The 144,179-nt window shown below is 40.3% G+C and overlaps 8 protein-coding genes, 1 long non-coding RNA gene and 1 pseudogene across 17 annotated transcripts in view; 3 read left to right on the top strand and 7 right to left on the bottom strand.

The window, feature by feature from the left end:
• The first annotated feature begins 24,871 nt into the window (after positions 1–24,871).
• On the top strand, positions 24,872–26,295 carry LOC143903176 (uncharacterized). Its single transcript, XR_013258638.1, has 3 exons — positions 24,872–25,566; positions 25,971–26,165; positions 26,251–26,295. It is a non-coding gene; the product is annotated as an uncharacterized LOC143903176 (long non-coding RNA).
• Positions 26,296–31,364: 5,069 nt separating this feature from the next.
• Positions 31,365–36,295, top strand: LOC143903163 (uncharacterized; annotated as a pseudogene). Its single transcript, XR_013258627.1, has 4 exons — positions 31,365–34,416; positions 34,622–34,884; positions 34,966–35,277; positions 35,414–36,295. The product of XR_013258627.1 is annotated as an uncharacterized LOC143903163 (transcript).
• A 4,756-nt stretch (positions 36,296–41,051) lies between these two features.
• On the bottom strand, positions 41,052–41,759 carry LOC143903189 (uncharacterized). Its single transcript, XM_077416648.1, has one exon. The coding sequence runs from the start codon at positions 41,757–41,759 to the stop codon at positions 41,052–41,054; it is 708 nt and encodes a 235-aa protein (XP_077272774.1).
• A 977-nt stretch (positions 41,760–42,736) lies between these two features.
• Positions 42,737–43,615, bottom strand: LOC143903188 (uncharacterized). Its single transcript, XM_077416647.1, has one exon. It carries the CDS (start codon positions 43,613–43,615, stop codon positions 42,737–42,739), a length of 879 nt encoding a protein of 292 aa, XP_077272773.1.
• Positions 43,616–43,672: 57 nt separating this feature from the next.
• Positions 43,673–44,074, bottom strand: LOC143903187 (uncharacterized). Its single transcript, XM_077416646.1, has one exon. It carries the CDS (start codon positions 44,072–44,074, stop codon positions 43,673–43,675), a length of 402 nt encoding a protein of 133 aa, XP_077272772.1.
• Positions 44,075–49,293: 5,219 nt separating this feature from the next.
• On the bottom strand, positions 49,294–57,167 carry LOC143903158 (E3 SUMO-protein ligase ZBED1-like). 5 transcript variants are annotated; one of them, XM_077416626.1, is made up of 7 exons: positions 56,323–57,167; positions 54,694–54,911; positions 54,068–54,266; positions 53,339–53,886; positions 53,114–53,213; positions 52,948–53,025; positions 52,605–52,745 (listed from the first exon to the last, which is right to left on the bottom strand). In XM_077416626.1, the coding sequence occupies exons 1-6, from the start codon at positions 56,381–56,383 to the stop codon at positions 52,967–52,969; spliced, it is 1,185 nt and encodes a 394-aa protein (XP_077272752.1). In that variant the 5' UTR covers positions 56,384–57,167; the 3' UTR covers positions 52,605–52,745; positions 52,948–52,966. The 5 variants fall into 5 exon arrangements, 4 of the variants coding, with proteins under 4 accessions (XP_077272750.1, XP_077272751.1, XP_077272749.1 ...); XR_013258626.1 differs by having other exon boundaries at positions 52,610–52,745; positions 52,915–53,025; XM_077416624.1 differs by lacking the exons at positions 52,948–53,025; positions 53,114–53,213; positions 53,339–53,886 and adding an exon at positions 55,074–55,239 and having other exon boundaries at positions 49,294–52,745; positions 56,323–57,162.
• Positions 57,168–86,405: 29,238 nt separating this feature from the next.
• On the bottom strand, positions 86,406–87,948 carry LOC143903166 (uncharacterized). 3 transcript variants are annotated; one of them, XR_013258629.1, is made up of 5 exons: positions 87,803–87,948; positions 87,496–87,684; positions 86,896–87,408; positions 86,693–86,775; positions 86,406–86,509 (listed from the first exon to the last, which is right to left on the bottom strand). XR_013258629.1 is itself a non-coding variant. In XM_077416631.1 (3 exons), the coding sequence occupies exons 1-3, from the start codon at positions 87,941–87,943 to the stop codon at positions 87,157–87,159; spliced, it is 582 nt and encodes a 193-aa protein (XP_077272757.1). In that variant the 5' UTR covers positions 87,944–87,948; the 3' UTR covers positions 86,431–87,156. The 3 variants fall into 3 exon arrangements, 1 of the variants encoding a protein (XP_077272757.1); XR_013258628.1 differs by having other exon boundaries at positions 86,431–86,775; XM_077416631.1 differs by having other exon boundaries at positions 86,431–87,408.
• A 1,866-nt stretch (positions 87,949–89,814) lies between these two features.
• LOC143903186 (uncharacterized) lies at positions 89,815–90,351 on the bottom strand. Its single transcript, XM_077416645.1, has one exon. It carries the CDS (start codon positions 90,349–90,351, stop codon positions 89,815–89,817), a length of 537 nt encoding a protein of 178 aa, XP_077272771.1.
• Positions 90,352–122,523: 32,172 nt separating this feature from the next.
• LOC143903167 (THAP domain-containing protein 11-like) lies at positions 122,524–124,201 on the top strand. Of its 2 annotated transcripts, none has more exons than XM_077416634.1 (4): positions 122,524–122,738; positions 122,859–123,033; positions 123,112–123,154; positions 123,370–124,201. In XM_077416634.1, exons 2-4 carry the CDS (start codon positions 122,875–122,877, stop codon positions 123,408–123,410), a joined length of 243 nt encoding a protein of 80 aa, XP_077272760.1. In that variant the 5' UTR covers positions 122,524–122,738; positions 122,859–122,874; the 3' UTR covers positions 123,411–124,201. The 2 variants fall into 2 exon arrangements, with proteins under 2 accessions (XP_077272760.1, XP_077272759.1); XM_077416633.1 differs by having other exon boundaries at positions 123,112–123,213.
• A 7,723-nt stretch (positions 124,202–131,924) lies between these two features.
• LOC143903171 (uncharacterized) overlaps positions 131,925–144,179 on the bottom strand; it is a 188,981-nt gene continuing 176,726 nt past the window's right edge. The window contains exon 3 of the mRNA XM_077416638.1: positions 131,925–131,943. Coding sequence (XP_077272764.1) covers positions 131,940–131,943 — 4 coding nt within the window. The 3' untranslated portion in view covers positions 131,925–131,939. The remainder of the gene's footprint in view (positions 131,944–144,179) is intronic.

Raw genomic sequence — 144,179 nt, 5'->3', positions numbered from 1 at the left:
TTTATGAAAGTAAAGCCCAACATAATAGCTGGACTATGAAACATAACTCTTTCCTAAAATATATATTCCATTATTTAAATGAATAAGTTGAAGCATTTGTAAGATAAAATGTACTAAAATAAAATATTTACATGCATGTTTCAGAGTTTTCTGTTTGTTATGAATCCATGTTTTGATTTGGGGTGACGTTCTATTAGCCAGTAAAGTGTACTTTTTTTTCAATTGTTGAATTTCTTTTAATGACGGAAGAGTGAGATTTTCCATATGTTTAGCAAATGCTTTGAGCACTGCTTCCTTTTCATCTTCAGTCCAGCGCACTTTTTTAGTTTTTCCATAGGGTGAAGCTAAAGAAAAACAATATTAAAAAATAATACTGCATCTCCTTGGAGCATGTATATACAAATATTTAAAAAATTGGAGTACTATTGCAATAGCATGTTCTTGAGACAAAATCAAGTCAAAAAGTTCTGTATCATTTTTTCTTCTGACAAATAATTGTCGAGATATTGTAAACTAAATATTAAAAAAAAATTATTTAATTTTCCTTGAATATCTCAAAAATATTTCAGACAAAAGTTGTTCAAATTAATTAGTAAAAACAGATGGTACAATAAAAATTCGGATTTCTATTTTAAAAAATTAAGTTAGGTTGTGACCGGACGGTACGTGTTGAGCCCGATTCCGGCGGATAATATTCCTATCAAACGGTCGCCACTCGGTTTTACCTTAGACTACCGAGAAGGTAAGTTCGCATCAACGCCCCGATTATTCGCAAGACGCTAATAGGAATTATTTGTTTCAGAAGGATGTCCCTGATGGATCACCGTTGCTGCTTCTCATCCCTGGATCCTCGCTTTACATCGCATACCAGATAGAGGTAAGTAAGGATAATTTAATTATATCCTAATTATTTGAATTTTATTTCAGACTGATGTCCCTGTTGGATCATCGTTGCTGCTTCTCATCCCTGGATCCTCGCTTTACATCGCATACCAGATAGAGGTAAGTAATTATAAAATAATTATGTGACAATTATTTTATGTTTTGTTGCAGATCGACGCCCGGAATGGATCGCCGTTGCCGTTATCCGTCTCTGGATCCTCGCTTTACCTCGCATACCAGATAAGGATAATTCCCGATAATTATGTTTTAATTACGCACTAATTCGCTTCTCTTTTTTCAGGTTCCCGCCTCGGATGGATCGCTGCTTTGTTGCTGCTCTGCTTCCCCGGATCCTCGCTTTACATCGCATACCGGATTGCCGCTGGCCAACGTTGGATTATCGCCGAAGGACAAGGTAAGTAGAAGGTAAGTATCGATAATTTTTTTATAATTAATCAGGAGAATTTGTTTCATAATTAATTAATCTTTAATTCCAGATCATCATTTCAACATTACAGGCCGTTTCACAATATCATAAAGGTGTCTCACAACGCGAGTTTCTCGCCTCGGTGTGAATGTCGCTTTATTATAATAAAGTTGCACAATTATTCAAATTGCGTATCTCGGCTTATTCGTTTAGTCGATACGATGCTTTTATTCCAGATAATTATTCCGATCGGAGGACTTTGAACCTCGTGATTGTTAAACTATGATCACGCACTCGGCCGTGACCATCACTCTATCATACAATGTTCGTGCGCTGAATTAACGAACGAGTATTCGGTGGTTAAATACAATGATTAATAATGTCCGCACAATATTCCGTATCCGCGTGACCCAATGCCCGTGGTTGTTATATACTCGATAATTGCACTTCCACTAATTAACAATGTATCCGAATTTCAACTCGCGTATTGTTGCTAACACTCGATTGTATTTGGCAATTAATTGCCCCTCGCTGTTGGTTAAGACGAGTAATTTTACGCGATAGTACGCGGGAGTCCTCGGTTGTAAAGTATAACGCGTATGCCGATCGTACAGAGTGTGATACGTGTGTTCGCCACGGCTATACCCGAGAGACTGCCACGAGCGGTCGCTCTCGCTTGGGCTCCCCACTTATGCCGGATCGTTCCCACTCCCCGGAACTTTCTCGATCGTCTATTGTTCGCGGCCGGCACATCTGGCGCGATCATGCGAAAACACGATGATTTTCACTACCCTCTCGCGTGTCCTTTTGCGCATCGCCCGTTCTAGAGGGTTCCCGTGGAAATTTCCACGCGCAACGCAGTGCGAGAACCTTCCTTCCTCGGTACCGCTGCACCAGGTATCCACTCGCGGAAACTGTTCGACGCGGACGACGTCGACCCATGCGCACCTCCTCGGAGATGCCCCTGAAAGTGAATTTGGGTGTTCTCCCTGTAGACGACGTCCGGGTGACGTCGGTGTCGTCGGCCGCTGACGCCGACCCTCTGGCTGGGTTTCCCAGGAGCTAGTATCGCTGTTCCGGGCCACTGTTCCCGGAGATGATGCGTATCCTGGGGATCTTTGTCGGAGCTCGACGTCGACCCCCTAGGCGGGTGTCCCAGGACTTGGTAAGGCCGTCGGATGGATAAGTTCCTGGCGAAGATGCGTTTCGCCCGGTTGTCGCCGGATCATGGCGCCGACCTCCTGGGAGGGTGTCCCACGTCCTGGTAAGGCCGTCGGATGTGCAAGTTCCTGGCGAAAGTGCGTTTCGCCCGGTTGTCGCCGGATCATGGCGCCGACCTCCTGGGAGGGTGTCCCAGGTCCTGGTAAAGCCGTCGGATGTGCAAGTTTCTGGCGAAAGTGCGTTTCGCCCGGTTGTCGCCGGATCATGGCGCCGACCTCCTGGGGAGGTATCCCAGGTCTTGGTAAGACCGTCGGACCTCTCTTTCCCTGGAGAAATTACGTTTTCCGGGGATTTTCACCGGGTCATGGCGCGCACCCCTTGGAGCTGTTTCCCAGGTCCTCGGATGACGTTTCAGCCTGGTTGTTCCTGGAGAAGATGAAATTTCCCCAGAACTTAGTATTTCCTTGGCGCCCACCTTATGGACGCGCGTACCGGGTCCGAGGGATGATCCTTCGTGCCCCCGATACGGGTTATCGTCGTAACTCTATATCGGCGTTTGGAATTAAACGCGCTTACCTTCGTACGATTATTATCGCTCAAACTATATCGACAACCGCTAAACAATATAAGACCTTTATGATCGGCGGTAAGTCAAACCATCAACTAAACGTGGTTTTGTACCGGTCGGCCGGATATAACTCTAAACTAAAATTACGCGCGGTCTCTACCGTCTTGCCGAGCCTATATTCTAATGATACGCAAAACTAAATGTACTTGGCCATACGGGCTGTCAATGCAACTTAATATATCTCTCAGAAGCGCAAGTGTAATATCAAAATAAAATGAATCATGGCATACATGAAAATAAAACGAAAATAAAAGAATTGACTATTCTGTCAAGCGATTTATGCAACTCAAAACTAAATAAACGAAACGTATATCTTATATATATTTAATATTCAATAAGCGAGCCGTCCTTCCCTATTTCGGCTTCCAGGCCTCGTCATCCTCGCTTTCGCTTTCTCCCGACGGCGACTCAAAGTCGTCGGAAGGCTGCTCCACCGGACCGATCGGGAAATCGTACCCTACAAATTCCGCGATCGCGTCTATTAGCGGAGGAGGCGCGGGAGTCGTTATCGGGAGCTGTAGTGCCGACATTAACGGCGTGGGCGGCATGCATGGGAGTTTGGTCTCCCTTGGTACAGATGTCGCTGCTGGGTCTCCTTGGGTCGGCTGCGCTCCTTCCACCGCTCGTTCAGCCTGTGCCGCGCGTGGCTCCGCAACTGGTAATCTCTGTAAAACTACCCGGGGTGACTGTTTGGACAATCGGCGCGGCTGCTGGGAAGCGGCCGGTCTCAAGGTTTGAATTTAAAGTAAGCACCGGACCCAATATTTAGCCAGTTCATTTGATGGCTCTCTCCAAACCATAAAACTATTGTCTGAAACAATTTTCAATAAAATCATCCCTGAGATATTATAGTGCAAAAGTTGAAATAGAACACCTGCATAATATATTAATCGTGGTGCAAAATTTGAAATAATAGGCTGTTTAGAATGATACAGCACACTTCACATACTAATGCAAACTGTTATATATAGTAAAAAACTCACTAGATCTTTTGCGTTTCTTATTAGTGGGATTTTTCTGATTTTTATACTGATTTTCATATGTTGTTGAAGCTTCTTCTGTGACACACGGGGATACATCTGAAATAACAATTTATATTACCATTTTGAAAAATACGTAAGAATACATACCAAAACTACTACGAACAAAAAATATACTGTATGTGTATGGTGAAGCTGTATATTTAATTATATTTAATTACATTTTTGCATATAATAATTAAAACATCAATTTTTTTTCTTACTTTGTATAGTATCAGTACAGTCATTGATATCATTACTGATGTTAAAAGAATCGTTAAGATTTTCAACTTCATTGTCTAATGAAGATTCGTGTCTCAAATTTTGTGTCTTTCTTACAACCGCTTCCAAATATTGAGAAATTTTTAAAATATCTCTGCTTCCCTGGGGCTGCCTATAATGTTGTTTATGTATCTTATCCGCATGGCCCATGAATGTGGCCAACTCCGAAACTTCAGCATCATTTAAATTCAGTTGAATACAATACGTTGCTATTTGTTTCCTCAATGTTGTACCGCGCAAAGTTTCAGGATCACTTGGATTACATTCTTCCGCAAATTTGCGCATCAAACCACAAGCTTTGAGATGCTTGTAGCGATTGTCTTTAGTAACATCAGGTAATCCAAAGATATATGGATTTTTACTTGGTACATAAGCTTTTTTTCGCAATTTTAAAATTTCAGTTACACAATAAAATAACTTTTGTGATAATAAAACTAGGACAGTACGTCCCCTTTTTCCGCGTATACAAAACCTTTTTCAAAAAAGGTAAAAAAATGCGCCAAGTACACGCATAGTATAGTATATATGTATTATGTTGTTACCTCGAAAAAAACAAAGTGGTAGTATTATACCTCGAAATAACACCTTGTATGTACATACTGTTTATACAATGCGTAATATTACAAAAAGGCGTAATATCTGTACAAAATTACTTTAAAAAAAAAAGGTAAAAAAAGACGCCAAGTACACGCATAGTAGTGTATATGTTGTTACCTCGAAAAAAAAAAACAGTGGTAGTATTATACCTCAAAAAAATCTAAGTAACAAGTGGTAGACGTAATCTTTGTATTTCGAAAAATCTCGAAAAAACCTAAGCAGTAGTATCTTTACCTCGAAAAAACCGAAGTAACAAGTGGTAGACGTAATCTTTGTATGTATCTCAAAAAATCTCGAAAAAACCTAAGCAGTAGTATCTTTATCTCGAAAAAACCGAAGTAACAAGTGGTAGACGTAATCTTTGTATCTCGAAAAATCTCGAAAAAAACTAAACAGTAATATTTTTATTTCCAAATATGTTGTTACCTCGAAAAAAAAAACAGTGGTAAACGTGGTAGTATTATACCTAAAAAAAATCTAAGTAACAAGTGGTAGACGTAATCTTTGTATCTTAAAAAATCTCGAAAAAACCTAAACAGTAGTATTTTTATTTCCAAAAAATTATTACTCAAGTGATACACATCACAAAATTACGTTACCTTATCAAAAATGAGTCGCGCTTCAAGTGATCTATTACAAATTACAATTACAAAAAAGAAGTGATATCTCTTTTTAAATTACAGCGCCAATTACAGAGAACATACACTGAGAAAAAAAATTTGTCAATTCCAAGAAATATTTAGTCTGATACGTTCAACTAAACATTTTAGTTAGTTAACTAAACATTAGTTGAATTAATTAATTCTTGATTAAAGAAACAAAATAAATTGTTGAAACAATTAATATTTAGTTAACTAACTAAAATGTTTAGTTGAACGTATCAAACTAAATATTCCTTGGAATTAACATTTTTTTTTCTCAGTGTATTTTTCGAGATACAAAGATTACCTCTACCACTTGTTACTTAGGTTTTTTCGAGGTACAATATTACAACTGCTTTTCTTTGATTAGAATAAAAGATTGAATCATGAAGAATTACACAGAGGTAACAGTACAAAATACAAATATTTTTTTAAAATATTTAAACCCAACAAGGAAATACAAGGTATTTAAATACAAAGTTTATATATGTATTTTAAAAGATTTAATCGCATCGCAAAGAATTACAGAGGTAACAGTACAAAAAATAAAAATATTTTATTAAAATACATAAATTTTTCTTGTCAAAAAACTTGGCGCTGCTAGAAAGAGAAAGAGAAAGAGAGAGAAACCTTTTATCCTATACTTAATCATAAGCCGCATTATTCGAGAGAGAAAGAGACCTTTTACAAATGTAAATTGTGACGTGACATTTGTCGCGTCCTCCGCCCGGACGGTAGCTCGGCCGAGGGGAAGGTTCAGGGTGGCGCCTTGACTCGAGTCGAGGAAAGGCCACTTGCGCTAACTAACCTTTTTAGGCGAATTTCCGTAGGGACGACAGGTGGTGCCGGAGCGTGGGATTTCGACCCAATGTACCGACGTTAGTCGCAACGAGGGACGACCGGGCGCTCGGACCGACGGGCGGGCTACCAGGGCCTGCCGCTGGAGAAGCGCCAGGGATGTCTCGCACAGCATAGCACGGCCCCGCCGCAGCATAAACACGGGTGCACCACCGCGACTGCAGCGCGGTGGGCGACCCGCACTCTCTCCCCGACGGCGCCCCGAGGGTCGGGCGCCGCCGCCACGGCCTGGCCAGCCGGGCGGGAAGCCGCGAGGGGCCAACGCGCAACCAGCAGCCAAATCAAACGGGCCGCGTGAAAAAGGCGGAAAATCGTCTGCAACGTCGCGAACAGGGCGACGCACACGACCAATCGGCGGGGCGGAAGAAACGCGAGCTTGAGGGCGCAAGTGCGGGAATCCGGTGTAGTCCCGCCGAACCGACCGCTCCTCACTGTCGATCGAGCCGCCAACGAGGAGCCACACCTGGACGAGCGCCCCGACACCGCCGAGCAGCAGCGAGCAGCCAGAATTGTAAGATCTCCACTCCGGTGCCGCCAAGTAATTGTAGGCTCGATCTCGGTCGCGACCCGGTGCGAGTAAGCGTATATCGATTAAATTACCGTGTGGATCGGCCTGTTCGCGTGCCGTACTTAGATACCGGCTCCCGCCGTCGTGGGTGCCAAGAACATTATCGCGACTGTTTGTCGGGATCGCGGGCCCGTGGCCGGCCGAGATCGTAGCCAGAAGTCTCTCTGAAAGCCCTACTCGAAAGCTCGCGTACGATCGGCAGTCAATTCGCGGCTATCGTTGTGCGTGTTTTGTGAATCGTGGACGGAGGCGTGCCGCGGGCGGTACGCTCCGGTGCCTAGTGTGTTTAGAGTTGCGTATTCTGATATATTGTTGCGTGTCGTTTACGGAAGCCCCGTGTGCGTGTCGGGAGGGACCGCGCTGGGCATCTTGTAGCGTGTCGCGAGCCTCGCGGATATTTTGCGTTGCGTGCGCGGGCAAATATCGTCGCGCCGGCTCGAGAAAAGATCTCGCGAGCGCGCCATTGCGTGGCGGCGCGTATATTGTGTCGTGCGTGTGCGGATCGTTGATGTCGAGTCGGTAAGGATTGTCATGTCGGGTGAATAAAGACCGTTCACGTCGTGCGTATGAGAGTCGCCGTGCGTTCGGAATCGGGGGATTAGGACGGGGGCGGATTGGCGTTACCGCGTGGCCGCACGTATCCAGGCCGAGATTGCGGGGCTCGCTTGAGAGCCTCGCTCGCGAAGGGAGTCTCGCGGACGTGAACACCACGCACTCCGCGCGCGCTAACGGCCCATCCGAATGCCGCGTTGGTACCGGCCTGTCGAGCGATATCCGGCCTTGGTTTTCCGGTATGATTATCCGCTCATGGTGTGAAATATATCTTATTACTGTTGTGAATCGCCGAGCTTTATTTTGTGTGTCGGTTGTGTCACGCTCCTTCTCCACTTCCACCTCTTTCGCGCGGGCTTACGCCCTGAGCTCGTGACGAGGCCATTGAGGCAACGGTGAGCATTGCCGAGACGTGGTGCGCGTCTATAATCGCACCTGGCGCCCAATCATAAGGTATCGTCCAAGACCTTAGATACAAGAATTACGGTAAGGAATCGGACCTCGGTATCCCCTTTGAGCTATCGTCTGGCGGTAAGTCAATCCAATTGCAGCCGCGCTCCCTCGGCTAGCGAGACCGAGGGAAATCGGGTTGCAAAATATTACTTATTCTATACTTATTCTATACTTATTCTATACTTAATTCTAATCGCTTTAAAAATAAAAACTTATCCTAACTTATACTATACTTAATCATAAGCCGTCATTCACCGTCACACACACACACACACACACACACACACACACACACACACACACACACACACACACACACACGCACACACACACGCACACGCACGCACACGCACACGCACACGCACACGCACACGCACACGCACACGCACACGCACACGCACACGCACACGCACACGCACACGCACACGCACACGCACACGCACACGCACACGCACACGCACACGCACACGCACACGCACACGCACACGCACACACACATCACCCACATTCACTCGCTCGCACATACACACCAGGCTGACCTAATTTTGAGGTCTAGCAGCGCCAAGTTTTTTTACAAGAAAAATTTATGTATTTTAATAAAATATTTTTATTTTTTGTACTGTTACTTCTGTAATTCTTTGCAATGCGATAAAATTTTTTAAAATACATATTTAAACTTTGTATTTAAATACCTTGTATTTTATTGTTGGGTTTAAATATTTTAATAAAATATTTGTATTTTGTACTGTTACCTCTGTGTAATTCTTCATGATTCAATCTTTTATTCTAATTGAAAAAAAGCAGTTGTAATATTGTACTTCGAAAAAACCTAAGTAACAAGTGGTAGAGGTAATCTTTGTATCTCGAAAAATACACTGAGAAAAAAAATTGTTAATTACAAGAAATATTTAGTTCGATACGTTCAACTAAACATTTTAGTTAGTTAACTAAATATTAATTGTTTCAACAATTTATTTCGTTTCTTTAATCAAGAATTAATTAATTCAACTAATGTTTAGTTAACTAACTAAAATGTTTAGTTGAACGTATCGGACTAAATATTTCTTGGGATTGACAAATTTTTTTTCTCAGTGTATGTTCTCTGTAATTGACGCTGTAATTTAAAAAGAGATATCATTTCTTTTTTGTAATTGTAATTTGTAATAGATCACTTGAAGCGCGAGTCATTTTTGATGAGGTAACGTAATTTTGTAATGTGTATCACTTGAGTAATAATTTTTTGGAAATAAAAATACTACTGTTTAGTTTTTTTCGAGATTTTTCGAGATACAAAGATTACGTCTACCGTGTGTTACTTGTTACTTCGGTTTTTTTCGAGGTAAAGATACTACTGCTTAGGTTTTTTGAGATTTTTTGAGATACATACAAAGATTACGTCTACCACTTGTTACTTCGGTTTTTTCGAGATTTTTCGAAATACAAAGATTACGTCTACCACTTGTTACTTAGATTTTTTTTAGGTATAATACTACCACTGTTTTTTTTTCGAGGTAACAACATATACACTACTATTCGTGTACTTGACGTCTTTTTTTACCTTTTTTTTAAAAAAGTAATTTTGTAAAGATATCACGTCTTTTTGTAATATTACGCATTGTATAAACAATATGTGAGTGGCACTCGTTTGACCACGTTAATATTGACCACGGTCCCGATTGACCACGTTGAAATTGACCACGTTGCAATTGACCACGTTGATATTGATTACGTTGCGATTGACCACGGTCCCGATTGACCATGGTCCCGATTGACCATTGTTCCGATTGACTACGGTCTCGATTAACCACGGTTTCTATTGACCACCGTCCCGATTGACCACGGTCCCGATTGGCCACTGTCCCAATTGACCACGGTCTCAATTGACCACGGTCTCGATTGACCACGGTCCCGATTGACCACCGTTCCGATTGACCACGGTCCCATTTTACCACGGTCCCGATTAACTACGGTCCCGATTGACCACCGTCCTAATTGACCACTGTCTCGATTGACCACGGTCACTATTGACCACGTTGAAACTGGCCACGTTGCGTTTGACCACGTTAATATTGATCACGTTGCGATGACCACGGTCCCGATTGCCCACGGTCCCTATTGACCACGTTGATATTGACCACAGTCCCGATTAACCACGTTGATATTGGCCACAGTCCCGATTGACCACCGTCCCGATCGACCACGGTCCCGATTGACCACGGTCCCGATTGACCACGGTCTCGTTTGACTACATTGAAATTGACAATATTGAATGCGATCTTGTTATCGCTGCATTTAATAGTATTTGTTATTTTTTCCCGAGCAATAAATTGATATAGTCGATACTGCATTATGTCACATTTTTTATCATTTTTCTCGTTTATATACAGCTTTCATATTTTACATATTGCAGTAATTTACGTTAGTATAAGAGGTTAGGAAAAATATATTATGATATCAGCAATGTGCAATGCAGTGGTACGGAATTATATCCGACATTGTCATTTTATGATGAATTTATTAGAATTATAATTTGTTAATAAATTTCTTAAACTAAATATACAGTAGTAAATAAAAATGCTGGAACAACAATTTTATTAACTTAATCAATAACAGAATAATTTGTAAACCATATTGTTCGAGCTGGTTATAGCGTTATCCCCGCTAAAGAAGTTCAATTTTTGTATAGAAAGTACTTTTCTAGTTCCTATCTTTAAGCAAAAAGTTCTATTTTTTCTGAAAAAAGAGAAAAATGTATCTACGTTCTTTATATTAATTTTATTATTTGAGGCAATTGCGTTACAATTTATATTATGATAGTATAAGCGCTTTCTATTTACACTTAAGTGAGTTGAGTCACTCAGTTACGTGAATACTTTAGGCTGAGAATAATCATAAGACGTCAATTTTTTAGTGAGTAAAAGAAATTTACCTGATTATTTTTGTGACAAAGCTATCGCATAACAATACAAGTTTCTAATCTCACTTTTAATAGTACAGTAGAAAGGACATGGTCCCGATTGTGAATAAAAATTCATTGAATCTCACTCTCCATCAGCATTAAAAGGAACGTGCGTTCAACTGACGTCACAAGTGAGAATTAACTGAGTTTTGATGTAAATAGAAAGCTATTTATGTGTCTTAAGTAAAATTGCACAATATATAGGACCCGGATTTATGATTTATTTGTGGTTATCGAATACATATTAGATATTAAGGTAAATATTAAGATAGATATTAAGAGAGAGAGATAGTGGAAAATGTAATCTGCTTTACTTGACATACAGAAGTCTCCCGCCTGACTTTATCGCTAAGTTTATATTTATGAGTGCAAGCAACATGGCTTAATAATACGAAAGGATATCAAATCTTTTTAAATACGTTTTTTATACTTCACACACATTAAAAAATATATTTTTAGGCAGTGTTGCACTTACAAAAGTTATCACATTTCAATTTTGTAATTGCTTCATGTTACATAACATTACGTACATCTAATTTTATTGCCTCAAAAATTACAAAATACGTTTTTAGATAACTTAAGAATACTGAGAATACTAACGAAGGAATTAAACAGAACTAAACAGAATTAAACAAAACTACTGTTTCCGTCGAATAAACTTAAATCGGTCGCTTACTTATTTTCATTTGGCAGTACGCATAAAAAAATCTATTCCATTATTGATATTGATACACATTGTTATTTTTTATAGTTATAGATTTTAATATCACGCTCAAATGCACAGCCATATTGGATATACATTTTATACTAAGCAAGGAATTAAACAGAACTGGACGGATCTAAACAGAATTAAACAGAATTTTTGTTTCCACTGAATAAACTTAAATCTATGTCACTTACTTATAAAATACATTTGGCAGCACGCATAAAAAAGAAATCTATTCCATTATTGTAACACATACGTTGTGTCATTTTTTCTCGTTATAGATTTTAATATCACGCTCAAATGCACAGCCATATTGGATATACATTTAATACTAAGCAAGGAATTAAACAGAACTGGACAAATCTAAACAGAATTAAACAGAACTTTTGTTTCCACTGAATAAACTTAATGGCAGCACGCATAAAAAGGAAATCTATTCCATTATTGTAACACATACATTGTGTCACTTTTTTTGGTTATAGATATGAATAAGTATCGCGCTCAAATGCATAGCCATGTTGGATATACACTTATCTATATTAATTATTATTCTTGCAAATTCGCCTATTTTGCCTTCGTCTAACTTGTCTGACTTTTCTTGAAAGAAAAGAAGATTTATTTGTAGTTGATGAACTGTCGATATTCCTGTAACAAAAAAATATATCATTTCTTCTCGCATATGAAATAATTATTGTGGTATTATATTACGTTAATATACACTGACCACAGGTATTGAATGCTTTTTGAATACAGAAGTGCTACTTCAATAAGTAATCAATAAAAAAAATTGTTACGAGTCTCTATTCAATAGCCAAACTAGGAGCGTCCAAAAGCTTTACACTTTAATAATTGAAAAGAATTCAATGTCTGTAGTTTACTGTATATTACATTATATATATTAATACATTAATAGAGCCTAGAAACAGCTTAAAAGTTTTAACTTCAAGTTAAATAATAAAATAATTATAAATGTAAATTTTTCTGTATTAAATTTGTAACGTGTTTTGCAGAAAAAATGTCATTTTGCAACAAATTCTTTTATTAAGATTATGCATTTATATGTTTTTGTTAATCAGGTTTAATAACGTTTACAGTACTATCTAATTAAAAATGTTTTTTCTGTTTGCAATTTTAACATTAAGCCTACTGTGAGAACCAAAAAGAAATCCGAGAGCAAACATGCTACATACTTTTTTTACGATATCTATAAACGGACATCTATTTTTCAATACTTTTAGAATTGTCATTAATATATGTCCATCTAATTATATATAAATGAAGAATATAGAAATATGTTATAAGTCTCATGCGTTTTTTACTTACCTTTCTTTAAGATACAATTGATTTGATGCAGTTATCATACAATAGGTTACACATTGGACATCTTTTGTGTATTAAATTATTACTGCAGCTCCCACATACACATAAATGTCCACATGGTACGAATATATATAATGCTTGTTCACTTAAACATATGATACAGGTGCCTGCTGATCGTGGCTCTCTATTATTGTCAATAATACTTTGTACATCATCTATTTTATGATATGTTTTTTCAAGAGATGAAGTACTCTCTTCCAAAAAAGAGTAATCATCTTCTGGTATTCTATAAATTTCTTCATCATCTATAAAGAAATATCGAAATATTTATTAAGAAATAAACAAAACGAGTTATTTTTATGTGAGTAATTGTAAGTAAATATTATTTATACTTAATAAAAATGAGTAGCATATATCAATTTTTAAATATTTTTCTAAAAATAATCTCAGAAAAAGTATTATACATACATAATTACATACAAATATATATAATTACTAGCATGCCCCGCCGGGCTTCGCCCCGGAGAATATGTAATAAAACACGCAAATAGTCTCTCTCTCTCTCTCTCTCTCTCTCTCTCTCTCTCTCTCTCTCTCTCTCTCTCTCTCTCTCTCTCTCCCTCTCCCTCTCCCTCTCCCTCTCCCTCTCCCTCTCCCTCTCCCTCTCTCTCTCTCTCTCTCTCTCTCTCTCTCTCGCAGCAGAAGCAGACGTGTGAAACATCGCTCCGTAAAAGTGTTAATTTTTGGGTGGTTTAGAAGTGAGGGAGAGTGTTAAAAAGTTGTGTAACGAATATCTTCATAGACCGAAGGTAGCCATGAGTGTTATCTAGCCGGAATATGTTGATGCATAGACACGAGAACTGCATTTCGTACAGAGGTCATCGAAGCCTCGTACGACAGGTAGACATCGGCGACGAACACAAAACGCTGACGTGTGAAAGTGACGTGTTAAAGTGACGAGTCAATTAACTGTCTCTGCCGATATTAGCAGAATGAACGAGGAATACGCCGAGTATCGATGCTCGGCATGTAAGAAGGCGATAAAAACGGAGGTGATAGCATGCAAGTCCTGTACTAAGCTTTTTTACCATCCAGGTTGTGTATCTAAGCACAAAATTTATGATAGAAACCGCGATTTGGTGTCGTGTCCTGGCCCATTCGAGAAGTTAATTATTAGTGATGGTGATAAAGTAGCTGATATAAAAAAAGCAGTGGCAGCAGCAGGAAGAGCAACGGTACCTGCAAAAATGAGTCCGGCGCCAAGCAGCGGGAATAAAATAGCAGCCGCGAGTGGAACAGAAGATATTGAGCAGCAGCGAACTAATGAGATAATTAACAGTAAGCTCGATCAGATTAATAGCTTATCCGAGACCGTATCCAATAACACTCAGCGGATTTCTTCCTTGGAACTCGAGAACGCGGCCCTTAAGAGGGAACTGGAAGTGCTAAAAGCGACTCGCTTGGATCGGCAGGATGACAGTGCCAGCGAGATTATCGTGTCTGGGTTGCCGGAACCACTTTCTGTTGCTCCTTCTGCGGTAGCTCGTAACGTGCTGGTAGCGCTTGGTGCTCCGGATATTTCGCCTCATATTTTAAATGTAAGAGTCGTCCGCAAGTCTCTCCCTGATTCTGCTTCTTCCCACTCAAATGCTACTACTGCCAGTAATTCTCTTTTTATTACTGTGACTTCTAACTCCGTCCGCGACCTAATTATTTCGAAGAAGCGAGCTAAGGGCGTTCTCAGGCAGGGAGAGGTTTGTGGAAATGACTCCAGAAGTATTGTCTATATTAACGAACTACTCTCTAAGGATAGTTATGAATTGTTGCAGCAGACGAAGCGTATGGCTAAGGAGCGGTTATATAAATATGTGTGGGTGAGGCACGGGCGGATTTGCGTGAGACAATCTGATGGCTCGCCTGTTATCAACATCGGTTCGAGTGCTGATCTGGCTCGCCTTGATTGACCGTATCAGATACATCCACCGAGGCGCTCTAGTCATAACGAATCTGAATTTCGAGTTGCTCATTTCAATGCTAACTCTCTTCGTGGTCACATGGAGCTGGTCAGGCTCCACTTTGATTCAAATCCGTATCATATTGTCTCGGTATCCGAAACGTGGCTTCATGAAGGTATTTCAGACGAGCTTGTGGCCCTAGATGGCTATTTTATGATCCGCCATGACCAGGTTGGGCGTATGGGAGGGGACGTAGCCTGTTACATTCATCGCTCACTTAAGGCTAAGCTAGTCGCGTCCTCTGCTGCAACTCATATCAATGCTCCGGAATTCCTTTTGATTGAAATTCGATTGCCATGCGATGAAATAGTCTTATTTGCGTCAATCTATAGGAGACCTAAGGGCTTCCTACTTCATGACTTTGCTCATGTACTTACTAATGTCTCCCATCTCTATAAAAATATCATTATAGGTGGCGACTTGAACTGTAATTTACTGGCAAATAGCTTTGAATCTTATTACCTGCGTGATATTATGTCTAGTCTATCTATGTACATTGTTCAATCCGACGCCACGTATCATACGGCCACCACTGACTCATGGCTTGATGTCCTAGTGGTGGATGATTGCAAAAAAGTCCTAAGATTTTCTAAATCCGAGAGCCCGTTCATTGCGGGTCATGATCTCATTGAGTTGTCTCTCTCATTGGGCAGGAAGACAGTGGCGGCGCGTACAGTTGTAAGACGTTGCTATCGTGCTATCGATGTGGATGAGTTCCAGGTTCATCTGCAGTCCTTAACTGAGAGTCCTGAGGTTACCGCTTGTGTTAATGCCACTCCTGACCAGTCGTCGCTATCTCAAGTTGATAGATTCTGTTCTGTGCTCTCCGAATCTGTACTTAATACACTTAATGTGTTTGCACCAGAACGTGTTGTTGTCATCAAAAAGCCCCCTGTGCGGTGGCTTACTGACAATCTCAGGTCTAGGATACGCACTCGGAATCAGATTTACAAACGCGCTAAGCGGTCAGGTAGCATACTTGGCTATTCTGTATATAGGCAATATCGTAACCAGCTATACATAGATATTAAACGTGCCAGAAGTGAGTTTCAGCTAAACTCTCTTAATACTATTACGGACCCTGCTAAACTTTGGAGAGAACTAGCACGGCCGGGTCTCGTAAAGTCTTCTCTAGTTTCTCCTTTACACTACTTTACGCCTAATCAATTGAATGCACACTACGTCTCGGTTTCTGATGCTTATTCGCCTTGTTTATTTGATGACTTTATCTCTGCTATTGCTCGTGTTCCTTGTCCGTCCCAACGTCCTGAATTTGTTTTTTCTGCGATTACGCCGATCACGATCTTTGAGCTGATTTCTAAGAGACCACTTTATTCCTATGCGACAGGAGTGGATGGCATTCCTCTCTACATCTTGCGTTTGGCTTGGCCAGTCATTTCGTCGTGTCTAACGGCTCTTTTCAATCGCTCACTAGAACTTTCCTTCTTTCCGTCGCAGTGAAAACGGGCGCTTATTCGCCCTCTTTCGAAAATCCGCATCCCATCATCTCCGTCAGACACGAGGCCGATAGCCAATCTGCCAGAGCTGTCCAAATTACTCGAACGTATTGTTGTTTCACAGATAAATGATTATCTTACTAGGTACAATCTTATTAGTATGAGACAGTCTGCCTTTCGTCCATGTCACAGTACTCAATCTGCGCTACTGCGTGTCTGTGACGATATAAAAAAAGCGATTGACGGTGGGTTTATTGCTACCATGATCTTCTTTGATTTCAGCAAGGCGTTCGACACAGTATCTCATCTTGGACTTCTGGTTAAACTCAAAGAGCTGGGTTTTTCAGATCCTACCCTTATCTGGGTCTATTCTTATCTTACCGGTCGTTCTCAGGCTGTTGTTGATGATGAGGGTAACTTTTCTTCTTGGCTTTTTACGCTATGTGGGGTTCCTCAAGGCTCCGTACTTGGCCCACCTTTGTTCACTCTTTACATCAACGACATTGGGAGAGTCCTGATCTATTCCGAATACATGATATTTGCTGATGATATCCAGATCTATCGTTCCTGTGCTCCGTCTGATCTCCTCCATAACCTTTACCTGATCTCCAAAGATGCAGGTGCTGTTTTCAATTATGCTATTGCCATCAATGGTCTGAAATTGAATCCTGTGAAATCCAAAGTCATTATTTTTGGAAGTGGAACAAATATCAATAATATCGATCTGGACTCATTGCCTCCTATTATTGTCAATCATACGCCCTTGCCATATGTAAGGGAGGTGAGGAACCTTGGAGTCTGTTTCGAATCCAATCTCTCTTGGAAAAAACATATCTCGCATGTCTCACAGAGAGTGCATTATGCGTTATATAAGCTAAAATTCAATATGAATTCCCTCTCCACAGAACTTAGAATCAGGCTGGTTACGTCTCTGGTGTTACCTCATTTGGACTATTGTTGCCTTGTCTATCATGGCCTGAGCAAGGAGCTTAATCTGAATTTGCAGAGACTTGTAAACTGCTGCATCAGATTTATTTATAATTTGCGAAAAGACGAGCATATAACGCAATATCGACGTCGTCCAGGATGGCTGTCCGTGGAGAATAGAAGACTATATTTTCTTGGTTGTCAGATCTATCGAATCATTTACATGGGCTCGCCAACCTATCTGAGTGAACTTTTCACCCCAATCAGCCTATCACTTAGAAGGTCAGATCGACTAGTTAATTCTTCTTCGCAAACCTTTCATATTCCGGCCTTCAGAACGGAAATATATCGACATTCCTTTCAGATATCGGCCGTATATTTCTGGCATTCTCTCCCGAACAACATTACGTCTGCAAATACTATTCTTGCGTTCAAAAGTCTTCTTCGATCGTACCTGCTTTCATCTGAATTCACAGACTGAGTTCCTGTTACTCTTAGTACCTCTAGTCTTAGCTTCTTCCTTAACGTGAAACTATCTTGCGATATTAGTGTTTTCTTAAGTCAAGTTCTGTCTAGATCATTCTTTGTTATCTTTTCCTAGTCTTAAGTTGCGTCATACTTTTGTTGCGTTAGTGTTTTTTAGTTTTAGTTGCGTACAATTTATATTAAGCTGTATTTATACTTAAGTAGCGTGTTCTTTGTATTTTAGTTTATATTTTGTATTTTTATAGTACTTTGCTATCTTTGCCCTTTAGCTTTGCTTGGGCATAAATATACTAATCAATCAATCAATCAATCAATCTCTCTCTCTCTTTTTTCTCTTTCTCTCCCCCTCCTCTCTCTCTCTCTCTCTCTCTCTTCCCCCTTTCTCTCTCTCTTTCTCTCTCTCTCTCTCTCTCTCTCTCTCTCTCTCTCTCTCTCTCTCTCTCTCTCTTTCTCTCTCTCTCTCTCTCTCCCTCCTTCCCTCTTCCTCTCCCTCTCGATCTAATGTCTCCTCAGCCTCTGCTCACCATGCAAATTCTGACGTGGGGTGTCAACTTATTTCTTGTGCGTTTCATTAGTCTTAGTTATATTTTTCCTACGTAGATTACATCTGCCACTATTATACTGTTCTTTTCTTTCTTTAATATGTTTTATTTTTATTATTATTTATGTTTTGTTGTTATCCTATTTTTTCTTTCTTTTTGTATGCTTACACCTTTGTAATTCTTTACTTGCCTAAAATCTGTGACTATGGCATAAATAAACCGTCAATCAATCAATCTCTCCCTCTCTCCCTCTCTCCCTCTCTCCCTCTCTCCCTCTCTCCCTCTCTCCCTTTCTCTCTCTCTTCTTCTCTCCCTTTCTCCCTCTCTCCCTCCCTCTCCCTCCCTCTTTCCTTTTCTTCCTCTTTTCCTCTCTCCCTCTCTCCTTCTCTCCCTCTCTCCCTCTTTTTCTCTCTCTCTCTCTCTTTCTCTCTAAAATGCTGTAAATTAAAAAATACTACTTTCAATTGAACCGATTTCCAAAAAAATACCGGTTCCCAAAAAAATCGGTAACGAAAAAATATACAGTTTATAGCACTCCCCGGTAAATTTTACCCGTTTTATATACAATATCCAGCCTTAGGCTGAAGTCACATAGCATGTATTTTCCGCGTTACGCGTAACCGCGTAACTAATTAGAAGCGTTTTGCATTTTTGGTTACGCATATTCGCTTTTGATTAGTTACGCGGTTACATGTTACGCAAAAAATATCAGTCCATAGGCCCTATTCTTGAACTTGTAACAGCCTGACTTTATCGAACGCGGAGTGGTGTGCGGGATCAGGAGTCCGATGACAGGCCCAGAGACAATAATCAATTTAGTGAGACATGCAGTAGTTTTATTCACAGTTTAATTATATGCCCGAACTGACGCGATATATACAACGATGAGGTAGTGCGGATGCACTTGATGACAAACGCGGTATCGTTAATGTACATATTAAAGACATCCAATGTAAATCGTTTGTAGATCACTATACATGCATAGAATATGCCATACACGAATATACACTGTACATAAATTTAATTACTAATATATCTTGTATTGTATTTACAGATATAGGTACTTGCAATAAAAACAATATACGTATTTACGAATATATATATATATATATATATATATATATATATATATTTATATATTTTTAATATACATTACATCCATATAACATATTATATTATAATATATTATAATATATTAAAATTAAACTTTGAAATATTTTAAACAAGAAATTAAACATTATTTCTTTGGTCACAGTAGTCCATAAATAAGAAACTTAAAATATAAGTACGTTAAATTACAATTTATTAAGGAGCTTGTTTTAAAAAGTACTTTATCTATTTGAAAAAATAAACGGATCAAAATGTTTGTATAATATTAATACTGTTAATAATTAATACATAAAATATCTTGTAAAAAAATTGAAACAATTTTGTGTTTAAGACAAAAGTTAGGTGCGTACTTATGCGTACTGAACATCGAGATCAAGCCAGCTTTTGCCCTTTTGCTCTACGCGAGGTTTCTGTCCTCGCTGAGCTGGCCTTAGGACACCTGCGTTATTCTTTGACAGATGTACCGCCCCAGTCAAACTCCCCGCCTGGCAGTGTCCTCGAATCGGATCACGCGGGAGTATTAACGGCGATCGGCCGCGAGGCCTCACGCCACTCTGACACGCTTGGCTCTAGAACACCGTGACCGCCGGGGCACGAAGCCCTCGGGGCACGCGCTCCGCCTAACTTCAGTATTTATTTGTTTTGGCTTCCTCATAGAGGAAGCTTTGTGTGCGAAGGTTTCTACTTAAACACTTAAAAACTCTAATCAAGCAATGTGCAGGTTTCTACTCGCACACCTAACTCTTTAGGAGCCTGTATACATAATTATGTACATTCACTAAAATAAAAAAATAAAAATATACTTGCCCACTTAAAAACTGAACCAATATGCAGATTTCTACTCGCACACTTAAGAACTCTAAGAAAGCAATGTGCAAGTTTCAACTTGCACACTTAATAACTCTAAGGAAGCAATGTCCAAGTTTCAACTTGCACACTTAATAACTCTAAGGAAGCAATGTCCAAGTTTCAACTTGCATCTATATTATTGGTTATCATATAGTTGATTCCAATTTTTAATGTGATTTTAGAATCTAAACCACTGCATTCTGTTCTTTTTTTATTTTTTAATGATGTTAGTAGTTTATTTCTCGTTTTACTATTTACCTTACCTAAAACTGAGTCTATTGCTTTAAATTCATAAGCGATTCCATCTTTTAAATTTATCCTCAATTTATTATAAATATCCACCGAGCGATTGTCAGCATATAATCTTATAGCATCTATAGGAATGTCATTTTCAATTGTTTCTCTTGATCTTATTAGATCAATATTGTTTTTAGACATTGTTCCTCTCGCAAGATTGTTAAGTGCTTCAATAAAATTTTTATCTTCTTTTTGTCTCATTATTTCCGTTAATTCAAATAATTCAAATTCGTTCCATAATACATTTTCTGAAAAACCGCTTAACATGCATGATTTAGGTGGGAGATATATCGAAGTATCCATAACCGGTGGTAATTGATAAAGATCTCCTACCATCAAAACAGAAACCCCACCAAAGCTTTTGTTTTGACCCATTATTTGTCTTAATCGTGTATCAATTCTACTAAACATCGTACTACCCACCATCGATATTTCATCTATAATTAATAATTTTAATTCAAATAAATTCTCTCGTATAGTATTAGCCACATCTTCTGACAAGTCTGGCATTTGTCCTCCATATTGTGTTACTGGCAAAGCAAAAGCTGTGTGTAACGTTACTCCCCTTATTAAAAATGCTGCTTTGCCAGAGGGTGCACATAATAACACTTTCACTTTATTATTATTTTCACCAGGCATATCATCAAAGTAATTCAGCAATACCTGATAAATTGCATTAATCACAGTGCTTTTTCCAACACCCGCAGATCCGCTTATAAATAGTCTAATTGGTAACTTTCCAGTCTTAAAACAATGTAAAACGTGCATTGTAATTTCCCGTTGTTTATCATTTAATTCGCGAAATATATTCATTATTTCTTCTTTTGTAACTTTAGATGGACTGCTTAATTTCCTTTATTTTTATTTGAACCACTTGTAATACCAGTTTGAGTAAATATATCTATCTCTTGCTCTTTTTCTACATTGGTTTTCATAAAAGATTCTACTTCTTCATCTTCAATATCTTGCTGATCTTTTTGTGCTTGATCTAATGCCTCGTTAATTTCTGCATCTCCTATAATTGAGTATTTCTTTCTATTCTCCTCTATTTCTTGAATATTTTCTATATAAATTCGCTCACAATCTTGTGTCTCCACATCATTTAATTCATTTTTCCATGGAAAAAATAATAAAACTTGTTCTCTAAAATAATTATATCGATCTTGTTGCAATTTATATCGATTAAATCTAATAATTTTCAAGTTCTTTCGTTGTTTAATTTCACTCTCTTCACTATATTCATCATCGCTATCACTTTTATTTGTATAAAATTTTTGGTCGAAATTTGCCGCAAAATCAGCCAGACAAACATCTTTATATTTAGAATAATTCCGATTCTCGTACTTTTCGATAATATTTTTGTAATAGATATCCGTTGAATCCTCGCTAATTTTTTCTAAATGTTTTTTGTTTTTCAACATTCGTACACGCTCTTTTTGCGGAGAAGTGTTGATATAAATAACAGTTCTACTACACAATGAAAGTGGTAAACCGAGAACGTGATAAACAGCTTCTTGTGCAGACATAGTATTACCGTTTTATAAAAATGTTAGCAATCTTTCTAAACTTCCGTCTAATATCTAAATTTCCATTTTCCAAATCTTTTGATGTTTTCTCTTAATAATCTTGATAAACCTGCATCGACTTCCTCCTCCTCCTCCCTGTCGAATAAATTAGTCCGCGCTTTTCTACACTTGTCTTAAATCCTTCTACAATTGTGTCAGCTTCCATGCTTGTTGAACTGCAATCTCTACCCCAATTTTTGTAACATTTATGTTTTGCAGGTTCTTTTTCAAGTTTCTCTGCTTTTACACAAACTGCACAATATTTATTTCTTACAGACATGTGCAGCACTTTACCTGTTCGTGCACCACATATTGTGCCTACACCTGATAGAGAATCATATCGTCCTGTTCTGTATGATCTTTTCATCCAGCTTTCATCACCTGTAACTGCTATATGCGGTATTCCATTTATTACTTCATTGTGTTGTAATGCTAACTCACGTTCTTCATTCGCAGCAGCATTCATGCTTTCTTCAGCAGCTTTAGCGAAGGTTTCGCCAACAGTTTCATGTATTTTTTCGTATGTTTTCCTTCCCATGCATTTAATATTCATAGCAGCGCAACTTTCTTGCAACTGTGTAAATCCTGTACCAGTTAATATAGCGCCAGCCACTGCCCCTGTATTTACATCTAAACTTTCCTCAGGGGACGGTTCACTCCAGACATACTTTTCAAAATTACACATTCGACATTTGAAAAAAAATTTAGTTTTTAATCCGTGCGCAAGGGTACCGATAAACGTTAAATCGCGAAAACAGCATTCTATTCCGCGACTGTGCTCGTCAAATATTTCATGCAGTTGCTCAAAAACATACGTAAAATCTACGATACATTTTCCTGGCATACTCCCACTATTAAAGCGGGATGCATCTATATCGCTATTTATTATTAAAGTGTCCATTTCTTCAGTCTCATTGTCATCTGCTAATGTTCTTTCTAATTCATTATCGCGTGTCACTTTTTCTTCCTCATCATCCATTGCAGCCAATTCGCCATGCATCATGACATCTTGAATAGCTCGCTCATCTTGATCTACCTGCATTTTACTTTGATGTACATCTATTTCATCATCTATTTCAATACTCATTACAGCCAATTCGCCATGCATCCTGACATCATGTAGAGCTCGCTCATCTTTATCTACCTGCATGTTACTTATTTCATGTATATCTATTTCATCATCTATTTCACAATCAGTACTCATTGCAGCCAACTCGCTATGCATTATTACATCATGAAGAGCTCGCTCATCTTTATCTACCTGCATTGTGTTATTATCTATATCTGCATTTGCATTTGTTTGTACTAATATTTTGCTATGAATATTTCTTTCTTCCATTATGACTTCTTTATTTGCAATCTGTAGTAATTGTAATTTCTCTTCTCTCCTATAAATAAATATGCATCCGATACATGTGTCTAGATATACACAAGTATAATATTATCCTTATTAATACTACAAAAAAAAAGAATAATACTCCACGCTATCTATCTCGTTTTGGAATAAACGGACGAGAATCAAAGCAAAGTTCTAGAAATATAAATAACATTGTTCTCAATTTTTAATAATTGATTAAACAAACAGATAACATTTAAATTAAATAAATTTTTTTGCGCCTTTTTTATCAAATTTACGAAAATTGGATAGCAAACGTAGCGCAGCGAATGAGACGTTAGACTAAAACGCTGCACGTTGCCCGTTACAACCCAGCTTTTTCTAATTTTTTGGGCACGTAAATTTTTACAAAATTTATAAAAATTATTCAAGTGAATGATTTAGGCAACGTATATGCAGTTAACAAATTATTATTTTAGTATTATTATGATAACATTTTAGACTTTACTAGGCACCACAGATTCGCGCTTCGTATACGCGCTACTTAGCCTGCTTAGCAAATACTCTTGCATTATACTCTTACTATTACACTTAACCCGATACACAACTGCCAAAATATTCGATGACAGTTGCACGAAGCAAGCGTGTACGAAGAGAAGTAATCGGCATCGCGGAAAGGCAACAATAAAGTTTCATAAATGCGATCACTGTCGACATGCCTTTTTTAGAAGTTTGCTTGCTTTAGCGCATATCGTACGTGTTACCACAAATCGCGGAGGCGGGCAGCGTAATTAATAATTTTTATATTATAAGGAAAATGAATAGAAATAAAACGGAATGTTACTGTCTTTAATAAATGTTAAAATGTACGTTTTATTCAACCAAAATATTTTTACAACATGCATGACTTTTTTCTAACTTTTTTTTTAGTACATTATTTTTACGTGATGTCAATATCACGTAAAACAAATCATGCTGAACGAATACTCCGCGTAAATCAAAAGGGACAACTATATATCAGCTATGACGCGCATATATAGCACTTCTGTATTTACTTACAAGCAAAAGTATCCTTTGTAAGCAACAGTTTTTGTTACTGCAATACATATGTTATTACCTTTTATTAATCCGCGACTTTCGCCTGCTTAACCGCTTAACCGATGTTCGATATTTTTGCCCTTTGGCACTCCTTCCATACAGTCTTCCATAACTGTCGTATTTTGGCATTGCATGTATTTCTTTCTTCGCACGATCACAGACAAAATTACGTTCGACATCGGTTTTACGCGCCTCCATAATTATTAAAATAGCTTTGCACAAAGAATTACGATACAGTAACGATAGTATATATAACGCGCTAACCTAGTATATAAACCGTAATCCTTATCTGCTCGCTTGTTATATTGTCTTTTCACGCAATCCGCGAGATGCGACAAAAAGCACCGAAAACAAGGATTGCGTGCGGCATAGTGGTGTGCGTGTAAATGTGAATGCGACGCGACGGTGCCGTCTACTCATACATTGCTACACATACATGGCTCGGACTCACCGGGCCGAGCGAGTGTAAACAAAAGAACAATCAGTCGATCGTCTACCGCCGCATAGGAGAGATAGATGTGAGTATATTATTTTGTATATAAAAGAAATTTGTTATTACTATCAAATATATCTTTTAACTTTTAAATAATAAAAAAATAACGTGCCACGCATGTTGTGTAATATTATTTAATCTGCATATTGTGTGTAAAATAGGTCGAGCAAAAACAGAAGGGACATTATGAGAGCGAACCGATCAAGAGAAGAAGACGATAGAAGGAAAGAGGTAGAGAGAAAGAAAGAGGAAGACAGAAGGAAGGAGATAAAGAGAAAGAAAGAGGAAGATAGAAGGAGAGAGAAGAAGGACGAAAATGAAGTAATAAGAAAGAAAAGGTTAGTACACTATTACTTTATTTTTAGATTTCACCCATACACCTAGTTTTCTCTTTCTTTTTCCTGTAAAAAGAAGCCGTGTAAAAAATTTTATTGTTAACGCTTTTCCGTGATTGATTCTCTCGCTTAGCTCACTTCATGTTGCAAGTAATGTATACTTTGACAGTTCGTATAAATGTTAGGTTATTATTGTAATTTCATATGTGATCAATGCATGTGACCGATTTATATATACTTCTTTATAAAAAGTAAAAAATAAAAATAGCTAAAAAAACTAAGTAGCGCGCTTCTATGATGTGTAATACCATAAATTGCATATGTAGTTTATAACAAAACGGTTCATATAATTTATTTATTACTACACATTTCTTTTATAATAAACGTTATAAACATAATTGAATTAGGAGACCGGAGAATGCGAAAGAAGAGAAACGAGGAAGGGAAAGAGAGAGGGATCGAGAAAGGCGAAGTGAAGGACAACAACGAAGGAAGGAGGGGGAGGAGGAAGACAGCGAAGAAAGGATGAGTGTGGACGAGGAAGAAAAAGAAAATAAAGGAAAAAAAAGAGGGGGGAAAAATTTGAAGGAAAGAAATCAAATGTATGTAATATTTGTGAATGCAATTACAGTTAAAAAATGTTTGCTATTTTATAAAATAATTTATTGCTTTATGATTTCTGTATAGCTATTACTCGTCAAGAGCACGGCGCGGGATGAGGAGCAGAGGAGGATGGATAGGAGGAGGAGGATGGAGAGGAGGAGGAGGAGGATGGAGAGGAGAAGGAGGGTGGAGAGGAGGAGGAGGATGGAGAGGAGGAGGAGGATGGAGAGGAGAAGGAGGATGGAGAGGAGGAGGAGGATGGAGAGGAAGAGGTCAGAGACGAGAATGGGACATGGAGCGCATATGGCCTGAATCTACAGGCCCTGTTTTTCATTTTCATTATTCACGTTATTCCGGTTATTCACAATAAAGAAATATATTTACCATATAATGTGTATCCTATTTTTTTCCTACGAAATCTCACAATTTACAGAAACAGAGAGAGAGAGAGAGAATCAGAATCAGAATCAAAATCATCATTTATTAGACGCTCTGGGACTACGTCCCCTAAAGCGTCGAAACCAAATTACAAAGAGTATCAAATAAAATAAACATTCGAGCATTCATATATAACAAAAAAATAAAAAAAAAAGTAACTACAATGGAAGATACAAAAGTAAAGTAAGTAAAGAAAATACAGATACTAATAGCTAAAAAATGATTTACAAGAGCCGTAGGGCAAAAAATAGTTTACACAATAATCTCAGGATACGCTTAGGTCTACCGACAGAAATCTCATGCGCTTAGAGATGAAAACAGAAATTTATATAATTTCGCCTTAAAAGAGCCGATACACGTCGTGTTGCGAATGTCGGAAGAGAGAGAATTCCACAGCTCGGCAGCAGAGAAACAAAAAGATCGCTTAAAGAATTCAGTACGGCAAAGCGGAAGGTTAAGGATATCGGTAGGAGATCTAGTATTCCGCTGCATGTTCTCATGCCTAAAAGTGAAATTGCTGAAGATAACTTGCGGCTTTTCCTTCCTGAGTACAGAGAATGTCAGACTTCCCACCAAATATGACCGCCTAAGATCGATCTTGAGCCAGCCCAATCTGACAAGATACGGAGTGATGTGTTCGTCGCGCTTAAGGTTGAAGATAAAGCGCACACATCTGTTCAGGGCTCTCTGCAGGCGCAGGTTATGCTGGCCTGTAATGTTAGTGAGAACTGTGCAGCAGTAGTCAAAATGAGGAAGCATTAAGGCAGAGACAAGCTTCACACGAAGAGGAACTGGGAGAAGTTGCCTGCAAAGTTTAAGCTGGTAGAGAGCCGAATTCACTTTGGAGATCGTTTTAGTCGCCTGTTTTTCCCATGAGAGAGTGCTATTGATTGTCACACCCAAGTACTCCACCGAGTCCGAGAAAAGAATCGCAGATTCCCCGACTCGAACCTGAGGCACAGAGTCCAGATCGACGTTCCTTACAAAGCGCAGTGTTCCCAAGATCATTGCCTTTGTCTTTCCAGGGTTGATCGTCAGCTTGTTATCGACAGCCCACTGCACAATCCTCTCTATATCCTCATTTATCCTCTTGATAGCGTCCAAAAGAAACACTGGCTCAGCATGCAGATAGATCATAAGATCATCCGCGTAAAAATTGTACTTGCAGTGCTGTAGGACATTTCCGAAATCCACCAGGTAGAGGAGAAAGAGAATCGGTCCGAGAACAGAGCCCTGTGGTACACCCTTTCGAACAGTTCTCTCAGTCGACGGCATCCCAGTGGACGGGTCGCGTACCGCCTGTTTTCTATTAGTTAAATAGGAACAAAGCCAACGCAGAGTAGAGCAAGCAAAGCCCAGATTCCTGGCCTTGTCAATCAAGATGTCGTGACAGACATTGTCAAAGGCCTTAGAAAAGTCAAAAAATACGGCTATAGTGATCCTCCTCTTATCAGCAGCCAGCCTGACCTCGTCCAAGACCCTTATGAGCGCCGTCTGCGTGGAAAAATCCTTTCTGTAAGCAGACTGAAAAGGGTCGAGAAGGTTGTGTTCCTCTAAGTATCTCATAATCTGGTCTGCCGCGATGCGCTCGAGGACCTTCGAGGTAGCACACAAGATAGAGATTGGCCTGAAATCATTTAGCACGGCAGGACTTCTAACTTTAGGGACAGGACAGACAATGGCCGACTTCCAGACCTCAGGAAAGACCCCGTGGGTGAAGCAAAAGTTAAAAATGTGAGTTAAGGCTAGGAGGATGCTCGGAAGCGCCCTAACCACCAGGCTCCGAGGTAGTCCATCCACTCCCATGGCATCCGACTTACTCTTACCGATAGTCCGAACAATATCCAGGGGCTCAATGTTGCTCCAATAAAATTTTGAGTCATCATACGCAGTCTCGCCCAAGCAGATGGCCTGGATACAGTCCGTGTTCGACGTCACGTTGCACGTAAAGTGGTCAACAAGTTCCTCGCTGGTAAAAGCGAGATTCTCCGTCCTTGCTTTGGATTTAAGAAGACCGAATTTTCTAAGTTTTCGCCAGATCTCATTAGGCTCATTCAAATCTTGGAACTCCTCATGGAAGAACTCCGACTTAGCCCTCCGTACCTCGACCTGCACCAAGTTTCTCAGGCGTCTAAAGGTGAGGTAGTTAGCGTCCGTTCTACTCCTCATCCAGACTCTTCTGGCTCTATCCCTCTCCCTCATCCGGGATTTAATATCCTCCGTGAGCCAAGGTGCTGGCAGGTGCTTGGGTCGCATGACCCGGAAGGGAGCATGTTGGTCGTAACAAGTCAAAAGGAGATTGTTGAAGATATCAACCTTTGCGTCAACACTAGCTGCAGAGTAAAGCTCAGACCAGTTCAGAGACGCAAGTTCGTCGAGAAAATTTTCCAGATTAAAAGCTCGAAAATCCCGAACTCGGATGGTGCGCTCAGGGATCCGCTCTATCCTTACATCGTATGTGATGGCGATGATATCGTGAGCGGATAGAAAGCAGACCTCGCGCTGCACATAATCGACAAGCTTATTAGACTCATCTATAAGGCACAGGTCAAACAGGGTGGAGGCAGTACGGGTATGATGCGTAGTGGTGTAGGGCACAAGAAAAAAGTTAGATGCGCGTACAAATGATCGAATATGTTCCGAGTCAAAGGTCGAGGAACAAAGATCGGCATTAAAATCCCCGAAAATGATGGAGTGCTTGTAATTAACCGACAAATCAGAAAAGACGTCAAAGAAATCCGAAAATCCGCAGTGTAGTGGTCTGTAAACAACAGCTAGTAGTATCTTGGAACAGTTCCTGACAGAAATCTCAAGGATTAGATGTTCAGGACCTTCACAGTTGATGTTCCCGGTTTGGCGCAAGGTCGAGGCCTGGAAAGAGTTCGACATGTATACTGCCACCCCCCCACCACCTCTACCGACACGGTCGCATCTCAAGAGATGATATCCATATAGAGAGACCATATGATCCGGTACATGCGGTTTTAGCCAGGATTCAGATATGCAGATGATATGATATCCCGAACCAACGAAAAAGGATCGGAATTCATCAAGATGTGCAAGCAGAGATTGGCAGTTGACATGACAGAGACGAAGATGATTCGTAGGCTCGTTATCCATAATTAATGCTGCTAATCCTTTCCGACATACGTCTGCGTAAGATAGGACAGTTCTTGTTGTCAAGGGCTGAATGTTGTCGTCCTGCTTGAGGCAACCATCGCTTGCAGTTCCCGCACTCCGGTGCCCCGCTCCTTATGGTGCAATTCCTAGTTTCGTGACCGCCTGCACAGTGACCGCATATAGTCGTGAAACGACAATTTTTCGCGAAATGACCGAAAGCAAGGCATTTGAAACACTGTAGGACTCTTACGTAGTCAGTAATCTCGCAGGCAAAGTAGTCTAAAAATATGTACCGGTCTTTAAGCAAATGAGTGCGGATGTCCGGAGTGACCTCAATCACGCAGTTGGTCGTGCGCCGATTATCTTTCCGGGGAAAGATGTACACAACTTTTAACTCAGGCGCATCGTGGTCCTTTAGGTTGAGAGTGACAAGATCCTCCTTTATCTCCTCCCTCGACATGGTGCATGGCACTCCACGAATCAGTAGCCTAGGGTTGATTTTGCCTTCCTGCTCCAATCTGAGTCCAGCGTCTTCAAGTTCCCGAGAACTTTTTATCTTGGGCAGATTCACAGTAAGTGCCTCAATACGCACACCGTTGTTCTTCGCTGACGTAATTCTGTTGACCTTTAGGTTGTACTCAGATGGCTTAATGGTCTTTTGCAGCACTTCCCTGGTTTCCCTAGACGTTTTGTACTTCGCGGAGAAATCCTCCTTTGGAGTAACAATCAAGTTGGTGGTTCTAGGTACCTCGATAGAGGAGCCGCGAGCCACCCGCACGCACGACTGCTCCGAAACCACCGCTGCATAAGAGGGCACAGAGGAAGCGCCGGCGTTCCTCTGCTCTATTGACTGAAGATTGCCGCTCAAGCTAGCTGTTAATTTGTCGTGGGCATCAGACAAGGCGTCGCCTACTATGCTTCTGACCGTTTCCGCAATGTTAACCTGTTGAGAATCGCTTTCAATCATCTTAAGATATGCCGCAGATAGTTCAATAAATGCCTCTTTACAAGCGCGAAAGGCCGAATCGATCTGAGTTCTCTTTTCAAGACTTTCCTTGCTAGTCAGAAGCAGTCTCGACACATTGTCGTGATGCCTGTTAAGAGATTGCCTCAGGGCATTGACTTTCGAAGCATTTAATACAGAGTTTTGCAAATTCGCCGCCGATAATGTACGCGTAAGACCTTTCGTAATATTTATATTTGTGTTTTCCCTCTGCCCGCCGCCTTCCGTGTCCGCAGAAGTGGGAGAAGGATCCGTCGTCCGCTCCGGTTTCGACATATCGCACGAAAGGAACCAATGGGATGTGTCAGCGCATGCGCCCCTCACTCAGACTTCGGCAAGAAGATCGAGTTCCAGAAAAATCAATCGAGATTCACAGTGAAATAAGAGAAAATACCTCAGAGACTCTCGTGATCTGACCCTGAACAGGGAGAAGCAGCAAGCAATCAGGCTTTGCAGTCCGTGCACTGTAACGAGAAGGCCCCGAAGGGCCATGGACAGCAGAAAATATTCTCAGAATACAGAGCGATATTTGACACGTCTAAATGTACTTACAGCACGAGAAAGAGAGAGAGAGAGAGAGAGAGAGAGAGAGAGAGAGAGAGACAGACAAAAGGGAGAGTGCAAAAGAAAAATGAGATGTCAGCGTTATATACCCGTGCGGTAACACCCAGTCTCGAAATAGACTGTAGCAGCGCGGCAGGACGTCTGACTGCTAATACGCTGGCCCGGGTTCGTTTCCCGGTGCTTCTTTTTATTTTTTTACTTTTTTTAATATATATATAATAATTATATATAATTATTCCGAGAACGAAAGAGCATGTAAAAAATAATTAGAAGTGTGTGTGTAATCGAATAATATGAATGTAATGATTTTTTACATAACGTTAAGAGTTTAATAAGGGAGGTGAGGAGAAGGATAATAATTAGTAACTAATTTTCCCTTACACAAATATATTTAGTCATACGGTGTGATTAATGGAGAATAGTATTATCTTACACCTTATAACAAATAAATTTTTGTTTCAACTTTCACAATTAATTGAAAAAATTATTGACGGGTCATTTCGATTTTCTTTCTCATCCTCTTCGGAATCGTCTTGTGCCCAAAACGCGTGCGTTCCTGTATTATGTCGTGTTCAAATGTTATAAAGAAAATCAATACATTTTGACTATAAATTAAATTATTTTTTACATGCTCCTTTGTTCTTGAAATAATTAAATAATTATTACTTTGTAATAAAAAAAAAATAAAAAAATAAAAGGAAGCACCAGGGAACGAACCCGGCCCAGCGTCTTAGCAGGCAAACGCCGTACCGCGCTGCCACACACCATTTCAGGATTGAACGTTACTGCACGGGTATATATGGAACGCTGAAATCTTTTTTTGTTTATAACTTTGCAACGAATGCTTAGTATCAACTAATATCTTATCTATATACTCTGAGGTTCTCCCCTTGCAGACTATTAAAGTATCGTGCACATCTGCGCTTTTCGACGTGTACCCTCTTTTTCAGATCGCCGGGCCACGTCGAGAAAGCAATCTAGCAGCCTCGACGCATCAGAGTCAGAGCGAGAAGGAGGGAATGATATTCTCTCTCTCGCTCGCTCGCACGGCGCGCCGAACTTAGCCGAGCGCGCATCGTCACGGACACGGTCGTCACGGAGACAGAGCATCTCTGTGTGCGTACGCAGCTGACATGTTACCGACATGTCAAGAATCGTGCAGCGCCTCACGCCTGCAAACCAATGAACTATAAGGCGTGGATTGGCGTGGAAAATGACATGTTGACAAGCCTATTTTGTTGTGCGTGCTATTTCTTTATTATTCGCTCTGTGCTTGTGCTCTAACGTTTAACGTATTCGTGAAAGTCGTAAAATTGGCCGAAAAGTAAGATTTGCACGCGGAAGAAACGTTTTCACCTCCTTTCGATAGTCATTAAACGGCTGTTTTTCCCGTATGTTTAGGCTTCGTTTTATGGCTGTTTGTTTATTGTCGAGGGAAAAGGGTAGTTTTCGGCCAATTTCGGAAGTGTTCTGAAACGATCTAGAGTGATTTTTTATTGAAATGTCTTTTTATTTGAAAATGGCATGCACAACAAAATTGGGTGTTTTCCTCGCCTCGATAGTAAGAATCCAATATGGCCGCGGTGACTACCCAGGAGCCTTAAATTGACGGAATAAAATCATTGCATCGCAGTCGTTGTGACAATTTAATTAAACGCCCGTCACGCCGTAACGAAGCGTCGTTGACCCATGGTTTCTATACTTAAAGTTGGTGTATTTATTCCTTCTTTCATTACACAAATTTACGAAACTTATAGCGTTTTTCTCTGGCAGAGCCGGTGCGCACTCAGTGCACATTAAAGCCGTCGTACATAAACCAACGTAAAGTGTATGTTTAATATAATCGGGTTAAATCATGAAATTCTCAATATTCTTTATTGCACTATTTGGTAAAATATGTACTGAGTATTTTATCAGTCGAAATATTTGCATTTTACTTTAAATATTAGAGACTAAATCAGTGTACAACGGCTTTAATGTGCACTGAGTGCGCACCAGTTCTGCCAGCGAAAAACGCTATTAGTTTTTTTGCACCCTGTATATCTCAGGAACTGCTTAATATTGTAACTCGTGCTCAATCGTGGTTAATCGGGACCGTGGTCAATATCAACGTGGTCAATCGGGACGGTGGTCAATCGGGACCGTGGTCAATCGGGACCGTGGCCAATCGGAACGGTGGTCAATCGAGACGGTGGTCAATCGGGACGGTGGTCAATATTAACGTGGTCAATCGGGACGGTGGCCAATCGGGACGGTGGTCAATCGAAACGGTGATCAATCGGGACGGTGGTCAATCGGAACGGTGGTCAATATCAACGTGGTCAATCAAGACGGTGGTCAATCGGGACCGTAACCAATCGGGACGGTGGTCAATCGAAACCGTGGTCAATCAAGACCGTAGCCAATCGGGACGGTGGTCAATCGGAAAGGTGGTCAATCAGGACCGTGGCCAATCAAGACTGTGGCCAATATCAACGTGGTGGATTGGGATTGTGGTTGATATCAACGTAGTCAATCGGGACCGTGATTAATAGGGACTGTAAGCAATCGGGACCGTAGTCAATCGCAACGTGATCAATATTAACGTGGTCAAACACAACGTAGTCAATCTCAACGTGATCAATTTCAACGTGGTCAATCGTGACCGTGGTCAATCGGGACGGTGGTCAATCGAAACCGTGGTCAATCGGGACGGTGGTCAATTTCGACCGTGGTCAATCGAGACGGTAGTCAATCGGGACGGTGGTTAATCGGAACCGTGGCCAATCGAGACCGTTGTCAATCGCAACGTGGTCAATATTAATGTGGTCAATATTAATGTGTGGTCAAACGCAACGTAGTTAATCTCAACGTGGTCAATTTCAACGTGGTCAATCTCAACGTGGTCAACAGGGACCGTAGTCAATCGGGACGGTGGTCAATCGGGACTGTGGTCAATTGGGACGGTGGTCAATCAAGACCGTGGTCAATCACAACGTGGTCAATTGCAACGTGTTCAATATTAACGTGGTCAATCGGGACCGTGGTAAATATTAACGTGGTCAAACGGGACGCTCCCGAATCGTTCGTCGTGCCTGCATGGTCTTCGCTCAAGTTTATTATACGAAAGTCCTCGTGCTATCACAGTAAATATATTCATACATATATATATACATATATATTTGTTAAAACGTAACTAATTCCAAATAATAATCGGAACAGACAGAGGTACACATGTGAATCTGAATACAAGTCACATTGTTCATCGTGTCTGTCTGCATAATCTTTGTTTGAGTTGCTCTATTTTGTATTGTCAGTGTGCTATCGTCTCTATTTTCTCATTTTCATCAGTCAGAAGACATTCATGTCGAATGAAGAAGTTGACGAAATCGTCACCGACTCAGAAGAAAATGTCGACGACTCAGAAGAATATGTCGACTATGTCGAGGACAATGACGAGGATCTAAAGTGGTTGGATAAGCGCGAGCTAATTCAGTTGGTATGAAGTAACTCGGCTTTGTACGCCAAATCAAGCAAGAAATATTATGGGAAAGGATTTGACAAGGATTTGGCATGGCAGAGCTTAGGATCGTGTCTCTCAAAGCCCATGTCAGGTAGCTGAGCATTTTATATTTTGTGACATAAGAGGTTAGTTAGGTTGCTCTGCCAGCAGATTGATATTTGTTTGATTTTAGGACCAGAGGTTTCCAAACTCTTTTATAATATTCGCCAACGTTTTGGGAAAGAAAGGCGACAGGTGGCTGCTTTATTAAAGGGTAAATCAGGCCAAGGAGCAAAGGCACCATACGTGCCTAAATGGCCGTTATACGAAGACTGTTTGTTTTTGGCAGACCACATCGTTGGACGCAAGTATGTGTTTTGTTTCATGTCACCCTCGCCACCTACGTCTCTTGCGCAACGACCCTCACCCACACCCTCGCCACCTGTATTCAGGTTACCCGAAGCTTCGGGGTCACCGTGGAGCAGTGAAAACGATTTATTTCTAAGTACAGAATTCTTTCGTAATAATTGGCCTAGATTACACCGATCGTTTGGTACGCGTACCAAACGGTTGGTGTAAACTAAGCCACTATGAAAGAAAATTAACATTAATTGTTGATCATGTTTGATTTTTTTTTGTAGATGAAGAAGAGGAAGCTTCAGTCTCGTCAGGTGCAAGACAGAGCTCGCCATCTGAAATTGCTGTTCTACAATCCATACAGGAAGCCGGTTTTAAATAAAGAAGGATTATACTTCCGCCGGATAATTTTGCCGTTAAAAAGAAGAAAGATGACGATTTGCTCAATCAGGCAATCATAGACCAAACGAAGCAGCTGTCCTCAGTGAAAGATAAGTTAAGTCATTCCTATGCAGTCAAAAATCCTAATTCAATTCTTGGCGCCGTCTCCATTGACAAGGTCATCGTACAAGGTGTGCTGGTTGAAAGGCACCTGGAGTGCATAATGGAATTATTGTCTATTATCAATGAAAAATATGTTAAGGATCGACAGGAGTAATTCCATTATCATATTGTCATTTTCATATTGTCATCAAATTAATTCATAAATTAATACTAAATTATCAATATTGGAGTTTAATTTTGCGGGCATGTTTATAAAAATATAGATTAAGGTTATGAACTATTTTTATAATAATGTATCTTTCCGACCTTCATCAAAAGCGATAAGAAATGTATTAAAAATGTTTTAATTATACATGTATAGGTAATACTAATGCTCAGATTTTATATTCTTTATATCCCTTTTCTTACTTTTACTATCATTATCTTTATTTAATATTATCGATTATTAAAATATATTGTAAGGGTAATATATTAATATATTACCCTTAGACTCGATATGCGCACTTTTAATGAGGAATCCTTAATGATTAATCTTTACACGCGTATTAATATGTGATGCTGATGTGATGTAACTGAGATCAATGGAACGCATGGAAGATAAAGTTGAGCCAACATTGTATGCATGATCTTTTGCATTGACACTTTGCTGAATCCAGACCGACCTGAAATGAAAAAATTGCATTATTAATATAATTTAATTGTACTAAATATTATACAAATCTTTTTAATTATTATAAGCCAAAGATAAAATGTGTGTGAATATAGTTTCATGTATCATCTTACATAAAACTCAACGTTGTAGATCGTGATTACTTCAAAGAGTTGATGACATCTCCCCTGAAAGCACGGTCATATTGCCAAAATCCAAAAGTGCCTGGTCCTCTCCAATACGAGACAAAAAGTATTCTCGTAGATAATTTCTCATTCCGTTAGCAGTATCTCCAGCTCGATTAGCCCCGACTCGACCAAGCCTGGCAAATGTTGAGAACAGTAGTTCCTCCATTTCCCGTATGTGATGGTCCCATCCTCTGTTTCCGCATCAGTCATGTTTCTGGGGCAGTATTGTCTATCATTCCAATTTTTTCCTTCTTCACCCATTATAATGAAATTATGAAGACAGGAAAGGACCTTGAAAATATTTCCACAGTTGGTAGGCGACATGGTAAGTGGTCTATGTAAGATTTTCCATCGTGCAGTCAAAATTCCGAAAGTTTTCTTAATTACTCGCCGTGCTCGGGACAAACGGTAATTGGAAATTCTATTTTCATCGGTCAGTGTTCTCCTTGGGTACGGTCGCATCATATACTCTGTGAGCGGGAATGCTTCATTCCCTACAAACACAAAGGGGAATGGTCTCTTTTTTTCTGGAATTAGGTTGGGATCAGGCAAAGACACATTTCTGGATGCTAAATCGTCAGCAAAATCAGTGTTGGCCCACACGCCGCCATCACTTATGGAACCTAAAAAAAAGAAAACAACTCAAACTTTCCACTTGGCGATTATCATTATATAGCTACAAAAAATGCAATGAAGAATAACACTTACCAAACTGTTCGACATCCACCCATGTAAACTTGTACTGTGCATCACACGTTGCCATCATAACCATACTGAAGAACTGTTTATAATTAAAGAAATTTGATCCTGAATTTCTGGGTGCTTGAATCCTCATATGGCTACCATCGATGGCCCCTAGGCAGTTGGGAAACTGCCAGGATGTCATGAAACCATCACTAATTGTCTTCCAGTCTTCCTTGCTAGGAACTCTTAGAACATAAGGCTGAAGTATGTTCCAAATCTCTCTGCAAGTTTCGTGTGACTTTGTACACCGTCGATGTCCCTGAAACCGTGCGCAAAGACTATGCGCACGCAGCTGCTCAGCCAACCCTGGGTCGTGCTGGCGCGGCTGTCGGCCGAGGAGCTGAGACGGGCGGAGCGTCGGGCGACGCCGCAAGCGCGACAGGTGGCGAGAAGGAGCCGGCCAGGCGTTCCAGCGCCGCCGAAAGATCAGGTGGTGGTGCGTCAGGCGATGCGCGTGACGGAGGGCGCGTGCCAGTGGGGCTCTCCGGAAGAGAGGGAAGCGATCCGGAAGGCCGCGGAGGCGTTCGATTGCGCCTACCGCATTCAGCTAACCCAAATTACCGTGCAAGAGACGGTGACGGCGATGCCAGACGGAGAGGCACCGGAGCAGCGGAGCGAGGACAGCGATGGCTTCCAGAGCCCGGCATCCGGTGAGAAGACCTCCGGAGACGAGGGGAATAACCCCTAAGGCAGTAAGCCAGGCGAGCGTTCCGAGGACGGGGCTCATGTGATTTTCAGTTTTATTATATAAATAAAGAAACCGATCAGTTTATTTCCTTTTTTATTAGTTTGATTTTGTCATTCAATGAGCCCGTCCAGCGCCATTAGGTGTAAGATATGCGACAACGGTCGCCGAGCAGCGGCTCGCTTAGGTTAAGAGTTAGTTTTTTCCCAGTCCACAAGAATTTTAGTTTTGTTTGCACAAAGATGCCTGACTCGACCGAAACAGGGAATAGGTTAATTTAGACTAGGTGCGTGGATTGCGGTAAAACACCGACGAGGTCAATGGCCGAGTTACGTACAATCTTCAGAACGGGGCGCCAAACGCGCGAACCACGCGTGTCGCGCGGATGATCGACAGGGTGCCGAGTTGCGAAAGTACCAAAAAAAGGCACACGCGAGAACGGTGCGATACGACCACCCGAGCACCATGTTCGGGCGACAACCCGCGAGATCGCGAACGCGGCGCCATCGCGGAAAACGGCCAAAGGTGCCAATTAGGCAGCACATAGTAGACGCGGAAAACGCATCGCGGCCAAGATCCGACCACCCGAACACTTAGTTCGGGCGACAACCCGCGAAATCGCGAACGCAGCGCCATCTCGTAAAACGGCCAGAAGTGCTGATCAGGCAGCACTCGGGACACCGGAAAGTCGCATCGCAAGCGAAATCCGACCACCCGAACACTTGGTTCGGGCGACAACCCGCGAAATTGCAAACGCAGCGCCATCTCGAAAAGCGGTCGCAGGTGCTGATTAGGCAGCACCTGGGACACCCTAAAAGTGCATCGCGCGCGAAATCCGACCACCCGGACACTTGGGGTGTTTACGATAACTAATCGGATCGCTGATCGGACTGAGCAGTGGCACTCAACCGCTAGACTTCTAAATTTCCCCAGACTAATCCGGATTAGTGATCCCTGTCTCACAGCAGCACAGCACTGATCCCGCATGGCGCATGGTGGAAGAAAGTTGACGGAGAAATTATAATTTTATTGAAAGGTAATTCCAGGTAATCCTTTTTATATGTCATAAATAATTGTACAAAACATAAAATAAAGTTAGTAATAATAATTTTAAATGTATTTATTTTAATATTTTTGGTCTAAACATTGGATTCCTTTTCATAAAATTAATCTATTTTAAAGTTTGAGGTTATATTGGAAAAGCGTAAAATTAATAAAAAAAACATTTTATTAATTATTAGATAGATAAAAACTAATGACTTATGATTGATGATTGTTCGCGAAATCGCTGATTAATCCCGACGATGGGAGCGGGATAAGAAGGACGCGCGTGGAAGGTGTTCACTAATTATTCACTTTATTTTTTGTGTAACTCACAAGGGGACCTTCAGGCTAACAGATTTTTGTTTTTTTTTCGTACTTACTGTACTTAAGGGTCATCACTCGGACATCAATTTCCCAAAGTATTAAGGCGTGCTTTTCAAAAAAAAACTCGAGAAAATCGACTTTGAAGAATTCCGAGCGTGCTATGTACACAGAATTTTAATTTAAATGTAAAATTTATCAAATCTATGCTAATTAATATTTAATCGTTTTCAATTTCGTTTTCAATAAAAAACTTACATTTTCTTATTTTGAATATTGGTACAAAAATGAAAAACGTCAGGTAGGAAATAAAATGGTTTTATATTTTTGAAAATTACAAGAAAATACAGCGCAAAAATGATATTAATAAAAATATTGTTTAATTTTTAAAAGTGAATTATATGATATGAAATATATAGTTTAAAATATATTGTATACAGTCGTTTTACACGTCAATATTGCACGAACCAGGATGATAATCATCGTAAAAGCAAGGGAAACAATAAGTTTCACGGCATCTAGCACACCGTACGAACGCAGATATTTTACAGGCGCAAGGTTTTTTTTAAAATGACTATTGGAAAACATACTTCATTGACGTTCATAAAAATGTCTCTGTCATCACAAAGGTTTGAAGCGAATCGCCACGCGTATCGAATCATGTTCTTAAAGATTGGAGAGAACAGCTGGTGATGTACAACAGATTGAATTTTAATGCAATTTTCTCGAGAATTAATTAAAATACCTGTAAAATATCTGCCTGTAAAATATCTGCGTTCGTACGGTGTGCTAGATGCCGTGAAACTTACTATTTTCCTTGTTTTTACGATGAATATCATCCTGGTTCGTGCAATATTGACGTGTAAAACGACTGTATACAATATATTTTAAACTATATATTTCATATCATATAATTCACTTTTAAAAATTAAATAATATTTTTATTAATATCATTTTTGCGCTGTATTTTCTCGTAATTTTCAAAATAAGAAGGTGTAAATTTTTCATTGAAAACAAAATTGAAAACGATTAAATATTAATTAACATGGATTTGATAAACTTTACATTAAAATTAAAATTTTGTGTACATAGCGCGCTCGGAATTCTTCAAAGTCGATTTTCTCGAGTTTTTCTGAAAAACGCGCCTTAATACTTTGGGAAATTGATGTCCGAATGATAACTCTCAAGTACAGTAAGTACGAAAAAAAAAAAAATCCGTTAGCCTGAAGGTCCTCTTATCAGACCACAGTCTGAGCCGTCTTTAATGTATCGAAATTTTTACAGTTTGACCTGAGAATTGATGAGCGGTGTATAAAAGAGAAGTCTTTGTATGATCGTTGCAGGCGAGCGACAATTATATAAATTGCCCTCCTCGTGTGGTGAGTCTCCCGTGAGCCGGTGAGACACGTGGCGGTCGGCATTCGCGCACGTGTGAGATTGAGCTGTCGTGTTGAGGCACCAGAGTTGATGAGCGGTCTATTTCACAATCTATGAAACGATCTAGTCAGTGTGGTCACTGCAATGTGCACGATTAACCGGAGTCACGATGCGAAACGTACAGAGCACACGTTACGCTTCTGGTTACCGCGCGGCCATTTTCACAAAAGCCTCGATCGCGAGGAAGACGTTGGCGATGAGCGCGCCCGTGCTTGCGCAAGCTGCCGCGGTGATGCGGCGTCGATATTCGATCGATGCTGCCATCTGATCGGGCGGCGCAACGGTAACGGAATCTCGAACATTCCGCCCGCCATCAGCAACCTTGTTGATGATTCCTTACTCTTGATCCTTCATTCGGTTGAAATGGGCAATATGGCAAGCTTGGCACTTGGCCGAGTGAGTGTCGTGGTGGCGGTCTTCAGGGTAACCACCCTGGTGAGTCCATCCTTGCCGGGGTGCAAAGCTGTTACTCTGGCGAGTGGCCATTTGCACGGTGGAGAGCGTTCGTCGATGAGCAGCACGATGGACCCCACCTTGACATTGTTGTTGGGATGATGCCACTTGGATATCGCCTGCTGGCGTTGCAGGTAATGAGCCGACCATTGTACCCAAAAATGTTGAACACGCTGCTGGATGAGCTGCCATCGAGATAGTCGTGAGATTGCTAGGTCAATCAGAGATGGCTCGGGTATGGTAGTGATTGGACCTCCAATGAGGAAATGACCTGGTGTGAGCGCAGAGACGTCTTCAGGGTCGTCACTCAGCGGTTCTAAAGACCGTGAGTTGAGAATGACCTCGATTTGCGTAAGCAACGTTGTGAGTTCTTCCGTCGTGAGTAGAGTCTCCCCGATAGTCCGTCTCAGATGAAACTTCAACAATTTCATCACCGCCTCCCACTTGCCCCCCATGTGTGGAGCGCCTGGTGGGTTAAACTCCCATCTGGTGCAATCACGTTGTAGAATTTGAGCGATTCGTTGATGTTCTTGGGAACTCTGGATGAACATTTTCTTGAGCGCGGCGTCTGCTCCAATGAATGTTGTTCCGCAGTCCGAATACATGGTCTGAGCAATTTCCCTTCTGGCGGAGAATCTTCGGAAGGCAGCTATGAATCCTTCTGATGAGTAGTCACTGACTACTTCGAGGTGAATTGCGGAGGTGGAAAAGCAGACAAACACACAAATCCATCCCTTGTATGTTTTCGCACCTCGTCCTTTCCATGTTTTGATGGTGAGCGGTGCGGCATAGTCAACTCCTGTATGAGTAAACGGACGTGACGGCGTAACCAGAGAGAGAGGTAGTTGGCCCATCAGTTGATGAGCACGGATCCCCCTCTGCCGAGCACACACGACACACCGTAAAATATGAGACTTCACCGGAGCCCGTCCGCCGATGATCCAGTATTTTTGCCTGACATGAGGCAATGTCAGCTGTGTTCCTCCATGCAAGGTACGCAGATAGGCGTGTGCAATGATCAAGGTTGAGAACCGCAATTGGCGAGGCAAAATCGCCTGATGCTTGTTGTCTTGAGCTAGTGCTGATTGGTTGAAGCGGCCGCCAACTCGGATGATCCCTTGAGCGTCTATATACGCAGTCAATCGACTGAATGCGTGAGCAGTTGGTAGTCTCGAGTTGGCCGTGAACATCTTGATCTCGTGCGTGAAGTATGCCGCTTGAGTAGCCTTAATCCAGAACAATCTGGCCTCCTCCAAAGCTGAGTGTAAGTCCAGTGGCGTGCGTCGGCGCCTTCCCAGAAGCGATATGAATTTGAAACAAAGAGCTGTTAATTTCAATAACTTGTTGAGAGTTGAGTACCGATATATCAGGTCCCAGTGATAGTCCGGTTGAGATGCGGCCGCATGCCAGGACGATCCTCATGCGCGCTCAACTCGTCCAAAAGCGCGGGTTGAGATGGCCAAGCTTCAGGGGTGAGTATTCACGGTGGTCCCGTCCACCATAATGAGTGGCTTTGGAGTTGAGCAGTACTTAATCCTCGTGATGCGCAGTCGGCTGGGTTAGACGTACCTGGTACGTATTTTCAATGTGCGTTCGCAGTGAGCTCTTGAATTTGAGAAACTCGGTTTCTCACGAAATCCTTCCAGCGCGATGCATGAGATTTAATCCACGTGAGTGTCACCACAGAGTCCGTCCACAGGTGAGTTGCTGTGACGTTCAACTTCAAGGTGGCTTGAACGTATTGCATGAGCCTTGAGAGCAGCAGTGCTGCGGTGAGTTCAAGTCTCGGGATGGTGAGCCGTTTGAGCGGTGCTACCTTAGTTTTGGAGCACACCAATGAAATCGTGGCGCCATTAGAGCCGTGGACGGTGATAAATACAACTGCAGCCATTGCCAGTTGAGAAGCATCAGAAAAACCGTGAAATTCCACTGACGATGTACTCCATGTGTTATACCACCGAGGTATTGAGATCTTGCGCAAGCTGGTGAGTTCCTTTCTGATGATGAGCCACCGTGATGAGAGCTGGGATGGCAGTGGTTCATCCCATTGGAGCTTATGAAGCCAAACCTCCTGCAAGAGCATCTTCGCCTTGATCACGACTAGTGATGCAAAGCCTAGTGGATCGAATATCTGAGCCACTTCAGATGAAACGAGGCGTTTGGTGATATGATCGATATGCAACGAGATCCTTGTTGAGAATGCGAATGAATCTTCTTGAGGAAGCCATCGTAATCCGAGTATTTTGGTTACGCAATCGTCAAATGTAATTTGTGAGCCCTGGTCTTTCTCTGCTTGAACCGCAGTAAGCACGTCTGGATGAGTCGCGTGCCACTTGGCCAATGGAAAGCCGCCCGCCATGCACAAGTTCTTCAGTTGCAATGCAATTTGAATTAGCTGTTGGACCATGTCAGCGCTTCCAAAACTGTCGTCGACGTATCGACCTTGAAGGATGGACGGCATTGCAAGGGGAAAATTGTGGCCTTCGTCCTCCACCAGTTGTAGCAGCGTTCGTACTGCCTAGAACGGGGCAGCCTTGGTACCATACGTGACCGTGGTTAGATAATATGCCACTTCATTATGCCGTTCATCGCTCCATAGAATCTGTTGTAAGTTCCAGTCATCTTCATGCACGTTGATCTGTCTATACATCTTGGTGATGTCCGTGGCAACTAGATGTCGAAATTGTCGAATCCAGAGCAAGACATCGGTGACGTCTAAATGCAACTTGGCTCTCGTGTGCATGATATCATTAAGGGAGCAGCCAGATGTAGATGCGCTCGAACCATTGAATACCACACGTAATTTCGTGGTTGCGCTGTCTGGTTTGAGCACTCCGTGATGTGGCAAATAATATTGCGTGTGCTGACTGGAAACGGGTGAAGCTTTTTTCATGTGATTGAGATCTCGATATTTTGTCATGAATTGGTGATACAGACGTCGATAGTTGTCATCTCGGGAGAATCTTCTTTGTAAGCTTTTCAAACATCGATGCGCGGTGAGATACGAGTCGCCGAAAGTATCAGGTGATGATTTTAGTGGAGTCGAACTGTGTATCGACCTGTTGAATTCCGTGAGACAGTACTGTCGTGCCGCGCCTGGGGTTGCAAGGTCGGCACGGAGTTCTTTGGGATCCGCCGGGAGAGAGAAGACATACAAATCCAGATTCTTGTAGAATAGTCTTTTAATAAACTTCGATATTTTATTACACAGGTGTTTCTTAATCTACTGCCCTGACTTGCGGGCGTTCGTGTAGTCGATTACATTTGGTTGCGCGTGATCTAGTCTTTCGTTCCAGACTGCCCGCCGCTTCTCGGAAGGGCGGGCTTTTATTTCTCTCGCGTTAGCTTCCGCGGTGCTGACTTAGCTGTCAGCGCTTTTGCTTCCGGGCGAGTGACCTGGATGCCACTTGCGAAACCCGGAATGCCACCTCAGGTGAGTTTGGCAAGATCCGGAAGCAACGCTGACAGCTAGGTGTCGCAATTCGGGGTCGTTGACCTTCGCCGCACAACATCCCTCCCCCCGTGGAAAAAGAAAACTGAGGTATGAAGTTTTATCGTTAGTGCTTTCTTTTCCCATAGAGGTTACATTCTGTTTCAGCTTAATTTATACTATTCGTTGTGCGTTGTCGGCGTCCATTGTCCCGAATAAGATCTTACCTATTTGGCTTGTCGTTATTTTATACACGGTTCGTAGTCGTAGTAGCAGTTACGTTAGTTTTGTATTATTTGGCTGTCATCGTCTGCGTTACTACATAGGGCACTGTGGTGCCCTTCCCCCCGTTGCGGGTGACGCTACACTCCGCAACAGGACAGAGGGACGTGGTCCTGGTTCGTCCTTGTCGGGAGTAACACTTTTGTAAGTTTGATTACTATATATGTGTATTTTTATCTTTCCTCTTTGTTTACTGCTTTTTGCTGCTATTCCGTTGCGTGTGAGCCCTATTCTTCGATGAATGCTTTTTGGTCGTCCGCGTCGTTTTAATTGGTTACGGTTTAATGTTTGCGCGACTCCCTAGTGCGCTCCTGTAGGCGAGTCATGATAATTATATAGTGTCTGTTGCTTTTTTTTTGTATACTCCTTTGGAGTGTTCTTATCTTGCTGTGTCACCTGCACGGCCGATGCCTCCGGTATCGGGTTTCGGCTCAACGCGTCGGCTTTCAGATTATTTTTTCCGGCTTTGTGTACGATCTCGTAGTCGTACTCTTCCAGATTGTTTGCTTTTTGAGAATCTATTATTTCTATTATTTTTGGTACTACTATTATGGGCGCGTTCCACTGGCTGGCGCTAGGCTGCATTATTCCGTCGTCCATTATTTCTTGCGCTATTTTCTTAGTCGCGCTCAGTTCATCGACGTCTAGATAAAATACGTCGCCGAAATCCTCGTGGATTTGCTTTATCGTATCGCGCTTTTCATTGTTTAACTTCTCGAGCTGTAATTGGTCGCGTAATTTCTCGCGTCGCCCGGTAGTGGGCTCGCGTTCCGCGGTCGCGTGTAACATGAGCCCATCGGCGGAGTCGTTCGCCGGCAGGTCTTCTAATGTTACGTGAGGTGTGATCATCTCGACCGGCTTGTCCGTCACGTTTAAAATGCTGGCCAGGCATTTAGATTCGGCTGGCTTTACGAGGAAATGCCCGATGAAAACTTTGCCGTTTTTTACGATGCCTATTCAGTTTTGATCGGTTACCGCTTCCACGATGGCTTTGCTGTGGGGTGGCCTAGTCATCTTACGATACGGACGGAGCTTAAATGTAGCTTTATCTATTTTTATTTGTTTTGTTGCGTTGGAGATTTCGGCCTTATGTTCTGTTAGGAAGTCGTTTCCTAGTATCCCTTCATATTCGATCGGGAAATTATCCTTGACCACGTACATAGTGTGGCGAATCCTTTTGCTCCCAAGATCCACTGTCGCCTTTATTTTTCCGATTGTGTGAATCTGGTGTCCGGTTACGCCGATCAGTGCTAGTTTTTCCTCTTGCACCATTGTCTTCCCTTTTAAGTTGCCCACTTTAATTAATGTCAGTGTTGCTCCGGAATCTAGTAAAAGATTCATTTCTCTTCTTTCCGCTTCCCGTATAGGCAGTGTTATGATATCTAACGGGCCTGTCTTGTGCTTCTCCGTTATCTGAGACACTCGATACTCCGCTGCGGTGCGTACCTTACCCTTCCTGGGTCGCTCTTCTTCTTCACTGTTACTGCTGTCGGAGGATGCGTCCTCGCTAGATTCGCTCGCTTTGATTTTTCTTACCGTGCCTACCGGTGCTTTTTTCGCACTTTCCTGTTTTGGTCGGCGCGGTCGCTCGGGTTTTGGTCGTCCGTTTAGTGTCCAGCATTCGTCGCGTTTATGCCTTACCTTCTCGCAATAGGTGCACTTTATGATGTTGATTCTATGGGGCTTTTCTGCTTTTGGCGGTGTGTATTTGCTTGCATACCGGTTCGAGCGGCAATCTCGCGCGTAGTGACCGGTCTTTCCGCATGTATGGCATTGCACATTTGCGCTCGCGTTTCTGGCGTCTTCCGCGGGGAGTCTATTTCTTGACGATGGCTGTCCGTTTCTCGGGGAGGGGCCTCTGACCTTTTCCTCCGCGTTGGCGCCGGTTATCGCCTCTTGTAGGCTTTGATACCGTTGCGCTCGGACCAGCATTTTTATGTCGTTGTGCAGTCCTATTTGAAAATTGTGCAGGGCTTGCATCTTGATGCTGTCAAAAATCGCCTTCTGCTGTTCTTGAGAGTGCTCTTGGCCTTCTTCCATGGCCTCATACAGTTCTCTCGCTAGTCTCTCGACTCGACGCCCAAATTCCTGCGCACTCTCTCCCGCTTTTTGTTTTAGCGAGTTGAATTCTAGCTGCAGGTGGGTCATACCGCGCTTTCCAAGATATTCTGTTTCGAGTTCGCGTTTTAGCTGCTCGAAATCGCGAATATCGCGCGTGTCGAAGTCGGTCATTGCCTTGCCCTTGAACTTCGTGCATAGAATTGCCTCTAGAAACATGGCTTCATCTATGAGCTGAATATTCTTTATCGCGTACGTACTTGCGCTAATGAATTCACGAACGCGTTCTCTGGATTCTCCATTTATTTCGGGAATCATATTACGCGCTTCCTTTAAGCTAAGGAATCCGACGTGGTGCCCTGGCTGACTACGGATGTCGCTCTGCGTTCGTCCGTAGGTCACGTCCAGCGGGCCCTGGCTGATCCGTACGCATCGTTCTTGCGCGTCGGGGCGGTCGTGTAAGGATTCCAGCCGGCTCACGCGGTCCTGTACGTCGCGGATCATGCGTAGAACGTCGCTGAGCACGGAGCCTATTGCTCCTGGGCTTATTTGCGTCGGCTCGGGGGCTCGACTTTGGTCGGTTTCAGACGGTCGCCCATTTTCAGCGGGTCCTGGCCGCTCCATTTCGGCGTTAATTTGCGCAGGGGTTATGTCCTCGCGCGGCGTGATTGTCGCGGCAGCTCGTGGCTGGCTCATTGTTTTAGCCCGAGGGGTATAATCCTCTTCCTCGGGGTCAAATATATCGCTATCGTACGATGTTAGGGAGAATTCTCCTCTCCCTGCGTTCTCGCTCTGAGTATCGGCCGAGGTGTCCGATCGTGCGGCACCGTCGGTCGGGGGCTGTCTGTGTGCGTTATCGTGTTCGTCGCCGCTTGTGTTGTCTATGCTATCTCGCGGGTTTTTGTTCGCGTCGCAAAGACTAGCGTTTAAGAATTCAAATTCGCGTTCTACGATGACGTTAGGATGTAGCTCGAGCACCGGCAAGCTCGCGTCGTCGAGTTGTACGTGTAAATTTCTTCGCACGCGATTTAATTCGTCGTGGTCTGTACGTCGTGCGGCGCGAAAACGGTTTCGGATGCTATTCTCGATTGCTTGTTGCGCGCACTCGCTCAACACGAAGGACGCGTTACTAATAGGGGGATGCCGGGACACGCCGTCCGACATCTGTTAGCGCTTAACACTTGTCTCTTGTAATCGCGAAGCTTCCCTTGGCTTTCGCGGTTATAGTTGCTGTAATCGCGAAGTTTCTTTCGACTTTCGATCGCGAGGGACGTTCGCTGTTTCTACGCTCGGCGCGTGCCGTAGTCGGTTTACAAATTGCTTCGGACTTACAGTACCGTCGCGCAACGCATGGTGTCCGCTTTCTGCTGTGTCGGAGTTCTGCAGGGCCTCTCCACTGCTTTGTGTCGTCTCTGCTTCGCTGTATCCCTGCTGCGCTGCTTCGCTGGCTCGGTGCGTCCCTGTGGCGTTGCCTCGAGCTGGCGAGTCCGTGCGGTAGGTCAAGGCCTCTCCGGTGTCGCTGATAACACTCGGCGGCTGCTACCGTTGTCTCACGTGTTGCTCACTTGGGATCCGGCTGGCTGTTCCTTTCCGGGGTGTTTTGCCGCCGCTTTATGATCCGTTCCCTTTTGCAGGATGCCGTAGATCTGGCAGGATGTCTTCTCGTCCGGTTGGCAGATATCCCACCGCTGCCACCAATTGTCGTGCCGCGCCTGGGGTTGCAGGGTCGGCACGGAGTTCTTTGGGATCGGCCGGGAGAGAGAAGACACACGAATCCAGATTCTTGTAGAATAGCCTTTTAATAAACTTCGATATCTTATTACACAGGTGTTTCTTAATCTACTGTAGGGATGGGATATCGATAGGAAAGTATCGATATGTCGTATCGATACGCATCGTAGAACAAAGTATCGATACACCAAAAAATATCGGCCGTAGCGTATCGATACAGTAAATATCGAACGTATTAATATTAAAAAAGAAAATAACCACGTAATAAATACAAAAGAAAGGAATCGCGTCGATTTAATTCCGGGGATGAAAGGGTATTAATTGTTCAACGATAGCTGTGTTTCAAGTCCGACAAATAATCGGCGCGCAGTCTATTAGTTTGGAATATATGTATATGTATATTATATACATTTTAATTTGTTACTCTATAACTATTAATTCCTGTACTTGCGCACGACGTACCGCGTCTGACTCTTATAGCCGTCTATTAATTCAAAAGAGGAATTTATTGAACGAAATAATTGATATTGGCGATGGAATTCGAATTTTATCTCTTTTATGTCTCTTTCTGCGTTCGTAGGAAGGAATCGGTTACGTAATGAAAGGAAAGCGAATGCCCGCGACATTAACACAACAGCTTTTGCGACGTGTGTATATTTATTTATAAAATTAGCGGATTTATACAAAATCCTCACTCCTTATACACAATTTAAACCATCGATTATAAACAGCGAGCCGGGCGACCGTTGCATAATCGAAACGAGCGATTTACACAATGCGTCGTCTTCGTTCACTTTGCAATTGTAAGAGAAACTCGCGCCACAGCCAATTGCTACATTTATTTCCTTTTTCCTTTCCTTTATTTATTTTTTTTCTTAGCGAAGAGAATCTGCCCGTTAATTATTAAACCCCGTAAAAATTCCCTATCACGCCAAACATGAAATCGTCTTACAATCGCAAGCTTCCCGTTCGATACGCCAATTTTAATACTGCAGCCGTCTTATACTGATAGCCGTCCTTTAAACTTTATCACTTTTACGACAAGTATACCCATGTACCGGAGTGTATTCGCTGCTCACGCAATGTCCATAATACTATGACTAAATACAATAACTGCGGTAACACATTATACAAATATAACGTTGCGCCGATAAGTAAATATATATTATGTAAATAAAATAAGAGTTATCCACTGGTTTCGACGGAGTATACAGTTTAATATATTGCATAAACACACAAAACGAAGCTGAATTTACGAGTATATCGCAGGAATACCGCTCGATTTAAAAATACAGTTTAATATATTGCATACACACACAAAACAAAGTTGAATTTACGGGTATATCGCAGGAATACCGCTCGATTAAAAAAAAAAAGTTTAATATTTTGCATAAACACACAAAACGAAGCTCAATTTACGGGTATATCGCAGGAATACCGCTCGATTTAAAAATACAGTTTAATATATTGCATAAACACACAAAACAAAGCTGAATTTACGGGTACATCGCAGGAATACCGCTCGATTTAAAAAAAAAGTTTAACATATTGCATAAACACACAAAACAAAGCTGAATTTACGGGTACATCGCAGGAATACCGCTCGATTTTAAAAAAAAAAGTTTAATATAGTGCATAAACACACAAAACGAAGCTGAATTTACGGGTATATCGCAGGAATACCGCTCAATTTAAAAAAAAAAAGTTTAATATATTGCATAAACACACAAAACAAAGCTGAATTTACGGGTATATCGCAGGAATACCGCTCGATTTAAAAATACAGTTTAATATATTGCATAAACACACAAAACAAAGCTGAATTTACGGGTACATCGCAGGAATACCGCTCGATTTAAAAAAAAAGTTTAACATATTGCATAAACACACAAAACGAAGCTGAATTTACGGGTACATCGCAGGAATACCGCTCGATTTAAAAAAAAAAAGTTTAATATAGTGCATAAACACAGAAAACGAAGCTGAATTTACAGGTATATCGCAAGAATACCGCTCGATTTAAAAAAAAGTAAGCTATATTATATTATGCACTCCAATGGAAGACATTTTCGTCTATTCGAAGGACGCGTCCCGAAAAACAAGAACAGTAATATTACCACACTATATAAATATTTGGAACATTCACAGCCCATATCACTTAGCATAAACATTATAAACAATATATTTTTATATTATAAACACGCGTGTACAGATACCCATATAGTGTGGTAGTATATGAATATTACCACACTATATGAGAATATTTGGAACATTCACAGCCCATATCATTTATCATAAACATCATAAACAATATATTTTTATATTATAAACACATGCGTGTACAGATACCCATATAGTGTGGTAGTATAAGAATATTACCACACTATATGAGAATATTTGGAACATTCACAGCCCATATCCCATATAATTTCTTTTATTTTACGCGGACTGGGTATCTAAAGTCGAATGCAGCAGAGTATGATATAATCATACTCTGCTGCATTCGACTGTAGATACCCAGTCCGCGTAAAATAAAAGAAATTGATTGGCTAAAAGTCTTTTGAAATTTACATGAACCAATCTTCTAGTGGGAGGGAATTCAAAAATAGTAAATGTTGCAAATGGTCACCTGTTAATCTACTCCTATTGTCGGTCATTATATTTCCAGCTTTGGAAAATAATCGTTCGCTGGGAACGGAAGTGGCGATAATACTTAAGTATTTCATTGCTATGTCTTGTAGGGCCGAATGTGGGTGCATGCTCCAGTATTTTAGTGGACTCTCATTCAGAGTAATCGTTGGTTGGTTCAGGTAATATTTGAGGTCATCGGGCATCGCATCATTGTCACGATTGGCAATCCGTTTTGATTGATCGTCAGCCGCAAGATTTTCATGAAACGCCCAAAAGTCGTCTCGTTTGGCAGTGGACAATTCAGCACACACGTTTTGCTCATTTGATTGTTGTTTAGTCGCATTAATCATTCTTGTGATTTTGTTTACAGCCTGAGAACACGCAACTTTATCAGAGAAGTGTAAATTTTTGAATCGTGGATCGCAAATAGTGGCTATGGCTAAAGGCGTAACCTTTTCTATATGCTCAAATCGTTTCAATAACTGTTTAATTAATTCTTGTTTGAAATGGATACCTATTTTTGTATCCGGGTTTGACGATGTCAATTTGTTTTTAATGGTGTGTACAATAGGTATAGCTTTACTTGCGGTCAGGTACATTTCGCCACATATAATATGTGTCGCATCTTCAAATGGTTTTAATAATTCCGCGAACTCTTTTGTCGTCTGCAATTCCGAAGCACTTAGCATTGGTGGTGCTAATGGTGATTGTAATAAAATTGGACTGATTATATCAGCCAATTTGATAAATCGATCAAGCATGTTCTTCGTTGAATTCCATCGCGTATCTACGTTCTGGATCAATTTAAGGGTTGATTTCATCCGTAATTCATCTGCAGCGGGCACTGAATGTTTGAAATATGTTACGATTGTTTTGATCTTCTTGCATAGATCTTTCACAATAGCGTCATCCTTAATAATATTTCCCGGTACTAAATTTAACGTATGAGCAAAACATGCCAAATATTTTTCAGCGCCAAATCCATCCACAATCGCTTTTTTCATGTTAGCTGCGTTGTCAGAAATCACTATAATTATATTTTCTTTATTTATTCGCCAGTCTGCAATAATCTGCAATAGCCATTTTTCGATATTTTCAGCTGTGTGTCTCTCTGTCAGTTCGGTCACACCAATTGTAACAGATTTATGCTGTTCGCTATTCACATAATGGGCTGTTACGCCCAAAAAACTTTTGGTGTTCAGCGTGTCCGTCCATATGTCTGTAGTGAGGGATAAATTTCGAACTTCCGAAAGACGAGTTTTTATCATGTCTGATAAAAACTCATACTTTCCCTCCATAAGAGTCGTTATTGTTGTCCTACAAGGGATTTTGTACAATCGTGAGACGGTTTGCATGAATTTTTGGAAGCCTTCTTTTTCCACCGTAGACAATGGTAAGTTATCCTTTGCGATCATATATAAGAGTTTATTAGTAATATCAGAAGCCTTCGATCCCCCGTCTAGAAGAGAAATAGAAGAGAAACGTAGTTTGCTTTGATATTTAGAATCAAACGGAACTAATTAAAAGGTGAGATTAAAATTAAAGTGTATTGCAAAAAAAATATCCTCTATGGTGAATATACACTTAGATAAGTAGAATAAAAATAAAAATGTCTATATTTAATGTACCCAGTGAAAACAATCTAGTCAATGTTTCTGTACCATGAGTCGCAATAAAGCTTTAAAAACCAAATAGTCTGTCAATGCTGTCTGTCTCAGGAAACTCCGGATCCCAAAAGCCTTAAAAAATTTATTATTTATATTATGTAACATAGTATTTATTATTTATATTATGTAACATAACAAGTGATAATAAAATAAAATATACCGTCTGGTGTATTTGGTCGCTCATATTTGTATCGATGTCGCGAGCATTGATTCTTTCGTTTTTGTTCTTCTTCTTTCGATAATGACAAACTTTTATAATACTAAAAATGTAATATTATAATTACTTTTTTATGAGAAAAATATATTTACTTATTTATATTTATATTTATTTTATTTATATTTATTTATTTATATCCCATAACTATATTGTTAATATTGTTCTTACTTCTCTACATTCCCAGCAATCCCAGCCGTTTACTTTTGCTCTGTCAGCTTTACATCGCATGTTAAGCTGATGCTCTGAAATGTCCTTTCTTAGATGTCCTTTCTTAGAACTTATGTTAACTTTATCTTTTAATTTATTTTCCATTTGACATAATGAAAAATCCAAACGTTTTACAGGAATTTTCCTCTTAAGTTCTAAACAATTTTTTACTTTAGATGCAACACTTCTTTGCATAGGACTGGCTTCTATCACTTCATCTTCATCACTATGCAATATATTAGCTGCCTTATGTTTATCTATACTTGAGGACATCATCTTTTCATTATTCTCGACTGTATAAGATCTAAGTCGAGATTGTCTCATTATCAGTCCCTTCTTTAAAGATGGTGTAATTTTTGTAAAAAGCATCGATGGACTTTGCTGTTTATTTTCGTCGGTATTTGTGTTCAATTTAATAGGACTTAAAATATCATCTAACTCCAATAATGGAATACTGTCGCTTTCATCCTTCGACATCATTTCATCCTTTGTTTTACAAGGTGTATCAACTGTCATTTAAGATGAAAAATGGTTACAAAATCCCATATACATATATAACAATTAATCGATGAATTCATTAAAATATGTTTACACAAATAATACTGAATTTTGCTGTTTTCACTGGGTAATAATAATAAATAAAAAATATTTTAAACATTCTTAAGAAATTTACTAATAAAAACTGCATACCCATAAATGATTTCTGTTTCTGAAAAGCCACGTCAATCCTAGGTTGCTTCGTCTTTATTGCAACAAAGGAAGATGTTGATGCCTCTGAATACATTGATGTAGTCGATAGTGTCGATGATGTTCGAGTCGTTTGAGAATCAGGATCATCTACGATCTCGAGCTCGTCGTCCGTATCGGTATGTTCTTGAGAGTGTTGAGACTAATATCAACATAATAAAAAATATAGTTAAAATTTCTATTTGATTAATAAATGTAGTAGTGATTCTACTATTTAAGGAGGAATTAATCTGATTCTATCTAAAGAGCCTCTAGGAGAGAGAGGCGCCAACAGCGTTATGTGACCAGCCGTGATTGGCTGGCAACAATATGTAGTGAACATTGCGACATTGCGAGGTGAGGAGAGGTTAAACCTCTTCTGTGCTCTTCTGGATTGGCGTCGCAATCTCGCAATGTCTTACTACATCTTACTACGTATTGTTGCCAGCCAATTATGGAGGGCTGGTCACATCAATCCGTTGACGCCTCTCTCTCCAGTCTTTCCTAGGGGCTCTCTAATTCTACCAAAACACATCATTGTGCATATGTCAAAAATTGAATCATCTTTTATACAAAACGTGTTATACTACCGTATTATTTTTTCTCCTTTTTGATGCTACTTCATCTCCAGGAGGGGTATTCTCTTTCTGAAGCTGCGTGTTAAAAATATCAGGATGTGAGCGCTTAAGATGGGAACGTAAATTCGAAGTGTTTCCCGCAGTTTTTACAGTCTGCGTGCAAATTCTACAGATTCCGCCTTCAGCAGATTTTATGAACCACTTCCACATTTTGCTTTTGGGAGGAGACACTGTGAAATGTAAAATTGAACAATTCGTGTTTATCTTTTCAGTGATAGAACACAATAAAAATATTCAATACCATACATAAATTTTATTAGTGAAAGATCAATGTGTTAAATGAATATAACAATATTTAAAGAAATAAAGAATAGTGTGTAATGCATGCGTACTGTTGTAGAATGTCAACGAAGACTGAAGACAAAGTTTTGGGTTAAGTGCTGAATAACGTGGACGATAGACGATAGCTCTCTTTCTTTACTTCCCACACTTAATTACGTATACTTCCCACACTTAATTTCTGTCTTAACTTAATTTTGACGTAGCAATCATGCACGTCTGTAAAATTATTAAAAACAAAAGCATTCAGGAATAATGAAAACTCACGAACGAAAATATGAGATATCACAGTAAAAAAGTGTGCAAGTAGAAACTTGCACATTGCTTCCTCATAGTTTTTAAGTGTGCAAGTAGAAACCTGCACATTGCTTCCTCTATGAGAAAGCCTGTATTTTTATGCATAATTATTAGTAGATATTTATTAATTTGGCTTTCTCATAGAGGAAGCAATGTACAGGTTTCTACTTGCACACTTAAAAACTATGAGGAAGCAATGTACAAGTTTCTACTTGCACACTTTTTTTATTGTGATAAAACTTTATTGCAACTAATATCTGTTATACTAATATCTGTTATACTCTTACAAAAATCAATTAAATAATTAATGTTTTTACTAAAAAGATCCCTACTATTTGCTCGAATATTAGCTCATTAAAACCAATTTTTTGACAAAAAATATATTTTTATGGCCTTCAATGAGAACTAATAATGTTTATTAACTAGAATTAAAGTTATTTTTACAGTTTATTTAATAATTTACGAAAAAAATTAAACAAAATATCCGATAAAGCTCATAATTTTGTTATAATATGAAAAAAAAAGAATAATTTTTATACACTTTAAACTTTAAACCTTAATATCGTCTAAATGGACACACCCTAATGTATAACTTATACATGTAACTTTTTAAGCAAAAATCGGTAACTTCTTCACCGATCCTCGCTAAATTTTAAAGAATTATATATGAAATAGAAGTAGAAAGGACTGAAAAATATAATAAAATTAGAAAAATGGCCCAATATTTCAAAATTTACAAAAGTTAGAGCAACCACGGACATTAAATCCGCACATACACACACACATACGAACATTTTTTTTAAATGCAATTTTTCGACGTTTTAGAACACTGAGCATATTGGCAGAAAAAACTCAAAAACCAATTTCTTCGTTGGTTTCTTCTACCCCTATTTCATATAATTCTTTTAAATTTGATTGATTAGACCCAACTTTATGGTTGATTAGACCCAAGAAGCAAAACAAAATCAAACATCATGCGTATTATTCAATTTGTACTCTACTCACCTGGTAGGTAAACAATTAGAAAATATAAAATTGTTAACGACTGCAGAATAAATCTCTGCATAGCAAAGGCGCTCGCCGGGAGAGGCTCGCGGTGGTAGCTGGTTGCACGGAAGTGACCGATATGTTGCAGTTTGCACTAGACACTATTAGATATCGTCTATTCCTCGAAATCTTGTTGTGCACGCACAACGCACAGGTCCACCCGGGGCAACCGGTCTCCACACTCTCCACTGCACTGTTCGGTTCACGCGGCACCTCGCGCGGTTTATAACCTAGACCTAAAAGTCGCTTCGCGCTCTCCGTGAATGCCGAATGGTCGACGGAGAGCCCTTCTCGGAAGTTGGGATGAGCGCGTCGCTCGCTGTGCGCGAGCACGACTATCCCGCTTTAACGGGCGCGGATCGGTCGCGCGGAAGGCGCGGACAAGGAGCACGCACCGGAGACGGATTGACGAATAACAGCCAACGGGGGCAACGGGTACACGGCACGCAAATTGACGCGACGCAAGTTCCGCGACGCGACGCGAGATGCGAGCGATCAGCGAAGGCACGAACCTAGATCGGAATACCGGGAATACTTTAAATTTTTCTTCCTGACAAAATACGTCTGAACCGGTCCGCGCACGTGCGAATTGTAATATGGCAATGGCAGTATGGCGAACGACGTAGGCGACGGCGGCGACGCTGGCGACGTAGGCGTCAGATGCATCGAAATAACTATTCGATATTCGGGATCTAGTATCGATACATGTAAATATCGTTGGCTGAAATATCGATATTTTCTACCGATATTTTAGCTACAAAGTATCGATATTCGCAATATCGATACAGTATCGCACATCCCTAATCTACTGCCCTGACTTGCGGGCGTTCGTGTAGTGGATTACATTTGGTTGCGCGTGATCTAGTCTTTCGTTCCAGACTGCCCGCCGTCTCTCGGAAGGGCGGGCTTTTATTTCTCTCGCGTTAGCTTCCGCGGTGCTGACTTAGCTGTCAGCACTTTTGCTTCCGGGCGAGTGACCTGGATGCCACTTGCGAAACCCGAAATGCCACCTCAGGTGAGTTTGGCAAGATCCGGAAGCAACGCTGACAGCTAGGTGTCGCAATTCGGGGTCGTTGACCTTCGCCGCACAACAGTACTCTTGAAATGTTCTTCACATCTTTGTTCGTCAGGAGTAAGCTCAAGATTGTTGCTCGCAGGCACTTCTTCCTGTGTCCAAAATCTCGAAAGTAACTCGTCGAGAGCATCTTCCCTCTCCTGAACCGATGCATGATGCACTGTAGCAGATGCCAATAATGATGTGTCGACAGGTCCGAGAACGAGCCATCCGAAAATTGAGAGCTGCGCAATTGGCATTCATGTATCTTGTTTGATGATGTTGGGCTTGATGATCTGCCCATATGAGTCAGCTCCAATGATAATATCCACTGGCCGTGGTGTCAGGAAATCTGGATCAGCCAAGGCTACCTTGGTGAGATGCGGCCATTCCTGGGGTTCAGCGTTGAATGGTGGTAGGATGTTCGTTAACGCCTGCAGGGTTAACGCCTGCAGGATGTGAGCCTGAATGATAACGTCTGATCCTGAGTGAAGTGAGCAGAGCTTGAGGAATGCAACTCCTCGAGTTTGCGTAGACTTTCCGCCACCAATTCTAGTAATGAGAATGACAGAATGACGACGAGGAATGTTGAGCTGACGAATGAATGCTTCAGAGACAAAGGTAAGTTCTGAACCTGTATCAATGAGAAGCCGTACGTGCTGAGTATTAACCGATGAGCTGATCTGAACCAGGGCCGTAGCGAGTAATGTTGAGTGTGATGAGCGAGCCAAGGATGAGTGAGCGACGATTGCACCGTTGTCCTATTGGGGTGTTGAGGCTGAGCTGGTGGTTGGCTTCGATGATGAGTCGGTCTGATGTGCCTCATGCTGCATCGTATGATGTCGGTGGGTGCACTTCTTGCACCCCCGTGAGCTCTTGCATGAGCGGACGTTGTGACGGCCGAGGCAGTTAAAGCATAGCCTCCGTGAGATCACTAGCTTCTGTCGATCGCCCGGTGAGAGTTCCCTGAATTTAGGGCACGTCACTACAAAGTGCGTGCCGTTGCAGCAGTCGCACGGGTAAATTAGATGCTGCCGTGCGGGCCGGTTGAGCTGCCACATGCTGAGCTGTCAACGTGCGCTTTGCTGTTGAATGAGCGCCGACGGCTGTGAAGCTTCAAGATATGCATGCTCCTTGAGAAACGCCTTGTTCGCCTCTTCGGGGTGCATTGAGATTTGGATGACCTCCACTAACGGCATGTCCCCTGCACAAGTTGGCAGCGTGTCGCCAATATTCCGCACTGTCGCCAGTCGGTTCAGTTAGGATGAGCTCCGTCGACAAGCGCACGGGTGAAGCTTGGCGTTCCGATGTGCGAGCCGGTGGTATTTCGAGCTGTGGCGTCATGGTGTCCGTACCGCCCGTACCCGCCTTTGCGGGTTCCGTCATGTTGAGCCGTTCCTGAGCTGCGCACGATGAGAAACCTGAGAAACGTCGAGACACGTGTAAGAAATACTGCACGAGAGCGTTCGAGAAACACGGTAGAGCAACACTACTCGAATCGAGAGTCTACAATGTCATGTATTGAACACGTGAAAAAGTCTACTTTCACTCGCGGGAGCGCGTGAGCATGTTTTCGTAACACTCGCAAGCGGGCGTGAGAATGTCTGTACTTTACTCGCGGAAGCGCGCGATAATGTCCACGTGGCATGTCGTGAAAGGCATGCCCTGTTCACATGATATGTGTCCGAGCTACACTTTAAGTTCCACGCATCCGGCTCGAAGGACCAAATGTTCGCGAAATCGCTGATTAATCCCGACGATGAGAGCGGGATGAGAAGGACGCGCGTGAAAGGTGTTCACTAATTATTCACTTTATTTTTTTTGTAACTCAGACCACAGTCTGAGCCGTCTTTAATGTATCGAAATTGTTACAGTCTGACCTGAAAATCGATGAGCGGTGTATAAAAGAGAAGTCTTTGTATGATCGTTGCAGGCGAGCGACAATTATATCAATTGCCCTCCTCGTGTGGTGAGTCGCCCGTGAGCCGGTGAGACACGTGGCGGTCGGCACTCGCGCACGTGTGAGCTTGAGCTGTCGTGTTGAGGCACCAGAGTTGATGAGCGGTCTATTTCACAATCTATGAGACGATCTAGTCAATGTGGTCACTGCGACGTGCACGATTAACCGGAGTCACGATGCGAAACGTACAGAGCACACGTTACGCTTCTGGTTACCGCGCAGCCATTTTCACAAAAGCCTCGATCGCGAGGAAAACGTTGGCGATGAGCGCGCCCGTGCTTGCGCAAGCAGCCGCGGTGATGCGGCATCGATATCCGATCGATGCTGCCATCTGATCGGGCGGCGCAACGGTAACGGAATCTCGAACAATGATTGATGATTGATGATTAATGATTGATGATTGATGACTGATGATTGATCGATGACTGGACATCGCCTATAACGTATGAAGGTAGTTCGGAAGACACTATACTGTGGTAAGTTATATATGTAGATAAAAATTATGCAATTTGTAATTATTCATGTTACAATATGAAAATTAGAATTTATTTATATCTTTGGAGAAAATATTGAATATATCCGTCGTGCACAGACACTCGGCGACGGTGTATAAACGAATGCGGAGCTGATCTGCGCGGTTTGCGACAAGACTGACAAGCTGTCGAGGTGCTCGTGTTGCTAAGTCGTCTTCTACTGCACCAAGGAACACCAGAAACGCGACGGGAAACGCCACCGGGAGTTTTGCGCGACTCACCCCGTGGCCGTCGCGTCTACGGAGGAGTCGTTCTCTGCCACCTCTGCTACCTCCGCTACCTCTCTGTCGCTATTGTCCTCGCGAACGAGCGTTTTGACCCCAAGATCGGTGAGATCTTTATTAATTGTTAGATAGATAAAAATTGGCATAAAAAAATATTCTATTAAGTTAAACGTGCAATGCGTGCTCTCTTGCCTTTTAGAATGCCTAAGTTTATATCATATCTGTTGTAATTTCAATTTTTACATTTTGTGATCTTGTTACAGCAAATCAATTTAATAGAATGCTTTTATTGTAAAGAAATGTTCAATGATATTTCTTGTTTATTTTATTTTAATTGAAAGTAATCCTTTTTTTCTTCTTGTTCGAGATTCCCTTAACGTTGCGCCGTCCGATCAGATGGCAGCATCGATCGGGTAACGACGCTCGATCACCGCGGCAGCTTGCGCCCGCACGGGCGCGCTCATCGCCACCGTCTTTTTCGCGATCGAGGCATTTGTGCAAATGGCCGCGCAGTGATCAGACGCACGATGTGTGCTCTGTGCATCTTGATTGTGACTATACACATTGAAGTGCTCACCGCAGTGATTACAGCTGCTGAGATACTGCATTAACATGTAAAGCGACCACACATCCAGCTCTACTCAGGATACATCAACACGACGACTCAGGCTCACATGTGCGCGAGTGCCGACCGCCACGTGTCTTACCGGCTCACGGGCGATTCATCGAAGAGGACGGCAATTAATATAACTGCCTCGCTCACTCACGAACGATACACAAAGACTTCTTATACAAAGACTTCTTATGCTTAGTGAAATCTGAAAGACTGCCCACCACTCTCAGGTCAGACTGTATATATCTCTTCTCATATTAAAGACGGCTCAGACTGTGGTCTAAGTTACACAAGAAATAAAGTGAATAATTAGTGAACACCTTCCACGCGCGTCCTTCTCATCCCGCTTCCATCGTCGGGATTAATCAGCGATTTCGCGAACACTTCTTATATATTTTAATTTTCTTAGATTACATAAAGTTAGGCATTGTAACATGCAAAAACATACGTATAACAATATACAAATATATACACAAATAACTTGAATTTTAGGTTAAATAAAACGATTGAAAATGGATCCATATGAAGAGGATGTTATGGAGCAAAATCAATGTGGTATGTATATGATTCTTATATGTGTGAGTTGTGAAAACCTGTTGCAATAAAAAAATTCATTAATTATAATAATGATCCAAAATCATATTACTTTAAAATAAACCCACTTTTCATTAATTTTAAAAATTTAGTATAATATTTTTTTTCATTCATGCAATAAAAAATACATCACCCCGTCGTCATATATAAATATATATAATTATATATAAAATATATGTCAGAAGGCAGTTTTGACGACAATTTTTTATATAACATGGCAGTTTCGACGACATTTGGAAGTTTTAACGACGGTCGTCGAAAACACCGCGGTATAAAGACAGTTTTGACGATAGTTGTCAAATCTACCTTTGCATGGCTATATATTTGGGTGGCTATAGAAGGGTAGTTTTGACGACTGTCGTCAAAACTACCTTTACACGGCTGAACATATATAAGTATATAGAAAAATTAATTTGAACGACTGTCGTCAAATTTACCGTTATTTAACTGTATATATATTTATATACAGAAAGGCAGTTTTGACTACTGTCGTCAAAACTGCCTTTATATATTTTTATATATATATTTGTAGGTGTCAAAACTGCCAATAAATAAAAGATGCCGAAATTGTCATTTATCACTCATTTTAAAACATAACTGTTAGTACAAGCTAATCCGTTCTAACACAAAACTTAAAAAATATAAATAATTAAACTAAAAAAACTTACATATGTCTAAAGATAGTTTTTGCCTTTATATTTTACTAAAAATATTAATGTACATTTGCTTTTTTAGAAAATAGCACATTATATTCCTCTTTCTAAAATTTTTTCTTGTTTTCAAATAAAATACAGAAATGTATAATATGGTTTTGACTTACTTTTCTGTTATCTGTATTGGCTTCATTAACTACACATGCCTATGGAGTGTAAAATAGAGTAATTATGTGTACAAATATAGTACAAATCATTTTAACGATGAGTTATATAAAATTATTTAAATACAAATGTATTTTGGCAACAATAATTATCAACTGTATTTCATGTTGCATTGAGTCATTATAATAATCTTTATATTCTAACAATACAATATACATTATGAAATCTACTATTTCAGGTGTCATTTGAATAAATTGAACTAGAAGAAATCTTTTCTCACATGTCATTTTTACAGTTGTCCAATCGGGTAACGTAAATATTGTTCAAGAAAGATTGCTTCACTTCCTGACTAGAAATTAATTTAAATTACAGCAAAATCTTAAACATGATAGAACTTGTTGTTTAAAAGATTCACAAGAATGCTGTTAAACGTGATAATCGCTCTCGATTTGAAAGCAACACGCTAGGTGTCAAAACTGCCTTTATATTCATTTTTTATATACACTGTTGTCAAAACTGCCAATAGATAGAAGATGTCGAAATTGTCATTTATTACTCATTTTAAGGTATAACTGTTACTGCAAAAAAATTATGCAATTTAACACAAAACTTAAAAAGTAAATTTAAAAAACTGACATACATATATGTAGGATGTCCAAAGGTAGTTTTTGGCAGTATATTTCCCTGAAAATATTTTATATATTAATGTACATTTGCTTTGAGAGAATAGCACATCATATTCCTTTTTCCAAAATTTTCTTCAATTTTTGAATAAAATACAGAAATGTATAATATGACAATTTGACTCATTTTCCTGTTATCAGTACTAGTTTCATCAACTACATACCTATACAGTATAAAGTAGGGTACAAACTGTTTTCACGGTGAGTCGTATTAAGAATATTTACATACTAAAGCTAAATATTTTTACAGGTATTGCTTACTACATTTAACTATTTGTTAATAATCTGAGATTGTAGTTTATTTATTTACAACAACGTTCTTAGTAACATTTTAATAAATAATTAGCTTTTTTCAATGCTACAACAGATTATTTTATTGTGACAAATAACATATCTCTATGTCTGCGCAATATACACCAGTACTGGAAAAGACATCAGGCATTGACTAATTTTAAATATGAAAATTATTTGTTGTTTACTAAAGTCTTATAAGGTATGTTTAATAGTTTTTAGTTGTACGTACTATTGCCAATAATATTTCCACTAAAATTATTCTGTAAAAATTTTTATAATGTGTTTAATCAAGAGACACGGTAGTGTCTCGCGCCAAGTACACGCGGAGCGAGACCGACCGTGACTCTTTTACGCGACGCGACGTGTTGCGAGTACCCGAGATGTTGAGATCTCGATAACGAGTGAACGGATCAAGTTCTAAGTAGGCTTGATCGATAGCTTGGGGTCCAATTAGGGGGGGGTTTCTCTCATAATATTCCGCTACGTGCCTTACGAGCGGAGATATTGCGACGCAAAGTCCAAATGTGAAAATTTATTTTTAAGATACTCCTCCTCCTCCTCCTCCTCCTCCTCCTCCTCCTCCTCCTAACGCCGCGATCTATCAGAGAAACGTCACTTTCACTTTTTCGACGCTGGCGGCGCAGGTATCGCCAGCTTCGATATCGCGCGCGTATTTCGAAATTAGGTCGATAGACTTATCGGTCAGGAGGAAGATTTCTATATTTAGGTAAATTAGGTATATATATAATAAATATTGAGTCAACGGAAAAGAAGGTTCTCTATGCTTGGCAGAAAATGCCGCTAGGGAATTTTTAAGTCGATTCTTATGAATCAAGCTTGAATTTGATGTCTATGTATCCCAGGTTGCCGATGACGAGGTCCAGATAGTGCGCTTTATAGTTTTCGGTGTCCAGGTGTAATAATACGATGAATTCGATGTCTACGTGTCCCAGGTTGCCGATGACGAGGTCCACATAGTGCGCTCCGTAGTTTTCGGTGTCTACGTGTATTAATACCTTGAATTCGATGTCCACGTGTCCCAGGTTGCCGATGACGAGGTCCACATAGTGCGCTCCGTAGTTTTTGGTGTCTACGTGTATTAATATCTTAAATTCGATGTCCACGTGTCCCAGGTTGCCGATGACGGGATCCAGATAATGCGCTTCATAGATTTCGGTGTCCAGGTGTAATAATACGTTGAATTCGATGTCTACGTGTCCCAGGTTGCCGATGACGAGGTCCACATAGTGCGCTCCGTAGTTTTCGGTGTCTACGTGTATTAATATCTTGAATTCGATGTCCACGTGTCCCAGGTTGCCGATGACGGGATCCAGATAATGCGCTTCATAGTTTTCGGTGTCCAGGTATAATCGTACGTTGAATGCGATGTCTAGGTGTCCCAGGTTGCAGATGACAAGGTCCACATAGTGCGCTCCGTAGTTTTCGGTGTCTACGTGTATTAATACCTTGAATTCGATGTTCACGTGTCCCAGGTTGCCGATGACGGGATCCAGATAGTGCGCTTCATAGTTTTCGGTGTCCAGGTGTAATCGTACGTTGAATGCGATGTCTAGATGTCCCAGGTTGCCGATGACAAGGTCCACATAGTGCGCTCCGTAGTTTTCGGTGTCTACGTGTATTAATACCTTGAATTCGATGTTCACGTGTCCCAGGTTGCCGATGACGGGATCCAGATAGTGCGCTTCATAGTTTTCGGTGTCCAGGTGTAATCGTACGTTGAATGCGATGTCTAGATGTCCCAGGTTGCCGATGACAAGGTCCACATAGTGCGCTCCGTAGTTTTCGGTGTCTACGTGTATTAATACCTTGAATTCGATGTTCACGTGTCCCAGGTTGCCGATGACGGGATCCAGATAGTGCGCTTCATAGTTTTCGGTGTCCAGGTGTAAACGTACGTTGAATTCGATGTCTAGGTGTCCCAGGTTGCCGATGACGAGGTCCACATAGTGCGCTCCGTAGTTTTCGGTGTCTACGTGTATTAATACTTTGAATTCGATGTCCACGTGTCCCAGGTTGCCGATGACGAGGTCCACATAGTGCGCTTCGTAGTTTTCGGTGTCCAGGTGTAATAATACGTTGAATGCGATGTCTACGTGTCCCAGGTTGCCGATGACGAGGTCCACATAGTGCGCTCTGTAGTTTTCGGTGTCTACGTGTATTAATACCTTGAATTCGATGTTCACGTGTCCCAGGTTGCCGATGACGGGATCCAGATAGTGCGCTTCATAGTTTTCGGTGTCCAGGTGTAAACGTACGTTGAATTCGATGTCTAGGTGTCCCAGGTTGCCGATGACGAGGTCCACATAGTGCGCTTCGTAGTTTTCGGTGTCCAGGTGTAATAATACGTTGAATGCGATGTCTACGTGTCCCAGGTTGCCGATGACGAGGTCCACACAGTGCGCTCCGTAGTTTTCGGTGTCTACGTGTATTAATACCTTGAATTCGATGTTCACGTATCCCAGGTTGCCGATGACAAGATCCAGATAATGCGCTTCATAGTTTTCAGTGTCCAGGTGTAATCGTACGTTGAATTCGATGTCTAGGTGTCCCAGGTTGCCGATGACAAGGTCCACATAGTGCGCTCCGTAGTTTTCGGTGTCCACGTATCCCAGGTTGCCGATGACGAGGTCCAGATATCGCGCTCCGTAGTTTTCGGTGTCTAGGTGTAATAATACCTCGAATTTGATGTTCACGTGTCCCAGGGTTGCCGATGACGAGATCCAGATAGTGCGCTTCATAGTTTTCGGTGTCCAGGTGTAATTGTACGTTGAATTTGATGTCTAGGTGTCCCAGGTTGCCGATGACAAGGTCCACATAGTGCGCTCCGTAGTTTTCGGTGTCTACGTGTATTAATACTTTGAAATTGATGTTTAGGTGTCCCAGGTTGCTGATGACGAGGTCCACATAGTGCGCTTCATAGTTTTTGGTGTCTAGGTGTATTAATAACTTTAAATCTGAATGGGTGCATTCAGCCGATACTCCGCTAGCTTAGCAATCGTGAGCAGTTGCTCGTTTTTGCTCGTTTCTTCTCTCTTTAATCCAGTAAGTCAAAAAAGAGGAAACGAGCGAAAACGAGCGACTGCTCACGAATGCTAGGCTAGCAAAGTATCGGCTGAACGCACCCAATGTAGGACACGTAGATTTCGAATTCGAGGTATTAATACATGTAGACACCGAAAACTACGAAGCGCACTATGTGGACCTCGTCATCGGCAACTTGGAACACGTGGCCATCAAATTCAAGGTATTAATACACCTGGACACCAAAAACTATAGAGCGCGCTATGTGGACTTCGTCATCGGCAACCTGGGACACCTAAACATTGAATTCAAGCTTGATTATAAAAATCGACTTAAAATTTCCCTAGCGGCAGAATTAAAATTATGTCATGACATAATAAAAATCGCTGAATTAAAATTATGTCTAGACATAATAAAAATTGGACAAAAATTATGTTTAGACATAATAAAAATTGGATGAATTAAAATTATGTCTGACGTAAAAATAATTATCAAAAATATCGATACCTGGAAGATATCGGTACATATACAGTTGCGAACAACATTCAGTAAGACACGCAAATAAAAATAAATAAAGAATTTTACAGTTAACGACTTATTAACATTAATCATGCTTTATTGCGATTATATTTTATGTTGAAATTGAAAAATATATACAAGGTGTACAACTAAAAGGGTTACAGATTATTATTTTTAAAAAACTGAGCAAAATATTAAATTGTTGTTTTCTTTAGAAATAATAGTCCGTAACACTTTTAGCTTCATACCTTGTATTATATACGGTTTATGAGATTATAAGATATATTGTTTATAAGATTAAGATGCGTAACACTACAAAAAGGCGTGATATCCGTACAAAATTACCTTTTTTAAAAAAAAGTAAAATGAGCGCCAAGTACACGCATAATAGTGTATATGTATTATGTTGTTACCCTGTTATGTTGTTACCTCGAAAAAAACAAAGTGGTAGTATTATACCTCCAAATAGCTTTATCCTGTACATACTGTTTATACAATGCGTAATATACTACAAAAAGGCGTGATATCCGCACAAAATTACCTTTTTTAAAAAAAGGTAAAAAAAAGGCGCCAAGTACACGTATAGTGGTGTATATGCTGTTACCAAAAAAAAAGTGGTAGTATTATACCTCGAAAAAACCTAAGTAACAAGTGGTAGATCTTTATATTTCAAAAAATCTCAAAAAAATCTAAGCAGTAATATCTTTATTTTTGAAAAATTATAACCCAAGTGATACACGTCACAAAATTATGTTACCTTATCAAAAAGAAGAGTCGCGCTTCAAGTGATCTATTACAATTACAAAAAAGAAATGATATCTCTTTAAGTTAGAGCGCCAATTACAGAGAGAACATGCCTCAAAAAATAATTGTTGCACTACATTGAAAAATCTTTACATTGTGTCAATTAGAAAAGAATGTATAATAACAATTTTATAAGATTAAAAAATTTTATTTAAATTTAACAAGGGAATACAAGATATTTAAATACAAAGTTATTTACATGTGTATTTTTAAATGGCCACAAAGAATTACAGAAGTAACAGTACAAAATGAAAATATTTTATTAAAATACATAAATTTTTCTTGTAAAAAAACTTGGCGCTGCTAGACCTCAAAATTTTAAATAAATAAATAAACTTATTCTATACTTAATTATAAGCCGCATTATCCGCCGTCCGCGTAGTCACGCACACCCATATCATTCACTCCCACATCCACGCTGATAATCATTTAATATTACTCCCATTGTATTCTGCTCTGAATTATTTTTATTTATTTTTGTCCTTATTTATTTAAAAGGTCTAGCAGCGCCAAGTTTTTTTACAAGAAAAATTTATGTATTTTAATAAAATTTTTTCATTTTGTACTGTTACTTCTGTAATTCTTTGTGGCCATTAAAAAATACACATGTAAATAACTTTGTATTTAAATATCTTGTATTCCCTTGTTAAATTTAAATAAAATTTTTTAATTTTATAAAATTGTTATTATACATTCTTTTCTAATTGACACAATGTAAAGATTTTTCAATGTAGTGCAACAATTATTTTTTGAGGCATGTTCTCTCTGTAATTGGCGCTCTAACTTAAAGAGATATCATTTCTTTTTTGTAATTGTAATAGATCACTTGAAGCGCGACTCTTCTTTTTGATAAGGTAACATAATTTTGTGACGTGTATCACTTGGGTTATAATTTTTCGGAAATAAAGACACTACTGCTTAGATTTTTTCGAGATTTTTCGAGATATAAAGATCTACCACTTGTTACTTAGGTTTTTTCGAGGTATAATACTACCACTTTTTTTTTGGTAACAACATATACACTACTATACGTGTACTTGGCGCCTTTTTTTTACCTTTTTTAAAAAAAGTAATTTTGTGCGGATTTATATTACTAAATGTAAATTCTACCTTTACAAGAGCTAAAATTAAGGTATCCTTTTCACAATAATTACAAAGCAGTCTTTAACTGACTGATATCAAGAGAAAGTCCATTTACAAACCATGATATTCTGTTAAGCGAGAATTTATTATTATTGTTTCCGTTTTTAAAACCTAGTGAAATGTTATGGAATTATCTGTGACTAATTCAGTTGTTGTGTTTATCAAAGAATGTGCTTCTAGTCTCCACACATGTTTGCAGAATGTATAAAATATTTATATTAAATAAATGTGTGTGTGTGTGTGTGTGTGTGTGTGTGTGTGTGTGTGTGTGTGTGTGTGTGTGTGTGTGTGGGTGTGGGTGTGGGTGTGTGTGTGGGTGTGGGTGTGGGTGTGGGTGTGGGTGTGGGTGTGGGTGTGGGTGTGGGTGTGGGTGTGGGTGTGGGTGTGGGTGTGGGTGTGGGTGTGGGTGTGGGTGTGGGTGTGGGTGTGGGTGTGGGTGTGGGTGTGGGTGTGGGTGTGGGTGTGGGTGTGGGTGTGGGTGTGGGTGTGGGTGTGGGTGTGGGTGTGGGTGTGGGTGTGGGTGTGGGTGTGGGTGTGGGTGTGGGTGTGGGTGTGGGTGTGGGTGTGGGTGTGGGTGTGGGTGTGGGTGTGGGTGTGGGTGTGGGTGTGGGTGTGGGAGTGGGTGTGGGTGTGGGTGTGGGTGTGGGTGTGGGTGTGGGTGTGGGTGTGGGTGTGGGTGTGGGTGTGGGTGTGGGTGTGGGTGTGGGTGTGGGTGTGGGTGTGGGTGTGGGTGTGGGTGTGGGTGTGGGTGTGGGTGTGGGTGTGTGTGTGTGTGTGTGTGTGTGTGTGTGTGTGTGTGTGTGTGTGTGTGTGTGTGTGTGTGTGTGTGTGTGTGTGTGTGTGTGTGTGTGTGTGTGTGTGTGTGTATGTGTGTGTGTGTGTGTGTGTGTATGTGTGTGTGTGGTGTGTGTGTGTGTGTGTGTGTGTGTGTGTTGGTGTTTGTGTGTGTATGTGTGTGTGTGTGTGTGTAGGTATGTGTGTGTGTGTGTGTGTGTGTGTGTGTGTGTGTGTGTGTGTGTGTGTGTGTGTGTAGGTGTGTGTGTGTGTGTGTGTGTGTGTGTGTGTGTGTGTGTGTGTGTGTGTGTGTGTGTGTGTGTGTGTGTGTGTGTGTGTGTGTGTGTGTGTGTGTGTGTGTGTGTGTGTGTGTGTGTGTGTGTGTGTGTGTGTGTGTGTGTGTGTGTGTGTGTGTGTGTGTGTGTGTGTGTGTGTGTGTGTGTGTGTGTGTGTGTGTGTGTGTGTGTGTGTGTGTGTGTGTGTGTGTGTGTGTGTGCGCGCGCGCGTATACGTTAAAATAATCTTTAATGATTTATTCATGGAATGCAGTGAAATGTATTATCTACATCCTGGTATTTAAATAATGCATGTCGCGCATGTTATCAGCATAATCTCACAAATACATAAATCAATTAGTAAAATTTGATAAAATTTAGCTTACAATTTTTTAATATCTGTGTATATAATACATAACATTGTTTTCTAACAGAGATAGGTTATAACATATATTTCACTCCGATTCGTATATATCTACAATAGAACATAATATAACATTCAACAAATATTCTTTTACGATAAAGAACTTGTTTTTTAAAACCTCTAAAAAGGATACACTAATATACGTGGATACTTTCATATTACACAGGATTGTAATACAGGATACAATCATGAATTTTTGATTAAAAAACTCGTTTTCGCATTATAAGTAAATTTTTTTCTGGATATCTGGAAACATTTGGTGGCTTGCTTTATAAATTACTACGAATATAAAGAATATTATGTTGCTCTCAGCTTCTTTAAATATGAAATTTATATTCAATAATTTTAATTATAAAAGCATTACGTTAGAATTGCCTATAGAGATTAATTTTAATATGTTACGTACGGAAATTTTATATTTCCGACGACACACGTTAAAAGTCTTGAACGCTTAGACGACGCACGCTAGGCTCGGAATTCCGAGAAAACGGCCAGGGTTGGTGTAAATGTTTAGATTATCTTATCGGAGTCCGTTGAAGGGCTGGGGGCCAGATGGGCCCAAAACTACGCTTCTAGAATGTTCTAGAAGCTTCTAGAATACCTCCCCCCTTAAGACGCGTAGGAAAAAGGCGGGAATCTCGCGCGGGAAATTCCGGTCTTTTTCGGGTATAAATGTATAAGTAAATCAATCCAAGTTAGTCTTAAGATTTGACAAACGTGCCTTTATTTCACCTCCTCGGGGCAGTTACATCGAGAGAGAGGAACATTCCAGCAGCGCAAGCGAAGAAGAACCGTGTGTATATAAAACACGAGAGATTAGCCTACGACTTCTCACGCCTGCCGGGCCGGCCCTATCTATAGTGATTAGTAAAAGCGCGAGATTCAAACTTAACACTCCCACTAATTGAGCGCTTTCTAAACGTTACCTTAAACGAAAATTTTATGTAGTGAGTAGTATAAACAGGTGCTTACACGAGTATTTTACATTATACTTATTATGCCTAACTCTGTACATATAAGTTGAAATCGATCGCGAGGAATAGCCTTTGTCAAGATATCTGCAAGTTGAATTTTACTATTCACATAGTGTACATCTATATCGCCACTAGCCAGTTTTTGCGTAAGTAATGATAACGAATGTCCACATGCTTAGTGCGTTTGTGGAACTCGGCGTTTCGTATCAACTTGATTGCGCTCTGGTTATCAATGAAAAGCGATGTCGGTCCTTCTACACGTCTCTTTATGTCTTGTAGTAACCGACGTATCCATACAGCCTCTCTTGTCGCGCAAGAAGCAGCAATGTATTCCGCCTCTGTGGTCGACAGTGATACTGTCGGTTGACGTTGACTGTTCCAAGTCACTGGTCCATTACTCAGCTTGAAAATGTAGCCTGTGGTAGATCTTCTCGTATCCATATCACCGGCAAAATCAGAGTCTGAGTATCCCTCCAGTGCACTTGGCCTTTCAGTTTTTGTGTACATTATCCCGTGGTGTTTAGTTCCTTTGAGGTATCTCATTATTCTCTTGACTGCATTCCAGTGTGCCTTGTTGTGTCTGTCTAGATATCTGCTCACGACTACCACTGCAAATGCGATGTCGGGCCTTGTGACGATCGCGGCAAACATCAAGCTACCAACGGCTTCTCTATATTGAACTTCGATTTCTGTCTTGTGACTGGTGTCTGAAGATAAATGCGTGTAAACATCAGCTGGTGTGGAAACTATATCTGCATCGTCCATGTTGAACTTCTTGATTATTTGCCTGATATAGTTTTCCTGACTGATAAATATGGAGTCTTTGTCTCTGTCACGTTTTATTTCCATTCCAACGAAACATCGTGCATCGTCTACTGTGATTTCAAAAACTTTCTCTAATTGGGACACGATGTATTGAAGAACTTTCTTGTCGTTTCCCATGATCAATCCATCGTCAACGTACACGGCGAGCAAAACCTTGGAACCGTTGAAGATCCCTATGTACACGCATTTGTCTGCTTCACTCTGTGTAAATCCGATGGCCTTCAGAAAATCGTCAAGTCGATGGTTCCAGCAGCGAGCGGTCTGTTTAAGGCCATACAGTGCCCTCTTGAGCTTGCATACTAAGCCTGGTTTAATTACTATTCCCTCCGGCGGTAGCATATAGACACTGTCCTTGAGTTCACCGTTCAAAAATGCGGTTTTAACATCGAACTGTACAATTTCGTAATCTTCTTGTACTGCGATTGCTAGCATGATCCTGATAGAGTCATACCTCACTGTCGGAGAAAAGGTGTCAGTATAATCGATGCCTTTTTTCTGAGCGAAACCTCTTGCACATAGTCTTGCTTTGAAGAGAGGAGCTTCTCCACTAGGTTTTTGTTTTATATTGAAAACCCATCGTGAGCTTATTGCCTCCTTTCCTTCTGGAAGAGGTGTCTCCGCCCACGTCTCGTTGATTAAGAGTGCGTCGATCTCTCTTTGGATGGCTTCCCGCCACTCGTCCTTTTCGTTGCTTTCTAACGCCTCTTCATATGTTTCTGGAATTCGAACGTCTGCGTAATGTGCCTCGTACCGCTCCGGTTTCCTGATTGTATCTCGAGCACGTAAGTTATATGCCTCATCGTCAGTGGAATCCCTCTCGTCAATGACATCTTGTTGCTGTTTGAAGTCCTCCAACTGATCCTTCTTAGGACTCTTATTCTTGTCGGGGTACTTTCCAGGCTGTTGACACTGTGCCTCATTTGTGTCACTCCCGAAGATTATTCTGGCGATGTTCTTCCTTTCTTCAGGCATTGCGGCGTTCACATTAAATGCGACATTACGCGAGACCTTTATTCTCTTGGTCTCAACGTCATACAGTCGATAATTGGTTGAATTTTTGTCGTAACCAACCAGTATCAACTTCTTGCTTTTTGCGGCAAGTTTATTGCGCTGTTCCTTGGGAATATGCATGTATGCTTCACATCCGAAGGTTCTGACATGGTCTAGGATGGGCTTCTTCCCCGTCTCGAGTTCGTAGGGCGTTGAACTCGGTGCTTGAGATGTTGCAGTCCTATTCAAAATGTAGACTGCTGTATTTACAGCCTCCGCCCATAGGTATAGCGGAACGTCTCTGGCGTACAGCATCGACCGAGCACTTTCCACAATTGTTCGCATGTCTCGTTCTGCTCTCCCGTTTTGCTCAGAAGTTGCTGGAGCAGTTGTCTCTAATTATATTCCACACCGCGAAAGATAAGCCCTAAAGTCTTCATTACAATATTCACCTCCATTATCTACGTGCAATATTTTTACAGAATTACCGAACTTATTCATCGAAAGCTTATTAAACTCCTTAAAACATCCTAAAGTATCGCTTTTATGTTTGATGAAAAAAACTACTCTATATCCTGAGAAATCATCCTTAAATGATACAAAGTATCTTGCGCCTTGAACAGATGGTACAGACATTGGTCCACAAAGGTCACTATGAATGAATTCTTCGACCTTTGCTTTAATATGCTTCGATGGAGAAAAAGACAACTTGTGCTGCTTTCCGTACATACATGGTTCACAGAAAAATTTCTCAATATCCGACAACTCTACGCCTTTTATCAAGTTCTTTGAAACCATTTCTTTAATAGACTTTATGTTCAAGTGACCCAATCTCTCGTGCCATCTGCGTAGGCTCTCTCCTGACGCTACGTTTGCTTCCTGGACGACAACTGTGCTAAACTGCATGTGATACAAATTATTTTCCTTACACACCGCAGAAGCAGTTAGCCTATTATTTTCGAAAATGTTTGCGTAAATATTCTCTTTAACAATCTTCATACCTTTCTTTGCAATAATCCCTTCTGAGAACAAATTCTTATTCAAATTTGGGACGTATAACACATCGGCAATAACCGCATCATACCATTTTTCACTAACAAGCTTCCTTATTTTGACGTTACCTTTTCCTTTTATAGCCAACTCTTGTCCGTTACCTAGAACAACAACAGTATTATTACTTATTTCTTGGAAATCGTGTAAGAAATCTCGACGATACGTCATATGAGATGTAGCGCTACTATCAAGTATCCATACTTCATTATCAAAATTGAGCGGTTTCTCAGTTACATTGCTCTCGCATACGTTAAATGCAGAATAGCTTCCTTGCTGTGAATCATGATGCGATTTTTGCTGTGTATCATGTTGCTCCTTATTTCTAAATTTTCTTTCTCCACGACACTCTTTAGCAAAATGTCCTTTCTTCTGACAATTATAACAAGTTATTTTTGATTTATCAAATTTCGCTCGCTGTTTATTTTCTCCTCGAGCAGCGAATTTATCCTTATTTGACGAAGCGGCAAGGGCGACTTCGGAGCTATCGGACGCGCCTAAGCTCGCATCTTCATCTAACAAACGCGACGTTAAGTTTTGAATTGTTTGCTTCGATTCGTCTAACGATAGCCACGCTTGGCGGAAGCTTCTAAATCTAGGAGGCAAACTACCTAATATTTTAGTCATTATCGCTATATCACTTAAATTTTCGCCCGTATCTTTAACCTGCCGTGCGAGATTTTCTACCTTCGCGATATGCTGCGCTATCGAATCATTAACCTCCATTTTATACTGAGAAAACCTTTCATGCGCTATCATTTTATTCATGTCCGATTTCTGTTCATAAATCGCGTCTAACTTATCTAATATCTGCTTGGACGACTGACAATTCTCGATGAGGGTGATCTGGGAGTAGTCCATCGCCGACGTTAGCAGGAACATGGCATACGCATCGTCCCTGATCCATTTCTTCTGCACGTCTCCGACCGTCGGCGGCTTTACCTCTATCCCTTTAGCAATCTCGAAGAGGCCTTTTGCGCGTAAGGCACAGCACAACTGGAACTTCCATTGGTGATAGTTTCTGCCATCAAACTATCCGACGGATGCCACGTCGATCTTGTCCGACATTTTGGTGATTTTTGCAATCGTCACGTACCACGCGAAACTTGATGCGCTTGTACGTACTTCGAGGTTATACAGGTTATCCAGTTATCTCTACTCCTCGCAATTTTACGTCCGCGAGATGATTTTTATGCACAATGCGAGCAACCTGGGCCCATAACTTGTTTAAGTAAATCAATCCAAGTCAGTCTTAAGATTTGACAAACGTGCCTTTATTTCACCTTCTCGTGGCAGTTACATCGAGAGAGAGGAACATTCCAGCAGCGCGAATGAAGAAGAACCGTGTGTATATAAAACACGAGAGATTAGCCTACGACTTCTCACGCCTGCCGGGCCGGCCCTATCTATAGTGACTAGTGAAAGCGCGAGATTCAAACTTAACAATAAATAGAACGAAAAAACGCCGCGGAAAGCAGATAAGTTTTAACTTCGGTCTTGACTGGACGTAATTCTCAGACTCTCTCCTAACCTTATTCGATTTCCTACGTTCCATTATACGCTAAGTTCGAGCATTTGCGCTCAATTCTGGGACTTAGTCCCTACACTCTCATACCTCATAAGACCGCGCTTCACGCACAAGTTGTATTGAGATTTATAGAATAAAGGTAAGATAAGTTTAAAAAGAAACAAGTGTAAAAATCTAGAATCTCATTTCGTATTTTTAATCAACAAATCGATCACTTCTAAGATTCGACTCGCAGTTGTCGCTGACAAAGCGTGGCGATCTGTGCTGAGGCGCTGACGAAGAGTGTGGCGATCCAGTACTTTCGCTGCCGAAAGCGTGGCGATTACGGGGTTGATTCTTGGGGGTCGTAATAATCACTGTCACCTTTGGGATTCCGACTCGCAGTTTCCGCCGACAAAGCGTGGCGATCTGTGCTGGGGCACTGATGAAGAGTGTGGCGATCCAGTACTTTTGCTGCCGAAAGCGTGGCGATTACGGAGTTAGTTTCCAGAAAAAGACAATAATCTCGACAAATTCCCGAAAGTGAATTTGACTTCTACGCTAACGATCTGAGCGCTGACGAAGAGTGTGGCGAGCAGAGGGTGTGGCAGATTAGTTTTGAGCGCTGCCGAAGAGTGTGGCGAGCTTAAAATTCATTTTCATGAACGCGGCTGAATGACGAAGAAAGGAGGTAGGCGCGTTTGTATTAAACGAATCAGATTCCAGATCAAGCAAGCAGTGATTTCTAATCAAGACCCTCTCCCCTTCCTCCAACAATTGCAACAATTAGAAAACGCACTCCTCTTTAAACCTATTCCTGTCGATTTCGACGTTGATTATCTTAATTATAACCAAATAAATAAAGCTCCAATCCTCGTTAACATACGTATAAACTCAGATATCTTTTTGGTCCCGAATAATAAATATAATAATAATATCCTTCACACGACTTGTCCAAATCTTTGGTAAATTGCTTAAATGCATTGACCAAAAAAACGGACGAACTATAACAGTCAGAACGTGACAAATACAAATGTTATCAAAGTTATAGTATATACACCTTATTAAGATTTAATAAACAGAAAATAATCTTTAGATTAAAAATTTATGTCTTACACTGATAGATGCATCTCTTTTACAACTGATGCATAATCTTATATTAATAAGATGTATTTAGATGCAGAAAATAACACATACTCAAAATAGTAATATACCTGATCACTTATAGACATGGAATTTAAAAGGCCAAAAATCCGTTATCAGCTTTAATATACATGTAAAGGTATTTGAAAAAACGATAGAGCAAATAGGAGTTAAATATTATCATACTTTTTAAGTAATTTACTTGTGATGCAAATAATGTAGCATTTTGGATGTTTATATTAAATATTATGTATTTTCTGATACATATATGTGAACTGAATAGCAACATAAACATTTAATTAATCTTCTATGATACATAGGCTCGTATTTATAGTTTTCTCTTATCTTAAGACCATCTTAAATAACGTCTTAAGATGCTAATACGCTTTTAATTGGTTTATAACATCTTAAGATTGTGCTTAAGAGACGGTCTTAAATATAAGATCTAACTATAAATACCTACCAATGACAGTACAGAATCATTGCTTTTTTAGTTTACACAGAAATTTAAAAAATATACGTTGATGATTTTGTCACATATCACACAATTCCAATAGTGGAAACAATAATGGTGAATTATATAGAATGAAATCATAAATGCTTATTAATAAAATGTCTGTGTCAATTGAAGATGCAATGATTCTATACTGTCAATATGCATAAAAAAAGATTGAATGTATGTTTATGTTGCTATTCGGTCCATGCACGTACAAAAAAAATTGAATTTTTAATATAAATACCTAAAAGGCTACATCAAGAGACACGGTAGTGTCTCGCGCCAAGTACACGCGGAGCGAGACCGACCGTGACTCTTTTACGCGACGCGACGGGTTGCGAGTACCCGAGATGTTGAGATCTCGATAACGAGTGAACGGATCAAGTTCTATGTAGGCTTGATCGATAGCTTGGGGTCCAATTAGGGGGGGGGGGTTTCTCTCATAATTCATAATATTCCGCTACGTGCCCTACGAGCGGAGATATATTGCGACGCAAAATCCAAATGTGAAAATTTATTTTTAAGATACGAATACGGAATACGAATACTTCTACGTCGACCGTCTCTCATCTCAATATTATTATGATTATCAGAGAAACGTCACTTTCACTTTTTCGACGCTGGCGGCGCAGGTATCGCCAGTTTCGATATCGCGCGCGTATTTCGAAATTAGGTTGATAGACTTATCGGTCAGGAAGAAGATTTCTATTTAGGTAAATTAGGTAATAATATATATTTTTAGTCAACGGAAAAGAAGGTTCTCTACGCTTGGCAGAAAGTGCCGCTAGGGAGTTTTTAAGTCGATTCTTATGTGAATCAAGCTTGATATAATATATATTAAGTAAACGGAAAAGAAGATTCTCTACGCTTGGCAGAAAATGCCGATAGGGAATTTTTAAGTCGATTCTTATGATTCAAGCTTGAATTCGATGTCTAGGTATCCCAGGTTGCCGATGACGAGGTCCAGATAGTGCGCTTCATAGTTTTCGGTGTCCAGGTGTAATAACACGTTGAATTCGATGTCTACGTGTCCCAGGTTGCCGATGACGAGGTCCTCATAGTGCGCTCCGTAGTTTTCGGTGTCTACGTGTATTAATACCTTGAATTCGATGTTCACGTATCCCAGGTTGCCGATGACGGGATCCAGATAGTGCGCTTCATAGTTTTCGGTGTCCATGTGTAATCGTACGTTGAATTCGATGTCTAGTGTTCCAGGTTGCCGATGACGTAGTCCACATAGTGCGCTTCATAGTTTTCGGTGTCCAGGTGTAATAATACGTTGAATTCGATGTCTACGTGTCCCAGGTTGCCGATGACGAGGTCCTCAAAGTGCGCTCCGTAGTTTTCGGTGTCTACGTGTATTAATACCTTGAATTCGATGTCCACGTGTCCCAGGTTGCCGATGACGGGATCCAGATAGTGCGCTTCATAGTTTTCGGTGTCCAGGTGTAATAACACGTTGAATTCGATGTCTACGTGTCCCAGGTTGCCGATGACGAGGTCCTCATAGTGCGCTCCGTAGTTTTCGGTGTCTACGTGTATTAATACCTTGAATTCGATGTTCACGTATCCCAGGTTGCCGATGACGGGATCCAGATAGTGCGCTTCATAGTTTTCGGTGTCCATGTGTAATCGTACGTTGAATTCGATGTCTAGTGTCCCAGGTTGCCGATGACGTAGTCCACATAGTGCGCTTCATAGTTTTCGGTGTCCAGGTGTAATAATACGTTGAATTCGATGTCTACGTGTCCCAGGTTGCCGATGACGAGGTCCTCATAGTGCGCTCCGTAGTTTTCGGTGTCTACGTGTATTAATACCTTGAATTCGATGTCCACGTGTCCCAGGTTGCCGATGACGGGATTCAGATAGTGCGCTTCATAGTTTTTGGTGTCCATGTGTAATCGTACATTGAATTCGATGTCTAGGTGTCCCAGGTTGCCAATGACGAGGTCCACATAGTGCGCTCCGTAGTTTTCGGTGTCTACGTGTATTAATATCTTGAATTCGATGTCCACGTGTTCCAGGTTGCCGATGACGGGATCCAGATAGTGCGCTTCAAGGTATTAATACACCTGGACACCGAAAACTATAAAGCGCACTATGTGCACCTCGTCATCGGCAACCTGGGATACCTAGACATCGAATTCAAGCTTGAATCATAAGAATCGACTTAAAATTTCCCTAGCGGCAGAATTAATCGCTAAATTAAAATTATATCTAGACATAATAAAAATTGGACGAAAATTATGTTTAGACATAATAAAAATTGGAAGAATTAAAATTATGTCTGACGTAAAAATAATTATCAAAAATATCGATACCTGAAAATATCGGTACATATACAGTTGCGAACAACATTCAGTAAGACACGTAAATAAAAATAAATAAAGAATTTTACAGTTAACGACTTATTAACATTAATCATGCTTTATTGCGATTATGTGTTATGTTGAAATTGAAAAATATATACAAGGTGTACAACTAAAAGGGTTACAGATTATTATTTAAAAAAAAACTAAGCAAAATATTAAATTGTTGTTTTCTTTAGAAATAATAGTCCGTAACACTTTTAGCTTCATACCTTGTATTATATACTGTTTATAAGATTATAAGATATATTGTTTATAAGATTAAGATGCGTAACACTACAAAAAGGCGTGATATCCGTACAAAATTACCTTTTTAAAAAAAAGGTAAAAAAGAGCGCCAAGTACACGCATAGTAGTGTATATGTATTATGTTGTTATTCTGTTATGTTGTTACCTCGAAAAAAACAAAGTGGTAGTATTATACCTCCAAGTAACTTTATCCTGTACATACTGTTTATACAATGCGTAATATACTACAAAAAGGCGTGATATCCGCACAAAATTACCTTTTTTAAAAAAAAGTAAAAAAAGGCGCCAAGTATGTACACGTATAATAGTGTATATGTTGTTACCTAAAAAAAAAAGAAAGTGGTAGTATTATACCTCGAAAAAACCTAAGTAACAAGTGGTAGATCTTTATATTTCAAAAAATCTCAAAAAAATCTAAGCAGTAGTATCTTTATTTCCGAAAAATTATAACCCAAGTGATACACGTCACAAAATTATGTTACCTTATCAAAAAGAAGAGTCGCGCTTCAAGTGATCTATTACAATTACAAAAAAGAAATGATATTTCTTCAAATTAGAGCGCCAATTACAGAGAAAACATGTATATAGCCTCAAAAAATAATTGTTGCACTACTTTGAAAAATCTTTATATTGTGTCAATTAGAAAAGAATGTATGATAATAATTTTATAAGATTAAAAAATTTTATTTAAGTTTAACAAGGGAATACAAGATATTTAAATACAAAGTTTACATGTGTATTTTTTAATGGTCACAAAGAATTACAGAGGTAACAGTACAAAATACAAATATTTTATTAAAATATTTAATCCAACGAGGGAATACAATTTGTATTTAAATATAAAGTTTATATATATATTTTTCAATAGAATAAAAGATTTAATCACAAAGAATTACAAAGGTAACAATACAAAATAAAAATATTTTATTAAAATACATAAATTTTTCTTGTAAGAAAACTTGGCGCTGTTAGACCTCAAAATTTTAAATAAATAAAGACAACAATAAATAAAAATAATTCAGAAAAAAATGTAATGAGTAATATTAAATGATTATCAGCGTGGATGTGGGAGTGAATGATATGGGTGTGCGTGACGACGCGGACGGCGGATAATGCGGCTTATAATTAAGTATAAAATAAGTTTATTTATTTATTTAAAATTTCGAGGTCTAACAGCGCCAAGTTTTTTTACAAAAAAAATTTATGTATTTTAATAAAATATTTTTATTTTGTACTGTTACTTTTGTAATTCTTTATGATTAAATCTTTTATTCTATTAAAAAATACATATATAAACTTTATATTTAAATACAAATTGTATTCCCTCGTTGAATTAAATATTTTAATAAAATATTTGTATTTTGTACTGTTACCTCTGTAATTCTTTGTGACCATTAAAAAATACACATTGCAACCCGATTTCCCTCGGTCTCGCTAGCCGAAGGAGCGCGGCTGCAATTGAATTGACTTACCGCCAGACGATAGCTCAAAGGGGATACCGAGGTCCGATTCCTTACCGTAATTCTTGTATCTAAGGTCTTGAACGATACCTTGTGATTGGGCGCCAGGTGCGAATATAGACGCGCACCACGTCTCGGCAATGCTCACCGTAGCCTCAACGGCCTCGTCGCGAGCTCAGGGCGTAAGTCCGCGCGAAAGAGGTGGAAGTGGAGAAGGAGCGTGACACAACCGACACACAAAATAAAGTTCGGCGATAAACAACAGTAATGAGATATATTTCACAAAATGAGCGGATAAATCATACCGGAAAACCAGGACCGGGTATCGCTCGACAGGCCGGTGCCAACGCGGCACTCGGATCGGCCGTTAGCGCGCGCGGAGTGCGTGATGTTCACGTCCGCGAGACTCCCTTCGCGAGCGAGGCTCTCAAGCGAGCCCCGCAATCTCGGTCTGGATACGTGCGACCACGCGGTAACGCCAATCCGCACCCGTCTTAATCCCCCGATTCCGAACGCACGGCGACTCTCATACGCACGACGTGAACGATCTTTATTCACACGACATGACAATCCTTACCGACTCGACATCAACGATCCGCACACGCACGACACAATATACGCGCCGCCACGTAATGGCGCGCTCGCGAGATCCTTCCTCGAGCCGGCGCGACGATATTTGCCCGCGCACGCAACGCAAAATATCCGCGAGGCTCGCGACACACTACAAGATGCCCGGCGCGGTCCCTCCCGACACGCACACGGGGCTTCCGTACGCGACACGCAACAATATATCCGAATACGCAACTCTAAACACAATAGGCACCGGAGCGTACCGCCCGCGGCACGCCTCCGTCTACAATTTACAAAACACGCACACGATAGCCGCGAATTGACTGCCGATCGTACGCGAGCTTTCGAGTAGGGTTTTCAGAAAGACTTCTGGCTACAATCTCGGCCGGCCACGGGCCCGCGATCCCGACGAACAGTCGCGATAATTTTCCCGGCACCCACGACGGCGGGAGCCGGTAGCTAAGTACGACACGCAAACAGGCCGATTCACACGGTAATCTAGTCGATATACACGCTTACTTGCGCCGGGTCGCGACCGAGATCGAGCCCACGATTACTTGGTAGCACCGGAGTGGAGATCTTACAATTCTGGCTGCTCGCTGCTGCTCGGCGGCGTCGGGGCGCTCGTCCAGGTGTGTCTCCTCGTTGGCGGCTCGATCGACAGTGAGGAGTGGTCGGTTCGGCGGGACTACGCCGGGCCCCCGCACTTGCGCCCTCAAGCTCGCGGTTCTTCCGCCTCGCCGATTGGTCGTGTGCGTCGCCCTGTTCGCGACGTTGCAGACGATTTTCCGCCATTTTCCCGCGGCCCGTTTGATTTGGCTGCTGATCGCGCGCTGGTCCCTCGCGGTTTCCCGCCCGGCTGGCCAGGCCGTGGCGGCGCCGCTCGGCCCTCGGGGCGCCGTCGGGGAGAGTGTGCGGGTCGCCCACCCGCGCTGCAGTCGCGGTGGTACACCCGTGTTCATGCTGCGGCGGGGCCGTGTTATGCTGTGCGAGACATTCCCGGCGCCTCTCCAGCGGCAGGCCCCGGCAGCCAGCCCGTCGGTCCGACTCCTCCGCCGTACGTCCTCCGAGCGCCCGTTCTTCCCTCGTCGCGACTAACGTCGGTACATTAGGTCGGGATCCCACGCTCCGGCACCACCTGTCGTCCCTACGGAAATTAGCCTACAAGGGTTAGTCAACGCGAGTGGCTGTTCCTCGACTCGAGTCGAGACGCCACCCTGAACCTTCCCCTCGGCCGAGCCACCGTCTGGGCGGAGGACGCGACAAATGTCACGTTACAACTCTCCTTTCCCAGACGAGTGCCGAGGGGACTGCGACCCCGACAACCGCGACCACCACTCCGGCACCGGTCAGTGCCACCATTCCTATCACAATAAGAAATGAACCTTGCCCATCAACTCAGGAAGCTCTCCCGGTCCGTCCCCGTCCGCAATCACCCCGAATCCACGCCACCGATTCCGAATCGGACCGCGGTCGCCATTCGCGAGGCCGCAACTGCGCACCGCCCCCGCCCGCAAAACAAACAGTTCTCCTCACCCGGATAAGGGGGTATTAACAACACAATAAATATCCTTTAATCACCCTTTATATACTTTGGGGACTACAAAATCGTCGGCAGCTCCCCGGGAACTTGGGGGCCCGACGGGCACACACGCAAATAACCTGCAGCCCTATTCTGTAACTGTTTAACGCATGCGTTATAGTTATAACGCATGCGTTATATGGCTCGTAACGTATGCTTTACGATTTCGAATTCCCGAAATGCATCTTAACGTAACGGCGTTAGCAATATGCGTTACAGTTTGCGTTATACTATTTTTCACTAGAAAATCATATTCTGTAAGCCACTTTAACGCAATTTTAATGCGTTTGGCTTGCGTTACATAACGCAATGGTAACGTCGGTTGTTGAACAGCGTTAAACATCATAACGCGATCTGTATCGAGCCCGTTTTGTCTAATAAGACTGAAGAAGAAGGTTATAACGCAATCACAAAGGTAATTATTTGTTAACTATGCATACGTGATTTTTATTTACACAAATATATATTTATATATGTAATTTTGTATTGGTATAAATTAAAATTTTGCAATAATAATATTATACAGGTTATATATTTTGACTTTAAGATGGCTTTTGCTGCATTGATGAGGGATCTCTTAGAAGAAGAGGAAGTAATAAGAGAAAACTCTATTGTAATGAAGACATTAAGAGATACTATTGATCCTTTTAGCCTGACAGACCAACAATTTGTTAAAGTCTTTCGATTATCTAAAGATGCGGTTCACTACTTATGTAATACTCTTCAACCTACTCTCCAACGTAGACGAACGAATGGATTACATGTGACGACTCAGGTAATTACATTCATTGAAATCCATATTTATTTAACACACCCACACACACACGTGTTATATGCATTGAATTGTGTTATATATGTATATGTATATATATATATATATACATATATATATTTAATAGGAAAATACAAAAACGTAATGCAGTCAAAACCTGCAAGAAATTAATAAAAGATATTAAAAATACATTTTAATACTTTTAGGTTTTGGCAGCATTACGTTTTTTTGCCATTGGCTCGTACCAAAAGGGTATCGGAAATGACTATCTTGTGTCAATCTCACAACCTGCTGTTAGTCGCGCAATAAAAGCAGTGGCAGTAGGTATTACCGAAATACTAGCCGATGAATGGATTCAGTTCCCAAGAACAGAGGAAAAGCGAGAAGCTTTAAAAAGAAGGTAATTTTTTTTAATTTAAAATTAGCAAATCAGCCATTTATACTTATGATTATGCTTTCATTTTTTCTAAATAATTGTAACAAATTTATAAGAAATATTTAAGGCAAATATATATAACTACTTGGCTATTTCTTGTATCTAATTAAAACCAAATTTTAACCAATTATATATGAAATAGGGGTAGAAAAGACTGGAAAATATAATAGAATTAAAAATAAATCGCTATCTCAAATATTTTAATATCGGGCTGATTTTTTTTATCGATAAAGTATTGTTTATTTTTAAGTGGACAAGTATTTTTAGTATTTTTTAGTGAATGTATATAATTATTTACGCAGTCCCCAAAAGAGTTAAGTGTGAAATCAGAACCTTTGCTAACAAAGCTTCCTCTATGAGGAAGCCAAAACAAATAAATACCGATAATTATACCTCGAATAAAATAAAAACTTGCACACTTAGGAACTATGAGGAAGCAATGTGCAAGTTTCTACTTGCACAATTAAAAACTACGAGGAAACAATGTGCAAGTTTCTACTTGTAATTACGTCAGGTTAAGATAATCTGTCACTGGCGCGAGAAACAACAGTTATCGCGTATTATTAGCATATTTTTCCAATATTTTATTTGTAAAATATATTTTTACAGATTTCAAGAAGAACGAAATTTTAAAGGTGTTATCGGTTGTATTGATTGTACACATGTGGCTATCGTAAGACCCAAAGAACATGAAGAAGCATACGCAAATCATAAGGGTTTTTATTCCATTAATGCGCAGGCAGTAAGTTGATATATTACAAATAATATTTATAAATACACGTCATTTTTACATTCAATTTTTTTAAAGAAAATTGATATATACTTATATTTTTTACCACAGGTAGCCTCCCATGATTTAGAAATATTAAACATAAATGCCAGATTTCCAGGAACGGTGCATGATGCTTTCATATGGAGATATTCCGCTGTAAGGAACGAAATGATACGCTTATATGATACTGGAGATCGATCAACGTGGCTGTTGGGTTAGTATTATTATCACTGATTATTAATTTACTTTATTTTAGTGACATATATATAAATATTTATGTAATTTACAGGTGATGCAGGTTACTGTTTAGAACCTTGGCTAATGACACCCATCCCAAATGCACCAGAGGGAAGCGCAGAAGCACGATACACACAATGTCATACTTCTGCTAGAAATTGTGTTGAAAGAATGTTTGGTGTTTTAAAGAATGTATGGAGATGTCTCCTCAGTCATCGTGTTTTACATTACGATCCTAGAATGGCAGCAAACATAATCGTAGCTTGTGCTGTATTACATAATATACGTTTTCGTTATAATCTTATGAATCATGAAATTGACATTGATGAAGAGGGTGAAGCTGCAGCTCAGCAAAGGGCTATACTTCCAGATGCTCTTCAAATATGTAATCGTATTAGAGCTCAAGCTGAAGAAATTAATGGAGCTGATGAAGGGGATATGAATTGTAATGATAGGTTAACAGAAGCAAGAAGAGTTCAAAGAAGAATTCTTCGCAATCAGTTTGGTTTACGTCAATAAGAATCAACAGTTTAAGTTATAAAAATTACTTTTATTATTAATACAATTTTTATATCATGTAAAATAAGTATAAACGTAAAATAAGATAGATAAGATAAGACGAGCATAGAATAGACAAAAAGTTACTACTCTTTTGTCAACATAAAATTCTTTTTAGTAAGACAAACATAGAATAGATAAAAAGTTACTCTCTTTTCAACATAAAGTATTTCTTAGTAAGAACATAGAACAAATAAAAAGTTATTATTTTCAACATAAAGTTTTTTTTAAACATAGAACAGATAAAATTACTGTTTTTGAGATAAAGTTCTTTTAGTAAGATTTTGAATAGTTTCCGACAAAATATCTAATGTACGATCATGTAAGTTCATAGAGTCTCTTAAAAGTTCGTTTTGTGCTTCCGTTGCAGACGCGATACGTTGTAAATTTTCACTTATTGTCTGCAAAAGTAAGAAAATTATATTACTGACATTTATTGTATAAATCGCGAAATTCGATAATTACTACATTTAATATATAGATATTACTTTCAACCACTTCAAGAGAATTTTATATTTGATAATTTTCAATAGAGCAATAAGTGCGCGTAACATATATAAAAAGATGATACGTATACAATATACCTGCAAATATTTGCTCTGATCCTCTTGTACATTTTGAAAATAACTTGTAGCCTCTTTAACGGAAGAGTACCTCATACGTTTTTCTATAATAAAAAATTTTTATTAAAAAAAAACATTTTATATGTATATTACAAATTAGGAAATATAATAATAATGCAGATATACTAAAATATATACATGATATATTATAAATTTGTACTTACTACCAAGACTGATTGGAGTAGATATATTTGATGTACTCGTATTTGTTTTTAATGATTCTAACTTTGTCCTTAACCTTGTAATATTTGCGGATGCACTACTAGTAGAGGTATTATTAATACATTTTGAAGATGTTGCAATAGCATTGGAAGTGCAGGATGGACTGTTAATTTGATGAATATTCTGTTGCTTCGGAAAATTAAGCAAACTTGTATTTTCAACAAAAGTCACATCTCCATCACCAGTTATGTCGGCTGTTGCTATTACCTACATAAAGAAACATTTAATTTAGTAAAAATCAGTGCGTTGTATATAAAACAATTAAAAGCATTATATTTGTATATCATACTATAATATATTATACATACAACAGCTTGTTCTTCACGAACAACTTGTTCCTCACGAACAGCTTGTTCTTCATGAACAGCTTGGTCTTCAATTTCCTGTGGATCAGTATTTTCAATATCCTCAGGATCATTTGTCAATCCTAATATCAATGTTGCATCAACCATATCCTATGGAAATAAACGAAATAAAAATAATTAAAAATATGAACATTTTATAAATTTTTTTTGTAATAGTCTTTTGAAAAAGCAACAAACCTCAGGCTGTTCTCCAAGACCTACTTCCTTTACTGGTAAACCCACAGATGATTCACCTCCAATAATTGATAATATTTTTAAATCAGAATCTTTAAGCTGAACTGGTTCCCCGATATTTCCAGTAAGTTGTCTTTGTGCTTTACCCTTTGCTGCCCGCGCTCTAGCTTGGTTTCTTTGATCACACCAAAGCTATAACATATAATATAAAAGTGATGATACAAGAAAATATTATATGAAAAATGAGAAGAACATATGTAATAAAATTTTAAGTGTCAAATAGAAATATATGTAATATATAAAGTCATACTTTTTTCCAATTATCCACAGTCTTTGATGGTCCTTCTATAGAATTTAGTTTTTCAGTTAAATGTTGCCATTGCTTATCGTGGGTTACTTTTCCTTTCGCTCCCAGTAATTTATTTGTAGCAAAAGCAATATGGTTTTGCATGTATGAAATTAGATATTCTATTTGCATATTGCTGACTTTAGGAGCCCTTGTTTTTTTTTTAGCAATCTCCATACTCAAATAAAATTAATATGTTTTATTAGAAATAAGTACATCCAAAAGTAGAATATTTATCTATCATATTATGTGCACACAAATTTAACCAAAGTATATAAATAAGTACCGAGATAAGTACCTTATCTATAAATGTACATATAACCTAAAACACGATAAACGATTGTTTATCTATATTATTTGGTTAAATTGGTAAATAATTTAATCTAAAATAATCAAGTTGCAATCTCTATCATATTACATACATACTTTAATCAAAGTATATAAATAAGTACCTTATTTATAATAAATGTACACATAACCTAAAACACGATAAACGATTGTTTATCTATATTATTTGGTTAAATTGGTAAATAATTTAATCTAAAATAATCAAGTTGCAATCTCTATCATATTACATACATATACTTTAACCAAAGTATATAAATAAGTACCTTATCTATAATAAATGTACACATAACCTAAAACACGATAAACGATTGTTTATCTATATTATTTGGTTAAATTGGTAAATAATTTAATCTAAAATAATCCAGTTGTATAATATATATTTATATATTTTAGTAATATATATGGTATAAATACTTACTTTACGTATTTCTTTCATATATACTTATTACACATACAATTAATACGCATAAATAAATGTTTCCGTCCGGAAAAAATCACGCGACTTACAATTTAAATCTTCAATTCTGATTCGCTTATAGCATATGGTGTCATCATTTCTTCCTAGTTCCTTTGGGCTTTGCGTTATATTTCCGAAGATACCCGAACAATACGGGACTCATAACGCAAAGCGTTAACGAAGCCTAAAGAATACGATTTCCGAAAGCAATGCGTTACGGGGTAACGCATTTTGCGTTAGTGGAGTCATAACGCAAAAAGATACAGAATAGGGCTGCTGGTCCGGGCGGGGAAGACGGGGAGAATCCAAAAAAAAAGATCAGCGCCCGGACAGGCAAACAAACAAACACACACAAAAAAAAGGAAAAGGAGAAAGAGAAAAAAACGTCAGCTTAACGGCAGCCCTCGCCCGGAAGCCCGGTCTCGGCTCTGGCTCCGCTGGCGGTCCCTTGGTCCTCGGGGCCCGGTATACGGCTGGGCCCGCAAGTACGCGGGAGCACAGTGGGGGCACCCCCGGAGGGTGACGTCCTGCTCCCCGCAGCCGAAACAAAAGTCGTGGTTGCGGGGCAGGGGGCAGTTGGCGTAGGTGTGCCCCCCGGAGCCGCAGTTCCAGCAGCCCCCACGTCTTCCACGCAGGGCCATGGCCTCGTCCACTTGGCCGCCCACCTGTACGGCGGCCTCCCTACGCTCCGGCGCCCTGGCCAGCGACCCCAGCTCTCTCCTAGCGGCCTTTAGTTGGCTGTGAGCCTCGTTCGCCTGGGCCCAAGCGCGGCGCTCGCTCTCTCGGGCGGCCTCCACCTCCGCCCGGACGGCCTGGAGGCTGTGCCCCAGCCGCTCCAGGTCCGCCCCCACTCCACGAATGGTGCCGTCGAGCCGGATCAGGCTCGCCATTATCCGGTCCAGTTGCCCAGGCTCTTGCTCCGTCTCCGTCTGCGTCCCGGCGTCTCGGAGCTCGTGCACTTCCGCCCTCTGGGTCGGGTATCGGGTCACCTCCTCTACCTGTTGGGCGGCATCGACCAAATCATCCCAGAAACTCGGGTCGAAACGGTCGACGAACCACCACACCCCGGGGTGGTCGTCGTAAAACCCCAACCAAATTTTGTGGGCCCCGCGGCTTGCCATCGTCACGCCGCCTTCGGCACCCTGAGTCCGTTCGGTACCGTCGGTAACACCTATTCAGCGGGGACAGGAAGGTGATACGGCTTTAGGTCCTGAACGTGTATTTTTCTGATCGGGGGTCCGTCCGGCCGCTCTAGTTTGTAGAGGACCGGAGAGATCACGCGTTTGATCTGAAATGGCCCATGGAACTTCGGTGCCAGCTTCCCCGCAATATTGTGCGCTGCCGACGACAGCACGTGCTGTCGCCGTAACACCAGATCGCCGACGCGAAACCGACGCGGTCGCCTACGAAAGTTATATCTCGCGACCTGCTGTTGGTTCGCCTGCTTTAAGTTTTCCATCACCCACTCCCTAACTGCGCTCATTTCCGCTATCCGCCGCGACCACTCCGCTGGGTCTCCATCCTCTGCTTCAGCAACGTTCTCGCGACGGTCGCGCAACGCATCGGGCGGCAACAACTCGCGTCCAAAATTTAAAAATGCGGGGGAGGTACCCAATGAAGAATGATTTGCCGTATTATACGCGAACCGCAGTCGCAGTAAATGCTTGTCCCATTCTCGGTGATCCTTCTCGACAAAGGCGACGATCATCGTCTTCAACACTCAGTTCACCCTTTCCACGGGTTTTGCCTGCAGGTGGTAGGGGGGTACCGTAACGTGCGTTATTTTGTTCTCGTCAGCAAAGCCCTTCATGACTTTATTTATAAACTCCGTCCCGTTGTCCGTTAAGAGAGTTCGCGGGGTGCCCCATCGCGTCACGACCAGGTCCTCGAGGGCCTCCTTTATCCTTGGCCCCGTGGCCGCCCGTAACGCCCGGATTTCTATCCATTTGGTAAAGAGATCTTGTACTACTAGCAGGTATTGGTATCCCGCTTTGCTACGGGGCAACGGCCCTATAATGTCCGCGGCGACGGCGGTCCACGGCCCCTCCACCGTGCGGCGGCCCATCCACCCCGCGGGACTCGACTGTTCGACCTTCGTTCGTTGGCACACATCGCATGTTCTCACATGCCTCGCCACGTCCGTAAATAGGTTCGGCCAGTAGTACGAAACGGCCACCCGGTGGTATGTTTTCTCGACGCCCAGATAATCCGCGTGAGGGGCATCGTGCGACTCGCGGAGGGCCTCCGCGCGAAGCTCCTGCGGCAACACCAGTTTCCAACGATCGAGATCCTCCACGATATCCGAAACGACCAGCTTCGGCCGCAGAAAATACAACCACCCCTCCACGATCCTCCAATGCGCGAACCTTCGGGGATCGGTAGCCACCTCGGTGAATCGTTTTCGGTACCAGCTATCCGATGTATCTTCGCATTCCGGGATCTCGGCCGCGACGTTCACGCTTCCGGCATCTCCCCCTCCCCCTCGTACATACGAGACAGCGCGTCCGGCACGTGTGTAGGGCCCCTTTACGGTATTCCACGGTATAGTCATATTCTAACAGTTCGAGGGCCCAACGGGCCAATCGGCCCGTCAGATTCTTCAGGTTAGGTGTAACCACCGCAGACTGCTGTGGTCAGTTACCACCGTAAATTTGTACCCTTCCAGGTAAGGCCGAAATTTTTGGATGGCCCACACCACGGCCAGACACTCCTGTTCGGTAACCGAATATTTCTTTTCGGGATCGGTCAACACGCGGCTCGCATACGCTATCACCCGTTCTTCGCTTCCCAGCTTCTGGGTCAGAACGGCCCCTAGCCCTACTGAGCTCGCGTCGGTCTGTAATACGAAGGGTTCTTCGAAGTTCGGGCATGCAAGAATAGGCGCGGACATAAGGCGCTCACGAATGCAGTCGAAGGCGCGAGACTGCTCATCCCCCCACTCCCAACGCCTATTCTTTTTTAACAGGCGGGTCAAGGGTTCACTGAGCGTGGCAAATTGCGGTATATACTTTCGGTACCACGAGGACATCCCGAGAAAGCGGCGCAATTGTCTCAAATTCCGCGGGGCCTGGTATTCCAAGATCGGCCGCACTTTATCCGGGTCGGTCGCCAAGCCCCCCTCCCCAACAATGAAACCGAGGTACCGGACCTGCGATTTGCAGAACTCGCACTTCTCCAGATTTACCGTCAAGCCCGCCGCCGCAATCCTATCCAAGACGCGCTTGAGCCACTTCATGTGCTCCCCAAAAGTTTCTGTCGCGATAATGATGTCGTCTAAATAATTGAACGCAAACGGCTCCATCTCAGGACCTATCAACGAATCGAGTAGTCTCTGAAAGGTGGCCGGGGCGTTGTGCAGCCCGTACGGCATCCTACAAAAATGGAAAAGTCCCATGCCGGGGACACTAAAGGCGGTTATCTCGCGACTGTCTTTCGACAGCGGTACCTGAAAATATGCCTGACTCAAGTCAATGGTCGATATGTACTTTGCTTTTCGCAGCTTGTTTGTAATACCCTCCATGTTCGGTATGGGGAATGCATCCTTTTTGGAGATGTCATTTACCCCGCGAAAATCTATGCAAAACCGGTATTTTCCGTTCGGCTTTTTAACCATGACTATAGGGTTCGACCACTGGCTTGAAGACGGTTCTATGATGCAGGCCTTTAACATTTTGACGACTACCGCGCGGATGGCCTCTTGGACTTTCGGCGATACTAGATAACACCGTTGTTTAATAGGCGCGTGCCCCTCCACGTCGATTTTGTGTTCCGCTAAGTTCGTAATACCCGGATCTTCTGAGGGGGCTGGTATCGTCCGCAGAAAGAAATCTAAGTTATTCTGTTGATCCGCCGTCAACTGCACTAATCCGCAGACCGGAGAGGTCGGTCTTGAGTCAAAACGGTAGCGATTACACGAGGGGAGAGGTTCACTGGCGCACAGTACAATTGCGCACGTTGCAATTGCACACAGTACTATTGAACACATAACGTCGCGCACCGTACGATTAGACACGTTTTAATTGCGCACAGTTCGTTTGAACACATTTTAATGGCGCACAGTTCAATTGGACACCGTTGCTTTTGGACACAACACATATTATTAACTTATTTAAATAAATAAACGTATGTGTGTGTGTGTGTGTGTTGCATTAGACACGGTTTTTGCGCACCGTACAATCGCGCACTGTACAATCGCGCACCGTTACAATCGCGCACCGTACAATCGCGCACCGTTCAATCGCGCACCGCTCAATCGCTCACCGTATGTACAATTGCGCACCGTACAATCGCGCACCGTACAATTGCGCACCGTTACAATCGCGCACTGTTACAATCGGCACCGTTACAATCGCGCACCGTACAATCGCGCACCGTTTAATCGCGCACAGTTAGATCAAGCGTATCTTAAATATTTATACGTTATGACTGGATACATCTGAGAAACGGCAATGAAGTGTAAGTTAAAACTGGAGTATGTATAATAATGTAATTATTAATAATTATATTATATCGTTCCGTATAAGTTTGCCTTGCATACCACCGTTTTGACAGATTTACTAACCTCTCGTAATGTGTCAGCGTAATAATTTATTTTTATTTCAGAAACATGCTTCTTTGAGCTTTATTTCGAATGCAATGTCAGTAAGTATTGTGTATTTTTATATTTCGTAAAAATACAAGAATGCAGTTCAATAACATTTCTAGCAATATTCGAAGAAGTATTAGATTCTTTATTTTCAGTGATGAATCAGATTCTATATTTATGTTATAGATAGCATATCACGGTGTTTTGTGCAGCATCTTCATCAGTGCTGAGATGGAAGAAGTTTATTTACAATGCAAATTGCTGTTTTCGTGTCCTTCAGGTAAGTTGCTAATTAATAAACTATTCGTACGTATATACTGTAATACGTATATACTCATGAGATTTGACATTTCTACTAAAGAATTTTTCTGTATACGAATTTATAATATATAATACTATTTATTAACATTTTTAAACGCCTATTTCAGGTATAAGAGAACTGAGAGCCGCATATCTTATGCATTTATAGCAATTTACATAGCAGGCCTGTTATTGAGCACTAAAAAAGAATTCATTAACAAAACACGAGATTCTTTTAAGCGAGAGTTGATTATAATTTTCTCCGCTATTAGAATCTTGTGAAATGTTATGAAAACATCAACGATCATCTTTTATCTTCCTGACTTTTTGGGAAATTGATCCTTTACTCTCAAAGCGTGTTTGTACAATGCCATTTATTGTCCATCACAAGCAGTCAAAACAAGAATCTACAAAGAGCAACATTATGTATTATATATATATATATATATATATATATATATATATATATACTACAAATATCCAATGCAATGTTACGGAATAATAAAAACGGGCCTCGGTTGTATGCGGTGCTCTCAGCGCACACGTACACGGCACGCACTTGTGTGCGGTACGAGAGTCACCACACTGTAGCAGCCTCGATCATATCAGCTGACAATCAGAGCGAGAAAGAAGAAACGATATATTTTCTCTCGCTCATTCGGCGCGCCACGTGCTGCAGGCTGCACTGCTGCAGTCGCAGTGTTGCCGGACGCATCGGTAGCATGCGATAGCATGCTGATCGACGAGAGGTTATGAGCATGACATGAGGTTATGAACTGTCATGACTTATGACAGTTATAACTGAATGTCTCTTGTACTTCATTGTGCGTCACTGACGCACGCATACACGTAAGAAGTGTTAGAAGAAGTAGTAACAAGTGTGAGAGTGTGTGCGCGAAAGAAAACGGCAGCGATATGATGGCTGTCAGCTGAGATGCTATACTCGCAACGACAGGTTTTGCTATCTGGGATATTATAAAAGTGGCCTGGTTATTTTTAATAAGTGCCAGAGGTGTCAATCGTGGCTGGCTACATTTAATTAGTTTCAGAGGCGTTAATCGTGGGCTAGCTAATTTTAATTCAGTGTCAGAGGCGTTGATCGTGAGCTGACTACTGATAAAATGTCACAAGCGTCAATTCTGGCGTTACTGACAAAATAAAATGCCAGAGGTGTCAATTGTAGGCTGGCTAGATTTAATTAGTTTCAGAGGCGTTAATCGTGGGCTGGCTAATTTTAATTCAGTGTCAGAGGCGTTGATCGTGAGCTGACTACTGATAAAATGTCACAAGCGTCAATTCTGGCGTTACTGACAAAATAAAATGCCAGAGGTGTCAATTGTAGGCTGGCTAGATTTAATTAGTTTCAGAGGCGTTAATCGTGGGCTGGCTAATTTTAATTCAGTGTCAGAGGCGTTGATCGTGAGCTGACTACTGATAAAATGTCACAAGCGTCAATTCTGCCGTTACTGACAAAATAAAATGCCAGAGGTGTCAATCGTGGGCTGGCTAGATTTAATTAGTTTCAGAGGTGTTAATCGTGGGCTGGCTAATTTTATTTCAGTGTCAGAGGCGTTGATCGTGAGCTGACTACTGATAAAGTGTCACAAGCGTCAATTCTGGCGTTACTGACAAAATAAAATGCCAGAGGTGTCAATCGTGGGCTGGCTAGATTTAATTAGTTTCAGAGGCGTTAATCGTAGGCTGACTACTGTTAAAATGTCAGAAGCGTCTATTTTCACGGTTGAGAAAAAATGTACTGTAAATATATTTGTCATTTTGTATTATAAATATATAAATAGTACATATATATCTATCTATCTATCTATCTATATATATATATATATATATATATATATATATATATATATATATAAAATAAAAGTTTGTGTATTTTACATTATTCACTTTCGGTGAAATAAAAATGCTAACACCCACAACCTATGTTCATAATACATAATGCGTATATATACATGCAATGTATACATACTCATACATATAATTGCGTACATGTATATATGTGTGTATACATTATAATACGCATTATATATAATATGCCTTACACTTCCGACATTGCATATATATATATATATATATATATATATCCAATACATGATATACATATATATATATATATATTTGAAAATTATCCAATGCAATATTACGGAATAATAGAAACGCGCCTCGGTTGTTACGCGGTGCTCTCAGCGCACACGTACATGGCACGCACTTGTGTGCGGTACAGAGTCATCTGTCACACACATGCTACCGAGGCCGTCGGTAGCAAAAAATAAAAATATCGACATATTGATTATTTTTTATTCCAATTCCTACCACCCTGTGGTACGGCGCTGTAATTCGCGTTAGAGTTCGCCGGTCTTCTTTACCGACGCCAATCAAGTTCGGCTACGGCTCCAGCATCCCCTTAAGCCTAACGCAAGTATGGATCGTGGCGTAAGCCACGTCCCAACGTAATGAGAACCGAACGCACCACGATAACGCGAGATTAATTTCGGCGCGATCGCGAGGAGACGCGGAATACTATAACAAACGCGAAATTGTTATAAAAGGTGCTCCACAGTGTCTTTGTGCACGCATGTGTGTTTGTCCAAGGAATATCTCACAGTCATGATGTTGTATTGACTAAAAAATGACGCAAATTTTGTCAAATGATGTCAAAATGATATCATTTTGATTGCGATGTGTTCTTTGAGTGGTATTAAATGCTATCGCGCTCCTCCTTTATTTTATTAACTCTCAGTATGTATATTTTACTGTGTACGCGTAATATTATGCTCACTGTATTTGTACAGGTGTTGTAATCGATGTTAACGGTTCAGTTTGAATGACTGTAATAATACTATTGGTACAGTAATTCTCATTGTGTGAGAAGATACGAAAAAAAATAATATTGAACGCATTATTCAGTAGTGTTATGCTTTTACGTGATGTATGTTCGTAAAAGTACAATTCGTCAAAATAAAATGATTTCTGTGTTGTGGCATGTGTCGAATAATATTCACACAATTAAAATTTATTTATATTACGTTATTATTATATATACGTTATTATTGCTGCTTTATCTTGAAAGTAAAGTTCTGACTTCGGTTTACAGCTGAAAGACTTTCTATGATAAATTTATTTACCTTTAACTGTATATTCTTGTGTAATTGTGGGCTGTGATATTTGAAAATTAATTGTAATTAGCTGAAATTAATTAATTTCTAGTTATTTTGATGTTAACGATTGGATAAATATCATGAAATGGTCTATGCTCTTACGCGGAAACACATTTTTTAAAACGTCAATCTCCTATGCTTCAACTTTTTTTTCTTGTTTATTATCAAACTGTCATGTTAATCATGAACATGAAGTTGGCATTATAATTGTACAATTATAACGTAAGATAATTTAATTTAAATTAATTTTGTAGACCAATGAAATTTATCTACCATTGCGTTTTTCTACGAAAACAGGTACTTTTGGCGATGAATGCTAATGTAGAAGATCGTGGCATCAAGGGGGACTGTACCCCTTTGATGGAAGCTGCTAGTGCAGGGCATGTAGATATCGTGAGTTTGCTGATTGCTCATGGGGCCAATGTTAACGCTCAGTCTACATCAGGTAAAATTATCCGTCAGTTTCATTTATTTTAACACCGCAATGTTGTAAGCTGTAACAACGCATTAAATTTATTTTTGCCAATATGTAAATTATTATCGAGATTACGCGGCGTTATTTCGGTCGATGATTGTTGCAAATGTATTTTTTATTGATCAAAGGCAACACATCTCTCATGTACGGATGTGCTGGTGGATACGAAGGGATTGTGTGTGCCTTATTAAATGCCGGCGCTAATGTTGAGGATCACAATGAGAACGGTCATACACCACTAATGGAAGCGGCGAGTGCTGGGCATGTTGAAGTCGTCAAAATCTTGCTTGAACACGGGGCCCGGCATCAATACTCATTCCAATGAATTTAAAGAGTCCGCATTGACCTTGGCCTGCTATAAGGGACATTTGGACTGTAACAATATGCATTATTTGTAAGAAGCTTTTCCTTCAGTTTTTAATAATTAAAAAAATTATCTGTCAGAAGCTTCGGAGTTTACATTTTTCAATTACATTTGAGTTTACATTTGACAAACTCTATACAATTTGCTTGCTTTTGTGCAGACATACTAATTGATCTTCATGTACAGTGAATAGAAGTTCTGGTGAATGAAAGTTGAGAAAAATACTGATTATTATTTGTTTACTTTTCAGACCTGCTATAATTACCGTACAATGGCGATTATTACAAGGAGCGAGTGATAATCTCGTAATAGAAATGGACACTGAAGATAAAAAAAAATTTGTCAATTATTGTCGAATGGATCCTATCTTATTTCAAGAATCAATCAAATTAGTCGGCCCATCCATTGTTAAACAACATGTTCGAGAGCCAATTCCTCCTGGAACACGTCTGCATATTACACTTCGATATTTAGCATCAGGAGACAGCATGACATTGACCTCATATGCCTATCGAATTGGCTTTAATACTGTATCAGAGACTTGCGAGGCAAAATGGAATACTTTGAAGGAAACATATTTTATTGATGACAGTCCAGAGAGTTGGCAAGAAATTGCCGACAAATTTCAGCGACTTTGGAACTATCCGAACTGTATAGGATGTATTGATGGAAAGCACGTTACATTGCAGGTAGAAAGACTTTTTATTATGAATTTTGATACAGGCGCTTCAATACTACACATTTATCATATGACCAATTTGTTATAACAGATGTTAGTCGAAGAATGTGGGTACTTATTGTGGACTATCTCTTATTATTAATGTTCGACGAGTAATAAAATATATGTAATTTGTCTTACAGGCTCCGGCAAATAGTGGCTCGACGCATTTCAATTACAAAGGACACCACAGCATCAATCTGTTAGCGATTAGCGATGCGAAATATCGCTTTGCTATGGTCGATATCAGTGCGGAAGGACATAGTGATGGAGGAGTTTATAAAAATAGTGAAATGGGAAAACGTTTCGAAGAAGATACATTCAAGCTGCCAAATACGAAGCCTATCGAAATTGATGGACCGGCACTGCCTTATGTGTTGCTAGCGGATGAGGCTTTTCCACTGACAACGTATGTACATGATGAGACCGTATCCGCGAAGTGGCAAGCTAGATCTCAGGAAGAAAGTTTTTCATTACAGGCTCAGTCGAGCAAGACGTACTGTAGAGAGCGCTTTCGGGATTCTAACAGCAAGATGGAGGATTTATAGAAGACCCATAATTGCAAGTGTTGCATATGCGAGAAAAATTGTTCAAGCAACAGTAGCACTTTATGACTTTATTATCAGTAATGAGGAAAAATTACTTTCCAAGAGTACATATGTGCATATAACTTCTGACTCTGACATATCTCTATTTATCCCTGATATTTGTACGTTAGTATTCAAAGACATTATAACAAATATCATTTAAGTTAACATTAAAATGTGTTAAATTGTGTTAAAATGATCTAGTTCAATTATTAAATATTCATTGTTATATTATTAAGAATATACAAATTAGTTCGTTTTTAACGATCAATGTTAAACGACTAATGTTAAATTTTGAACAAATTGAAGTGCATGTGTTCTTTATATCTTATTTTAGCTATTAAATTTTATTTATTGATATTTTATTTATATACTATTTATATATAAAAATATTAATAAATTGATACTAAAAGTTAATTTTAATAATCTTAAAGGCAAATCTTCAATAATGAAAAATATATGTATTGAAATGTGTTTAGGACTTTGGATTTGTCAATTCACAAAAATAAAACAACGAAATTTCAAGATCTAACGGGAAATAAATATATCGGAGAAAGATATATGCTTGATAATGATGGATATGTACTCTCGAGAAAATGTTATTGCCTTAATGGGGATTGTGGACCTAGCGGAGCATTAAACATTTTATCTTGCAAATTTGGAGCGCCAGTTTTCGTTAGTATGCCGCACTTTTATCTACCAGACCCGGGCTACAGGGAGAATGTAACAGGGATGTCGCCGAATGAGGAAAAACACCAACTATCGTTCATCCTGGGGAACTGGTAAATATATTATATAGAATATTATGAATAGAACACGGACGTTCGGGAAACCGGGCACGGGCCGAGAACCACTGCGTTCGTCGGATATCGGGTCCGATCGCCGAGCGTCACGCAAAGCTCGCAGTCTCCCCCCACCGCCCCCACCATTGAGTGCGATCGTCGAACGCAGCGGTTCTCAGCCTGTGCCTGAACGTCCGGGCCCTGTTAATATATTATGATGGAGGACAAGGAGAATACAGCACCTGTGAGTATATTTCTAATAATACTATTTACGCTTTTTATGATCTAGTACATGGGGAGAATAAATCACAAAACATATAATTTTGAGGTTAGTATTGTTCACAAATCAATATGAACATTTTCCTAATTTTCATGTGTATAATTTCGTGTACTAATTCAGGCGCTCGATTCTTAAAATCATTTGCAAGAGATACATATGCGACAGTTCTGCTCTTACAGAAATGTTGCAAGTTGATTGGTTAATTTTAAGCTTTGTGATAAATGATTTGCAACTTTTTTGTAAAAGCAACATTTGTGCAAATGAATTGAAGGATTAAGTTCCATATGTTTAATATAAAATATTACGCTAATTATAATGTCAAATATAAAACCCATGATATATTTGACATTATAATTAGCGTAATATTTTATATTAAACATATGGAACTTAATCCTTCAATTTATTTGCACAAATGTTGCTTTTACAAAAAAGTTGCAAATCATTTATCACAAAGCTTAAAATTAACCAATAAACTTGCAACATTTCTGTAAGAGCAGAACTGTCGCATATGTTTCTCTTGCAAATGAATTCAAGAATCGAGCCCTTGAATTAGTACACGAAATTATACATATGAAAATTAGAAAAATGTTCATATTGAAACCTGACGGCTATGAAAATGAGTAGCTATCGGATTAAATATTAAATTTTTTTTGCTTACAGCCTGTCAAGTGTGGATATTGTGGTTGGTTCGTTGGGGCTTTACTAAACACAAGTTTATCGAGACATAAATGTTTCGAATTGTATAATGATGAGACACAACTGATACATATAGACGACAATAACATCGTTACGATTGGTAAGTATAGCCTAATAACAAGTGCATTAATTACAATGTGTAACAGTTCTGTTATCGATAGTAGAGTTTTATTATCTATATATACCTTTCTTTAACAGTTGAAAAAGTTCAGTCATCGATGATTGATTCAGAGGATTATAATGAATGCCTCATTGCTGCAGTCCAAGCAAGACCAGCATTGTACGATAATCGAATTCCGGTAAAAGAAAGATCAAGTTTAATAAAGAAAGCTTTGTGGAAAGAAGTTCTTAATGTGTTGGGAGGTAAGTTTGTAACTTATAATGTCATCCAATTAAAACTTCTAATTAAAATGTTCTGTATACCCACAACAAACAAAAGTAAATTTAATTGAATTGACGAAATAGACACTTTTTTGTTTGGGTTACAATTTGTTCTTTTCTTTACATTTTTATTTCTTATTATTCGTATATAATAATTAACATTAAATGTAATGAACGAATAAACTCGGATACAAAATTATTTCTTGTTTTTTTATCAAGAATTGAAACAAATTAATAAAATATCATGTAAAATTGTTATCTAAAAAAGTAAAGTTTTGTAATTTTCAGTAAATCCAGAAGAAAAAGGCAATGTGGAACTGGTACAAAAAAGGTGGAAGCAACTGCGTGATAGCTATGTTAAAACCAAAAGTAAAGAGTACATTCCAAGCGGATCAGCTGCAAGTTCTTCCGCAAAGATCTCGAAGAAAAATTTTGGTTTCTATAACCAGATGAAGTTTCTTGACGACGTTGTAGGGAAATCATCGTACGTATTGTATTATCTTTGTTTACCTGTTATATTTGTTGTTTTGTAATGTGGCAAAATGATATAACGTAATGGACTTTTTGTTGTACAGGACTATCTCTAGCTTGCCGGATAAAAATATTGATGAAGATTCAGCAATTGAGGATCCTGTACAGGTCGCGCAACCTGAAACATCGTACGCTGTAATTGAACACACAGCGAGCGATGTTTCCCCATCGACGAGTCAGCAGCAACCAAATGTTTTTCTATCGCCGAGTCAGCAGCAACCAAATGTTTCCCTATCGCCGAGTCAGCAGCAACCAAATGTTTCCCTATCACCGAATCAGCAGCAATCAAAAGCAAAAAGTAAGTTGTACTTATTTATGTAATAATTCCTACTAAAATTGTCAGATAGTATAGTTTAGTAATAAATAAAAACATGTAATTATAATTAAATGATTTTTGGGATATAAAAAAACTTATTAAACTACTATCTACATACTGACGTTTTATTTACTGTTTTTTAGAATCAAGGAACTGTAACAACATCTCTGATGTAAAAGAGGTAATTTTATCAGCCCTGGAAGGCGAGTCTAAGAAAAATCCAGACGCCATCGATGGATTTTTCCTCCAAATAGAAGATAGAGTACGAGCCCTTCCAGCACGTGAGAGGGCTCAGTTTCAGATGCAAGTCCTAACGCTGTTATTTGACTTTGAACAGAAATTATCTCTTTTTTAGTTTTATTTTTTGTCAAGAAATATATTTATCGAGTTTTTATTACATTTAAGTATACCTCTACGTTTTATAAAAAAAAATATATATGTATCGAAGGGTAATTGAAAAAAATCTTCACGCAATATTTCCACATATAAATACTGAAGGAGATCGAGAAGGCCAATGGGAATGTACAAGAAAAGTCGAACTGCATTATTTGTTGAAGAATCCGAATCAATGGCGTTAACAAAATGTAATAAACGTAATAAATGTGTAAAATTGAGTAAGAAAACGATTGACATTATCTGGCACTCTGAAACCATTACAATCCCATTAAGATAAATACAGGTGTCAAAAAGCGTTAATAAGAAGGTGCATGTGAAGCGGTTACATTTAATTTTTTTTTCTTGCCATACAATATGTTATAAATAATTTAGTCGCAGATATACACATGACATAACATTGCACCCCCGCAACTCAGTCACGGCGATTGTTACATAAACGTACATATTTATTTATCACCGCATAATCCTTGATTTTATTAAAAATCATTATTCATTGCCCTTTCCCACTAAAAAGATAATGCACCAGTACCTATGAAGAAATTCGAATAAGCATTTCGAATTTCGATGCCATTGTTCATTTCTCTGCCTCTAGTAACTGGCAACGAGCTAAATCCTTGAGAAATTATATCGCGATCTTCAGGACTTAAATGCACATATGTACTCTTGGAAAGTAATTTTCCTCATTACTAATAATAAAGTTATGAAATGCTACTGTTGCTTGAACAATTTTTCTCGCATTTGCAAAACTTGCAATTATGGGTCTTCTATAAATTTTCCATCTTGCTGCTAGAATCCCAAAAGCGCTCTCTACAACACGTCTTGCTCGACTGAGCCTGTAATTAAAAACTTTCTTCCTGAGATCTAGCTTGCCACTTCGCGGATACGGTCTCATCATGTACGTTGTCAGTGGAAAAGCCTCATCCGCTACCAACACATAAGGCAGTGCTGGTCCATCAATTTCGATAGGCTTCATATTTGGCAGCTTGAATGTACCTTCTTCGAAACATTTTCCCATTTCACTATTTTTAAAAACTCCTCCATCACTATGTCTACCTTCCGCACTGATATCGACCATAGTAAATCGATATTTTGCATCGCTAACCGCTAACAGATTGATGCTGTGGTGTCCTTTGTAATTGAAATGCGTCGAGCCACTATTTGCCGGAGCCTGTAAGACAAATTACATATATTTTATTACTCGTCGAACATTAATAATAAGAGATAGTCCACAATAAGTACCCACATTCTTCGACTAACATTTGTTATAACAAATTGGTCATATGATAAATGTGTAGTATTGAAGCGCCTGTATCAAAATCCATAATAAAAAAAGTTTTTCTATATACCTGCAATGTAACGTGCTTTCCATCAATACATCCTATACAGTTCGGATAGTTCCAAAGTTGCTGAAATTTGTCGGCAATTTCTTGCCAACTCTCTGGACTGTCATCAATAAAATATGTCTCCTTCAAAGCATTCCATATTGCCTCGCAGGTCTCTGATATGATCTTTGATACAGTATTATGGCCAATTCGATAAGCATATGAGATCGATGTCATGCTGTCTCCTGATGCTAAATATCGAAGCGTAATTTGCAGACGTGTTTCAGGAGGAATTGGCTCTCGAACAACATGTTGTTTAACAATGGATGGGCCGACTAATTTGAGTAATTCTTGAAATAAGATGGGATTCATTCGGAAATAATTGACAAATTTTTTTTCGTCTTCAGTCTCCATTTCAATTACGAGATTATCACTTGCTCCTTGTAATAATCGCCGTTGTACGGTAAATATAGGACGCACCCAATATTGTCGTTCTTTTTTAGATTCTTCGTTTATAGCAATTACGTACAGTGCATACAATAACAATATTTTACGTCGCAATTCTTGTCGACGAAAAATACTATAACTTTGTTTAAATTTTTTCACAAAATAGAAAATGGCTAGCAGTACTGTTTCGGAATCCATTTTTTGCCATACAACTGGCTTCACCTTGGAGGTTATTATTACGTATGCCCTTTTAGGTGCATGCGTCACATGCGTGTTTGTGTGCGTGTGTTCAGTACGCCGCCAAACGGGTCCTACTGTCCCATGGAGCGGATAAAACGGAAGCGTAACCAGCGGATCGCCAATCATGGATCCGGTTCAACGGAATCTTTGAAAGGGCTCTATCGGAAAGATTCTGTGATTGGCGATCCGCTGGTCCGCTTACGCTTAATCCGCTCCATGGGACATTAGGAGCAAAATGTCGGCGTACCAAAACCGGCGGATCGTCTGTGATTGGTCGCAGAATTTGATACGCCCGGTACGCGCGTACCGCGATACGCGCCATGGGACGGCACCCTTTAATCTAACGCGAGAAATGGCCAAAGGTAGGGACAGTCATTCGGGCAAAGACAATACTGTCCTCAGTGATTTCCGAACGCGAAAACGAGACGCTGAGGCAATCGGCGTAGCGCGAAATACTGGAAGGAACGCGAGGAAAATGTACGGGATTACCGCGAGCAATAATAACACGCAATCACCGAACAACGCATCCGAACATAACTACCCTAACACGCACGATTCTCTGTGGCAATTAGCCACTCACAGACGGCCGATTAACGCGAATGATGTGCCGACGCGGGCTACAATGCAACCTACGTAATATTAGGTAATCCGATACGCCGTGAACACGGAAGGCGCGAGACACAACCACGAGCGCGGACATTATACGAAACGGACTCGCAGTAACAGATTTCGCCACGAATCTATCGCGATCTCCAGAGGCTCGCAATCGCGTCTTTATTTCAATTCCGCGGCCACGATACCATCCCGAGGCCTTTCGCTTTCGCTGTCGATCGCCATTCGATACGCGGTCTCCAGGGACCGTGCGCGTCGCGATGTTACAACGTTTTCCCGGACGAGAGCGTGTACCGGAGGGCGGCGTCGTGGCTTTACATCCCGATATTAATTACTGCGGGCAACCTCACCGATGTGATGTCTCCTCGTAGGGCTCCTCGCCGTCACCTCGTACGGAGGATCGTCGCAGCGTAACAGATTTTCCCGACTCGGGGCGGCTATCGCGTAGTTTAAGAAGAACAATTGGATAACTTGTTAGATCCGCCAGTGCGTAGTTAAAAATAAGTGCGAAATTAAGCGACCCAACTGGCCAGTATCAATTTATTTATTGACTCACTACGTTTCGACCTTAATTAGGTCCTTTTCAAGTGAGAAATACATAGATTACGCAACAATATCATGCGTCGCCAAATGCTGCGTCCAAGCCACATTGTGCGAACGCCACGCTAGAACGAATATGTACTGTCACGACTTTTTGCACTCCCGGACCGCTCCGGGACGTGAGCCGGATCAAAAGGACTTAGGAGAGCGGGATGGATGGCCTCTCCAGTGATTTCCTCGCACCTCCGATACTCCACGAAATGTTCCGAATGTTAGACGCGTACCTTCGCGTCCACGAAATCGCGAAAACCTAAACGAGACGCGAAACGAAGTGTGGAGGTGCGTGGAATCGGCTAGCTTGACCTAATCACGGGCGGGGTTAATGAAGGGCGGCACGGCACTCGGCGGGGTGACACGTTAATTTCGTACTCAGTCAGATAACAAAGAATATAATATTTATTGAGTACTGGTTGTCGGGAAAATAACAACGTTTATCCATCCGGCTTCGATCAAACATAAGATAATTTCGATAAATAAATCAAGAATAGCCGGTGGCGGGGTGTCGAGATTCATTTAACAGAACTAATTTTTCTGCGGACGCGAGACACCCACGGAGTATTAATTGGGCCTCTAATAAACCCGCTGAAGGTTCTATTCTCAAACAATTAATAATATGATATGAATAATATGAATAATAATAAGACGTTTAATATCACTCACGAGAGTGAGGTTCAACACAAAATGTCGCGAAATAAGGGTACGTCACGCTTGGATTGCGTGGAAACCACGTCCGGGACCGTACGAAAACTCTGTCGCAATAATCTTAACTTAACGCGAGATATTCGACTCGGGCGCAACGGGGAGGCGCCGAGTCATTCAACCAAGCGAGTCGCGATATCGCTAATAATGTTGGGCGCCAGGTGTGGAGAAGGCCACACCACCTTTGACTCGAAGTGCTCTTCTAATATCCACGGAACGCCAGGAAGAACTACGCAATTAACATCTAAACGCACGAAGCGTGTGAACGCCGGTAATTTCTTAACGCGAGTATAGGACGCAACGCAAGTAATACCGGACGCAAAGTTTCTCAACGCGAGAGCACAATTATCAACCCGTAATAACGAAATTCGAACACCGATCGATACGCTAACATCGACGCTCGAACATCAGAATTTCCCGACGCGAAGAAACGGAACGCAATTGACGAACTACCGGCCCGTAAGCGGCCGTATACCAAGGTCGCGAGGACAACGCAATATACTCGCGATACCGAACTCATTAACGCCTATCGCGATCTCCAGGGATTCGCCACAACGCTGGTACCACGGTTCCGCGGCCACGATACCATCCCGAGGCCCTTCGCTCTCGTTATCGATCGCGACATTACACTCAATCTTAACATACGTTATCCCGAGCGAGAGCGTGTACCGGAGGGCGGTGTCGTGGCTTTACATATCGCGATTTACGGGCAACCTCACCGGGAATACGCCTCCTCCTGGGCTCCTCGCCGTCGCCTTCCACCACGATCCTCGATCCTCCAGACAAGTATCGAAATACCCGACTCGGGGTGGCTATCGCGTATCTTACAAAACGATTCTCGCCGACGGACGACCAGAGAGTGAGAACGCTAGACCCGCTCGATTGCGGAATCGATACGGTACCCCCTCCTGAGGGGCGCGCGAGCCAATCGGGCGCGAGCTTGCAAGCCCGCGGTGTCCCGGCGCAGTGCTGTCGATCCGAGATCCTTCGGGGGCGTGCAACGGTCCCTCGGCGGCGTGCGACTTCTCAATTCTGTCCTTAGCAGCGGACGGAATTCGGTTATCGCCGGTGTGTCTCCGGTTGGACCCTGGGGCGGTAATCAGTCACCCCGTAGGTCGATGTTTTGTAGAGATCCTTTGCTGAAGCCGGGTGTTCACCCATGCTCTTGGGGCCCCGCTATCGGCGGCCTCGTCCGTCGCTGCCGTACGTGCCGCCCGCCTGCCGCGCTGCTCTCGCCAGCCCGCGATCTCTGCTGCTTCCGCGTTTGCCACCCCTCCCGGGTCATCGATCGTCCTTGATTTTCCTCGCCACGTACTCCCTCGACGGTGTGCCGTGGTGTGGGTGAGGTGCCGCGCGTATTACATTGCAAAAACAAAAGGAACGTCATCAGAACGTGGAAACGCAATTAATTATGACCCCTGGAGATCTCGCCGTTGCCTCCCTGGTCCGTCCCTGGGCGCGAAATTCCGCGTCTTGTGACGGCGGCGGGGCGCCGCGACGATGCGGCGAGCCGCAACGTCACAGTACATATAAATATGTCGATATAAAGATGGAAGCCATATCAGTGGTAAATCGTAAAAACTTACATGTAATGTGCGTCAAAAAAATAAAATAAAAGCATCCGAGAGTCGCAATGTAAGTTTTAGGAAAATAAGGCGGCTCATTTTCTCCACTAGCTCCGTACCGTGCCATATTCAAAGTCACAATGACATATAATACACAATAACTAAATACATAAGATGTGTTCCGAAAATAACCAAATCATAAACTAATTAACGTGTTCCGAAATACTACATACACAGACCGAACTCAATTACATGTTATACAGCCTCAATAATTCGATCATATATCGCAGGCAAATTCTTCGTATCCTTCTGAAGGTCGGGTCAAGAATTTTGAATGTAATGTCCTTAAAGTCGATAAAGATCTGTTAGAAGAAGCTCGTACCCGTATTGCCAATTCACTTTATAAATTTTTAAGCAATGACAAACACATTAAGTTTATAGACATTTCACATGAATTTAATTTTTGCGCAAAGTTTCTCCGTGAGAATGATGTCTTTGTCACCAAAGCGGACAAAGGCCAGGTTACTGTAATCATGGATAAGAACACGTATCTTAGTCAAGTGACCGAATTGCTTAATGATAGTTCTACATACAAAGAAGTAAATAAGAATCCGATAAATAAAATAACTACAAAGATCAAGGAACTCATTAAAAATTGGTATGACAAAGACATTATCAGCGAAATGGGATACAGACGACTTAATTGCACTAACGGGAACCTCCCGCGTTGTTACGGACTACCGAAAGTACATAAGATTGGCTTCCCACTCCGCATTATTGTTTCTGCGGTGGGTAGTCCATTGTATGAAATAGCGAGATTATTACACGATACTCTTGACCAATCTGTACCTAAACCTCATTCACATGTTAAGGATAGCTGGTTTTTTGTTGATATGATAGGCGGCGTGGGAATTGAGGATGACGATGTATTGGTTTCGTTAGATGTGACCGCACTTTTCACAAACATTCCTAAGGACTTGGTTATCAAAGCCATAGAAAAACGATGGAATCATATCGCTGAGAAAACCAAACTCAGTCTTTCTCAATTCACACACGCGATAGATCTGGTCCTGAGCTCTACCAGTTTCTGCTTTAACGGAGAATTTTACGAACAAATTTTCGGTAGTCCGATGGGATCCCCCCTTTCCCCAATCCTCGCTGACCTTGTTATGGATGATCTTGAGACGCACTGTCTGCAGTCGCTGAGTTTTGTTGTATTATTCTATTGTAGATACGTCGATGATATTTTTGCGGTAGTTCCCAAGTCAAAAATTGATGAGCTTCTCACGACATTTAATAACTATCACACAAGATTAAAGTTCACTTATGAAATGGAAACAGATGGTGCATTAAACTTTCTTGACACCACTGTGATTCGAGAGAAGAATGCATTAATAACAAATTGGTACAGAAAACCGACATTCTCGGGACGCTACATCAATTATTTCTCGAATCACCCTTTCAAGTATAAAGTCAACATTATACGCAATTTAATGGATAGAGCTACTCTACTCTCCAATGCACGGTTTCATTCAAATAATATTTCAATAGTTAGAAATATACTCTTAAATAACTGTTTCCCGATTGATGTCGTTAATAAGTATATCAATGTCCGACGAGTTAAACTTTTAAAAAAATTTAATAATCCGTGCGGTGCGAGTACAGACAGACAGGTGCGTCGAGATCCTGTCAGCTCGATAACGATACCGTATGTCGAAAGCCTTAGCGCTAATGTTGAAAGCACAATGAGGGGGGTCAAGTTTAAGACTCTCTTGACGATTCCGAAAAAGCTGGATTGTATAATTAGGAAAGGGAAAGACAGATTACAACCTTACAAACAGACCGAACTTGTTTACGAGATAGATTGTGTGAATTGTGATTCGTGCTACATCGGACAAACGAAGCGACATTTAGAGACACGCATAAAGGAACATCGGAGCAATGTCAAGAAACATTTTGATAATCATTCGGTCGTTACTAAACATCGTCTCTCTCAAAACCACGATTTTGATTGGCAGAACCCGAAAATTCTATATAAGGAGAAGCATTTCAGAAAAAGAGAGATTTCTGAGATGTTTTTCATAAAAAAGAGTAAGCACACTGTCAACCTTCAGAAGGATACGGAGAATTTGCCTGCGATATATGATCGAATTATTGAGGCTGTATAACATGTAATTGAGTTCGGTCTGTGTATGTAGTATTTTGGAACACGTTAATTAGTTTATGATTTGGTTATTTTCGGACACATCTTATGTATTTAGTTATTGTGTATTATATGTCATTGTGACTTTGAATATGGCACGGTACGGAGCTAGTGGAGAAAATGAGCCGCCTTATTTTCCTAAAACTTACATTGCGACTCTCGGATGCTTTTATTTTATTTTTTTGACGCACATTACATGTAAGTTTTTACGATTTACCACTGATATGGCTTCCATCTTTATATCGACATATTTATATGTACATATTCGTTCTAGCGTGGCGTTCGCACAATGTGGCTTGGACGCAGCATTTGGCGACGCATGATATTGTTGCGTAATCTATGTATTTCTCACTTGAAAAGGACCTAATTAAGGTCGAAACGTAGTAAGTCAATAAATAAATTGATACTGGCCAGTTGGGTCGCTTAATTTCGCGCTTATTTTTAAGAAGAACGTTCGGACTTGCCGACGGACGACCAGAGAGTGTCTTGCTAGATTCGCTCGATAACGGAATCGATGCGGCACCCCCTTCCGTAGGGGCGTGCCAACCAATCGAGAGCGAGCTTGCAAGCTCGCGCGATAATCTAACGCAGGATCGTCGTAAGGTGGATTCTTCGGGGGCGCGCAACGGTCCTTCGGCGGCGTAGCGACTTCTTCAATTTGTTCCTGGGCAGCGGACTGGACTTTGTTCTGGCCGGTGTGCCTCCGGTTGCCCTCGGGGCGGTCATCAGTCACCCCGCGGGCCGGTATTCCGTGGAGGCAGATTGCTGAGGCCGGGTTTTCCCCGGTACTTGGGGCCCCGCTATCGGCGGCCTTGTCCATTGCTGCCCCTTTCGCCGCACGCCAGCCGCGTTGCTCTCGCCGTCCGTGATCCCTGTAGTTTCCGCTCTCGCCACCCCTCCTCGCTCCTTAATCTTCCGGACCCCTTTCATCGTTATCGGTACTCCCTCGAAGATTCGCCGTGGTGTGGGTGAGGCGCCGCGCGCATTATAATTACACATGAAAATAAAAGAATAGTCAAAACGCGGAAACGATATCGACCTTTTGGCATTTGGAGATCTCGTCGTCGCCTCACTGGCTCGTCCCTGGGCGCAAATTTCTGCGCCTTGTGACGGCGGCGGGGCGCTGCCACAAAGCGGCGGGCCGCAACGTCACAGTACATTTTCACAATAAAATATTCAAGTTTCTTTTTGGTTAATGTTCTATTCTGGCATGTACTATATTTTGTTAGTGGTACAAACATGGATACAGAAATTATTGCATCTTCTGTAGTGGCTTTGGCATATCAGATGAAAAAAGTCATTGACGAGGTATTTTGTGACAATGACGATGACGATGACGAATTAAAGCGATGATGAGGTTGAGATAATGCTTGCAACGGTGATGCACGAAGAAAAAGAAGTGAGTCCGAGGCCAGCACAAATGACGCAGAGAATATGACACGGAAAGCAAACTAAAAATATATTTCAAAAGAGGAAATGTGTTCAAATTTAGCGCGTTCTCAAAATTATCGACTCGTTCGTGAAATCGATAGCGTAGCGGCGACCACGGTGCCGGAAGCTAGGAGCGCGCTACTGATTCTCTTTTGTCGTTACCGGTCCGAGCTTGCTTTGCGACGAGCCGCGTTCCGGGCCATTCGCTCAAGATCCGAGATACAGTACGCACGTTTCGAGATCGTGGTTCTTTTGCTCGATTAGTAAGATTTGTTCGAATAAGCGTAATCCCGATAAAGTACGATCGAGTTAGATCGTTCGGTCGTATACATTAATTGTATGAGGCGTGATTCGGAAAAAACGGAAGAATATTCTGTTCGGAAAGTGTCGAATAAAGCTGCGCCATTGCATAAGTATATTCGGCTTCGCGCCCGCGTTAACTCGCGTGGTGTGATCCTCGATATCACGACAAGATTGTTCTTGCGTGCGTGCGATTTCCGTGGTTATTATCGCCTGAAACAAAGAGAAAGAAAGAGGAAGAACATTCCAGCCGACGCACGAGGGACGAAGGACGCGTGCTTAATAAGAAGGACGAATTCCGCTAGCGCTCGAGAAATACATCCCTGGGTAATGAAGCCTATGACGATCGAGCTGAGTTCTTCAACGTTAAGTACTTCGTTTCTTTTTCTGTCCGTGTTTCGGATAAGCGTGGACCACGCCATTGCGGGCTCTTTTAAGCCCTTCCGATTACATCGGATAACGCTGTCTAACGACGGTTTCTATCGCGAGATAGATCGCAATATCGATAAGCCGCGCATCGGTTTACGCCACGTGTACTCGCGTTAATTGTATTTCTACCGAATTCCGCGTTGTTATTGATTCGAGACGCTTTATTGTTGTGTGTTTATGTCGATACGGTAAAACAACCTTGATATTTGATACCTCATTGTTTGGCCCGTCACGCGGGTCTCTTACGTTCCAGTAGCAAAAGGTAAAGATTCTCGGAAGAAACATTGCATGTTCTACTAAATTATCTAGCGTTAAATCAATATTCATTTATACTTCTTAGTTTCGACATTACGTTACGCATTATTCAAAGAATTAGTTTAAGTTTTCGTTGCGAAATAGAAAGGTAATGCGATTTGCGATCACGACACATACAGTGTCTTCAAGAAGCAATAATAACATAATTATTGCCAACCTTTATATTATATTTAATTTGCTCTTATTTTAGGATATAAGAATGATTATTATTCGACTTTAATTTGAACTGTGCTATTATTCTATGTGTTTGCCATTTATATTGATTACTATTGTATGCTCTATTAGAAATTGTGTCTCTGCTCATCAGGAGGAACTTTTGTAAATATACTGAGATAACTAAATCCCTGTTGTTCGTTCACCTCAGTTACACTTCACTGCTTGTATTCATTCTATTTTAAACATTTTGGTCCTTCGAGCCGGATGCGGTGTACGGCTGCAGGATGAGACTCAGTCATATTGAAAATCATATAGATCAACAGCTCACCCTGATGGGTATAATTGCAAAAACGGTTGATAATTGACTATTGGGCGGGAAAATGTTATGCCGCATATGGTGCACACGCGTCTTGCAGATCTACAAGATAACTGGGATCAGTTCTCGATACGCCACCATGCCATCGGAATGGCGGTGCGCGGATTAAATGCAGAGGAAAGATTAAGTGTAATCAATCATGCGTATTTTTCGGAAGGCTTGTTTTCAAAGACGCATCAATGCTACCTTTGGGAAATAGATAAGTTAAATTCTCTACTCTGCCCAAGTTTGACGGAGTGCAGTCTAATTGGTTATCCTTTAAGGATCTATTTAGTTCAATTGTTATAAAACGCCCTTCATTGACCTCTGTCGAGAAATTACAGTATTTAAAAACTAGATTGTCCGGATCAGCTGCCTTATTACTTAAAAATACTACGCTCACCTCTGACAATTTTCAAAAGGCTTGGGATGTCTTAATTGCGTTTTACGAAAACACTAGATTACTTGTTAACGAGGCTCTTCAAGCCTTATTTCCTTTAAAACGCATGACGAAAAAGTCACATAAAGAAATGGAAATGCTTTATACTAATCTCACTCAAATATATCGCACGCTGGAAACTTTACAACGCCCTTTAGAAACTTGGGATGATGTATTTGTTTTCACTGGCGTTCAACGTCTGGATTCGGAATCTGTAAAAGCTTGGGAGAATCATTTAGGATCGAATAAACAGCCCCCCACTTGGGAGCAATTCAAGGACTTCTTGTTTAATCGTTTGCATTCTTTACAAGCATTTGAAAAATGCAAATTGGGAAAATCAGTTCCATCTGCCAAATCACATTTTTCGGGAAAACCAAAGGACGATAAAGCGGGCAAGAAGAATTCGTGCGTGATTTATTCGGCGAAACACTACGTAGCCCATTGCCCTCAGTACACCGCTAAAACCATTGAACAACGTCTAGCAATTATCGCGAAGCATAAGTTATGTTTCAATTGCCTCGGTTTACACAGAGCATCGGCATGTCGCGTAACCACGCGATGTTTGAAGTGTGGAAGCAAACACCACACCACCATTCACAAATTCAAAGGGAAACAGACCAATTCGGATCAAGCTACGGCCAAGACCGAACCACAGGCGGATTCATCTTCTACTTCTACGAAGGAACAGGCGTCACAGCCTTATTCTACCAATACGAATGCAAAGGCTGTGAATTCCACTTCGGTCTCACAATTAACATATGTATTATTAGCCACGGCGCAGATCATAATCGAGGGCCCCAACGGAGAATTAACTAAGGCTCGCGCGTTAATAGATCAAGGATCCGAGATATCCTTAATAACGGAAAGAATTGTGCAACGGTTAAATCTACCGAGAAGACATTCGTTTATTCCTTTGATTGGAATAGGAGCTGAGAAAACCCATAAAACAAGAGGAATTGTGAATTTCAAGTTTAAGCCACATTTCAACAGCGAGTACGAAGGGTCTATTTGTGCTCACATCTTACCAAAACTGACAGCTTCGTTACCGTGAAGAATCAGCATGGGAGCATCTGAAAAATTTACAATTTGCAGAGCCTAAATTTACAGTTCCAGGTTCTATAGACGTAATTCTGGGAGCAGACATTTATAGTAATCTCATTAAAGAAGGAATTGTTAAGGGAGCTGTGGATACTCCACTCGCACAATGCACAAAATTAGGATGGATTATTTCTGGTCCTGCAGGAAATGCTCCTACCTCTTCCCTTACTCAAAGTCTCCACGTCTCCATTGATCGGGAGCTATATGATTTAATTCAACGATTTTGGGAGATGGAAACGGTCCCTTTCTCGAATAATTTGTCATTAACTGCTGCGGATCAGCAATGCGAATTGCACTTTCAATCTACGCATACTAGAGATGCCAGTGGACGTTATCAAGTTCGACTGCCTTTTAAACAACCGGCCAATAAATTAGACGATTCTCGTATGAAAGCCGTTCAGGTGCTGAATAGTCTGTCAAAACGATTAGTTTCAGATTCTAGGTATGCGGAAGCTTATCAGGGGTTTATGGACGAATTCAAAAAATTGCAACACATGACGCTCGTTCCAGAATCCGATCCGGAACCTCAATTAGTATACTACTTACCACATCACGGAGTCTTACGGGAAAACGATCTTAATAAAATCCGAGTAGTCTTTAATGGCTCAATCCCTACGACAACGGGATGTTCTTTGAATGATCTGCTACATACGGGAGCTAAACTTCAAATTAACGTATTCGATGTTCTGGTTTGGTGGCGACGATTTCCTTATGTCTTTTCGTTCGATATGGTAAAAATGTTTCGTCAAATTCTGATACATCCCGAAGATCGGGATTTTCAACGAATTTTGTGGATTCTTCGATTAAAAGGAATCATTACCATTAGACCTTTTAGACTGAACACTGTGACTTACGGATTTATCTGTTCCCCATTCTTAGCCCTTCGGACAGTGATACAATTGATCAATGATGAAGGTATGAAGTATCCTCTTGCGGTCCCAGTTTTGAAAAGGGGCCGTTATATGGATGACGGTTTCGGAGGCGCTGATTCTATTAAAATGACACAAGAAACTGTCAAACAGGTAACACAAATCTGCGAAGCAGGCGGTTTTCAGCTGCACAAATGGGCTGCTAATCACACAGAAATCCTAAGTGCAATTCCCCCAAAACAACAAGCTATTACATCTCCTGTCAAAATAGAAGAGAAAACGACTGTACACGCGTTGGGATTGTGTTGGGATCCTCCTACGGACACCTTCCACTTCACAATTGAGTTACCGGTTACTCAAGTAATTTCGAAACAAAGTATCATGTCAGTCGTCGTTAAAATTTCTGATCCTCTTGGACTGCTCGCTCCAGTAATTATAACTGCAAAAGTTCTTATACAAGAATTATGGACTCTGAAACTTGAATGGGATGACCCTCTACCCGACGCTGTATCTGCTAAGTGGAATAAATTTGTAAATCAGTTACAAGAAAATTACGAAATTGCCATTCCTCGATGGATCGGAGTGAAAATTAATCATCGCATTAAATTACACGGATTTTGCGACGCCTCTCAGCAGGCAATTGCTGCTGTGGTATATATACGTGCCACAGACATTAACGGCGTTACAAAGGTCACCCTGTTATGTGCAAAAACAAAGATTCTGAAGTCGCAGGTACTTGGATTAATGGACATCCGTCTCGTTGGAAGGACTTCGTGCACAACCGTGTAGTCTTTATTTAGGAAACTATCCCACATGCTCAATGGAGATTTGTTTCAGGTAAAAAAAATCCAGCGGATTGTGCTACACGTGAGTTATCACCCGGTCAACTCCAAAATTTTGAAATCTGGTGGCAAGGACCGCTCTGGCTTTCAGAACCATCTGAAACTTGGCCGAACAAGTTGCAAGCTCACAATGCTAAAGTAAACTTGGAGGAACGTCCAGTTAAAGTTGTTGCTATCGCCAAGGATTTGAGCTCTGATTTGTGGGATCTCGCAGTTCGATACTCGAACTTAACTCGTTTATTGCGCATCACAGCTACATGTATGAGAGCAGCTGCTCGATTTCGACGGACAACCGAGATACTCTCCGAGACACCATTGACTCCACAAGAGTTAAACAAAGCAAGACTCTTCTGGATAAAGATAGTACAACAATTGCATTTCAAACATGACTTGCAAACCTTAGCTTCCGGTAAACCTCTTGATAAATCTAGCCCTCTCTTTCGACTAACACCAATATTGGATTCCGACGGATTTCTCAGAGTGGGAGGCAGACTCCATTCCGCTTTCCTTTCTATGAATACAAAGCATCCATTTATCTTGCCTAAGGACTCACCTATTACTAAACTGATAATCTCTGACGCTCACTTACGTACTATGCACGGAGGTACACAAATAACGACTAATTTTTTACGGTCGGAATACTGGATAATCGGAGGACGGGCTCCAATACGTTCACTAATTCTGAAATGCATACGATGCGTACGTTTTAAACAGATAAGAGCACAACAATTGATGGCGCCGCTTCCGGTGGAGAATCTAACTCCACCTCGTGCTTTCTTAAATACTGGCGTTGACTACGCAGGACCTCTGGTCCTTAAAACTTGGAGAGGAAGGAACGCCAAGACGTACAAGGCTTACATAGCGCTCTTTGTTTGCCACTCCACATCCGCAATTCACCTTGAACTGGTGACAGACTACACCACCGATGCGTTTATTGCTGCATATAAACGCTTTACTGCTAGAAAGGGAATATGTGCAACCCTGATGAGTGATTGCGGCACGAATTTTAAGGGAGCTGATTCTGAGCTTAAAAAACTTTTCGCTGCTTCTTCCCAAGAATTAGGAGAGTTGGCCACCATCTTAGCCAACCACGGCACGCAGTGGAAATTAATCCACCTGCTGCTTCTCACTTTGGAGGTAAATGGGAAGCGGGAGTCCGCTCGGTTAAGTTCCATCTCAAGCGAGTGATAGGAGACATCTTGCTTACGTTCGAAGAGATGAACACCTTACAGACTCAAATTGAGGCTACCCTCAATTCGCGACCTCTCTGTCCACTGACTGACGATCCTGACGATCTCAGTGCGTTAACTCCCGGACACTTTCTAATTGGAAGTGCTCCAACAATCATTCCAGAACCTTCTCTAGAGTCGGTTAAAGTTGCACGCTTATCTCGATGGCAAATGATCCGACAAATGCTAGATAGTTTTTGGACGAAATGGTCACAAGAATGTTTGCAACGGTACCTGTCCATTTATAAATGGAATAAAGTCTCTCCTTCTTTAAATATCGGTTCTCTTGTATTAGTCGTAGATGAGAGGTATCCTCCATCCAAATGGCCCTTAGGCCGAATCATAGATGCACATCCCGGCAGCGATGGGCATACTCGAATAGTCTCGGTGCGTACACAAAATTCTGTATTAAAGCGACCCATTGTAAAGGTTTGTCCATTACCAATTCAAACAGACGTCTTATAAATGTTCGTTGACCCTGGTCAACGAAGGCGGGGAGAATGTTCAAATTTAGCGCGTTCTCAAAATTATCGACTCGTTCGTGAAATCGATAGCGTAGCGGCGACCACGGTGCCGGAAGCTAGGAGCGCGCTACTGATTCTCTTTTGTCGTTACCAGTCCGAGCTTGCTTTGCGACGAGCCGCGTTCCGCGCCATTCGCTCAAGGTCCGAGATACAGTACGCACGTTTCGAGATCGTGGTTCTTTTGCTTGATTAGTAAGATTCGTTCGAATAAGCGTAATTCCGATAAAGTACGATCGAGTTAGATCGTTCGGTCGTATACATTAATTGTACGAGGCGTGATTCGGAAAAAACGGAAGAATATTCTGTTTGGAAAGTGTAGAATAAAGCTGCGCCATTGCATAAGTACTTTCGGCTTCGCGCCCACGTTAACTCGCGTGGTGTGATCCTCGATATCACGACCAGATTGTTCTTGCGTGCGTGCGATTTCCGTGGTTATTATCGCTTGAGACAAAGAGAAAGAGAGAGGAAGAACATTCCAGCCGACGTACGAGGGACGAAGGACGCGTGCTTAATAAGAAGGACGAATTCCGCTAGCGCTCAAGAAATACATCCCTGGGTAATGAAGCCTATGACGATCGAGCTGAGTTCTTCAACGTTAAGTACTTCGTTTCTTTTTCTGTCCGTGTTTCGGATAAGCGTGGACCACGCCATTGCGGGCTCTTTTAAGCCCTTCCGATTACATCGGATAACGCTGTCTAACGACGGTTTCTATCGCGAGATAGATCGCAATATCGATAAGCCGCGCATCGGTTTACGCCACGTGTACTCGCGTTAATTGTATTTCTACCGAATTCCGCGTTGTTATTGATTCGAGACGCTTTATTGTTGTGTGTTTATGTCGATACGGTAAAACAACCTTGATATTTGATACCTCATTGTTTGGCCCGTCACGCGGGTCTCTTACGTTCCAGTAGCAAAAGGTAAAGATTCTCGGAAGAAACATTGCATGTTCTACTAAATTATCTAGCGTTAAATCAATATTCATTTATACTTCTTAGTTTCGACATTACGTTACGCATTATTCAAAGAATTAGTTTAAGTTTTCGTTGCGAAATAGAAAGGTAATGCGATTTGCGATCACGACACATACAGTGTCTTCAAGAAGCAATAATAACATAATTATTGCCAACCTTTATATTATATTTAATTTGCTCTTATTTTAGGATTTAAGAATGATTATTATTCGACTTTAATTTGAACTGTGCTATTATTCTATGTGTTTGCCATTTATATTGATTACTATTGTATGCTCTATTAGAAATTGTGTCTCTGCTCATCAGGAGGAACTTTTGTAAATATACTGAGATAACTAAATCCCTGTTGCTCGTTCACCTCAGTTACATTTCACTGCTTGTATTCATTCTATTTTAAACAAAATGCGTCATCGTAAAATTTGCGAAAGTTAAGTCAAAACGCTAACTTTTTATTAATTAATTAATTAATTAATAACTATAAAATTAATAACAAAATATTTAAGAATCAATATATTTATATAATTATGACTTCAATTAAAATTAAAATTAAAATAATATAATAATATTTGTACCTGTAAGGCATTTGATTTTTGCGCTATCTCAATTTGTCTCCGGTCACTCTCTCCTTTTTTCGCAGCATCATTTCGCTCCTGGCACTTCCCTGACCGAGAATCACGTCTTCCAGTCGCAATCTTAATAAAATATTTAATAAAATATCGCAATATTTAATAAAATATATTTAATAACAAATATTTAATAAATATTCAATATTTAATAAAAATAACAAATATTAAGAATATTTAATAAAAATAAAATGGACAAACTTGCCGCTTTATAATCCTATACCTGTCGATCCTCCAATCTTTTCTGCTCTTTCATCTGATCGATCGTTTCGAGGCAAACACGATCTAACAAACTCGGCAGAAGAGAGTCATGTTGCGAATACCGCAAATCCAGAGTTGCCCAAGATCTTCTCGGAGTATCTCCGGAATTGGACAAATCATCCTCCTCGTTCAGTGATGCACAACCATTTTCATCTTTTTGATCTACCTGATTAAGATAAATCGCTTTTACTTCCTGCTTATCACAAATAAATTAATTTTATCTCCAACACTAGATACCTCGAAATCTTGTCTAAATGTATCCTGAATCAATCTGTCTCTGGCGATAACTGAGATTCTACCTTTGTATTTACGATGTATTACGACCCAGTCTGAAGTAAAACTTTCAACATCTTTTCACATAAGGCGACACGGTATCACTGAAAGCCAAATGATCAAAATAAAGAATGAATGACAAGTTTTAAATAACTGTATTGTAATTAATAGCGTTTCGACTATTTTCTTACATTGATTCGTACGGTACTACTAGCTCCTCTGTTCGAATCTTCCTCTTTACGAATCTCAATTCGACGTCTCCCGGTGGAAAATCTAGTATTGGTTTTAAAGGATCACGGTCCAGCACTGACTGATGCTGTCCCAAGAATTCCTCGTAATCAAGTGGTTCTAATACCTCGCACAGGGACATCTGCATATAAGGAATTAAACATTAATTTACTCCAAGATTATTGGCAATCTCTTTAGGGGTATTCAAATAATAAGTTAAAGTTTAACGGTTTGACAGGTTATGTCGGGTTAAAGTCGGGTAAAAAGTTAATTTTTAAACTTTTAACCCAAAGATTAATAGGGGTATTCAAATAAGTTAGAGTTTAACGGTTTGACAGGTTATGTCGGGTTAAAGTCGGGTAAAAAGTTAATTTTTAAACTTTTAACTCAAAGATTAATGTGATAAGTTAATGAGTCACATATGTATTTTGCCTAACCTTAAAGAGTAGCGCGCCCAAAGTTATATTAATTAACTTTTTACTTGACTTTAACCCGACATAACCTGTCAAACCGTTAAATTTTAACTTATTTGAATACCCCTATTGTGATAGGTTAATGAGTCACTTATGTATTTTACATAACCTTAAAGAGTATAGCGCGCCCAAAGTTAATTAAGTAACTTTTTACTCGACTTTAACCCGACATAACCTGTCAAACCGTTAAACTTTAACTTATTTGAATACAATAGGGGTATTCAAGTAAGTTAGAGTTTAACGGTTTGACAGGTTATGTCGGGTTAAAAAGTTAATTTTTAAACTTTTTACCTAAAGGTTAATACGATAGGTTAAGCATTCGTCTTCGGCTAAACTGACATGCTGTGCGTGTGGATAAGTTAGGTTAAGTTAGTGGCATCCTGCATTCAGTAGTGAAAGCTCTCCTATATATTCCACGATCTAGCATTACATTTTAGCAGCACTGTAAAGGTGCGTCCATATTGTATATGTCCTGGATCACGTATTATGATCAGCTAAGTGTGGACGGGGTGCCGTATATGTAAATACCTATACTTAGCTGATCATGATACATGATCCAGGATATGATACGGTGATACGACACAAATCTGGACGCACTTAAGTCTATTCTGTATCTGTAACAATAGTGTCATTATCGTTATGTTATTGCGCAGCTTTTTTTTTACTATCAGCGCAACGACAGCATCAATAACGACATTATTGTTAATAATTACAGAATAGGCCTACTGGGTACGAGTCTACAAAATGCCAAGAAAAAGCTGTGTGGAACTTGATGGAATGTATGTCAATTTCTATTACTTATTGTATTACGTTAAATAATTTTTAAATTAATTTATAAAAAAATACGGAAGAAAAATTTGAAAACTTTTAAAACAACCTAGCTTCCGAAGCGCGGATTTAGCTCGCGGCTGGTCAGGGTTCAAAGTAGGCGCGGAAGAAGACACAAGACTCGGTTAAAATATAATAAAACAAAATAAGGTATTTATTCAATTACGCGTGAATACATAGAGATGCTCGCAGGAGCGGTGAATATGTACAAAAGATCGCGGTTGTTGCTACGATAGCGACGGATTGCAGCGATCGCGGAGTCGCTGGCTACGTGTGATAGATCGCGGGCGCGGTTTATAATGGCGGTGGAATGCAGATATCGCAGAATCGCTGAATACGTGTAGTGGGTCGCGGGCGCGGTTTACAAGATACGTGTGATAGGTCGCGGACGCGGTTACAAGATACGTGTAATAGGTCGCGGACGCGGTTACAATACCGGTATCACAGAGCGTGCGGACGCCTGGTAAAGCGATGATGCACGGAGATCGCGGGGTTTCGCGGATCGGCGGGCGTGCGGGCTCGCTGAAGTATTTCGGCGCGGGTGACGCGGGATCGCAGGTTTGGATATCGCGATTGGGCGGGATATCGAGCGGCTAAGACCCTTAGCGGAGATAGAGAAGTACTCTCTATTTCCTGGCGCCTCGATTCGTGTAGGCGGGAGGCGGCACCGGGTGGCCAAGACCCTTGGCATGTAAGAGAAGAACTCTCTTACCCTGGTTCACTCCGGTGTCACAGGTGTTCGTATGGGATTTCGAGTCAACCGCCTAGATACTTCACTCAGCAGAGGCAGAGAGCTCTCTCTACCTCCGGGTTGTTCGACTGTGGGATTTCGGGATCCGTGAGCAGCGGAATCGGTCGGATCGGTTTGCTGGCTCACGGCGGAATCTAAAACCTAGCAACATTGCTCGGTTTATACTATACGCCCGCGGTGGCGTGTCGGCGCGGCGGGGGTATACGCGACTAGAGTCCCTTTATAAGAGTCTGGACAGACTTTGGGAGTGCAACAACATGGCGTGAACGTCACGTATATAGAGACTCTAGTCTAGACGCCCTAGACGGAAGAAAAACCATGGCGGCGATGGATGACTACACGTGAATCGTATCCTGGAATCGTTGTATCGTCGACGTTGTATATAAAGATTTATATCATCTCCAAATTAGTCTACATAGAAAGTGAGTTTGCTTATATTTTTATTTTAGTTTAATAGAGAGATAAGATAACTAAAACTTGAAAATATCGAGATGTACATACGATACATACATAGATAAATGTACGTGTTTCACTTTTAAAAGGGTTTTCTCTGGCATAATGGCTGGTTGTTGTATACCTGGATGTACTAACAACAATAAAAAAGGATATTCTATGAGAAGATTTCCAAAAGATGTAAAAAAAAAATTAAATTGGATAAAAAATATCAACAATCTGTGGCCTAATTGGAAACCTCCTGAGCATGGACTTATTTGTCATGTAAGTATGAAAATGTATTTTTATAATAAATAACTAATGAAGGAACTATGATATTAATCTAAATGATTTTATTTATAGTCACATTTTTCTGATGCAATGTGGGAAAAACCTCGTGTAGATGGTAAACAAAAATTAAAAGATGATGCTGAGCCAACTATTTTTTATAATCATAATGTTAATGTAAGTTTTATTTTTATTATTTTTTATGTCATATATGTGTATATATATATATATATATATATATATATATATATACACATATATAAGAAACAAGGAAATAATGATAATTTTACTAAAAATGTGCATTTTTCAACATTTTTGTATTCTCCTTGCCAGATAAAACCTGCAGCTTCTTCAGTTTCTCCACCGTTAAATGATCAATCATCAACAGATTGTAATACCAATAGTTCATCGCATGACGAAATTGTGGAAGTAAATATGGAACCAAATCAACAAATGAATTCAATAGAAGTTTTTACTAGTAAATTACCGAGTACTGAAGTTAATAATATTTGTGAAAAAACCAATTCCACGGATTATGAAACTCCAACAGATTGTACAACTACATCAACGTTAGATGAAGCATTGAAAATTGCTGTTCTAAAGCTGAAAATCTGGAAAAACAATTAAAAGTGGCAAATGCTAAGCTTCAAGCTGCAGATGTATCCGTTCGAAAAGTACTAAGATCAAATAACTTTTTATTAAGACGTATCAGACGGCTGAGAAGTAACAACAGAATACGTGTTGAGAAAAGTTTATTAAAATGTACAGAAATTTTACACAAAGTATTCAATGATGACCAAATCAAATGGCTCCAACGTGATTCTAGTTGTAAAACTGTACATAAATGGTCTGAAGAAACCATAAAAAAAGCACTTCGGTTAAAAGTATCATGTTCCAATAGTGGTTACCAAGAACTTATGAAACAAAATATTCCTTTGCCATCTACTAGAACACTTCGTAGAAGATTAGAAACGATTACATTTGAACCTGGAATTTGTGATGATATATTTGAGGCTCTAAAAGAAAAAGTTGAACAATTTGAAGATGACAGACAAAGAGATTGCATGCTTGCATTGGACGAAATGAGTATTATGAGTGGGAATCAAGTTGATTTATCAACAAATTCACGTTTTGGTGATACTACTATTCCTAACACTTTTGGTAATTTGCATGCTTCTTTTCTGTAACAAGTTTTATTCATTTGTTAACATTTTTCCTATATTATATATTTTTCAATTTTCTTACATTTTATGGCGCATGAAACACCTACCTATAAATATGTATACTTTCATATTTCACATTTCATTCTTTGCATTATTTCATTCTTTGTATTATTTTCACATTTAAATTGTATAGGAAAAAAACAGAAGCAACGCATGGTTTGGTCATAATGCTTGCTGGCATTTTTACTAGATGGAAACAAGTCGTAGGGTATTATTTTACTCCAAACGGATTTGATGGTGTTAAACTGAAACCTATCATTGAAGAAATTATTAGAAAAGCAGAATTAATTGGTCTTTATGTGCACAGTATTACATCCGATATGGGTGGAGTAAACCAAGCAATGTGGAGAGCTTTTGGAAACGTATCTGCTAGTAGGTATGGTGAAATTGTAAATTCAATATCTCATCCAGTTGATGAATCACGTAGATTATTTTTCTTTGCTGACGCTCCACATCTATTTAAGAATCTCCGAGTCTGTCTGATTAATAATAAAGTTATATTATTGCCTGAAAAATTTGTAAAAACTTTAAAGTTATCTTCTGATATTGTACAATTTGAACATTTTAAAGAATTAGTAGCCGAACAAAAAGATTATCATTTAAAACTTGCACCAAAGTTAAATGAAAATGTTATTAAAACGACAACGTTTAATAAAATGAAAGTTGGTCACGCAGTGAATATGTTAAATAGATATGTGAGTGGTGCATTTAATTATATGGACCATGAAAATGGTAATAAAAAATATGAAACAACAGCAAAATTTACTGAAATAATGTCTAAATGGTTTGGATTAATAACTGCACGAAGTCCTATGATGGCTTTAGGTAAAAAAGAAAACAATGAAAGAACACAAAATAAATTTAATGAAAGCATACAGTTCCTAAATTCGGTAATTGAGTTATTCCGTGATGTAAAAATTGGTTCAGATCAGCGATTTAAACCAGTCCAAAGAGGCATTTTAATAACTACAAATCTGTAATTGAACTTACTAATTATTTAATTAATAAACGAGGATATTCGTACGTTCTTGCTGGTCGATTTTCTCAAGACTGCGTGGAAAATCTTTTCTCAAATATTAGAAAAAAATTTCCAATTCCGAACGCTTTACAGTTTAAACACAGTTTAAAAGTTCTGATGGTTTCTCAGTACTTACAAACGTTACAAAATACAAATTATGACCAAGATGAAGGTTCTTTCATTGCTGATTTTTTAAGACGGCCAGCTAAAACTAATTATAATCAATTTGAAGAAATTTCTCCTGTCCTTCCTCCTGGAATAGAAAATAAAGTTATAGGTATATCAAAAAAAGAATTAAATTCATTGTATGGCATATGTGGATACATTTTAACTAGAGTTTCGAAATTAACTAAAGTTTGTAAACAATGTATAAATTCTGCTGGATCCACAACATATAATGGTAGTTCACAATATTCTGCATTACTTCGCCTTAGATGTTATAAACCAAATACATTGTTTTTCGTGAATGATGAAACTTTTAGATTTTTTTATCATATGGAAATTGAAATACGACGTTATTTACCTCATTTGAAATACGCAAAAGTTGATTTCGTTAAATTTTATATAGTTAAACTGAAACACATTCAATGTGATACATTGTTAAATTGCCACAATATTTTCGAAAAAATAATGAAACGTTTTATTTTATATAGAGTTAAAATTGAATGCAAAAAAGGAATTTTAAATGCTTACAATAGTAAAACTATGAGTATGCATTCAATAATTAAGTAGTTAGATTAGTATATTGTATAAGGTATAGTAGAGATATTTATATATTATAAAGTATATTATAAGATATATTCACTGTATTATACATATAAAATGTAAAAATATATTTAAATATTTTCTTTTTCAAACTTTTAATAAAAATATTTTGACATTAATGTCATTTTTTGTTAATTTCGTAATTCTTTATTTTTAATTATAAGACACCTATTCAGTATAAATGTTAACAACATAATTTCGTGCTTTGCACAGATATACATATAACACTGTAGCAAAGCACGTAACGATATTGTTAAGCGGGGAGCACACATTTCTGCATAACGCATAATGCGTAAGTATAAGAAAATTGATTGGTCCATACACATGTGCATAAAAAAATAGACCAATCAATTTTCTTATGCTTACGCATTATGCGTTATGCAGAAGTGTGTACTCCCCGCTTTAGTGTGTACTGGCATGTATTATGGAACTTTTCGGAATGGATTCTGATCGAAATTATGCTGTTTTCCCTGAAAACATAATAGAAATGTAGGAAATAACAATTCCGATCAGAATCCATTTCGGAAAGTTCCATAATACGCGCCCTGAGAGGGCCTCCATTTATCGCTCGTGATTGGTTCCGCCATGGTGTTGCACGTCCAATGAAAATAAGGACCAGTCTGTCCAGACTCTTATAAAGGGACTCTATACGCGACGGCAATCGCGCGCGCCGGGATGGAGCGGTGGAGCGTTCGGGAAGTACGGCGCCCCGACGCCGCGATTGCGTTCGGTGGCTCTCGGCCGTTTTCGGCACCGCTCGGCGCTCCGAGTCGGTTGCCGCGCTAAGTCCGTTTGCTGATACGCGAGATGATTAGTTTAAAAAAGGGCACATCGTGCCTTGTCTCGCCCGGCGGGTGTTCGGCCGGGCGGCATCCGGCTGATGCTCGCCAGGAATGATGCGTTTTGGGGCGCATCGTTACACTTTTTTAATCTCATTTAAAGAATCAAAAAAAGTCACGTGTATTGATTAATCCTCGCCAGAAGTGGACTAAAGAAATGGAGAAAGCGATTTTAGATTACGCCAAGGACGGCATATCCATAGAAAGACAATTCGAAGTAAATGGGCAAAATTGGCTATTACATCAGTGAATATTCAAATACCCAGTAAACACCGAGCATCAACTACATTGCATCTATAATTTCCCACTCAACAATGTAAATATAATATAACACATATGTTATATTGCATTTATATATTGTTGAGTGAGGAATTGTAACACAGATGCAATGTAACTGATGCTCGATGTTTACTGGGTATATATTTAAAACTTTCACTTACATTTTTAAACATTTAAAATGGTTTTCCAGAAGCCAACCGCACCTGAGTACTACAAAAATTTCTTACGCATTCACCAGTTTCCACTTTTTGAGAATATTAACAATGCTAAGCTTGTTCAACATATGAAGAATATGAAGGCATCGTACAATAAAGCTTTGGAATGGCGAAACAAAACTAGACAAGGCATTCTTCAAAAAAAATGTCGAGACAGGAAGTGATACTGTAACAAGTATATATGATTATATAATTCATTAAGCGTTATATGATTAATTCGTTTTATAAACTATAAATGACGTTAATGATTATGCTTATTTGATACATATTTTAACTTTTAGTGGAGCTAATCAAGCGTTGTAAATTCTTTTTCGAGTTGGACGAAATCCTCGGTGACAAGCCTCACATCAATCCTCCTTACATCCATCATAGTGATGATATTGAGTTGGATGGTGAGGGAACAAGTTTGGAAATAGAAACTTATACAAATGATCATACAATTGATGATACACTCCTGAACCTACCTGATGATATAGATACTGCGAATTTGCCAATTATTGAACGCGTTGTTGAAACACCCACTACATCGACGTCAGAGGATGAACCTTTAAAGAAAAGATTACGAAAAAGCCCTATTAAGTCTGCTGCAGCGGCGCTAGAAAATTCTATGAAAGCAAGAATTGCTGTTGAAGAGAAACGTCTGAATTGGGAAAAGGCAAAGGAGGAACAGATGCATGCTGAACACCAGACACGATTCCAAATAGAACAAGAATTTAAGCAGCAGCAATTAAACTTCGAACGTGAGAAGTGGACGGCAGACATAGAAAGACAAAAAAAGTGAAGACCGGCAATTTGAACTTGAGAAGTTAAAAATTGAAAAAAGTACAGAGCTCCAGAAATTAAAATTACAGAATGACCTTGAGTTGGAAAAATTAAAAATGGGTATCAAGAGACACGGTAGTGTCTCGCGCCAAGTACACGCGGAGCGAGACCGACCGTGACTCTTTTACGCGACGTGACGGGTTGCGAGTACCCGAGATGTTGAGATCTCGATAACGAGTGAACGGATCAAGTTCTAAGTAGGCTTGATCGATAGCTTGGGGTCCAATTAGGGGGGGGTTTCTCTCATAATATTCCGCTACGTGCCTTACGAGCGGAGATATTGCGACGCAAAGTCCAAATGTGAAAATTTATTTTTAAGATACTCCTCCTCCTCCTCCTCCTCTTCCTCCTAACGCCACGATCTATCAGAGAAACGTCACTTTCACTTTTTCGACGCTGGCGGCGCAGGTATCGCCAGTTTCGATATCGCGCGCGTATTTCAAAATTAGGTCGATAAATTTATCGGTCAGGAGGAAGATTTCTATTTAAGTAAAAATTAGGTATATATATAATAAATATTGAGTCAACGGAAAAGTAGGTTCTCTATGCTTGGCAGAAAGTGCCGCTAGGGAATTTTTAAGTCGATTCTTATGAATCAAGCTTGAATTTGATGTCTATGTATCCCAGGTTGCCGATGACAAGGTCCAGATAGTGCGCTTTATAGTTTTCGGTGACCAGGTGTAATAATACGTTGAATTCGATGTCTACGTGTCCCAGGTTGCCGATGACAAGGTCCACATAGTGCGCTCCGTAGTTTTTGGTGTCTACGTGTATTAATATCTTGAATTCGATGTCCACGTGTCCCAGGTTGTCGATGACGGGATCCACATAATGCGCTTCATAGTTTTCGGTGTCCAGGTGTAATCGTACGTTGAATGCGATGTCTAGGTGTCCCAGGTTGCCGATGACAAGGTCCACATAGTGCGCTCCGTAGTTTTTGGTGTCTACGTGTATTAATACCTTGAATTCAATGTTCACGTGTCCCAGGTTGCCGATGACAAGATCCAGATAGTGCGCTTCATAGTTTTCGGTGTCCAGGTGTAATCGTACGTTGAATTCGATGTCTAGGTGTCCCAGGTTGCCGATGACGAGGTCCACATAGTGCGCTCCGTAGTTTTCGGTGTCTACGTGTATTAATACCTTGAATTCGATGTCCACGTGTCCCAGGTTGCCGATGACGAGGTCCACACAGTGCGCTTCGTAGTTTTCGGTGTCCAGGTGTAATAATACGTTGAATTCGATGTCCACGTGTCCCAGGTTGCCGATGACGAGGTCCACACAGTGCGCTTCATAGTTTTCGGTGTCCAGGTGTAATAATACGTTGAATTCGATGTCTACGTGTCCCAGGTTGCCGATGACGAGGTCCACATAGTGCGCTCCGTAGTTTTTGGTGTCTACGTGTATTAATATCTTGAATTCGATGTCCACGTGTCCCAGGTTGCCGATGACGGGATCCAGATAATGCGCTTCATAGTTTTTGATGTCCAAGTGTAATCGTACGTTGAATGCGATGTCTAGGTGTCCCAGGTTGCCGATGACAAGGTCCACATAGTGCGCTCCGTAGTTTTTGGTGTCTACGTGTATTAATACCTTGAATTCAATGTTCACGTGTCCCAGGTTGCCGATGACAAGATCCAGATAGTGCGCTTCATAGTTTTCGGTGTCCAGGTGTAATCGTACGTTGAATTCGATGTCTAGGTGTCCCAGGTTGCCGATGACGAGGTCCACATAGTGCGCTCCGTAGTTTTCGGTGTCTACGTGTATTAATACCTTGAATTCGATGTCCACGTGTCTCAGGTTGCCGATGACGAGGTCCACACAGTGCGCTTCGTAGTTTTCGGTGTCCAGGTGTAATAATACGTTGAATGCGATGTCTACGTGTCCCAGGTTGCCGATGACGAGGTCCACACAGTGCGCTCCGTAGTTTTTGGTGTCTACGTGTATTAATATCTTGAATTCGATGTCCACGTGTCCCAGGTTGCCGATGACGGGATCCAGATAATGCGCTTCATAGTTTTTGGTGTCCAGGTGTAATCGTACGTTAAATGCGACGTCTAGGTGTCCCAGGTTGCCGATGACAAGGTCCACATAGTGCGCTCCGTAGTTTTTGGTGTCTACGTGTATTAATACCTTGAATTCAATGTTTACGTGTCCCAGGTTGCCGATGACAAGATCCAGATAGTGCGCTTCATAGTTTTCGGTGTCCAGGTGTAATCGTACGTTGAATTCGATGTCTAGGTATCCCAGGTTGCCGATGACAAGGTCCACATAGTGCGCTCCGTAGTTTTCGGTGTCCACGTGTCCCAGGTTGCCGATGACGAGATCCAGATAGTGCGCTTCGTAGTTTTTGGTGTCCAGGTGTAATAATATGTTGAATTCAATGTTTAGGTGTCCCAGGTTGCCGATGACAAGGTCCACATATTGCGCTCCGTAGTTTTCGGTGTCTACGTGTATTAATACCTTGAAATTGATGTCTAGGTGTCCCAGGTTGCTGATGACGAGGTCCACATAATGCGCTTCATAGTTTTTGGTGTCTAGGTGTATTAATAACTTTAAATCTGAATGGGTGCGTTCAGCCGATACTCCGCTAGCCTAGCAATCGTGAGCAGTTGCTCGTTTTTGCTCGTTTCTTCTCTTTTTAATCCAGTAAGTCAAAAAAGAGGAAACGAGCGAAAACGAGCGACTGCTCACGATTGCTAGGCTAGCAAAGTATCGGCTGAACGCACCCAATGTAGGACACGTAGATATCGAATTCGAGGTATTAATACATGTAGACACCGAAAACTACGAAGCGCACTATGTGGACCTCGTCATCGGCAACTTGGAACACGTGGCCATCGAATTCAAGGTATTAATACACCTGGACACCGAAAACTATAGAGCGCGCTATGTGGACCTCGTCATCGGCAACCTGGGACACCTAAACATTGAATTCAAGCTTGATTCATAAAAATCGACTTAAAATTTCCCTAGCGGCAGAATTAAAATTATGTCATGACATAATAATAATCGCTGAATTAAAATTATGTCTAGACATAATAAAAATTGGACAAAAATTATGTTTAGACATAATAAAAATTGGATGAATTAAAATTATGTCTGACGTAAAAATAATTATCAAAAATATCGATACCTGAAGATATCGGTACATATACAGTTGCGAACAACATTCAGTAAGACACGCAAATAAAAATAAATAAAGAATTTTACAGTTAACGACTTATTAACATTAATCATGCTTTATTGCGATTATGTTTTATGTTGAAATTGAAAAATATATACAAGGTGTACAACTAAAAGGGTTACAGATTATTATTTTTTAAAAACTGAGCAAAATATTAAATTGTTGTTTTCTTTAGAAATAATAGTCCGTAACACTTTTAGCTTCATACCTTGTATTATATACGGTTTATGAAATTATAAGATATATTGTTTATAAGATTAAGTTGCGTAACACTACAAAAAGGCGTGATATCCGTACAAAATTACCTTTTTAAAAAAAAGGTAAAATGAGCGCCAAGTACACGCATAATAGTGTATATGTATTATGTTGTTACCCTGTTATGTTGTTACCTCGAAAAAAACAAAGTGGTAGTATTATACCTCCAAATAGCTTTATCCTGTACATACTGTTTATACAATGCGTAATATACTACAAAAGGCGTGATATCCGCACAAAATTACCTTTTTTAAAAAAAGGTAAAAAAAGGCGCCAAGTACACGTATAGTAGTGTATATGTTGTTACCTAAAAAAAAAAAAGAAAGTGGTAGTATTATACCTCGAAAAAACCTAAGTAACAAGTGGTAGATCTTTATATCTCGAAAATCTCGAAAAAATCTAAGCAGTAGTATCTTTATTTCCGAAAAATTATAACCCAAGTGATACACGTCACAAAATTATGTTACCTTATCAAAAGAAGAGTCGCGTTTCAAGTGATCTATTACAATTACAAAAAAGAAATGATATCTCTTTAAGTTAGAGCGCCAATTACAGAGAGAACATGTATATTGCCTCAAAAAATAATTGTTGCACTACATTGAAAAATCTTTACATTGTGTCAATTAGAAAAGAATGTATAATAACAATTTTATAAGATTAAAAAATTTTATTTAAATTTAACAAGGGAATACAAGATATTTAAATACAAAATTATTTACATGTGTATTTTTTAATGGCCACAAAGAATTACAGAAGTAACAGTACAAAATAAAAATATTTATTAAAATACATAAATTTTTCTTGTAAAAAAACTTGGCGCTGCTAGACCTCGAAATTTTAAATAAATAAAAACAACAATAAATAAAAATAATTCAGAGAAGAATACAATGGGAGTAATATTAAATGATTATCAGCGTGGATGTGGGAGTGAGTGATATGGGTGTGCGTGACTACGCGGACGGCGGATAATGCGGCTTATAATTAAGTATAGAATAAGTTTATTTATTTATTTAAAATTTCGAGGTCTAGCAGCGCCAAGTTTTTTTACAAGAAAAATTTATGTATTTTAATAAAATATTTTTATTTTGTACTGTTACTTCTGTAATTCTTTGTGGCCATTAAAAAATACACATGTAAATAACTTTGTATTTAAATATCTTGTATTCCCTTGTTAAATTTAAATAAAATTTTTTAATCTTATAAAATTGTTATTATACATTCTTTTCTAATTGACACAATGTAAAGATTTTTCAATGTAGTGCAACAATTATTTTTTGAGGCAATATACATGTTCTCTCTGTAATTGGCGCTCTAACTTAAAGAGATATCATTTCTTTTTTGTAATTGTAATAGATCACTTGAAACGCGACTCTTCTTTTTGATAAGGTAACATAATTTTGTGACGTGTATCACTTGGGTTATAATTTTTCGGAAATAAAGATACTACTGCTTAGATTTTTTCGAGATTTTCGAGATATAAAGATCTACCACTTGTTACTTAGGTTTTTTCGAGGTATAATACTACCACTTTCTTTTTTTTTTTTAGGTAACAACATATACACTACTATACGTGTATTAAATAATTACCAGGGAAGTTTCTGTATAACTCTCGAAAGATCGCGTAGGGTGTAGGCAACACCCTAGCTATTTTATTTTTATGATCACGACATGGAAAAATTTTACGATTGTTGAAGCTTTTTTCTTTTTCATTAAAATTAAATTTTTTATACTACAGAAATTACATTTTTTAAAAATAGATCTAAAAAATTTCATAAAATCGAAGAGAAAAGTAAAGAAAATTTTTGTTGTTGACATTTACGAAGGAAATACTTTAGGGTGCAACCTACATCTCATGCGACTGTTCCTATTTCAACTTTTGATGCGATCGTTCGAGAGATAATTATGTTATACAATGTGGTATTGGGTAATTTGAATGTACCGCGTGGCGGTGATAGCAAGTAGTGGCGTTGAGTAGATAGAGAGAGGGCGCGTCGATAGTCGTAGGTTGGTAACGAAGTGGTGGCGCTGAGTAGATAGAGAGAGGGCGCGTCGATAGTCTCAGGTTGGTAGAGCATGGAGGAGGAAATAAATAAAGCAGTTAATGGTCTACAGCCAAGGAGGACAGTTCTCTTTCCCTAAGCCCTTACTGATAACGTGCGAAGTTATACGGTCACAAGAGACGTATAATACATGGTGGCAGCGTCGTACTTGCGCCTTAAAAGTAGGAGTTGTCGATGAAACAAGAAAATCTTGAGAAAAAAGATAACAACCTCTAAGTATATTGTAGCACGTGCACGAACGAGCAACGAATTACAAAAATGGCGGACACAGTGATCGTGCAACCGGGTGTGGCTTTGCCTGAGCCATTTGACTTTAATAAACCCGAGCAGTGGGACACATATAAGTCTCGATTTAATCGCTACTGTATAGTGGCAGGTGTGAAGGAATCTGAGCACCAGGTAAATTCATTACTGTATGCCATGGGACCACGGGCGGAAACCATCTTCACTTCATTTGGATTAAGGTGGTTCATGCAGTACTTGCAAGTCAAATAGGCAACTATTCTTATTACTGATAAATAAGTGTAATTTTTGTCCGTAAAAATCAGCATATAATTAGATTTATTATTTATGGCATCTTTAATGTTATACGACCTCTACGCAATTAAAATATTGAGACGAAAGTCACATCTTTTACTAGAGTTGTGAGCCGTGTGAATATAGTATGTACAACAGCAGCGGCAACGTTGCAGTCAGCTGAGTCAGCAGTCCTCGCGTCGTCGCGATCTACATAACCTAGTGTAGTACGTAGATAAAAGTGTGAAATATGAGTTGGAACGAGCAGCCTCGACATAAGGGACGTTTCGAGACGAAACGGAAAATTGCGTGGAAAAACAATGTCGTCGCCGGAGCCAAAAAAAGAAAATTAGCATCTGACATAAATAAAGTCGAAGGTCAGCGAATCGTGAATATCACGCAAGTGGCGGAGGATTTATGGTGCAAATCCTGCAATAAAGCACTTTAGTTTCGGCACGTAGAAAGTGAAACCATATGCGGTTTGGCAAGCACCTTCAAAGTGCGGTGTCCAAATTGCACCAAAATAAAAACAGTCGCAACTTGTAATCGGGCAAAATATGTCAGCGATAATCGTAAAATGATGTTTGAGAATAATTACAAAGGAGCTATAGGTAGGTGAATATCGTCGGATCCAATATGATTGTCTCTCGACAAATTTATAATATACAATATTTTAGAAGTCATCGATGCAGACATTGGTGTAACGCAGTTGAACACTTTCTTGTCAACCATGAACATTCCATCGGTCCATTCTACGTTATTAAAACGTTACGAACGTTTAGTTGGGGTCGCTATCGAAGCAACTGCTAAGGAGAGTTGTGCCGAGGCAATAAAAATAGAAAAAGAGGTTTCTATTGCTGCAGACACGTAAGCTAAAGTGTTATATGACTGACATCTATCCCTCAACGCATGCATTTAAAAAGAGAAACATTAATTCTAGATCGAGGCAACCACGAAGTAACGATCCTGTAATGATCGCAGCTTCCTACGATGCTGCCTGGCCAAAGCGTGGAAATGGTCACTCATATGATAGTTTAGCAGGTATTTCTGATGTTTCAGTTGCAAATGATTGAAACGCAGGCTAAACGCGTAATAGTGTACATACAACTACGATTATATATATAACTTATATATACAACTATATACAACAATTTTAGAATAATGAAATAAATAATACTTTATACAATAATTACTATGTACAATAATATAACTTTATAGAATAATTACTATATACAATAATATAAATGTATAGGATATTTACATTAGATATATTTTTCTATATTCAAAATATGACGTGTGTTTTTTAAAATATTTTTATCATCTCGCAAAAGAAATGAAATAAATATGAAACCGTATATTCTACTCCTGATTCCATAAATTCTTTCCATTTCTCTTAGCTCTCGGATCTTTAATTGGCTCGAATTCAGGAAAGATTCTTGGATGGTCGACTCGGGTTAAGCACTGCCAAAAGTGTCAAGCGGGGCATAGCCCAGAAGATCACGACTGTCGGCTCAATTGGACCAGGAGTGCAAAAGCAATGGAATCAGATATAGCAGTAGAAATTATTGCAAAAAATGAAGATTTCGAAGAGAATAACGTCAAATTGGACACACTTATTGGTGACGATGATAGCTCCACAATTGCTGCAGTCCGTCGTGAATGCAGCCATCCGGTAACCAAGTGGTCCGATTTAAATCACGCTACAAAGAAGTTGAGCAAAGCTTTGTGGTTGCAAAAACTTCCAAGAGACGTGATAGAATACCTAAAATACTGTTTCGGATGTGCTTTGAAAAAAAACATAGGCGATGTAGAGGCTACAGAAAAAGCCTTAAAAAACATTATACCCCATGCATTTGATGAGCACGAAAACTGTGGCGCGTGGTGCAAGTATAAAGAGGATCCCGAGAATTACAAGCATAATGGGCTACCGGGAGGCAAAGGACTCACTGGATCTACCACAAGAGCAGCACTTACATCCATTTTTGATGCATTTTGGAAAAATGCAGATAAACTCGCCCCATGTGGGTCTAGTCAACCGAACGAAGCTTTCAATTCGAGTGTGGCAGCTAAAAACCCAAAATCTCACCACTACGCTGGTTCTGAATCGTTTGACTTTCGTGTTGCTGCTACAGTCTGCGAGAAGAATATCGGCACAAAATATGTCATCGATTTGAACCAAAAACTCGGGCTGTCTACAGGTAAAATAACCGAAGCTTTTCGGAAGAAGAAAGATTACTATCAAGCTAAGAAAAAAGAACGAGCGCAAAGGCCGGAAATCAAGAGACGACGTCTCTTTCTGCAAAAACAGCGGTCCAGTAAGAAGAGCAGCGCCGAGAGAAAGGAAGGAATAACATACTTGTCTGAGTGTGGATTTGATGGAATAGCGGATCTCATCGATAGCCCTATCGCAAGAAAAGCTGCACCTGCCGACAGTCCTATAATTTACTTCGATCTCGAAACGACGGGACTTTCTTTAAAATACGCGGAAATTTGTCAAATTGTTGCGAAATATCAAGATCAAGAATTTAATGCGTACATGGTGCCGTTGAGAGCCATTTTGAAATCGGCTGCCGAGGTAACTGGCTTGTCAATCTGCGGCGGAGAAATGTTTCTCAATGGACAAAAGGTCGAGACAATTCCATTTCATGCTGCTCTTCAGAACTTTCTGCAGTTCCTCGGTAACATAGGCAAGGAAATTACTTTGGTTGCCCACAACGGATTCAAGTTTGATTCTCGGTTTCTTATCAGAGATATTCGCGCAAACAATCTGTGGAACGATTTTATATCCATCGTGTACGGTTTCGCGGATACTCTTGGCATTTTAAAAGCAAAATTGCATGCCAGAACTGCTGCAAAGCTAAAATTTAATCAAGTTGATCTGGCACGTGATTTGTTGGGCGAGAATGTCGTGCATGACGCTCACAATGCGTTGAATGACGTGAAAATTCTCCAGAAAATCGTTGATAAAGCTGAAGTTACACGTAAAGAATTGTTGGACAGCTTGAAATCTGTGACCGCTTTGATGCAGATAAGTCAAAGGTCTGCTTTGAAAAATGTTAATAAATTAACGTTGGATTGTATGAAGAGTTCTATTTCTGTGAGCATGATTGGAAAGATAGCAGAAGCAGGTATAACGCTTGATTATTTGCAACGTACCTATAAAAAAGGGAGCGATAAAGGCATAAAACTTCTACTGGGCGAAGATATTGGAGGACGCCCAAGAGTAACGAAGAATAAGAAAGTTCTCCAGAATGTCATCGCAGAGGTGATAAATTCAATAGGAAATACGCAAATTAGCCCGTGATGAAGATGTTATCGTCAATGCGCCCCACATCTGTGCAAATATTTTGATAAAAAGAATATTTTTTCCTTTATATATATTATATACGTAATGTGTGATATTAAATATAATGCACTTATGATAAATAGAATAAACGATGCATGTTAAAATTATTTGGACATCCAATAACTTCATTATATTGAAACTTTTATTTATTCAGTATTGTAGATCTTTTCAGAAATAGAATATTTTTGTTTCACCCTTTGCTTTATTCAGCGTCCAGAACATGGTAAACGTTGAATATTTTGGGGTATGCGCTATACCATGGAGGAATAGAATCTATGCGCTATACTCATCAGCTGACACGTGCGACGTTGCCAAGTTGCCGCTAGTGCCGCTCGAGTCCAGCCATCAGTTCCGTGTTGTCGATTTTGTTCAATCGAAAATTACGTTTTATTATTATATGGTACGGTCAATGAACTCGGGCTTTCATCCAGTATCTTGCAAAATGTTTATTGCATCGTTTTTGGTTCGTTTATCTATTTTTGAAGTATTGCAATTTTTGCAGCATAAGCGCTTTAACCTCGTTTTTCGGATAAGGGGTCCCCCCACCGCGTTAAATTGGCAAAGTTTACGGACATATATCTCCGGAACCAATCGGTTAAAAAATCCGAAATTTTACAGATACACTCGAGGAACGTTAATCTTTCATTTCATATTACATTTTCCGGGCTAAGTACATATGACCTAAATGCATGAACCACCTTAAGTACAACAGAGGCGAGCGATATCTCGAAGGTGAAGAAAAGATTCGACGGATTCTTTTATGGAAGAAGAAACATCGTGTACGAGAGTGCAAAGTTCAACATCCGAGTGCAAGTACCAAGAGAGAGCATGGAAGATTACATAGCAGATCTATGCAAACTGGCGGATTCCTGTGAGTACGAGAATTTTCGAGAACAGTTAATTTGCGACCGAATCGTTGAAAGTGTCGCCGACCGTCGTCTTTCCAAAAAATTACAACTCGTTGATGGGCTGGATTATAAAAAAGCCGTGGAAATTGCCGTAGAAACCACGAAACAGTTCAAAAGCAAAATCAATTATTACGTTTCGAAGCAGCTAGTGCAGGAAGTGTAAATAGAGTAAAGAATAAAGGCAACGCTCAGAAGGGAAAGAGTCATAATTCTCCGTGGACATGTTACGGCTGCGGTAACGACCGGAAACATAAGAAATAATCTTGCCCGGCGAAGAACGCAAAGTGCAATAATTGCTCGAAAGTTGGCCATTGGGCCAAAGTATGCAAAACTAAGAAGACGGAAGCAAAGACCGAAGATGTCAAGCCAAAACCTGCAGTACGACAAGTGGAAGATAATTCGCGAACAGATCCATTCTTTGTGGCGACGGTGAACCAACTGCATAAGGCGGCAGAGGACCCGTGGCAGGCCGATGTAAAGATCAACGACGAAGATGTGCGTTTTCAATTAGATCCCGGTGCGGGTGTGACTTTAATTGCGGATCGTGAATATTTTAAGAACAAGAGTTTTTTCGGGAAATTGCAACCAGTCGATTGTAGGTTAGAAAGCGCTTCTCGCGATTCATTAAAATGTATAGGAATGTTTACAGCGTCACTTCATTATGGTAATGTACAAACGAACGCTAATATTTTTGTGATCAAGAATTTGAGGCAGAATTTACTCGGTCGAATAGAATGTACCAGATTAAATTTAGTTATGCGCTGCTCTCAAGTTTCTGTTAAAAACAATGTGCGACCATTTATTGAATTTCCTGAAGTATTTAACCGTTTAGGGCTTTAAAGACATCATATAGTATTAAGTTGCGTAAAGATGTTAAACCGTTCTGCCTATCTCAACCTCGTCGTGTGTCGTTAGCGTTAATGCCGAAATTAAAAGAGAAACTTACAGAGATGCTTGAAAAAGAAGTAATCGAGCCAGTTGAGGAGCCTACCCAGTGGTGCAGTGGTATTGTATTAGTAAAGAAACATGCCACTAATGATATTCGATTATGCGTGGACTTAACTAAATTGAATCAAGCAGTTGAACGTGAACATTATCCGGTACCGGTTGTTGAGCATACGTTAGGTGAGTTGTCAGGCGCTAAATATATTACAAAACTTTATTGTTTAACAGGATTTTGGCAAGTTCCATTAGACGAAGGTTCAAAAAGGTTAAACTATATTTATTACTCCCTACGGAAGATTTTGTTTTCGCAGGCTTCCTTTTGGAATCTCATCAGCTCCAGAATTTTTCCGAAAACGAATCTACCAGGCTCTTGAAGGATTGCCAGGTGTTGCTAACCACACGGATGACATTATAATGTGGGGAAATACAATACAAGAACATGATTCCAGACTTCGTTCAGTATTTCATCGTTTGAAGAGAGATAATATTACATTAAATGCCAATAAATGTCAATTTTGCGTACAAGAGACGACGTTTCTTGGACATCATATTTCAGCGGAAAGAGTCAAACCGGATCCTTCAAAGATACAAGCCATTACAGAACTACCAGCGCCAAAGGATGTATCAAATACCAGGTCATTCTTAGGAATGGTAAACTACTTGGGGAAATTTATACCCAGACTGTCGGAAATCTTAACTCCGATTCATCATTTACTGAAGAACCAGGAAGAGTTTGTATGGTCAAACAAATGTGAAAAAGCATTCAAAGAAGTTTTGAAAGCTTTAACGAGCTCACCCTGCTTAGCAATTTTTGACCCTAATTGTCAAACTATGGTTTCAGCGGATGCTTCATCGTACGGAATAGGAGCAGTGCTTCGCCAACAAAATGATTCTGGAGAATTTCGTCCCGTAGCTTACGCTTCGAGGACCTTAACGAAAACGGAGCAACGATATGTCCAGATCGAGAAGGAGATGTTAGCTCTTACTTGGGCATGTGAACGCTTTCACGATTTTATCTACGGCAAACACTTTCTATTGGAAACGGATCATCGTCCACTAGTGCCATTGCTAATGACAAAGAACCTTGATGAATTATCACCCCGTTTGCAACGAATGCGAATGAGATTAATGCACTACGACTTCAAGTGTTTTTACACAGCTGGAAAGGATATTTTAGCAGCAGATTACTTATCACGTTCTCCCTTAAAAACGCTGGAGGTACAGAATGAGGAGTTACAAGACGAAATTTCGGCACATGTACAATTCGTATTGCAGCAATCTCCAGTTTCTAATGCAATATTTTCTAAGTTGTTGGATCTACAAGCGGAAGACCCAGTATGCCGTGAACTAGCAAAATATATACAGGAAGGATGGCCACATAAAAAAGAAGTCAGCATGGCGATAAAACCATTTTACGATTACCGTGCGAATCTCACACTTGTTCGATGATTCATTATGTTTAAGAAGGTTTGATGGCTACAACAAAATGCAGAGAGTTTCATGAAATTTTAATATGTTGTTCTGGAATGCAAAATAGAATTATGTGAATTTTTTAGGAATTTTTCACCGTTCCGTTTTGAAAAAAATCTACTCTAAAAACTTAAAAAATACAATTTTTGGATTAGATTATTTTCAAAACGGGACGGTAAAAAATTCTCAAAAAATTCACATAATTCTATTTTGCATTCCAAAACAACATATTAAAATTTCATGAAACTGGCTGCATTTTTAACATAGATTTTTATGGGAAATGATATATTGCATATACCTTCAGAATGAAATAAGTGCAAGAAAAAATGCAAATGATAAAGAAAGAAAAATATGCACATGTAACTTAATAATTTACAAATAAATGAGCGAAAGAAAGGGGAAGGTTACCGCACATTTCGTAGAAAAATTAATTATTAAAGCATAAATTGCTTGATTTTTTGTCTGCTAGACTGCCACGGTCGTGAACGACGTGAACAGCAACACGCATTATACGCACGCGGCGACCAATCAGAGCAATCCCCTTCATTCCCACTACTTCAAACGCTAGTGCGCTGTTTCTAGAACCCCCGCGTCCCACTACTCCCTCCGATGAAGCCATCGAACCTCCTTAATGACCGGTTCTACATCCCATCAGGACTTCGCGGAGAGGCCTTGAAAGCCATTCACAAGGCACATCAAGGTATCGAGAAATGCCGCGCCCGTGCTAAGTACAGTGTTTGGTGGCCGGGACTTTCTATGGAACTCCAGCAAATGGTTGACAGTTGCGCAATTTGCGTACAAAACAGACCAGCACGTTCCGAACCTTTGAAACCATCGGAATTCCCAGAACGACCTTGGCAAATTATCGCTATGGATCTTTTCAAACACAGTAATCACTGGATATCTCTTAGTTGCAGACTTTTACTCTAGATACCCAGAAGTGTATCAATTACCAAATCTACGTTCTTCAACTGTAATCATTTGTCTCAAGGACATTTTCGCGCGCCATGGAATTCCAGAAATCATTCGTTCCGACAACGGAACTCAGTTTGATCCACTTCGTACAGCAGAGTTTCAAACTTTCAAGAAAACCTATGGATTCGGACATGAAACTTCTTCACCTCACTTCCCACAAAGCAACGGATTTATAGAGGCGATGGTCAGAACTGTGAAAAATGGATTAGAAAAATCTAAAGATTTTAGCGTGTGGCTGTTGGAATACCGTGCTACACCGTTGAAATGCGGATTTTCTCCCACTGAACTGTGTATGGGTCGCCAAATCAAGTCTTTTCTTCCCATCACCCAGTCTCTGTTAATTCCAAGAACAATAACCGTAACGTACTTTTATCCAAAGAGAGGGAGAGGATTAGACGCCAAAAAGAAGATTTTGATCGTCGTCATCATAGGAAAGAATGCGGTGACCTCAAACCTGGTGATCGAGTTTGGATCCGTGATTTACGCCGTTGGGGCGTTGTTAAAGAAAAAGCAAATCAACCAAGATCATACATTGTACAATCAGATTCGGGGATGTTTCGCCGAAACCGAGCCCATTTACATAGATTAGAGACACCTTTTGGATACTTTGACATTCCAGGAGATACACCTGAGAAAGAAGCGTGGCATACACCACCGTCGTCTTCAGTGAAAGCTGGACCATCGAGGGAATCGCCTTCATCCACCGAGAAACAGCCAATTTCGGAAGATAACAATGATGGTAACAATGAGAGCCCCCAGGCTTCCGAAAGGAAGGCATATCCTGGACGCGAGCGTAAGCGAGTTACCCGTTTAGGCTACGAAACGTTAGGTGGCCCGAAACAGAGTAGAGTTCTTCCAAAAAGGGGAGATGTGGTATTGGGTAATTTGAATGTACCGCGTGGCGGCGATAGCAAGTAGTGGCGTCGAGTAGATAGAGAGAGGGCGCGTCGATAGTCGTAGGTTGGTAGCGTAAGTGGTGGCGCTGAGTAGATAGAGAGAGGGCTCGTCGATAGTCTCAGGTTGGTAGCATGGAGGAGGAAATAAATAAAGCAGTTAATGGTCCACAGCTAAGGAGGACAGTTCTCTTTCCCTAAGCCCTTACTGATAACGTGCGAAGTTATACGGTCACAAGAGACGTATAATACATACAACATTATATTCTGTTTTATAATAATATACATATATATTTTATATAATATAAATACATAATATATTATTCATATTATTTTTGTTCCATTTTTTTTCTGTATAATCTTGAAACAAGGAAATAAAATGGTAATTATATAAGAAAACTAAATATTCTTTCGCAAAAACCACTCGAATAAAATCTCTCTTTGGCAGTTATTTTCACCTCTAGTCTCATCGTATTGCAGCTCCTGTTCATCGAAGTGATGAAAAACTTGTTCTGCATCGAAGTCGTAGTCCTGTGGTTTTGGCTTAATAATGTTATACAATACTATACAAGTTATAATCCACTGACATGCTCGTCGATGTCCTTTGTTCTTATCTATTCGAACACGCAAGGATCGAAGACTTCTAAATAACATTCAAAATTCCAAATGCATGCTCGATTTTCACTCGTTTACCTGAATAAAATATTTTGTGAGCAATAGGATAATGTTCTAAATCATAAACATACTTGTGTGATAACGTAATTAATAAAATACTTGAAAAATGACGGTTGAAACGACGCCTATCTTTTCGTGTTCCAACATTTGAATTTTCTCTAAACGGAGTCACTACGTATCGATTACAGCGGTAGGCTGAATCCCCTGCTATCCATTGACCGTCTGATAAGTAATTCTCTGGATGTAGACCAATGGGCGAGTTGGCGAAAACTCTAGCGTCATGTGCACTAGCTGGATAACCTACTGAGACGCTCCTAAATAGCAAATGATTATCACAGATTGCATGTATTTGTAGTGCGTACTGCTGTTTTCTACTAAAATACGCTTCATGGTCTTGCAGAGGTGCCTCAAACAACGGTATATGTGTACCATCCATGTAACCAATACATCCTGGAAGCGAGTTCATCATCGTTGCGCAAATGTGCTTGCGTTCCAATTCGCTGGGCCAAGTTATGTATTTTTTCTCTACAGAGAGCAGCGCTTGTATAAATATAAAAATATAATATTAATTTAAATTTATTAGTTTAATAATAATGTAAAAATTGAAATAATTATCCTTGACTTACCGTAATCACACGTTCAGTGCACAAACGTATCATTTCTGCCTCGCTTATTCCAAAGTGTTCAGAAATCCTAGGAAATGACACACCTGAGCCATCATTTCCAAAGCGATACAAAGTTATTGCAAATTGATA

The sequence above is a fragment of the Temnothorax americanus genome, unplaced genomic scaffold (assembly GCF_048541705.1).
Source record: "Temnothorax americanus isolate GAGA-0224 unplaced genomic scaffold, ASM4854170v1 Scaffold44, whole genome shotgun sequence".
NCBI lineage: Eukaryota > Metazoa > Arthropoda > Insecta > Hymenoptera > Formicidae > Temnothorax > Temnothorax americanus.
The sequence above is the reverse complement of the archived record's forward strand: the minus strand, read 5'-3'. Positions and strand labels throughout refer to the sequence as shown.

Coding starts and splice junctions, on each gene's coding strand:
- LOC143903189 (XM_077416648.1), bottom strand. CDS start 41,759: ATGTATTCGGACTGCGGAACAACATTCATTGGAGCAGACGCCGCGCTC.
- LOC143903188 (XM_077416647.1), bottom strand. CDS start 43,615: ATGCCGTCCATCCTTCAAGGTCGATACGTCGACGACAGTTTTGGAAGC.
- LOC143903187 (XM_077416646.1), bottom strand. CDS start 44,074: ATGACAAAATATCGAGATCTCAATCACATGAAAAAAGCTTCACCCGTT.
- LOC143903158 (XM_077416623.1), bottom strand. CDS start 56,383: ATGCAGAGATTTATTCTGCAGTCGTTAACAATTTTATATTTTCTAATT. Junction 54,912..56,322: donor TCTAATTGTTTACCTACCAG/GTGAGTAGAGTA, acceptor TACATTTCACAG/TGTCTCCTCCCAAAAGCAAA. Junction 54,267..54,693: donor AAAGGAGAAAAAATAATACG/GTAGTATAACAC, acceptor TGTTGATATTAG/TCTCAACACTCTCAAGAACA.
- LOC143903166 (XM_077416631.1), bottom strand. CDS start 87,943: ATGCAAAACCATATTGCTTTTGCTACAAATAAATTACTGGGAGCGAAA. Junction 87,685..87,802: donor CTGTGGATAATTGGAAAAAA/GTATGACTTTAT, acceptor TATATGTTATAG/CTTTGGTGTGATCAAAGAAA. Junction 87,409..87,495: donor GTCTTGGAGAACAGCCTGAG/GTTTGTTGCTTT, acceptor TTATTTCCATAG/GATATGGTTGATGCAACATT.
- LOC143903186 (XM_077416645.1), bottom strand. CDS start 90,351: ATGATCGTCGCCTTTGTCGAGAAGGATCACCGAGAATGGGACAAGCAT.
- LOC143903167 (XM_077416633.1), top strand. CDS start 122,875: ATGGCTGGTTGTTGTATACCTGGATGTACTAACAACAATAAAAAAGGA. Junction 123,034..123,111: donor AGCATGGACTTATTTGTCAT/GTAAGTATGAAA, acceptor TTTTATTTATAG/TCACATTTTTCTGATGCAAT. Junction 123,214..123,369: donor TTTATAATCATAATGTTAAT/GTAAGTTTTATT, acceptor TCTCCTTGCCAG/ATAAAACCTGCAGCTTCTTC.